The sequence below is a fragment of the Genypterus blacodes genome, unplaced genomic scaffold (genome assembly GCF_046128005.1).
Source record: "Genypterus blacodes isolate CSIRO-AG114 ecotype Tasmania unplaced genomic scaffold, CSIRO-AGI_Gbla_v1 ptg000021l_1, whole genome shotgun sequence".
Classification (NCBI taxonomy): Eukaryota; Metazoa; Chordata; class Actinopteri; order Ophidiiformes; family Ophidiidae; genus Genypterus; species Genypterus blacodes.
The window spans coordinates 4,116,626-4,236,939 of NW_027466834.1; the positions used below are offsets into that span (position 1 = coordinate 4,116,626).

Below are 120,314 nucleotides of genomic sequence, written 5' to 3' on the forward strand. Positions count from 1 at the left end.
TTATTGATCGAGGAGAAGAGGAAGGGGACGCGCAGATTGTTTGCAGAGACAAGCAGGGCTGTAGACACCATGGAGACACACGTTCAATAAAGGGAAGATTTAACAACTACATACCCAAAATAGATTATTTTGCCTGCTGAATTCAGGTTATGTGCTTTTACAGTCACGTTTCTCAGAGTCTCAGAGTCTCTCAGAGTTGTGACATTCTGAAATTTAAAGAAGCTTCAACAAATTGTCAGTGTAACTTTTCAGATGGAAATTCAACCGTAGCTTATGATGAAATCCAATTTTTATCTTTGAAATCTCGTTTCAAAGCTGTGTTTTCTCCATAAACGTGTTAGAACACAAGCTGCTGCAAGTATTTGTGCCACAGGTGAGTTGTGATTTCTGACAAGCGACTTCTGAATCTGAAGAGTGGGAAATTTCACATCAGCCTGAGCTTTGGCCTAGCACCGCCGTGCAATGGAGAGATTAGAAAGCCACCACAACCAAGCCAAAATGAGAGAGGAGTTAAAGGAACGGAGCTGGGTCAGAGGAGGATAACAAGAAAAACAAAACACAGACAAGATGAAGCACTCAGGAGATAATAAACAGAAGAAGGATAGATTAAATGAACGGAGTAAAGAGAAAGGACGTCTGCTTTCACGGCAGGGGAGAGACTGCAGCAGCACCGCACAAGCAGAGGGAGAACGTCTCAGTGGACAAGCTGGAATGAGTAGGAGATTTAATGAGCAAAAATTAGGGAAACGTAAGTTGATTTCATCCCGTAGGCCTATAGTTTTCAGAGATAAGTGGCCTGTTTCAAATCTAATTTTCCACTAAAACACAAATATTGTGTAATCAGGGGATTCCTTGGGAGCAGGGAGACATTGGAATCCATTGTTAAGCTCTAATGCAGAAACGTTTGAGCTCAGGACAAAAACGCCATGAAGACAAACATGTTGATAACTGACTTACGGGAACAGTGGAGCCTTCGGTATTACTTTACAAGACAGATCCTCAGGAAATGAGGGGTCGAATTTCAGTTAGTATACTGTAACATATACTATACAATATATCAATCTGTCAATACATAAGTTCAATAGAGCTTTATTTATCCCGAGGGACATCTTTAAATGGCGCTTATATTTCTTATTTATTTATTTCCTCTTAGTTTTAGAGGGTTTAGAGGATTTTTATCAAATCAACAGTTGTATTATCGAAATAGTAATAATATTCTTACAAATTGTTGTGTAGAATGTATATTTTTTAAATATTTGGATAAAATATCAGTCATAAGAATTTACTTTTGAAATGCTTTGTTGATGTTGCTTGTATCAAATTGTACAGTATACAATCTTCACATGATTATAAAGTTGCTCCTCAGGGGAAATCATATTGACAATACAGGAAAATTCAAAAATATATAAATATTGCTGAAAAATACTCGATTGTAGAGCTTAAATGACCTTATAATAAAAATCAAAAAGAAGTGCCTTTACCTGAAGCTGTTCTTTCTTTTAAAATAAAAGAGTATAACAGCATATAATATAAAGTATAGTAGAGTATAGTAGAGTATAGTAGTGTAATGTTTTCTTACCTTAGCTGCTGGGAATGACATGGATGAAAGCGAGTTGTTTTAGTTTTGTCCATATTACTCTCCCCTCTGTGCTGCAGTGGAGCAGAGAGAAGCAGAAAGTAACCCAATGTTGATGTTGCTCCTCCTCTGACAAGAACCAGTGTGTTTGTCTGTGTGTCTTTATGGGTGTGCATGTGTGTGTCTGTGTGCGTGTATGAAACAGAATGAGAGAGAGGGAGAGACACTCTGACAGACAGACAGAGATGGGAGGGGTTGTGAGGGCTATTAGTGACTGTTGTGTTGCATCCCTTGAGCTACGGTCACAAATTTGAATAAGGAAGAGACCAGACGGTGTTGTTTGTTTCAGAACCGTGGAGAGCGCTGGCCTCAAACACGCCATATTGTCCTGCGTTGTGCGCTGCAGGCGAGCATGTTTGAGAGGCCGTGGCATGAAATGAAATGGTAAAGCACGATTAAAGAGAAGACAAGAGAATGCTTGCGCTGTTAGTCCAGTGCTGCAGGACGTTAACCTTTAAGACTCTGTTGTTCTGACCTTTTAACCAAACTGGTGACGCAGCCTGCCCCAGTTAGTGGATGACCTTACTTTGATGGAATTATCACAGAGAATAATGGTCCCTCGCCACAAAACAATCACATAAATAATGCAACGACAGCATCACATACGTCTGAGCTGGACTTGTGAACATGATTTTATATTTTAATTTGAAATATGATGTGATTTCTTGCTGGAGGAATCAAGCATTCACATTCAGGTACAATTACATCGTAGTGGGCACCCGAGAAACAAGATTCGTGTCTGCTGCTTCAACATTTGTCAGAGACACAGATCAATAAGATGCTGTGACACAGTGTCTCCACCATGTGTGTCTTTGGTTTCATGTCTTCCAGAGGCACAAGTCCTGTTATTATACAGGGGCAGTTCTTCTCACGCTGGATGTGAATGTCAAAAAGGGATAAGTAGTGGATGAAAGGTAAAATAAAGTTAAATGTAATGTGACCTCATGTAGCTAAAAGGATCAGCGTCCTTGTAACCTCATTAGCATCAACTGTTTTAGAACTTGGTATTGACAGTAAACAGAGGGAGACAAGAAATTGACAGCTATGAGTTACTGTGCCTTTTTTCTGTACAGCTTTTGTGTACAAGAATATCTATATTAGACAGTGAACGTAAAACTCATCGTGTCATAACTCGGCCTTGCTGGCCACTGGCAGTTGCTTTGCATGGTAAGATCGCACGAAACCTTCCACTCACCCACACTAAATTAGTGCAGACATATGTGAGATGAAGGGTGAAGTATCTTTGCATCTTTTCACGCAGCCTGACCTGTGCTAAAAGGCCAAACACAGACACGGATGCATTCAGCGGCTGTGTTTCGGAGGTGAAAAGAGGACAGACGGAACCCATAAAGGCTGCTCTGCTCGGGGGCATAGGATGCATATTACCTACTATCACCATGAGCGGTAAAAGCCATCGGCCCATCACACACACACTGCCCTTTTACACATTATCACCAACATCATCTTCTACAGTGTTAAAACACACACAGCACCCTGCTGCCCTGGAAGTTGCTGCCCGTCACTCTTTCTGCACAAGGAATAGAAAGCAAACAATGAAGCAAACAATGAGGCTCTCTCCTCTTTACTAGACGAAGCAACGCCCCAAGGTAGCAAGGAAATGAGGTCATCCAGTTGGAGCTAAAGCAGCTGGTTGAATGAAGACGGGGACACACACAACAGCGGCTTTTCTTATTCACATTTCTAACGTGACGACCTAGTGTTCTCTGAAGGTTACTGGTGTTTTCATTCATCAACAATTTTAGAAAATGAAGCTGCACATTAGCACTACAGTCAGGATTTGTTTTTATTACATTTTATTGTATCACGAGCATATGTTGCTATGACTCAGAGACATTACTATAAATTTGTCGATGGAGTGAAACAAAAACACCCACTTTTATAGCTCTGTTGATGATGCAGCAGGTCTGAGGGCCCATTTGGCCTATTGGACTCTGCCACTGGACACGGCTGGTCTTGATATAATCAGTACACAAATATAGCTGCAGCGGGTTGTTTCCTTTTTATATGCTTTTAACATAAATATAATTTTGTTTCCGCAAGAGAACAACACTTATTGTTCATTTAGAAATGAGCTCTTCCCAGAACATAATGGCTTTCTGACCCTCCCAAATAAATGTTATTCTTTTCAGATGATCAGTATTTCCTCGCATTTCCTCAAATGATGTGGTTGTATAATGAATGATGATTAGAACGACTAGCACTGCACTCAGCATAGAAAAATATAAAAACACTCTGCAAAGGGAGAAATGCACTATTTTGCTTAACATATGTCTGTTATCACATCTCACATTTTATCACAGCTTGCACGTAATGCCCCTGACTTCAATGTGTGAGTGTGTGTACTAATGGGTGAACGTGAGTAACATGCAAAACCCATAAGTACAGTCCATTATCCATGAGTACATAAGTATAGTCCATTATGAATAAATCTAATGCATTATCTAAATCACATCAAATTATGTTTCCATAGCTAAAATAACAAACCCACAAATCATTCATATTCACATTTCACCTTTAAAAATTGGTTCAGTTCGCCCCCATTTTGTGGCTGTGCTGGTGTAGGTCGCATCTAAAGCACAGTCCACATCCAATGTGTATTTTCCTTTAATGATTAACGCAATCAACAATGTGCATAATTATCTTATCTTATCTTATCTTATCTTATCAGGTACTCTGTATTTGCATATAGTTCACATTTTGTTTGTCATTCATTTATAAGCTGATGTTTACCCCATTCAACCATCCAGCACTGTGCTAATGTACCTGATAACACAATGCCACGACTCCACTGAGCATTCATTCAACACAACTTAGATCTATATTTAAGGGGTCAGAGCAACATCCTTTCAGATTTCGAGCTACGACCCTTCTTGTGCAACTCCCTGATCCTTGGGTGTCCCTGGAGCTTGTAAGCAATAATGCACTATAATGATTTAGCTCAAAAAAACACAAGACATGTTACTGCCACGGCACTAAAGCTCACTCCCTTACGGATCAGACACAGAACCAGTCAACTCTCAAAGCTGGATTACCAACAATGAAGTTGATTTACAAAGTTTTCACGTGACTGAGGGGGATAAACTGCTTAAGACATTTTGGCATACATATGTGCATTCATTCCAATATGTTGTAGTCAAAAGTCCCACACACTCACAGTACCTCCTCTTTCTCTCCCCACTGACCGGTAAACTCCATGACTCTACTGCCACCTGCAGGTTAAAATCTGCTTTCTGTCCCATAGGCAGCTGCCATACATACTGTATCATCTACATTCATTCCACACAGAATCCATTCCATCCTATAACTGACTCGATGCTCAAACTTTGTGAAACTAACAATCCAACAGCTCTTCACAAATCAAATTCCTGCATCAAAAATGGAAGGTTCAGCATACTTAAGTTTCTAATATGAAGAATAAATGGAGATCGACAAACTACGAACGATTGCAGTGTTATCAACTTTCAAATGGATCATAGTTTGTATGAATAACAAACACTATTGATATTGTGCAAACAGAATGGAGCAACCTAGTCTCACCTGTTTTGAATATTACCAAATGACATCATTTGCCTGTTCCAGGCTGCAAATCTGAATTATTATAACATTCTGAAATTCAAACAGTAATCTGACTAATGTTATCTATTAAAATATAAACATATTGTAATTGTGTAGGTTATTTGTGCAGCTTTACACATACGTGGCATAAAAAACAGCTTCCCTTTCTCTCTCTCTCACACACACAAACACACAGACACACGCACACACACTAACAAGCTAAAAGGTCCCACTCGGCGGCTCTGATCTCTGTAGATCTTAATGAGCGCCACAGTGCTGACAAGCTGTTCTACTGTTCCTCCTTCAAGTCACACTCAAGGCCTACTGAGGCTACATCACTTACAAGAGTCAAAACACTTCCTGTTGCTTGGGGGTGCTGCGACATACAGCTGTGCCATGGCAACAACACAACACATTACTCTACATTCATAAAAGAGTTTACATAATCCTTTGAAAACCTTGTGAGGCTGTTTTGTTGCGTGCTGCTGTGATTAACACAGAAGATTTTGTTCTCACCATTAATTTTCTGTGGAGACCATGACCTCTCCATGTCTCCATAACTTGTTGTACTTTCATAGGAAAAACTTTTCTATGTTAACTGAGAATGGATTGGAAAGAATTATGGCCCGAGTTTGCATAATGCTGGAGACACCTGCAATGGAAATACCATGTAAAGTGAGAGGGTGAATTATGACCACACGTCAACCCTCTCACATCCCGTTTATAGATATGACCATTAGAAAAGGTTAAACTCTGTCGTTGTTAAACTGACACCCCAGGTTCACAAATCAGTATTAAGGAGGTATTAGGAATGTGGTAGTGCTCCACAATATGAAAATAGATTGATTCTGATTTGTCTTTCTAGCTCGATATCAGCTCAAAATGTCATATGATTCATATACAAAGTACCACAGATATTATTGTTGTGTACTTGTGTCCAATCATTACCATTTGTCCATTTTGTTTACATTTCAGTAGTATGGATCTCAGGTGCTTCCAGTGATCCTAAAGCTGAATTACGCAATCGGAAACCACTCATTTCAATTCCTGGATGTGGTTATGGAGGAAGATTTCCCACAGGATTTAATCCTTCCCTATAAACCTCAGTGTGTCCTTTTGTCCCTTAACAGGCCTTCAACAACAGATCATTATCCATTTGAACTTGAAGTTGCTTTAAGCACATCTATTTATCTTACATGATGTATTTCTTGAGGTTTAATGATTTAATCTATCCATATGTGTTTGCACAAATTGTCATGAAGCTCTGATCGATTGGATTTACGACAGGATCTTGGATGCAAATCAGCCCTGACACCGCAAATGAAAATGCAGCTGACTTATGTGCTGCATGAACACATGCAAAGCAAACTGCAGAGCAGCTGATCTGCCTGATATGTTGGCCGATTGCCTGTAACCGACGAAAACACTGCAATGGTGCGTTTCAAACGCGATTAGTGTTTTGCATGTTTTTGCAAATAATGTATATTTACATGACTGATAATGCCATACAACGTTATGGTCCTTGTAAGTGTGGATGGTTTACTATGATGAAAGCGTAGAAATCCGGGGACATTGAAGGTGAAATAAGGGGAAAAAAGAGGCATACATATTTAAAAGTAGCTTGTTGCTGTGAGGCGCATGCGCAGATTATCGGTATGCGTGAAGAACAGGAAGCGAACAATTGAAGAGTGGAGCGCAGATGATGCTGTCCACTCCTTTCTTTTAACATCTGTTTGAAATTACTCCTCTTTGACTCCTTGGGTCGGTATAAATACAAATACTAAAGTTAGCTAACGTCAAATCCGCGTTTCTCTGCTTCTTAAAAGACCAGAGAAGTGTTGCCCGTGAGATAAGAAGATCGTGAGTGCGAGGCAGGGCGTGTTTGAATTCTTAGGAAGACACACTGCCTCCTCCTCCTCACTGGATGCTAGCTCGGTAGCCCTTGCATGTCGTTTCGCTCGTAGTTAAAGTTTTGTTTTGGCGTGTATTGCTGTTATTTAATTTGGAGTCCAGGATAAAAATATGGGGTGCACTCTGAGCACGGACGACAAGGCGGCGCAGGAGCGGAGCAAGATGATCGACAGGAATCTTCGGGACGACGGAGAGAAAGCTGCCCGAGAGGTCAAGCTGCTGTTGCTCGGTAAGAGGAAGATGGACGGACCGACTGGGTCTGGGTGTATTTACTGGAACGGGGTTGACACAATGCCCACTGCAGCAAAACTCTATGCCGCCCAACAAACTGCATCGGATATGTTCAAAGTTTTAGCTAAGTTGGTCGCAGGAAATAACAATAATGGGCGTCAACTCCCATCAGATTGAAACAAGTAAAAGAGTTAGATTTTTTTTTTTTTAACGTGAGCTACGGTTATTTCAGAAGTTGGCGCTGTACGAGTGCCTTTCTTTTCTCCCCTCAACCGTATAATCTCCGTTATTGAACAATTACCTGATAATTCTCAGGATAATTAGTGTCATTACCCCCCCAACACATTGAGCTACCATCAGCCGAGAGCCTGAACGCTAAATTAGCTCATCAGTTGGCTGCCGAGCTAGCCGCCGCTAGCTTATGTTAGCTAGCTAGCAGACAGCTGAATATGAAACAGTGTCGCGGGGAGATGCAGTAGTTTGCTACAAATCTGTCTCTGATATTTCATACACATTTATTCTTAGTGTGACTTGTTATGTAACTTGAACAGTTACAGTTACAATGACTTAACACGTTTAACCGTCATCTCGTTGCGGAATCACTTCGTCACATGTACACTTAACTACTTTAGCCCGTTTGGAAAGCAATGTCAAACTTCTGATGACTGCATTTAATCAACAATTTAATGGATACTGCTGCGGGCCAACTTCAACATGGAAATACCGACATAAACCCCATGGAGATGTTTTAACCATTGGGGGTTTCACAAGCCTTTGATAACGACTCGTTTCATAATATGTTGCGATGTGTGCCGATTCTCATCTTTTAAGTCTACGGAAACTGTAGTTTGAATTAAAATTCTGCGTAGGGCGTTAGCTTTAGTCTCTCACAAGGAAAATGGATGTGGCTTTTATTTGACATAATATTGTACGAACGGGCTGACAGAGGCCGTATGAATCTGAAGGTGAGTAATGAGCCCGTGTCACTGGAAGAGTGTAGACTGCATTATAATGAGGAAAACAGCACTCCAGTCTTTAAACATGGCATGTAATGAGATTTAGTTTTGATTGTTTGCTCTGTAAATAACAAGCAAGCTTTTGTTTGCACTACATCTCAGGAGTTGCAAATGAAAGCCATGTTTAGTGATAAATAAAGTTGTAAAAACAATCCGTTAGGGTTAATGATGCATAAAGAATGATTGCCTAAGCTATTGGTGATAATATCATAAACTATTTAAACTTGGGTGATTGGCTGTATGGAAATGAATATTGGTCATTTGGATATGATGGCCAAGCAAGTAGAGACCCTTGCTGCTCATGTAACTCACTCCAGTCAGAAACATGAAGCCTATCGCTAACCGCAGTCAATAATATGAGGAAAACATTCAAGCTGCTGCCTCGTATCACATTATGATGATGTCCATTCTCATTTGTATGTAGAAGTGTTAACAAATCACATGGAAATGCCTCACCTTTTCTAACAGTAGTCACAGAGGAAAACTACCAGTGTCGGGTGAAAGGACTAAGAAGTTGCATGGCAACCAATGCAGCCTTGTTAGCAGCAACAAGCATAGTAGACAATTATACACACTCCAAACCCAGCTAGTGCACGCTAGATGTTTCCACTGTAGGAGTGTTTAGCTTTGCCGTATCTAAGTTTAATTCTGCTACGACCAGCGCGCATGAACGTGTGTGTGTGTGTGTATGCACGGATGTCATTATCAGACACGTGACTTCACACTTACAGACTCACTGCGTAGCCACAGCAGTCAGCTCTTGGATGTGTGTGTGTATGTGGTATTTGATATTTGAGAGGGGCCTGATTTGAATTTTCCCTTGAGGATTCCCACAAGCACCTGCATGAGCTGTGTGGGTTGATGGGTGTGGGTTTGTCCGCTGATGGGGGAATTATCTCAAAGTATACACAGGCTCATTTCACTACCATATGTGAGGTTTGATTCATTTGCGTTGTAGTGTTTCAGGGAGAGACTTGCAGCTTTGCTTTAAACTCCCATTGTAGCGTGCCCCTTCCTTGGACATCCCACTGTGGCAGTTTGCATTAAAGCAGTAATCTGCAAACACACACGCTCGTCAGATGTTTGGAAGGAGGTGATGGCAGAAGATGAAGACTGTTTCTGTGCTGCGAAAAGCACCCGTCATTTTGAGAACGTTTTGATTTTGTTACACAGGCGAAAGAAAAGTGGTGCTGAGGAGAAACGAGCGCAGTTACCGTGGTTCTCTTGGGAGGTATTTGTGTCTCTCTTATGGCCAGAGGGTAATGTGTGTTCTCCTGGTCCAGCCAACACAGCTCTTTTAGGACATAGGGGCATGCTGCAATGTGAACTGCCGTGCTTTTCTCTCCCCCGTAATCCACATAATATCCCCCCATTAGGCCCTTACATTTCATCAGCTCGCTGAGGCGTGAATGTGCGATTGGAAATGACATTAAATTGCCTAGCATTTGCCGTGGTGTTGTCTGTGCGGCGTGGCTGTTTATCATGTGGGACGGTGAATTGGCGAAGTGTTATCCTCACTGGGGAGCCAAGAGTCCCAACAGAGGTGAGGTAATTAAAATGTTGTGTGCTCAGGTGAAAACATGCCAGCATCTCAAGAGGGAGACGAAGGAGCGTATGAGAAAATGAGCACCGCAGTTCTCAGGCTGATTTCAATATTGATCCTCGCATCATGGCGCGTCGTTTTCCCAGTTCTCCCGCTTCACCTTTTAAAAGGCCGCAATAAAGCTTTAATCTCTCGCAAAGCATCATCTACTCTCTGAGAAATCCAATGAGATTACACCGACATCCCTCAATCGGATGTAGCCAGAGCATCGTAACTCAGGACTGTTTAAGCTGTTTATAATCTCATTGACGGGAGTATCCAGTTGATTAATCCAGTTACACCGTGACCTGCTTCAGTCGGGCCTTAAACGCCTCTCAGCTGTGATCGGCATCGGCAACTACTGTGATGTGTTATTTAGGTTTTAAAAGTATAGTTTATGTTCACATCGTCTTTTGCAATTCCTTTTCCAATGCGCTCAGAAGCCGAGTCGAGAACCCAACCGCTGATAACCTACAAGTTATTGGATAATGTGAAAATGAAAAGATTTGTCCATAGAGCTTCATCGGCGCTTCCCTATTCCACAGAACTTACTTGAACCCATGCTCAGCTCACTCTCACTGCGTTGGTTCCCCCTCGGAGAAAATCAACACTCGGACTGTTGATAGGAGGAAATTCACGATGCTGTTTTTAAACATTTTCTTTTCTCTGGGTAGCGTTACCTTTTTGTAATACTGAGCCATATGGCAGACAATTTGGAGGAACACAGCTTTTTATAATTGGAAACTCAGCCATTCAGTAGAAAATATTTATAAAACATGTTCTACATTGTAGCTGCTATCTTTCGTAGTCCTCAGCAAAAAAATGTTAACCCTTTAAAGAGTTAATATCCCACTCATTTGTCTCTCTTATTGTTCAGGCGCTGGAGAGTCTGGGAAGAGCACAATCGTGAAACAGATGAAGTAAGTGCAGACGATCAATACGGCACCGCATGTTTTATTGAAGACGACGAGAGCCGCTGTTAACGTTCCCTCTTCCGGCATTCCAGGATCATCCACGAGGCCGGATACTCAGAGGAGGAATGCAAGCAGTACAAGGCCGTGGTCTACAGCAACACCATCCAGTCCATCATTGCCATCATCAGAGCCATGGGACGCCTGAAGATTGACTTTGCTGATGCAGCCAGAGCGGTAAGTGGAGGTCGAAGGCTGCAAAGGTGCTAACCCTGAGGTCAAAGTAGATTAATTATTTAGTGTGACACTCCGCCATAACTTTAATGCAAAAGCTGTCTGACATGACAACTGTAATCAAAGCTGAAGTGAGACCACAGATTTTTGTATCGCTCCAACACAATCCTCTGCTGTTGCCTCATTCTGATCAATGTTACAATCCTTCATAATGACGGTGGCCTTCATGAGTCATTCAGTCTATATTCATGGCTTTTTCAATCAAATTCATTGCATGTATTCAGGAATGTATTCATGCCTGGGGGAAACTCCTCGCCTGCATAAGTAAATGAGAGATGTCTTCAGGCGTGTACCTTAAAATGACAAAACAGAGATATTTACATGAACCGTATTCCAGTCACAGTCGTTGACGGTTTGTGATTTGTGTCCTCAGGATGACGCCCGGCAGCTCTTTGTGCTGGCAGGCTCGGCAGAAGAAGGTTTTATGACCGGCGAGTTGGCCGGAGTCATACAGCGGCTGTGGAAGGACGGAGGGGTGCAGGCCTGCTTCAGCCGCTCCAGAGAGTACCAGCTCAATGATTCTGCAGCATAGTGAGTCTCTCTCTCTCTCTCTCTCTCACACACACACACACACACACACACACACACACACACACACACACACACACACACACACACACACACACACACACACACACACACACACACACACACACACACACACACACACACACACACACACACACACACACACACACACACACACACACACACACACACACACACTGGGATTGTAGTAAGTGCAGTTGTTGTGCATTCTGCTCTGTTTCTGTCTCCTCACTCATTGTCTTGTTCCTTTTCCCAAAGCTATCTGAATGACTTGGACAGAATATCCCATGGTGCCTATGTGCCGACCCAGCAGGATGTGCTCAGGACCAGAGTCAAGACCACCGGTATCGTGGAGACCCACTTCACTTTCAAGGACCTGCACTTCAAGTGAGTAGAGCCTCCATGTTTATCTAATCACTCTTAAATGACATTGATTGTTTTTTGATACCACTGAAATCTCCTTTCATGGATTTTTGAAACTGAATGGACTGTTAGTAGTGGTGGTATTTGTATGTATTCTCTCTGCAGCTGCATGGCCTTGGAGCCTCCGAAGAAGGTGACACATTTTTTTTTCTTTTATCTTTTCCCTCTGTAGAATGTTTGACGTGGGTGGCCAGAGGTCAGAGAGGAAGAAGTGGATCCATTGTTTTGAGGGCGTCACTGCCATCATCTTCTGTGTGGCCCTGAGCGACTATGACTTGGTGCTAGCTGAGGATGAGGAGATGGTAAGATGCGCATCCCATCGATCACACGCACCGTTTTGTATGCGATGTACATGCACGTCCCTCATTTTGAACGCTGTTATTCCATGCTGTCCGTCCTCTCCCACAGAACCGAATGCACGAGAGCATGAAGCTGTTCGACTCCATCTGCAACAACAAGTGGTTCACCGACACCTCCATCATCCTCTTCCTGAATAAGAAGGATCTGTTTGAGGAGAAGATTAAGAAGAGCCCACTCACAATCTGCTACCCGGAATATGCAGGTGAGGAAGGCGGGGTAGCTGCTTAGCATAGAAAAGCGATGTTCTCAGAGCAGGTGTCCGTGCGGCATGCAAATATACCGCGGTCAAACACATTAAGTACCAAAGCCAACAACAACAACAACAACCCAACCCAGCAGATCTGTTGTTGACATGAGTTTAGAATTTTGGTGACATAGTTAACTAAGAAAGGTGAAGCAGGGGAGGTACGAACATACAGTACAACATTTTGACATCTCCTTTTCACTGTTTAATGGCATTGTGTCATCGTGTCGACAACTCGGTCAATAATCTTGAATTCTGGTGTCCCCTCTCTCTCCTGTAGGCTCCAACACCTACGAGGAGGCAGCCGCTTACATCCAGTGCCAATTTGAGGACCTGAACAAAAGAAAGGACACCAAGGAAATCTACACCCACTTCACCTGTGCCACCGACACCAAGAACGTGCAGTTTGTGTTCGACGCAGTCACCGACGTCATCATCAAGAACAACCTGAAGGACTGCGGCCTCTTCTGAGGTAATCGTCGTCAACTGCAACTACAATGATGACGGTGCCAACACTTGTAATGGAGTGATGACAGTTGTATCCCCGCCCTAATGCTTCTGTGTTTGTTGTCTCGCTGCAGGCGCTCCGGTCGTCGGCTTACAAGTGACTATCCAAGAAGAGTGTGAGCGGAGGAAACATGGATACTGTTAAGAATGTCACTTTTAACTCTTATTAACTTATGTTCATCTCTAAAAGTTTTAAAGACGGTGTGTAGAGAAAACATTTGTGTAAAATATTTGTACGACTGTCTCTATGGCCGGGGGATTTTCACTGTTTTTAAAACGTGCTTGTTTTACCCGTCATTTTATTTTTTATATGAAAAGGGGAGGGGGGGGCCATCATGTTATGTTTTGCTCTTTGAAAGTACACCGTTGTCTTCTGTTTGTGCTGTAGGTATTTGTGCCTTGCATGTTAGAGGTGCAGTGTTTTTTCTTTGACTTTTCTGTATAGATGTCATCATTGAACTCCTCCCAGTCCCCCCAGTACGTATGATTTATTTTCCTTCATCATACCAGTGTCCCATAATTATTCATTTTTTTTGAAGACCAAGTCAGTCAACAGACCAACGCACTCTGACGAACTGTGAGCTGTGTGTAAAGCCTTCTCTGATGGCAGTGCGAATGTGTGTGTGTGAGGGTGTGTGTGTATCTGTTGTGAGTGGGAGCTTTTGTTTTCACTAAGGCCAAAAACTGTGTAAGTGACTTGAAATGCAAGGTGTGTGTGTGTGTGTGCGCAATATTAAATCAAAGGGACTTTATTCCTCTAATTGTCATTCTCTCAACATTTAATTTTTTTAAGTGACCAAAAAAAAATTCTCTATTGTACGCACATTGTGTGCTGCTACTGACTGTAATCATGATCTGATCCACGAAGAAAGGGAAGCATTGATAAGAGAACGCCAATGACGGCCTTGTAGCAGACAATGGGACCATATAGATTTGTGTCCAGTGCATAGACAGGTGGCTGAGTAGAAATGCACTGTTAATAATATGGTTTCAGGTTACATATCCCCCCCAAGACCCCATCCCTGTGTTTTACTGAATGGGGATATTAGATGACTAATTTCCATGATTTTGCTAATAAAAGATTTGTTGTGGTGAATCCATGGCATCTTTTGCAACAAACGCCTTTCTGTGTGTCGTTTGTCTTTTTAGATGTTCATAAAGGGAAAGATTTTGACCGAATGTATGCTGCAGTATTGATCTTATTTCAATCAAACATTTTGGCGTCTCAGTCTCTGCACTTTTAGTCATCATTTCTACCCTTTTAATGTCCTCTGTGCAGCGAACACAAGGCATAATTGCATTTGTTCCACCATTGACGGCAGCTTTATGGTCATACAACAGGCAACTGAGATAAATGATTCATCCATTTCATATAATTAACATAGATTGACCTTTTCTGACAGATTTTCACATGCACGCACATGCTTGGATTATCATAATTAATCCTCAACTACGATGAGAAGTGATTTTCCATCAAGCTATCCTGAAGTAGCAACTAAAATGACTGATCCTTATTCCCATCCTGTACTGAGCTGATCAACAAGTCAAGAGCATTAGGGTGATGGCGCCACGGCAATGTGTGTAAACAGGATTATAAAAACAAGCAATGTATTACAAAATCATGGCAAAGTAACATCCACAAATGGATTGCATCAGTTCCAGGGCAGGCTCCCATCCTGCGGTCTTACTTAAAGCATCTCTGCTTAAGCACAATGATATGGGATTATCTGAGAGGGTTCTATTTTGAGGAGCGTAGTGTGATTTTTAAAAGCGAACAGAGTCATTTAATCCCTAAAAAGCTCTCTGTGAGATCAAAGACTGAGGATATGAGGCTTTCTCAGAATGGAGACATGACAATGGTAGTGATCTTCCACTATGGATCTCATCCAGGCTGACCAGGGAATCAAACAACCAGGCATCCAAGCCACATATCCATCAAGAGAAAGTGTGTCATCTATGTGGAGTGTGTTTATCTGTGTTACACTACGGCAATGGCTGCACTATTCACCATGACACTGTCCACATTAACAGAACAAACATTCACCTGTATCAAAAGTCTCTCAACACCACTATCTGGTGGTCAATGTTGTTATTACACCAAATGGACCTGTAAATAAAATTAACCTTCTCTTTGATAACAAACACAATGCTACAATTAATTTGTTAAATCATTAGATATGTTTAACCATTTGGTAGACTATCATATGGCAAAGAAATACATTATATTTATATCTTCTCTGTGTTCTCAATATCTTGGTGCCCAACTTGTGTAATCAGGTGATGTCATTACTTCACTCTGCTATACAGCAAGCAGGATGGATTCCATGGTTATGATGGTCTATTTTTACACTTGGAAAGAAACACCCAGTACGCAATAGGCTGTGTGCTGTATGTACATGTCACAGCCACACACACTCATCCTCTGCCAGTGACAAGAAGACAATGATAACTGCCAACACGGGTCCTTATGTCTCTACCTCAGTGTGTGTTTGTGTGTGTATATGCACTTAATGGGCCATTCATCTTCACAGTTTTGATATGTTGATTATTCTGTAGAAGTATGTTGCATACTGATCACTGCTGTTTGTTTGCCAGTCTCTCACAGCGATAACTCAAAATGTCTTTCTCAGATTTTGTTCAAATGTGGCAGATTGATTGGGGTTAGAATTGGGACCTTCCCTATTGATTTGTTTTGAAACTGTCACGGAAAGGTCAAGTCTTTTAACCTAATGCTAATGCACAAGGATGGGAATACACATTATTTAGGAAATTACATGAAATGCACACAATGTATTAGACACACTCACTATTGTTGGTTATATTTATGTATCAATAATAATATGACTAAACATTCCATTCTACCATCAACAACTATCTGAGTGCATCTCCAGTTAATGTCAATATCAATATTGATGCTAATATACAGATGATTATCTGTAGACTGCATTGTTTGCACGGCTCTCTACAGACTTAATGTCCTAATTTGTGCAAATACTTAGACTATGCGGTGCTCAGTCAAACTCAACCTTATCTAATGATAATAAAAATCAAATCTCTGTCTGGCTTCCGTCTGGATTTCGACTGTTAAACTGTATTGTAAACAGGCAGAGGGGCGGTAGATACTTTACGAGTTATCCTATCCAGTGCAAATATAAGATTGGGTAATTGTGACAAACAAAACAGTGGTATTTTTTTTGTTCTTATTGGAAAACATGATTCCTTTTTAAACTCCTCAGTAAATAAGCTCTGTGTCATTGACATTGGCAGGTGTGGGCAATTAAAGTTGTGGATAGAATTGCAAACACAGCCTTGGTTTTGGTTGGACTATGTAGTGTCATTATGGTATCATAGCTTTAAGCAGTTAATTTGTCCAAAATGTCTCTGCCAGTTGCAAATTCTTCTTGTGTCTGGAAAAAAATTCAAAGCCTGTTCAAAAGAAACACATTTCATCTTCATACATCTTTAACTGGAAATCCTGCCTATGTGTAAATGAGAGCAGCTGTGCTAACGAGAAGGTCAGAGGTCACAGAGGCTGTTTGGGTATGTAAGAGTAGGTTAGAACTATTTATATTGTATTGTGAAAATCTCAACTGTTTCAAATTTCTTCTCTGTCCTTGTGTGCCTTTGTGAGAGTTTATCAGGGATGTTATTGTGTGTTTGTATATTGCTACTTCGGGCAAATATATCATCAATACACCACAGTATCTCTTGAAATGATATCATGATTGCACTTTTATTTGTCCTCTGTGATGATGATTTCCACTGTTGTAGTCGAGCACACAGACATGGATTTCTCACTGTGGTTAAAATGTATTCCAATCATGAATGTCTGTATAGAGAATACTATACATAAAAATTGATCCTAACATTTTATTTTTTTAGCTGCGGGAAGGAGTATTCAAACAGTTGGGAGGCACCCTCTGTGTCTGTATGTGTGTGTGAAGGTGACCCCCCACACGTACACACACACACACCATCTCTGCCTGGCAATAAAAACAACTTGGTACGCATTTCTTCCGAACAGCAAATATGCAAAGCACAGAGTGAATGAGGGAGGCACTGAGCTAAATCCATATAAGCTCTATTGAAATTCCCCTCTGAGTCTGCAGACTGATTCGTGTTATTGTATTTTTGCCTTCTGTTGTTGGCAGTCTGTTTTAGGATACTCATTACTTTTTGTCTATAATGATGATATAGTGCACACACACATACACACCCACTCATTTTTGGAAAAGCTTTTTTGGATGTGCAGATCATATTTAATTGCACTTTTTTTTAAATCATAATTTCTGTGACCATGTGTGCATCTGGCCACACAGACACTGAGAGAAAATGTGTAATTGGCGCGGAGCTGTATGAAGTGGCTCCAAATTTAGACGCTCCAACACCAAGCTTTGACAGCTGATGGATTTTTCTTTTGTTCTCATCATACTTCCATCAACAAACCAAGGCCCAGAGTGATGGATTGTGTTGTGTCTGATATAGAAAGATGAGCTGAGGACAAGCATTTAGTGCCTGATTTACCCTGTGCACACATGAAATAATCCATTTGTGTAACATGGTGGACTGAGTCTCTGCATCGGATTTCATCTTTAGAGAAGTGAGTAGCAACTCAGCAGTCAAACCTGCAGTCTGAGTCATTCAGTACTGACTACAGTTCTGATATACACCAACAGGGGCATACACAAATCAAAGCAGGATCTCATATCATCTCCTAATCCAGTCAATTTTCAAGATTATACCAGTTGTCTCATCACTGTTGTCCTGCGATAAGTCTTCATCATCTGCTCAGAGTTAGTGCTTTAGCATCTGCTGTTACCACAACATCCAGTGTGACCTAAATGACACTAAAGTAAATACAGTGACATTTTAAGAAAATCCACCAACGTTCATGGATTATTTACTCAGAGCAGATACACTGGGATTGCTGCTGTGTACGGTAATGTACATGTCCTTTAAATGGAATAGTATGAATGTTTTCTGCTTACACATATAGTCAAACCCACATACACATACAGTACATCCACACTCACACAGGGGTTTTCAACCTCAGTAGATATGGTGGAGCAGCTCTTGATTTATGTGTTAAATATTAAATGAAACTTTACTTTACCCACTTTGAAAAGCAATGCCACCATGAAAAAGTAATGACATCAAAGGGATTTTTGTCCTCTGTTGTATTTATATCTCATGAAAGCAAATGTGTAATGCTGACCAAATTATGATCATAACGGCATAATTGTTATTGTTTTTACCCACAATAAAACAAATTCAAACAGGTTTATGGACAAAATCCTCTCCAATGAACTACTCATACAGTGAATAGTGGGATGTATGGATGTATGGATAGTGATAGCCACAAAGCATACTATGGTATGTTTTAGGAATTATTCATATTTGTAAGCTACCTCTCCATCTGACATTTACTGTATATACAATATGTTCTGTATGACATAGTGGAAGTCTCAATAAAGTTGAGGGGAAAAAAAGATAATAAGAGGGGTAGTGTAAATATGACTCCAACAAACAACTAACAAAGGATCATTTATGAGATAAATATATCCCCCCCAACCAATATCTCTATTGAGTTTAACATTGAAATAAATATTCATATAAAAGGTATACAATGCAAATGTAAACGTAGTCATAAGCAGATCCTCAAACACAGAAAATTAATGAATACATAGTCTTTACAATATAATGTATACTTTGAATGCAATATAAACAGAAAAAATAATTTAATGGAAAAAACGGGGGGGGGGGGGGGGGGGGAAGTATTAATTCATAAAGAGTAAGAAAAAAAGAAAGTAAATTATTAAAAAAAACAAAAAACGGTATAAAGATAAAACACGATTATGCTGACGGGTTACGCATAGAATTCCAAGATTTCAGTCCACAGAGGCCCTCTGTTTGATAAAAATCAATAATATGACAAATGTATAACTAGTGCCGTTTACAACGCAGATACATTTTGCGGCGAAAAAGTGCATAAATGAGACACTATGACTTTAAGCGAAATTCTAAATATCACCCGTGCAATATCGGTCAAAGGGACTTGTTTTGAAGACGAAACGCCACAAAGGGAGGAAAGATTGAAGTAATTGACGCGCGTTCTTCCTGTCGTCGCCGAGAGGCCTGCGTGCTCACTCAGTGGGAGCGCCCGTGGCAGCGAGTGGGAGTGTTTTCCCCCCCTCCTCTCCATCCTTCACGCCGAACCAGAACCATTCATATCTCCCCTCCTTCAGGCTTCACATCCGGGTCATTGGCCACTATCAGTCTCCTGCGTCTTGCGAGTGTGACAGTGTGATAATCGTTCCCGTCGCAGCCGCGCTGTACCGCAGCTCTCTGCCCGACCGCGCTGCCGTACGAGCGGACGCTGTGCCTGGCGTGCGCCGCCGATGATGGAGCCTCGGTGGCTGTGAAGCTGCAGCTGCTCGCCGCACACACACGCACCCACAAAGGCAGGGATGAGACGCTAGCAGCGTTTGGATGGGCCAGCCCGCGGTGATTAACTCGTCCTAACGATGTCTAAGAGTCTAAAGAAGAAGAACCACTGGACCAACAAAGTCCACGAAGCCGTGATAAGCCGGAGTAAGGAAGGGGAGCTTGGTTTCGAACTGAAGGGGGGCGCGGAGAACGGTCAGTTCCCCTACTTCGGCGAGGTGAAGCAAGGGAAAGCACTGATCCAGAGCGGCAAACTGGCCCAGGATGAGCTGCTGCTGGAGGTCAACGACATGCCAGTGGCCGGACTCACCACTCGGGACGTGGTGGCCGTGATCAAACACTGTAAAGACCCGGTCCGCTTCAAATGTGTCAAACAAGGTGAGGAATCGTGTTTACGAAGAAACAGGAGGGGAGACGGGGAGGAGTGTAAGCAGTTTGTGTGTGTGTGGCTGCTTTGATTAAGATGTCATCTGTACAGTCATCTGTCAGTCTGCACGGAGGGTCTGTGTGTGTGTGTGTGTATGTGGACAAAGCGCACACACATACATGCTCCTATCTGTTTATTGGATTATCGGTGAAATGTAATTATGTGCTGTAATGATGGGTCGTGTCCACGCGTGTCAGTGACTGTAATGATTATATGGCAGCCAGAGGCAGCCGCCGTTTGTTTATCCCAGCGTTGCTGGTTCGATGCCACAGCCTGGAGGGGGCGTGCCCGTTTAGGCGTCATGCCACAGCCTGCGGTTTTCGCCTTGTTTTGGTGAGGATCGGGGCTCGTTTGGCCAAACAGGCCTACGCGGTCCCTGAAGTGTTCTCCCCTGCTGCTCCACAGTGTGGGAGACGTACAACAGGCTCGCATACACACACACACACACACACACACACGCACAGGGTTCACACTCAGACACTACGCATATGTGGCCCCGCTGGGTTCCAGTCCAGACTGTTCGCTGGTATTTCAAATGCGCACTAATGATACATTACAACCTTGACGCCTAATTGCTAAAAGCTGCGGTGATATTGATCAGATGTGGTGTCTCCTGCTGCATGGTGCTGCTGATGCTCACGTATTAACGACATGGATGTGGTTCCAGAGGAGTGGAACATAAGTGTGCAGGTCTGTGTCATTGTGCAGTCATCAGGTGTTAGGAGGCTTTCAGTTTCTTATTCGTTCTAAATGTATTTATTATGCTGTAGTGGAGCTTATAGCAGCATATTAGATGGCAAAAGTGCATTGACCTGCTTCTGTCATGCAGACAGTCTCAGTAAGACAACAGCAATGGATCAATTAAACAGCTGAGATGGTTGTCACCTCCTCTGTGGCCCAGTTAAAGTGTTAATATCATAATAACAGGTTAAAAGGTTTGTGTTCACTGATATGAAATCAGCATTACAGAAGTTTGATTGTGTGGCACTCAAACTGTTGGTCCGTAGCTTAGAATTATCTTGTTTATTGCTTTGCATTTCCATGAGTTGTGTAAATTTCTCGGAGTATTAACTTAGATGTGCTGACAAAGTACAGGCTGTGTGGTGATGTAATAATGTGGAGCGATCTGTTCTGCGGTCTACACTCACCCCTGCATTTAAACACCTCAGTCTGTGTATTGAGCACACTCTAGCCGAGCGTGCTCTTTACCAACAACATCCTTGTTTTTCCATAGCTTGTTGTCCCCCAAAGTGTAATTTCTCTGTCCCTTGTCTCTGTCTCGCTATCCTTTTGTAATTTTACTTGTATGGAGTGGAGAGTGGAGTGTATTTAGGGCTGTGTGTGCAGACAGCAGCATAAACACTGATGGTCCATTGAGGAAGCATCTAGAAGCAATCCAGTATCCTGGCTCAGAGGCTACACATAGCCAAATAAAAGATAGATGTCCTTGGTAATGTCTTTCTGTGAGTGTCCACACACACACACACACACACACACGCACACAAACCGACATGTTTTAACAGGCTCTGTCCAGTCAGGTAGTAGCCCCCAGCTGTCCCCCTGAGAGAGGATCGCAGTGACAGCCCCTTGTATATTCAGTGGACCTGGACCTGCTGTGACCTCAATGCTCACACACACTCACACTCTCAATGCTCACACACACTCACATACTCTCTGTGTCATCTGCCCCCCATCAATGGCTCCAAGACACACATGCACAGTCTCTGCATACAAACATGCAGCGTGCCTGGAAAAGCCACCAAAAATAGAATAGGGCAGTGGCTCCTGAATGGGGAATGTGAGGCACCTCTTACTGCATTACTCATGCTACTGATGCAGATTCATCCCATATCTGGGCCAGTTTATATACTAAGCTGTTTGGTGTGTGTGTGTGTGTGTGTGTGTGTTCGTGTGTGTGTGGGTGGGTCTGTTGGTTTGTTGAGAGTGCGAGTCAATTCTCTTTGTGATGACTGTGCTGTAAATACAGTGGTAGCAAAACAACACAGCTGGTCAACAGAAATAATTTAATTATATATTTTATAATTTGTAAAATGCATTTGCCTCTGTAGTTTACATATTTTATGGAGCTGTTGGCATAGTTGTTGTAATTATGATATGGATCACTTTGATTTGATTTGTGCGTGCACACTGCTGAAAGGATTGAGCTTTTGTTTTGAACTGAAATGATAAGAATATATCCCAAAGACATTTGTTTTTAGATTGGTTTGGATTTTCATTGGTCCTGTCCATCTGTAGGTAATTTTCTGATAAAGATCATCTCCTGCTCATCTGCTCACGACCAGCATATTAACACCAAGTAGAAGTAGAGCGCAAACGGCTGCTCGGCTCACTGGAGCAGATTTATAAAGTGCAGGAAGATCACAAGCACCAAGAGGTGTTAGCAGTGTAGAACGAACGTGTGTATCTGTGTGTGTGTGTGTGTGTGTGTGTGTGTGTGTGTGTGTGTGTGGAGTGGGGGAGCTCCAAGAAAAGAGTGAGGGTGTGAATACTTCATCCTGTGACTTTTTAATGATCTTGAGCAGATGGATAATCATAATTATGATGCATCTTTGTTGCGCTCTCTTGTCAAAAGCGGACACAATATAAATGCATGACAGAGAGACGGCCATGCATGCTCCATTACACTCTGCCTGCATGGAAACTGAACTTTACAGTGCAGAAATAGTTTTGAAATTCCGTATTTGGAGCTTTTTTAGTTCCATTTCCATCTCAGCACATCAGCTTCATCAAGTGCATTTGTTTTTGTTTATCGTTTCAGAAAATACAATTGATATATATACATTTATATGCATCTTTCTATAAGCCAGTTTTATTTTCACTTGCCTTACAAATAGCTACGAAACTAATGTTGAAATAATAATAATATCATCGGCTATTTTTGGTGCTTTGCTCTTTTGTTCAAAGAATGTTAATGCCGTCATCCCAACATGATTTACATAACAATAAACAAGAAATCAAGAAGGACATCTTGCCTACCTGCAGGTACTAAACTGTGGATAAGGAATGCAGACATAAAGCCGCAGCTCTGTTCCTGCCTGCTGCTGATATTAGCCCTTTGTGCTGTAACACCAATCGTTCCAAGGAGTGTTTTGCCTCTCAGAGAGATTTGTGGAGGAGGAATTTTTAGGCAACAATATTTAGTGCGTTCAGAGGAAAAACAACACCAATTCCAAATGTTAACATGCCCTTTAACATCTGAGTGCTGCACAGCCATCCTCCCTCTCACTGTGCAGCAGGCACACAGCTACAGTCTATGTAGGCCAGAGCGAGCCAGGATGCTGGATATACTAATGGAACTGTAAATAGGAAATCAACAGAGGGCTGCAACTGTTTAAGTTTCAAATTTAGGATACCTTTCATGCTGTCGAGCTGCTCTGTGAAACTGTAATTTAATAGCTTTCCTTTGTGCTTATATGGTTTACCTTTCCTGCACGTCACTGTCCATGTACTGCCATCCAAAGCTATCTTTCCCACATGCATCATATTGATCGTATAGCTATGTGAAGTAATTGAATTTGCAGTTTATCCTTGTTGTTTCTACCCTTCTGACCTTTGTAGAAGACTGTAGTTCCAGTTGCCCTTAGTGTGGGTACAGTATGGCGAGAGTGACCTTCTGTCTTTCTATCTCTGCTGATGAGAAGCTTGAAGAATCCGTCCATAACACCCTGTCTGTACTGTTGGTATTAATAACTCTCCTGGAGATGAGTTCTGTCAGAGGCAGAGGATGATTTTTATTGAGGCTAGAAGCTGCTGGAGCTCAGAGGATCAAACTCCAGCTAAGCCAGGCAATGACCAAATGTCGAAGTGCTCCAGTTAAGTGAACTAGGTCAATGTCCAACCCCTCAAGATGGACACACAGCATGAGGCAATCTTACAACCCTTAATACATCATGGGTTTGTAAGTTTGTGTTTTGGTTGCATGATTGAAGTGATTTTGCCATATCACATTTTTTAAAACACATCTCATCTTCATGTTAAGATTAGAGCACATACCGACAACAATTCTCATACTGTGTGAAGTTAGTTGTTAGTATTTTCCAGTATGTTGCCTCGGATTGGGAGAATTGGCTGTGATATTTTGTGCTCAGAAGCTTTGAATGTTTTTTTACACGCTTCCCCTTTAACAATACAGTTTTGATGGTTTGAAGGCAGAAGAATGAGTCAGGTTTCCAAGCCCCTTTTTCTGAGGAAATCAACATGAAGCTTTGCTTGATGGATCACCATGGTAATGTGACTGTATTGTGCAGCGTGTGAGGTCATATTCTCACGGAAAGGCCGTACTTCACACAACTAGGATGTCGCTATTAAAAGCATTTCAGCTATTTGAGATGAAACGGCATATTGTAATACCTATTCATGATGTTTGTGAGTGTGTGTGTGTGTGTGTGTGTGTGTGAGAGTGTGTGTATGTGTGTGTGAGAAAGAGAGAGGAAAAGACAATTGGAATGTCTGCGAGTGGATGAATGCATAGCTCTGCTGTGGGAACAGTGAGAAAGGGTGAGCATGTTGATGCGTCTCTGTGTGCGGTGCTCTGATGAAATCACAAAGCAATCTAGTGCAACAAAGATTATCACTAAATTACTTTGGCTGCTTCTTTCTACTTCTTCAACTACACTTTAGGTGATTTTTAGGTGTCTTTATTTACTCAATGCAACCCACTAATCGTCAATTGTGAGTGAATAGGAAACAATAGGAGTTTTTTTGTATTTGGGATGGGAGAGACGTTTTACAAACAGGGATCACAGGCTCAGCTTAGCTCCTCCATGACAACTGTACCAAAACACACTGAAACTCATTCATGTGTGCCATCTGGACAACACCCACATGCACACACACAGTCACAACAGTCACAACAAAAGACATAAGCCCTGTACACACAATAACTTGTTGGTAACTAACTTTCTGCATATGAGAGAGCCATGTCTGTGTTTAAACACGGAGACTCCTGAGTCCTTCCCAGTTTCACAAGATGATTGTCATGTGTGGCACAGATAAAGTGGATGGTTTTCATTCAATGACATAGTGTAGATTAGCCAGACTCTCTAATCTGATGTCTTCGCTGTGTGCTTCAGCCCTGATTGCACAGGATTATTAAAGCTGGCAGGAGGAGCTGCTGAACTGAGCGCAGTGGACGGCTACCAACACAGTCCTGCTTTTTTTCTGTGTTTCCATCTTTTCTGAGCTGAATAATCAGGATTGGTGCCAGTGTTAGAGGTTGGACATGCTGATACACACAGTATCATGTATACTGAAGGTACAATACACCAGGGACATTGTCCTGAAAAGCCGTTTTTATACGCTTCACATCTCAATTCTCTGACTCTGCTTCTCTTTGTCTTCATCTGTTCCGTCTATCAAAGAAAATCAATAACATGGCTTTGATATGGATTCACCTTATCAGCGTATGACTATTAAAGGAGTAAACGCATCTGAAATTGTGAAAATACACATATGTAAAGAAATGATGTGTTGGTGATGCTTTTAAGGGCTGGACTGCTTAAGTACTTCAAATGAAATCGCACTGTTGAGCTCTTAATGTTCGCTGCTGCAGAAGATGAGCTTCCCGTCTGAATGAAGGGAATCTCGTCTGAGGTGATTCCTTTGCATTTATCATAATTTCCTCAGTGTAGTTGGTTCTGCCTACCAGTAGAGGACAGCAGATGTCTGAAGCCTGAGCCTGCGTCCAGTCCTTAGTTTGTGATGCTGTTTATTTGACTGGTTTGACCTTGTTGTGGTGTGCCGACGCTTGCTGCTGTCCTTGGCACTGTAGTATAACTTTGATAACAGTGCCACCAAACATCTAAAGTCTATCCTTACTGGAATGATTGTGTTCTGCCTCACTGGTCTTTAAAACCACCATATGTCTCACATAGCCAAACTTTGAGTGTGACCTTATTTTTTGCTCTGTTTTTGTGGGTTTTCAAAGCAAATTTGCACTAAATTGTGTTTTTCAAACTTAGAAGGCTTTCTCTTCATGGTGCAATTAATTGAACACTGTTTGATTATGCTTTGTGTCTGTCTGTAGGGACCTTTGATCTCAGTCCCTCAGCATTTCTATTTGACATTTTTTGGAACAGTGTAGTCAGCAGAGCCTGACAGGCTGAATGCTGTCCCTGGACATATCAGGGATTAATACAAGAGAAATATGCAATTTTCTTTTATAAAGTCAATTTAGGTGCTGTATACTTTACCTTATTCTTAAGGTTGAAAGGGCCTAAATTTTGCTCTATATTATTAGCCAGTTAATATAGTTCACTTTGGTATGTAAATAGAGTTTTGCTGACAAACAACCCACACAAACCTATCCTGTGTGGCATGTTCCCAGCCCCTCAGTCTGTCATTCTCCAAAATGGGCAGTGGGTGTTCAGTGGGTGGGCGTTGGCAGTATGCAAAACAGACACAACTCTGATGGGTTGTCCCAAAATAGCTCCTGTCTGCTGCTCTGTCTGATCGCATCTGAGAATGACATTGGTTGTAATGTGATGTCAAAGCCCCCACTGGAGCAATAGGCTACAGTGGCATGCTTTTCCTTAGGGTAGATTCGATTTTTTTCCACATTGGAAGACGTTTCAAAAATGTTAACGGTTGTAGTCCATCATGCAGTATCAAGGTTTTATCCTTATGCATTTTCTGGATTGGAACAGACAAGGATGAGGGCTTGCAGTATGTGCTCAAGGGCAAGGAACACATCAATAACTATTCAGCAATTGGGCAATTCTGGTTATGTTAAAATTATTTGGAGCAGTGATAATATAATTGTGAGTGTTAAAATTGCTGTCACTATATTGAAGACTAATCTTCCTCAACGTAGTTTTCTGCCTGTCTTGTTAAATTGTGAGTTATGGCCATTTTTCCAAACTCATCTGCTGGGTGTGTAGAATGTTCCTGTTCATATAGCTCACTGAAACATGGTGTAATGAAGAAAATAATGGAGCAATCAGGTCTGTACAGTGACGCAGAATTCAATTCATTTAGGTTTGTATTAAGCAACATGAAGGACCCTTTAATCATCAAAGACAGACTTCATTAGACTATCAGACCACAGCAGCCATATGAAGCATAGGAAAGGAGAATAGTTTCAGCACCCGGGGGTGAGGGGGGGGGGGGGGGGGTCCCTCAACCCAACGGAAGCACAAAAATATTAATTTTTGTATTGACCAGAAATGGACCCCTGGTGGTTTTAAACCTTCAAGTTATTGATCACTGCGCCGCCTCAAAGCAATTTTCTCTTTTGAGTTTCTTCTGGCTCCTAGTTTCTCTATGGTTCCTTCATAGCTCTCTCTTTTTCTTTTTCTTTTTCTTTCCTTTGTGAGTGCATACACACACACACACCCACACACCTTTGCTCTCATTTTTAGATATTATTTCTTTTCCTGTGCCTCCATCCTGTCTCCTTCGCTGGCCGTCTTCAACTTCAACTCTCATTAAGATGCATTCCGCTTGTTTTTGCTTCTAGAAAGCGAAGGCGGCGTTTCAAGTGGAGAGTGCAATCAAGACCTGCCAAACACCTCCGTATAGTCACATCTACGCCACCCAAACACACACAATCTTACATTCTTCACTTTTAGCTCACTAACATAGACATGTGTGTGTGTGAGATGTGAATGAGGTATTCATATTCTCCAGAGTGGGAGGAGGCGGGAAGTAGGAGGTAGGAGGTGAGTTCGACCTGTTACTTCCTATAACCTCCCCCTTTCATCTCCGTGTCTCATTTGTAGTATGGGCTTGTTTCTTTTGATTGTCACTCAAACGTTGTAAATGTGTGTCTAGCTTTGATAAGAGCGCTCTAGAAAACGACACACAGAATAAAGAGGAACGTCATCATTAAGACGAGTCTGAGGATGAGGAAATCAATATTGAGACCTTTAGCAGAGAGACCATGTCATTTACTATTAATAACAGTTAATGACAGGTGCTGCCTGATGTATAAAGGTATTAGGGGTCCTGGAAGCTAATACTTAATCTACAGAAAAATGCTCATCATACTCTAGTTCAATAAACACGCAGAACAACAATCAGTACATACAGATACAGACACACGCACACACCAGTTGACCTCACAAATACACACAACTCCCCTCAGAGTCTCTAATTGCAAATGTGAAAGGAGAGAAACTTGAATAGGTCAGTTCAGGGGAGTCTAACTAAAGGGAGAGAGAGAGACAGAGAGAGAGAGATGGTCAGAGAGAAGAATAGAGATGAGAGACCAAAACAGGATCATAGCAATAAGACAGGAGCCAATACGCCACAAATACAAAGGAATGAAAATGCATCCATAAACCAATTTGTATGAGAACAACATATTTCACTTTTGAGGCACTCTTGTGTGTGTGTGTGTTTGTGTGTGTGTTCTCCAGAGGTGCTGGTGTGTGCTGAGCCCCGTCCTGCAGCTTTGTATTCTTTCCTGGCCTGCATGACCTCCTGTGGGAGTATGGGCGAACTATCGATCTCAAAGTCTTTCTCCCGAGTTTTGTTCTCCATGACAACCACTCGGGCACAGCGCCGCTTCACCTCAGCTCTCCCCCGACGCCTCCCCAACAGCAACTCAGATCTCAGCCTTTTACCACTCAGACAGCCCCACCATGTATTTACAGAGGTTGAGTGTCTATAGGCCAGCTAAGTTTTTGAAGTGATCAATCATCTGTGTGTGCGCTTGGATTATGTATGTATGTACATGTATTTCTGTGTGAGCATGAATACATGGCTGTGTGTACTTTGAGATTAGCAGAAGCGATAAACTAAACACTTACACTCTCCTCTCTCAGCTGCCGGGTGCTTTCGGCCTAATTATCCCTTCCCAAATCAAAGAAAATGGCTCCTGTTGCTTTGTGCATTCGTTTCCTCCTCCTCCCTCAAATTAATTGTTGGTGAGGTTCAAATAATGCAATGCTATATTCATTGTTGCAATGTTTACAATTGAACAATATTCCAGAATCTGCACCATAGGAAATGTAGATGTGCTGTTGGAATAATAAACAAGTTACCTTATATTTCATCAGTCTGGGTTTGTCTGTGTGTCTAAATCAGAGCAGATCTGCGTATGAATGCCAGTAAGCAGAGATGAAAGTAAAGACTCTGGTAAACACTGATGCTGTTGATGAATGCAGATTGGGTTCTTTTCCTGCCCTCAGCTGAACCCATTGGATACTTTGTGGTTACCTGAGCTGCAGGTTACAAGGTGTGTGTGTGTGCCAGATGTGGTGATTGACAGGAAGGACAACTTGGTCATCCTTCAGTGAAACATGAAAGTTAAGGGTTATGGGATGTTCTTACAATGTACTTAAACTGATAGATATGAATGTCACTCAAATGTAAATCAGCTACAAATTGGAGCTCCTCAATGTGAAAAGTGCATGTGGAAGAAAAGTTAACCCCCCATCTCCTGTGAAAATCCCAAATCTTCCTCGAGGAACAACACACTGTCGGCCAGTCAATCTGCTGGGTGAGTGGCAGCAGAAGCGGTGACACAATTACAGAAAAAAGTGTTCCTGTTCATTTTCAAGTATTCAAAATGAAAATCAATGACTTGATTGTGCTCTAAACACCAGAACTATGAAAGCTGTCACTCCTCAGAAGACTAATGACAGTTACAGAAAACATGGGATTTCTGTATTTAAAGGTTATGGAAGTGACATTCTACTCAAGGGAATGAATGTCTTTGCATTCTAAACCTTTTAAGGACTTAATAGTGTATATTTTTCTTACATAATCTTTAGCCCACCTAAAATGGTGGAAATTACTAATTCCTCCCTCACTGTTATTCATTGCACCGTGTCAATTATACACCACACTAAAACATACTGATTTTAGTTTGCATGTTGGCTTTTCAAAGTACACAGCGGTTTAAATGATATTTTGTATGAAATCTGGAAACGGAACCAGTGTTGCTAAGCAACAAAAGATCATGATGTGTACACATGGAACCATACATCCATTTTATCCATTTCTTTCTTTCAAAACTTATTGTCGTCTCAGATCTACCTCGGTCAAAAAGACTATTAGTTACTCACAAAGATGCACTCCTCCCCTCTTTCCCCCTGGTTCATCATGTTATTGCTGTTTCCATCGTCAGTGGGGAGTCAGACACGTGTTTTCACCTGCTGGACTTCCGTTTCTCAGAACCATTTATGGCTTAAATGACTCGAGGATTGTATTTTATATTTGGCAGTCAAGGTTCTGATCTATCAGGCGATCCGCGTTGAATCCAAGATGACGTGAGCGAGAGAGCAATTTAATTGGGTAACAGAGCAGAACCCAGCAGACATACAGTACAAACCACATTAAATACAAATAGTGGCCACTTTATTAGATACACCTGTGCAATCCAATCCAATATAACACCCTTGCTCTGAATCCTGCCTTTGTGAAGGTTTTGAAAGGTTTTCTGTCCCATCATGAACAGTCATGGGCTGGACAAAATATTGGAAACACCGCTTTACAAGCCAAACTTGTAATCTCAACCATGACCACAGCAATTACCATAAAGTTATGTTATGTAGGTTATGTGGTGTGCAGCTTCTCACCCAGTAGGAGATCAGAAGCTGTGGGGAGGAATGTTGGAGTTTACAGCTCAAATGGGCAAAATGGTCTGATTTATTTATTTATTTCGATGATCTGACAGAGATCATAGGTAAACATAGTGCAAATTGACTGCCGTCTGCCTGGATGCATTTGTAATCGATGGTCTTCGTGCAGTTTTTGGAGATCTATGAAACCGTCTCCTGTGTTATTGGAGCAGCCAGTTGCATCAATATGTTATCGTTGTGTTTGAAGTTTGAAGTTGCAAAATATGAGCTGTTAGACCAGAAAGGCTTCTTAAATATAACTGTGCTCCAGACTCAGCCGAGCCGTACTCTCATATCAGGAGCATGTGTTTCTGTGCTGGTGTTTGTTTATTCCTTGTTTTTTAGACCAAACCGTTCTGCAGCCTCTGCTCAAGGCATCTTTACTGGCATCTGCAGCTGTGAGCTTATCAACCGTCTATGTGTGTGTGTGTGTGTGTGTGTGTGTAACCTCAGTTTGACATATGCTGTTGCAAAAGCTGCTGCTGCTGCGTTTCGTAGTATTTTTTTTTCTATCGCTAGCCAATGACGTATGCACAAGGTCAACTGGGGAGAGCATCTGGTGGATGAGAGACAAAGTATTTGAGGAATGTCGGGGAGCAGCTGTGCACGTACACACACACACACACACACACACATGCACAAAACCACACAGAGGCAGAGAAAGAGAACAAGAGACACACACAAAATACATTCCTTTACACAAGTAAATGCAGTTAAATTCTCTCTCACTCTCAATTTATGTCACATGTACACACACACGCATATATGCACACACACACAAACAAGCCATACAAAAACACTCTAGTGTAGTAACAACATCCACTGATAGGAGGCGCTTTAGGACTGTGGAAGCTCTCTAGCCAATCGGCTGGCAGGTTGTTTGGAGACCGGCTTCCCACTGGCACGGCTCTCTTTCCTCCGGTTTCTCCCGACGGTCGTCGTCTCCTCTCCATCTCTCCGTGTCTCTGGATCTCTCCCTTCCCCCACATCCCCGTCCTCTTTTCTGGGATTAAATTGGCTTCTTCTGCCGGCTGGAGTAGCACTGGAGAAACAGATGCTTGAGGACGGCGGGGATTTGCCAAGGCAAGCAGAAGAAGATGTGCGGTGGTCAGTTAGGAAGCTAGAGGACGCCGAGGAGGACAGGCGGTCTGTGGATGCATACCTGTGGAGAAAGGAGGGAGCTGTTTGACCAGGATTTGGGCCAACCAGCTGCTGATGAGGTGCCCGGACTGCACTGCCTTTTTTTCTGTCTCCCTCTCCTTCCCTCTCTCCCCCCCCCCCCCCCCCCCCCCCCCTCACCCTCTCTGTCTGTCTCTCTGTCTACACACATATGTCTGCATGATAGTGCATGTGTGAGTATGTATGTATGTGTGTGTGGCTGTGCACGGCAAAGATATGACCGACGGCTGTGTGATTGTGCTGTGATGTGGTGTTTACCCATGTCAACCTGAACGCTGCGACAATCCTAATGTTGTTAATCAAGCTTTCATCTCATCTCCCTTTGTTGCCTCTCCTCTCCTCTCCTCTTCTCTCCTCTCCTCTCCTCTCCTCTCCTCTCCTCTTCTCTCTTTTCCTCTCCTCTCCTCTGTTTGTGAAGCAATTCACCACAACGCTTCTCAGCCGAGCTAAAATGGTGTCAGTTTACATAGGGTGGAATTTTGAAGGACTCGTGACTATAGAACCACAGGGGTGCTGTCACTCGTGTCAGTAACATAGATCTGTGTCAGTGCAGTGGAAACCCATGTAAAGACATTCCACTCGGATGGCGGCGCCGTATGTTGAAGGGTTTTACGCTGCATTAATCTCAACGGGTAGGCCGACCGCTGTCAACTCAATTTGGCAGGAGGTGACTCGAGTATGCATGAATGAGAAGACATGTCTGCCGTTTGTAAATGAACGCCATGTAACCTCGTCCCATCCTGCTGTCAGATATGATAGTCTTGCATACCGAATGTTGTGTGGAGAATAAGTTCTCCTCCTCTGATCCTCCTGGGCCCCTTGGGTGCTAGATGATGGGAGGAGAAACGATTCATGGACATTATCATACAGTGTGTCTGTGTGTGTGTGTGTGTGTGTGTGTGTGTGTGTGTGTGTGTGTGTGTGTGTGTGTGTGTGTGTGTGTGTGTGTGTGTGTGTGTGTGTGTGTGAGCTTTTGCTTTGTTGAGGCATACAGTATGTTTGGCATTTCCTGTGTTGTACTTCAGTGAGGCAGCTTGTTTAGCAAATAATCAGAGAGTAGAGATGAGGTGGTGTGAGCTTCTGTCCTCTGTGGGCCTTTGTCACACCACACACCCAACCTGCTGACATCGCACATCAAGCCCCAAGATACTCTACCCTGATGTGTGTGTGTGTGTGTGTGTTTGGTACCATTTTCTATTTTGCTCTGGTGTGAGAATTGATGCACACTGATGTCAACCTGAAAAAGGCAGATCACTCACAAGTGCCTGTAACAACAATTCTACCTTTGTATTGCCCCTTGCATACCTTACTCTGACATAATAGATCAATATGTATGACCTAATGCAACAATGTCAATGAAATGTTGCTCTTTTCAACAAATACGAGTTACTCATCGATGGAGGCAATGAGCTTGTCCTTGTGGAATAACAACAAAGATGAACTCTTCTAGTCTACCTCATTTTAGTAGAGTCATCAAATCATATAGAGCCTTAAGGCATTTGGGTCTGATGTCATAAACCGCCTTCGTTTGATGTGGAAACAAATGTCCCAATATGTTTCTGATCTGACAAAAGGGACCCAATCCTGCACGGATCAATTTATGATCCACCTGCTGTCTAGAAGGATGAGTAATGGTTTTGATCAGTTGAGATGCTAATGATCTTAATTTCTGCACCTAAGTGAGTTTGAAAAATGTCCCACATTTTGCCCAGCGAGGGCAAAAATATCTGACCCCAAACAAAACAATTTCATGGACTTAATACAGGAATGAATGTGTTGCTACTCAGTGTCACAGAATCAAATTAAAGCTGATGATAACCTCTTTTTTCATGTGTGTGTGTGTGTGTGTGTTTAGGAGGCGTGGTTGATAAGGATTTACGGCACTACCTCAACCTGCGCTTCTCCAAGGGCTCAGTGGACCACGACCACCAGCAGATCATCAGAGACAACCTCTACCTCCGCACCGTTCCCTGTGAGTTCCCCTCACGTCCTCCCTCTCTCTGTCTCTCTGTCTCTCTCTGTCTCTCTGTCTCTTTCCGTCTCTCTCTATCTCTCTCTCTCTCTCTCTCTCTCTGTCTCTCTGTCTCTCTGTCTATCTTTCGCTCTCTGTTACTCTGTCTCTGTCTCTCTCTCTCTCTGCTTCTCTCTCTCTGTCTCTCTGCTACTCTCTGCCTCTCTCTCTCTGTCTCTCTGTCTCTCTGTCTCTGTCTCTCTGTCTCTCTCTCTCACTGCTTCTCTCTCTCTGTCTCTCTGCTACTCTCTGCATCTCTCTCTCTCTGTCTCTCTGTCTCTCTGTCTCTCTGTCTCTGTCTCTCTGTCTCTCTCTCTCACTGCTTCTCTCTCTCTGTCTCTCTGCTACTCTCTGCCTCTCTCTATCTGTCTCTCTCGCTTTCTCTCTCTCTCTCTCTCTGTCTCTCTCTCTCTCTCTGTCTGTGTCTCTCTATTGCTTCACATCTCTAGTTTCAGTCTTTGGTGTCAATCTGCTCCTTCTCCTCTGCCTCCCTGTCCTCCCTGTAATTGTCTCTATCATTGTCTTTCTTTCGCTCCTCTTAAATATTGTTTTCTTGATTGTGCTCCTCCCTCTGCCCTCCCCAGATAGCTGTCTCTCTCTCTGTCTCTCTCTCTCCCTCTTTGCCCTCAGGATATTGCCCTTGTGTTTCTTCATCACACACATGCCCCTTGTCTGTCTCTCTCTCCCTCTCCGTCTATCGCTCCCTCTTTCCCTCCGTCTTTCTGCTGCCGAGCTTTCAGCCTAAGGTTTCCACGGCAACCACCCTCTTGTCTCCAGGCTTGCGTTGCCGTGACGCCCTGCCCCCCTCGGCACACGCAAATCATGCACAACACACACGCACACAGATGCACAAAAAAACTTAGCGTGTCATCACATTAGATGCAACCAGCAAATTACAAAGATGAGACGGCATGTTTGCTCTCCATCAGTCTGTCTTCATTATCGGTTTGTTTTAGCTGTATATTAGAATTAATCACATTTATCACATGCTGGACATTGATTTCGTGACACAGTGTATCACTGTACTGTTGTTGTGTGTTTGTACACACAGAATGTCCTTGTGTTTGAGGCACTTGTGTTTCCTTGAGTGTTTGTATTTTCAGTGCAGTTGCCTCTCTGGGGACAATGTCACTGCATGACTGACACATTGAGAGGCTACTCTCCCCAGCAGCGCCCCCTCCTGTCTGTACACAGAGCAGCTCGTGAGTCAGCTCCTCTGGAGACGGGAGCAGCTCTCTGACGGTTAGCTCTGCAGACGGACTCAACCTCTCTCCTCGGGCTCAAATGTCACATTTTTAAGGCTGCATCATTTATTATATTGCCAGCTGCACTGTTTTTTGCAAGTAAAGGAGGTTGAGTTGATGCTCAGTGCACTAATCAGCCGGATTTGTGGGTTTGTGGAAAGGCACCACCTTGCCTGAGGAAGGAACTGTCAGAAAGCAAAACTGGAATTTCTGGTATTCTTGAATGGTATTTTTCTCATGATAGTTTATTATTTATATATCACAATATTTCAGGTTAATTACTTGGCAATGATATTTGATGGTGATAGAGTGGTGGGTAGAGATTAAACCTGAATTGGCACAAATTTAAGACTTGCTTTAGGTAGAACGCAAACATTTTTCAGTTCCTGAGTATTTTACCCACAAAAGAATCACAAAGTAAAGGTTACCTGATGTGTTTCCTCCTGTGTGAGCGGATCACTCTCCCTGTCTCACTGTCCTCTTAGAACACTTGAAATATTAAAGAAACTGCTGTTTTGACGGCAGCTGCACAGCGTCCAGTTTCCGTTCGTGTAGTGCAGGTCGGTCTGTCACTGTTCATTCATCACCGCAGAACCGCCCCGCAAAGTACTTTCTTATTGGAATAGTCACTTTCTTGGTATTCACCAGATGTTTCTGCTCCAGGTGATGGAACATGAGTTGTTGTGTTGCCACCTTCTTCTCATGCATGCTATGGAAATGCATCAACACATCCTCACAGCTCAATATCATCAACAGGAGATAATAAATAGGGATTGTTTTTATCGTAGAACCAAAAGTACAGGTATTGTAGTCAAGGATACGATTGGTCACAGCACTACTGAGTGGTTCTACTGTGCTGCGTGTCCTCTGCCGGTGTGTTGAGGCGATGACACAGAAGTGATTGTTTAATACTCTCCCACAGCTGCACAGTTTCTCTCTCTCTCTCTCTCTCTCTCTCTCCACTCCCTCTCTCCTGTCGTCTTCAACTCTTTGCTTTCACACTTCACTCTCTCTTATGTTCCTTGTGTGTGTATGTGTGCGTGCGTGTGTGTGTGCATGTGTGTGTCCTGCCCTCTCGCCTTCTCCTTCCTCTCTCTCCGTCTCTCCACCTCATCCTTATTGCAATCTCACTTCCTTTTAATTTGAACTCCAGAACGCCTTGCCCTCCTTTCTGGCCTCTCTGCCGCTCTCCTGTAGTTTCTCCCCTTGTCGGCCTGTTTGCTGTGTAATAATGCAGTGAAGGCAGAGTGACAGGGTGACAGCTGAGGTGATGGGGGCTGGCTGAGGTTCAACACTGCAGGTCCTCGCACACTTCAGCCCCATCCAGGCCGGGAGAAGGCACCGGGCCCGGTTCGGCAGCGTTTTCGTAGCGGGTTTTCAATTATAGTCCCCCACCAATCTGTAGACTAGAGAGACAGTTATTCTGTGAGATGTGTGGACAATAATGACATCCCCATAATTAAGTGCCTATCACAAAGCTGATGCAGTGTAATGAAGATTATAGAAATTACAATAGCCAGACCTCCGAGCAAAGCTGTGCAGCTTTGAATCATGCACTGAATATTTCCATTCCGATTTAAATACATTTGGGTCTTCAATCTTCACAAGCTGGTGTCATTTGCCTTTGATCTGCAGGTCACCTATACCTCATGTAAGACTTTATACATGCTGTTTTATAAGTGAAGTATAAGTTCAGTGTGCCAGTATACTTGGGCTCATCAGTTTCATCACAACCAGACTTTCCAGGCCAGTTATAGGGGCTATATATGTTATAAGACACAAAACAGCTCTTAAGGACCAAACTGTGTTCAGTGTCCTATGCTGTGCTCACCGGCATACTCCGGTCACTCCGTCATTGTTTCTCGCTATGTCTTTTGAAGTGTACTGTGGCCTTAAGGGACAGGGGTGAAAATGAATCGGGGACCTCTTATGAACCGTGGACCTTTTTTCTGTGAACCTTTGACCTTTTTGCTGTGAGCTGACGATACTAACCACTAAATCACCAGGCCACCCTCCTCCCCCTCAATGTAAGAGCCAAAGTAGGACGCAAACCTATACCTATAAAGCCCATATAAGGGGTTTTCAAAGGAACCCAAAGCTTGTGGTCGGCTGTAGGTGGACTCAGTTTGAGACTCACAGAAGCGGGCCTTGCTCCACCTGCATGTGTAAAAAAACAGGGACGTTGGATGATCCGTGGTCGCTCGTGCCCGGCAGGCTGTTAGCTTTTTTTTTTTATAGTTTTTGGAGTGTTATAAAATCAGCGTTTTTCTCCCATGTCTGCATTGCTCTGACCAACCTGCCACTGCGAGTCTGTCAGCTTGACAAGCAGACGTCACTCTGCATCACAACATGCTGTCATGCCGAAGGACGTGGGAGGAAGTGTGTGTTTGGTAGAGAGAGAGAGAGAGAGAGACTAGAGTTATAGCTAGAAGGTACACACAGTGGCATTAGTCTTCCATGCTATTTCATAGGGGCGGGGAAAAATATAGATTCTCTTATGAAGCCTGATCATTCATATTTCTGAACTGCTGCACAGATATAGACTTGACACTTAAATAAACATTGTATTTATAGCTATTTAGCGATTTTGTTGACTGACCAACAACTCAAGAGCGAAGCAATGGAGCAGATTCCATTAATTACCCGAAAATGTTATACTAAAAGATGTTCAGTTTGGAGTGACAGCTTTTCTTCATTTTTTGTAATATTTCTAAGCAAGATGTTTAGCTTTACAAATCTGTGAAATTTCACATCATTGAATTCCAGTGCTTCCAGAATCGCACTACTTGAATAGAATCACAGTCCTATTCGTATTTGCCAGCGAGATATGATTGTAATATTGCATCGAGAGGGTTTGAAGTGTTTCTATAGTGTTGAGTCCAGACTTCCTGCTGTGTGTGTCCTCGTGTTTGTTTGTGAATCTTAACTTATTTGCATGTTTTCCCTCTCACACATTCACACTCAAATACGCATGCCAAACAATAGCAGGGATGCCACTTTGAGACACACACACACACACATGGTACGAAAAGAGAGGAAATCAAGAGGGGGGGCGGGGCCACTACATTGTGCAAGAGCGAATCAATGGCTGCAGACTTAATGAGAGATGCAGGAGACAACAAAAAGGCAGAGAAGTGAGATGGAGTCTAGACTTCACAGAAGGAGAAATGCTTCATAGGTCGCAGGTTGCAGCCTCGATAAGGTTTTCACAGCGTGACGGTCTGATTATCTAACTTCCAGAGTCTTTGAGATTAGAAAGCTGCCAGCATTTCATTTTATTTAGTGGGATCACATGGCCACTTCAGACGATAGGATGCTTCTGCCATAGCACCTGCTGCTGAGAAGGAAGCCACTTGGAAGCCGCTGTTTTTGTGCACATGAGCAGCTTCAATTACGAGTGTCGATTTCATATGAGGCAGGGCTGAGCTGAGCTGAGAGCGTGAGAGAAGGAAGTGGGACAATATATATAGGGACAAGGGGGGGAGGGGAAAGGAAGGGGGTGCGGTGAATGGCGATAGAGGTGAGGGAAGATGGATGTGGAGTTGAAGTCAGCAAAAGAGATTCTGCTGGGAGATGAAAGGAGGAGAGCGGAGGAGCAAATGGGACGAATCAGCTGGAGACATGCTGAGGGAAGGAGAGTGGATGGATATGTGAGAAGGAGAGCGTTGATGTGAGAGGATGGGAAGGGGATGCAGGGATGAGCTGCGCTAAGATGTGGGGAGTAGAGGGAAGGATGTGCGCTGAATGGGGGCAGAAGGAGATATGAAGGAGCGTCGTAAGTCATTCCCCCGAGGACCATCTCTCCTCCACTCAGAAGCATCAGTAAAAGGCTCTATAAATAGCTTAAGCATTGAGCAGCACGTTTCCAGAGTCAGATAGCCTATAAATACATACAGCTTCTGTCACTTCACATCCTCTCCCTCTGGATGCATGCTGGCCTGCAGCTCCTCGGCTTCCAGCAGGGAATCCTCTGCTGGAAACCACAGTGGAGGAGAAGATGAAAAAGACGCCGACGGGATCATGACCAAGGTGCTGAGGATGGTTAGAGCGATGCTGACAGGGATGACAGACGCTGCCGGTAGCAATAAAGAAGACTAGAATGACGATGAGATGTGTGTGGTCTTTCAACTTTGCACCTTGAAACAGAATATTGACACATTGGCTATTGATGGGTGGTTGCTATGCTATTGCTATGGTATTGGTGGTTGCTCAGTTGTTCCTAGGTGGTTGCTATTGTGTGCCAAGAGGTTGCCAGGGTTGCTATAGTGATTAGGGAGGTTGCTGAAGTATTTATTGAGGTGTTTTGGGTGGTTGCCCGGGTGACAGAGTGGTTGCTGAGGTAGTTGCATGGATGTTCAGGATGGTTGCTAGGTTGTTTGAAGGTGGCTACCATGCTGCTCCAGATGTTTGCTCTCGATTTTGAACTGTGTGCATTGCTTGTGTGTATCCGCATGCTATATATAGAGAAGAACAAAGATAACACTAGTGATCATTAGTTAACAATTAAATAAACCATTGAGTGATTTCTGCTTGGTGAGCACAGAAATGTAAAAAAATAATATACTGTTGTGATGTGCACAGGATGAGAGGGTTTGTAGTCTGTAGATGGATGATGTGCAACAACAAAAAGATAACTTTCAATTATAATGACACACTGCTCAAGCACAAACATATTTAGCATTTTCAGTTAAGTTGTGAATGTGAGAATCTGTGATTTCTATCCCTGCATCTGAAATCCCTGTGAAACTAAAACTGAAACGCCAATCTTATCAGTCGATTCTCACTTTGGAAGGGGTTTATTTGTAGCCGTAAACATTAAATCAATATTTTCAGTTCTGCCATGATAATTATGGTGGAATTGGGTGAGGTAACAGAGGAAAGATGATTTGTGTGTGTGTGTGTTTGCGTGCATGCGTGTCTTGCACAGTAGCATAGGTTGGTACATGTGTCAATGTGCATGTGACGTATGTGAACGCCTGCTGTTTATATGTCTGAATGAATGAATGTATGTGTTTTTCCGCTGTCACATTTATTATTCTGTTTGTGTGTCTGGATTTAATGGGCTGGGCTGATAAATGAATCATGGGTGCTGTTACACGCCGTTCTATCGGGTTTGTGTGTGATTTGGAGAGAGAGAGAGAGAGCGAGAGAGAGAGTTATCCCCCCCACATCAGGGACTCTCTCTCCTTTAAGGGGTGATTTGCCTGCTGGCTTGCCCATGTTAAAGGGCTGCTGACATGCTTTGATATGGTTCTTCGCTCCCTGCAGTTTGATTGGCACGCTGGATTAGCGTTGTTCCACACGAAAAAAGCCGTAAAATGGAAAATGGATTAAATGAATGAATGAAATGATGAATTAAAACAGCAAATATTGAACATGAAGAGTAAATTTGATATGTTTGCTTTTCATGTTAAGCCTTGGACAGGTTTCATCTCATCTCTTTACCTCTCCTCGCTATGATCCGCCCACTCTGCAGCTTATCACACCTTTTTATTATCTGCACTCCTGTATTGTGCCATGTTTCCTGCTATTTCTAAGATCCTGTGTGTGTGTGTGTGTGTGTGTGTGTGTGTGTGTGTGTGGTAAGTGCCCAGGTGCTTAGCAAGCAGCCTGTCCTGCAATGGTCTTCCTCACCCTGCATACACTGTGTGTGTGTGTGTGTGTGTGTGTGTGTGTGTGTGTGTGTGTGTACTGTATGGGTCGCATGCATCCTCATGACCCCTAGTGTCATCCTTTGTCACCCAGGTGTTCCTCAGGTCTCATTTCCATCATCACATGGGCCCCTCGGTTCAGGGGAAATTTCTCAATGTCACCCGGCAGGCAGCAGTGTTGCTACACACTGATCCACCATAACTAAGCGGCCTGTGCAGCCAATAGTAAACCTGACACTTGAAGATGCAGCAGTGTTCATAGAAATGCATTTATACAAGGGTTATATCCTTGAAAGAGTATTTATAGCTTGGATTCATACCGTTCCATAAAACATCAATAAATTCAGTTTTTATTAATAGAACAGTCTGGCCATGTGATGCAATATGTATCCTTTGAAATAGCAAAAACTAAACAAACTCCTAAAAAATGTAATCAAATATGAGTGAGCTTTGCTTCTTCCTCATCAATTCTTAATCAAATGCATTGCTTGCGCCCATATTATATGAGGTTTACTATATAGTATCATGTGTATACAGTAAATGTGTCCTACAGATCCTGCTGCCCAATCTCACGCCCATCCCACACACTATCCCTCTGCTGGCTGCGGCTAGACACAATCTACGTGGGCAGAGCATCCTCCAGCCTCTGAGAATGATTTACACTGGAGGAGGCGTCTCCAGACCCCCCCCCCCCCCCCTGCCCTCCTCGACAATTCTACCAACCTGCAACCCCATCAGAGTCGAGCCTGCCTGCGTAAGTGCAAAGCTGAATTACTCCGAGGTAACCAGGTGTGAGCTCTCTGTGGCCAAGCTGTGGCAGTAATTGATTGATGAAGTGCAAGGCAGCACGAAGCGCAGACCTGCAGACCCAAGGAGCTCCAGCTAAGGACCTTTGAGACAGAAACTTGTGAATCGGCTGTGTATGCACAATGGCCGCATGTCAAATCTGACACAAATATTATTTTTGTACACCTAGCGTAGTTGTTCCAGCTTGTTACCATGGCAAGACTGTGTTGCCAGGCACTGACGTGTTGTCGTGGTAGCAGACACTGCTGTCAGAGTGTTGCCATGCTGCGTCGGTGCGTCTGTAGTCTGGGCTTTGTAGTGTAAATAAGGATGCCTGTGTGTGCTCGATCATACCTCTCCTATAGAAATGCTGTCACACTTCACATCTGCCTCTCAGCCCTACCAGCTGTGTGTGTGTGTGTGTGTGTGTGTGTGTGTGTGTGTGTGTGTGTGTGTGTGTGTGTGTGTGTGTGTGCGTGTGTGTGTGCGTGTGCGTGTGTGTGTGTGAGATATGCAGTTAGAGGGAGAAACAAAAGAAGAGAGGGGAATAATGAGGGGGAAGAGGGAGAGGGTTAAAAGAGAGAGAATGATGGGATGGGCGAGCTTTGACAGAAGAACAAATGCACACAGATAGACGGATGATGGAGAGACGGAAAGAGACTGGGACTAAGGAAATGACGGAGACGGAACCACTGTGTGTTTGTGAGATAGAGAGACCGACAGACTTACGGACCAGCACCTGTCTGGAATTTCTTTTACTACAAATGAAAAGTTTTGAGGATTTGAACTTTGTCCCAATGGAGCTGAAGAGCAGTAAACAAAACAACACGTCTCAGTGCAGATAAGAGCCATGTGTTTATATATAAACCAGCCTCTACCTCACACTACATGCAGACATAATAAAGCAGTACATGAAGCCCAGGAGACAGGTATCAGATCTGTACCTGGATGTTTTAATCGTGGTTCCCCACAGCCTGAAGATCTGAGAGATTACTGTGGAGCACATTCACCTTTGGGAAAATATTTTTTGTCATTGATAGATATTTGTCTGTGGTACCTTAAGTCTCTATTCCCAATGCAAGCTGATGGCTCTGATGGATGATACACTCAAACCAGGAGGGGTTTGGGGGATTTTGACAAACAATCTATGTGTGTGCGCTGAGGCACAGAGCAGGGGACTCAGATGGGACGAGGTATACCCCGCTTCTCTCTGCCACATGACCGTTTCATCCCAGCCCTGCTGATAATTAACATTATTCAGTGTGTTACAAATATTCAAATAGGTGTCATTGTCAAATAATGAGTCTTTAAGCAAACATCTCTGTCTAAATTCCAGAGGAAATGAAGATAAGCTATAAGGATTAACTGCTGTAAAATACCCGCTGCATACTCCTCCTCTTCATCTCCTCATTCCCACACAAAGACGGTATCATTTGACCACTCCCCCACCCTTTATTATGATAATCAGTCCATTGATATTCTATTTTTAGCTCTGAATCTTCCCTGCTCTGCTTTTCCCTCTTGGTGACTTCCTGTCTAATTATACAAATGCAAACATTCCACATGAGTATGCACACACGTGCACACACTCATTTGCTCAAAACTCACTTGCAGGCTGCATAGCAAGGTTATCCACTCATGCTGTGCTCTCTCTCTTTCTCACTCTCTCTCTCTCTCTCTCTCTCTCTCTCTCATCTCCCCTTCTGTCTGTTTTCTGCTCTGTTGCTGTCTTTTTCTAGTTTTCTCTCCCTATTCCTGCCTCTCTCCTCCTTCTTCCACTGTATTATTTAGTGAAAGCCTTTTTCCTCTTATCATCTGACACCAAGCTGAGTTATTTCAGTATATCAACTATTTTAGCCTTTAGCTCCAAATGGACTTTTCTTGTTATGTTTCGACGTAATCTCTCTCTCTTTCTGTGCGAGATTTAAGTCGTTTCAGCCATGGATCTCTCACACTCCTACTCACAGCATCGCATAAGAGAGGCTTCGTTACATTGGCTGATTGCAATGCAAATACCATGTTTGGCTCATAGCTGACTTTCTCCTTTATTAGCCCAAGCACAACATCCAATCAATAATCAACAGCAGCAGTGCTTCTGGCACAGGGAAGCTTTACTGCCTCCTCACAGTGTAGGACTTTGGTATTTCTTAATTGTGCATCTGTGCAGCTAGTCTTGCTTTAGTTTGTTATTTTTTTAAGCTCTTTTGGGGGGGGGGGGGGTTATGGTTTTATATCCAGTGTATGTGTGTATATATACACTGTGTATGTATTTACTTTATATATATATAAAAACAGACTCCCCTGAACTGAATTTAAAATGAAGAAGTCTAGGATGCTAGATCAATGACATGTCCTGTGGATCTGCTACAGGATTTTTCATTTATAGGAGGAGAAAAACAGAGAAAGAAAAGTGGGTGGATAGCAACAAAGTTGGAAAGGACAAAAAGAGTCAGACTGGGTCTATTTTCAACTATGGATTTTGCTGAGGACAGCATTCGTTTTAATAAATAGGTTCATTTCACAGTTTCTTCGTGGTTGTTATCTAAAGGTAGAAAGAACAGAGACACAGAGGAGGAGGGGGGGGAGGTAATGTACTAACAGTTCCAAGAAGAAACCTTTGAAAGGGAAGGAACAAGGGAGGAACAGGGAGCCCATCTCAAGGCCAGATAGTCGATCAATAGTTCCAACTAAGATTCAATAATCTGTCTTTCTCTCTCTCTCTCTCTCTCTCTCTCTCTCTCTCTCTCTCTCTCTCTCTCTCTGTCTCTCCCTCCCTCTCCCCTGGTGTCGATTGAAGGTTCTGTGTGGAGCAGGCCATCAGCAGGTTATCAGTATTCCGGCAGGCTGTGCCGACTCTGGTGTGGGCAGAGGAATAATTTCATTCTGATCTTATTGATCAATAACAGCACCCAGAGGAAGGGGACTCGCCCGGCCAAACAGGCTGAATTGCTGTAGCTCTACTACTGCTGCATGGTCGGTCCTTCAGGGCTCTATGAGGGGTCGTGTAGAACTTAAATACTGTGACACTCTTACACTGACTACTGAGACACTCTCACACATACTAGTGAAAGGCTCTTACGTTTACTAGTATACTTGAAATCACTTAAATGTTTCCTAGTAAAATAAGGATTACAGAGTATGTATGTATGTATGTATGTATGTATGTATGTATGTATGTAAGGATAGGCAGTAGCTCAGTGGGTGGAGCTTCCGCTTGGGAACCGGAGGGTCGCCGGTTTGGGTCCCTGCCGAGGTGCCCCTGAGCAAGGCGCCGAACCCTCAATTGCTCCCCCCTCTGCGAAGGGTGGTAATGTAATGTAAGTCGCTTTGGATAAAAGCGTCTGCCAAATGATCGTAATGTACAGTATGTATGTATGTATGTATGTGAAAGCGTTTCAATAGCGCAAGAGCATCCACTAGTAAATGTCAGAGCATTTCAATAGTAAGAGTGTTCTCAGTAGTATATGTAGGAGCGTTTCAGTAGTATGCGTCAGAGTGTCTCAGTAGTGAGTGTAAGAGTGTGTCAGTATTCAAGTCCTACATGGCCCCTCATAGCGTGGCTCATGAAGTGGGCTTTTATAATGATCCATGGTGCTTGTTAATATAGGACTATATAATATGGAATACAGAAGTAGTGTGGATTGTATATGTGGTGGCCAATCCGATTCAATCTAATATAACACCCTGCTGTTTTGCTTTTGTAGACCTTGTGTTAGAGAGGTATTCTATCATAGATGCAATTATTCTGTCCAACCCAATCACACACACAGGTTGGACAGAGTATTATAAACACTATTCAATACAATACAGTCTTGTATAACAGCAGCCCTAACTTTGGTTGTAACAATTTCCACAGAGTTCAATCTACACCTCTCTGACAAAAACATCATCAGTTTGACAAAGGTAAAGATTTACAAGTGTGGTATTACCATTATTTTAGGCCATAGACAACCATTCAGACTGCTTATACTGTTTTAGCACTAGGTTAACACTCTCTACCATTGGATGTGGATTGCTACAATTTGGATCGGGTGCTCAGAAATGCATTTTCAGATAGGAGCTATATTTATCCAGGTGCTGCCAGGTGCCTAGTAGGGCTAGAGATAGACAACTCCCACCGACAGCTAGAAAAGGTCAAGCTGAGCTATGCTATTTTATGTATGGTTCCCATTAATCTCCTAATCTAAAGAAAGATAGATAGTGAAGCTGCTATGGTTGGGTGTTCAAGGATTCCGATGCTAAAAACGCACAGAGAAATGCAGGTTTTGGATGATGTTTGGCATATGAGAGAGAAATGTTTGTCCTTAGCGGAGGTTTGCGCTCCTTGCCTGCTTTTGTTTGCTTCTTGAATTGAATTGTACAGAAGTATCTAATGGAGTGGACAGTGAGTGAATGCGCACATGCATACATCCTTTCATACTCCCACAAACACACAATGGGCAGACACCCACCTGCAGTTTTGTGGGATTATAGTGTCCCACTGTTTTGTGATGGAGATTACCGTTGGCGCACTGGGCACTTTCCCAACATCTAGAGTCAGAAAGGCAAACACACAGTTGGGTAGACGCATGGCTCACTGGCACAGACATCGATTGGTACACACTTTAAGTCACACACACAGATCCAGTATTGGATAGCCTTATTGGGGGCTGTATACATTTGATTCCCTGGATACCACTTCCTATCTCATTAGGTGTTGCTAGGCTGTCATGCCTTTACCCGGCGGTAAAGTAAATACAGTAGAGATTGTTCAGCAGATGCACTACAGGAGCAAAGTAGTGACAGACGATCAATAGAGATCTAATGATTAAGATATCACACTCTGGGGAGACTTGTACTACACCCGATGACAACTCCAATTTAGAGTTTATGTGTGTGTACATGCATGTGAAATGCTTTTGTCTGCTTGGAATCTTGTACTACTAACCTTCCAATTACAACACAATCAGTCATGGAGTGTTTCTCACCTCTGACACCTCATGAGAACCTCTGATTGCCATTTCACCCGTGTACAAATGGACCGTTTGAAGGAAAACTTTACACTGTAGCCTTCAGCCTGACTGACAATTTGACAACTGCACAGCTGGATCAATCCCACTTGCTTCAGTCCTGGGAAAAGCAGTGAGAGTGGACTCCCTCTCTCCCTCCTCCCTCCCAGTGAGCGTTGATCAATGGAGGGAAGGAATCAGCACCAGTAGACGTCAGTGAGTGGAGTTGAAAGTCCACTTGGCACAGACACAAACACAGCACCTCATTAAAGGAGAAACTCCCATCGCTGCCGTCACATAGCTGAGTCTCAGTGCTGATGGAGATCTCTGGAGCTTTGACAGAGGAAGGCCTAATTGCTACACGGTAATATGGCCTCTGCATCCTGCTTGTTCAACAATAATCCAATGGACCCAGTATTGTTTGCTGTGTAAGGAGGTTTAAATTATGGTTGGTTGAAGTGGTGTATTGATTCGCTCATTACTAAAACAGCACTGGGTTGGCTTGTAGAGATGGAGTAATGGTGGTTTGATGCTTTCACCGTTCCTCTTGTTTCTTCTGTCTCTCACTGTCACTCACGCATAATCGTGTGACTGGATTTGGCTATCAGAAGTGATGACTCCTCACTCAGCCTCTTCTGTCCCACTTCCTGATCCCTCCTACTTCCCCTCATTTGCCTTGTAGCTTCAAATCTGCAAGCCTTTTTCTGTCCAGACCTTTTGTTTGTCAGTCTTCCTGCCTTTTCTTCTCAAGTGTATGGCTCTGTGTATGGTTCTGACGATCTCTCTCTCTCTCTCTCTCTCTCTCTCTCTCTCTCTCTCTCTCTCTCTCTGTCTCTCTCTCTCTCTCTCTCTCTCTCTCTCTCTCTCTCTCCAGGTACCACCAGGCAGCCTAAGGAGGGGGAGGTGCCCGGAGTGGACTACAACTTTGTGAGTGTGGAGCGTTTTATGGAACTGGAACAAAGTGGAGCCCTGTTAGAGAGTGGAACCTATGAAGGTGAGCAGTGGGGACACTTCTAGGAGGATGGTTTTTCGGAGTATGATGCTATATTTTTTTTAAGGTTTGTTCTTGTATTCTGATAAGGACACTAGTCAGGGCACATAATGTTATATGTGTAGTATCCTTAGAAAGGTTTCAGGGGTTCAGTCACAAAGAGACAATGTCTGTTTTTTGTTAATTTGATTGATCACATTGGTAAATTTCTATTGCTTTTGAACCTTGATGAAAACTAAGACACCAAATGAATAAAAAGTGGGTCAGCAGCTGCATCCTTAGCCAGTACGTAGTAAGATGTGCTACTGAACACATAGCTAATATAAGGAGACTGAGTGAAGGTTTTTACTTGAAAATGCTTCAACTTGCCAGTATTCTAAAATTAAACCAAGCTATTTCATCTCAGAAGTTCACTGTGTGGCACCGATGTGAGCTCAGAATAATACACATCCACATCCATTCATACATAGTCTCCACCTCAGGTCCCACTATTGTCTGGTTCTCACTGGGAACCAACTCTTCAGGTTTTCATGTTCTGAACCAATTTAGTTTCCTCTCAGATCGATTCAAAAGTAAGTCCACGAACTAGAACTGAAATAGCTGCAGTTTGGTAGTTGCATGTTTGGTACTGATGTTTGAATCTCACCTCTGTTCTGTGTCAGGAGTTTTGTGGAAAGGAGTCTTGTGCATCAGGTCACGTCTTGCAGCTTCCTCTGGTGGATGTTGAAAGGCTGTTTGATTACCTCAGCGTGAGTGTGTGTGTATGTGTTTGCTCGAAAGTATCATGCTGGATGAATGCCATGCCAAGTAATGTCAAGTCTCTGCATCTGTTTTCCTCCATTGTCAGGGATACATGTGCAGATGGAGGATTTGGTGGTTGATTTGCCTAGTAGCTGTGTGTGTGTGTGTGTGTGTGTGTGTGTGTGTACATGTGGAGTACACAATCTTTGTATTAGCCTTTTTGTGCGCTCCTCTCATGTTTGTCTGTCTTTGCTTGTTTACCATGGTTTCCCTTACATAGCGGTTACCTATCCCTACTGGGGGAAACTGTCTTTCTGGGTGGCTGCACTGGAGGCACTAAAGCTGTAAGTGTATATCTGTAAGGCACATTAAAATAAGAGAGAGACAGGCACCAATTCAGAGGATGACATTGCACACGGAGCACTGTGAGGGAAGTCTTCAGGGTAATTGCACTGCGTGTGTGTATACAAAAGAGCTTATGGACGTGATGTGAGATGAGTCATAGCTGGATATTGAACTGTGCTTGAAGCCAGCGTGCCTTCAGGCTAAAGCAGACACATAGCAGTTCGGGGGAACGTTACGTTAAAAAAAAAAACAGTGGGGCGTATGAGGAAGAACTCAGGGTGATCTTCTCCCAGCATGCTTTATGCTCTGTGAAGCACTCTTTTCGCACATCACTTCAGGTTGTCTGTGTTTTCACTGGAGTGCACTTGCTGTCTGTTGGCAGGTTCAAACGCATCTTTCTTTACGTACCGACCAGGCTGTGCGCTTTTATGTTTCTATTATGATGTGATGATTCTGTTTGGTCGGCAGTGTGTGTGTGTGTGTGTGTGTGTGTGTGTGTGTGTGTGATGAAAACTTTCCCAATAACCTCCCTGGATGTGATGATAGGAAACTCACATCCCTGGACTCTTTAGTGCTGATCCTTCTTTTGTCCATTATTGCTGCCTCCTGGCCTCTTCTTTGCTCAGCCGTTGTTCCTGTCCTCTCCTCTCCTCTCCTCTCCTCTCCTCTCCTCTCCATGTTTTCTCGTCCTCTCTTCTGTGAAAATCTCCCTCTTTCAACTTTGAGGATTATGAACTAAGGCATCTCTGCCTCTCACTCATACTCAATATTTAATCACAAACTATATTTCCCCTGACAGCGGGGATCTTATTTAAATTTCAAATAAAAGTTTTGCTTTATTGTGGTTTAAGAGCAAATATTACGAGGAAAGCATGAATGTGGCAGCTCCTGTGATTCATAACCTGAATCACACAAGCTGCCACGTCCATTTAAAAGAGAGTGCAACACTTTGATATCTAACAATGCTCTCATACTCAGTCAGTCTACCTAGAGACCTTTGTGTGTTGTCCTCTGTGTCTCTGCAACCCTTTCAGCAGTTTCAGTTACAGTGGATGTGGAATGAGGTCAGCACAAATGGTGTAGATGATTCCACTTCTGTAACTCAGCTGTAAGAAATGCTGTTATATTTCGGATGACTAATACTTTGTACGGTGTGAAGCATCTGTACGGGCGTTCGCCACATTTGTCACAGCAGCATCTGGCAGCATGCAAAGGACCGCTGAGAAAATATGTAACAGCTAAATATATAACAACCTGGATATGAAGGGAGTTGTGTCATGTTTTTGGTGTAAGGATTCATTCAGCTGTGTTCTAATTGGGGGTTTGGTAGATACTTTCACATATTGTGTCTTCTGTTTCTGTGCAGTTTTGTAAGCACCTGTTTGTAATGTTAGGGCTCCAAATAAACCTGCAGGTGTGGAGTGGCGCTGCTAAGATTGTGTTCATGAAGGACAGGCGCAGTTTTGGTACCTGCCCACTGGATTCTACTCTTGACACCATGAAAACAAAATCTGATTTCATGTTTCAGAAATTCAGCTCACAAAGGTTCAGGAATTACCAATTAACACCCCCCAAATATCGGGAATTTTACATTTAAATTTATGTTTGAAACTTTTTATACTGCTCATATATTATTCATTTGTGGATGTAGTAGAGAGTGGAATCGGAAGTTACGAACAAAGAAAAAAAAAAGGAGCTATACTGACCCCTACATACATAAATGCTTTAATTAGGATTTCTTCACTTTCTCGCTTTTCACCGCTGCGTCTTTCCCACTCAGATAACTTCTACGGCACACCTAAACCTCCAGCCGAGCCCTCCCCCGCTGCCCCTCCCCTGAATGTGAGTGAGGCCCTGCTGCCCGGAGCCCGGCCCAGCGCCCAGGGCAAGAGGAAGAGGAACCAGTCAGTCAGCAACATGGAGCAGCGCGCCAGCCTGGAGCCACCCGAGGAAGAGGAGGAGGAGAGCCCGGTCGTCAACGGCAACGGCGTGGCCATCACACCAGGTAGGCAGGGTGGAGAGACGAAGAAAATAAGAACACGAAGTTGTACAACATATGCAGGTTATTTCTGTTTCACTGGCATGATTGTGTAAAAGCCAGGAAGTGAGCCAGTTGCCATAACGATACTTGAGTTTAAAGGATAAATGAAGACTTTATTTTCTTCTCCAGCGCTTTCTAAGGTCTGCAGTTCAGTCAGTGCAGATGGCTACAGACAACAAACTGCTCTCCGACCACTCATTTACATGTTGAGACATTAATAGAGTCACGTGTTTGTGTGTGTGTGTGTGTGTGTGTGTGTGTGTGATGAGCACCACAGGATCTTAATAACCTTATGTAACAATATACACAAGGGCACCTTAAGGCCTCCACTGTTATTGCCGCCCAGAGTCTCATTTTGGCTGCAGCCTTCATGTTGACTCTCCATTTCTCCGTCCTCTCATTTCTCCACTGGCCTTTGTCCTTATTTCTATTAATATCCCACCTCTCCTTTCTTCTCCGTTACCATCCCACTCCATCCAACCTGCCGTGCTTTGTGTCAGTCTCTGTGGTCCTGTTCTTTCTGCCCTCTCTGTGTAGTCTGGCTTGTTGTTTCCTACCCTCATTTTTCTCTGTCAGTCCCCTGTCTTCTCTTATTTTCGTTAAGTGTTTTTCTCAGTGTAGGAAGTAATTAGGGGCAAAGAGCAAAATCGATTCTATAATCTACATTTTCACCCCAAAAACTAAAACGAGGAGGCAAAATGTCCCTTTTCAAGTGAGCTAGTAGCATTTTCTGACTTGAATGTGCTCTTTCCTGAGAAAAATGGAGCGAGAACGTCATGAGACAGTGAAAGACTGTAATGAAGAACAAACACGTCCGTTCTTCACAGCCAAAAAGTGTTTGCAATAACATTAAAGCTACTATAAGTGTTAAATGAGTCAGATATTAAAAACCGGAAATTGGATTGGCTATAAATTGAATTGGGCGGCAATAAAGTTCCTGGAATGTTGATATCCTTGGAGGGAGACGCAGCTGAGACTGTGGACTCAGCTGTGACGAAGGTGATCACATGTCAAACCTTTTGACATAAGAGCTTCCCAAGATTATTTGGGGATTTCACAAAGCGGCCTCAAATATGCCTTAAATGCCCTCTAGTTTCAGTTATAATACATGATATAATACATAAAATAATTCATGATATATTTCCATCCATGGTTTGTATTTACTTCTCTTCTCCTTAGCACTTAAAATGAAAAACAGTAATCCTAAAATTAATTTATGGACAATTCAGCGACATCACTAGCAAGCTATAAGTCCCTTTAATTATATAGTAGCATTATAAAGTAACATCACAGACTCACACACACACACTCCCCGCCCCCCTACCCCTATCCCGGGGGGTTCGCAGCTGGGCAGTGGCTTCGCTCTGACTCATAATGCAAATTGTGTGTGTACAGTGCACATCCAGGTCTGCATGTGTGTTTTTGTGACGTGGAGCTAGAAAGGAAAATGCACGTTAGAACAATGTATGTGTGTGGGTGTGTTTTTCATATGTGGCAGCTCACTTTCCATCTAGGGACAAAATGTGGTGAAGGTTACATCTACCGTCCGTTGGGTCCTCACAAATGTATCTCTGTGTGTGTGTGTGTGTGTGTGTGTGCGCGTGTGCGCTGCAGAGTCCAGTGAACATGAGGACAAGAGCACAGACGCCTCTGGGGAGGTTGCTGCTGAAGCATCGAGTCTGGCCCCGACCTTAGCTGAGCCCCCCACCGAAGGAGAAGAGGCCCCTAAATCTCCCTCCAAATCCCCTGCCAAGATCCCAGACGCAGACGAGGAAGAGCTGGGCCCCCTGCCCGACAACTGGGAGATGGCCTACACCGAGAAGGGCGAGGTCTACTTTATAGAGTGAGACACCAGTATACATTAGATTTGAGATACATGTTTTAGGTCCTTACAATGCTCAAAAACAAAGAAAGTGCATTACATTGAAAATGGTTTGCGTACCAGTGTGTGTGTGTGTGTCAGCCTGGGTGTGTTTGAACTAGAACTGGACTCTGCTGGATAATTGATGCATCTTAGCCACTGATCAGACACACGCACTTGCACCCTGCACATACACACTTTTGCCCTCTTTTTTCACCTTTACTAATTGGTGGCTCAGGGCTAATGAGTGGATTAATTACCATTTACTTTACCTTAAAACCCCTTGTTTTTCTTTGCACACACACACACACACACACACACACACACACAGGTCATTACTGGTACTTGCTTCATCTCTTTCTCTTTCCCCTCCTGTCATTCTCTCTCTCTTTGACCTCTCCATGCTCCTCGTTTTCCTTCCCTAAATGTCTCTCTCTCTGCTTTCCCATCATTTTTTCCAGCCACAACACCAAAACGACATCATGGTTGGATCCTCGGCTGGCCAAGAAGGCGAAGCCTCCAGAGGAATGCAGGGAGGATGGTGAGTATTAAAGATGTAGCCTGTTTGCTTTCACCTCCTTTTATATGGGTCGAACACATCTGTCAGCTCTTGACGGCACAATATGAGATGCTTGTTGGTCTGATGCTCATCTCACCCCACTTGTGTCTACGGCTGTGCATCATTAATTCCATTTTTTTTTTTATTTCAATACTCCTTGTGAGACTCCAGGCTTGCAGCTTTGAGTAAACGTTTTAATGGCCTATTATTGCTTAATGAAGGTGGTCCGTGTTTCCGCTGTGTGGAGTCTTCACTTGCATTTACTCATAATTTCAATGTGATGTTGTCCTCAGATGGTGTCAGCTTAAATGTGTACGCTGTATATTTGCTTTACAAATACATTGGCCGAGGAAAACAGAGGACAATTAGCATGTAAGGATCATTCTGTGTCATTTGGTTAATGGACTGTAAATGGACCGAGTATCTCTCTGTCCCTCCACGTCTACCATCCTGAGCCTAGCATCCCATTTACAGTTTGGTCTTAATTAACAGCCATTGTTGTTGTGTAATAATATAAACTAATGAACTTATTGCTTAAATTTGAGACTACTAATGACACAAGTTTGTCAATTTATATAAAAATTCATGAAGAATAAAAACGACAAATTTAACTCTTTGCTATATCCTAAGTAGTTTAGGATGTTTTAGATATTTTTTTCCTCTGTCAAATGCTAGCAACCTTGGACAAAACAAAAAAACAAACTGAACTAGTTGTGGTTTTTGATAACTGAGATCAATCATGAGGTCAAGGACATCAGATCCTGATATCATTTGTGCTCACAGAGAGTTTCTGTGGTATCGTCTGTATCCTCTCAGACTGGGCCGAGCTGTGATTCGGTGCCTCCTCTACCTCTCCTCTGAACTCCATCTCTGCAATTTTCTCTCTACAGTTCTGCCTGCCCCCCCCCCCCTCCCCCGCTCTGCCCTCCCTCCTCCTCCTCTCCTCACTTCTCCATCCTTCTCCTCACATTGTCTTTCTCCAATTCCCCTCTCTCTCTCTCTCTCTCTCTCTCTCTCTCTCTCTCTCTCTCTCTCTCTCTCTCTCTCTCTCGCTCTCTCTCTCTCCCTATCTCTCTCTCTCCCCCTCTCTTCCTCTGCTCAGTATAGGGCCTGAAGGTTGTGACAGGAATTCTAATATCATCACCCCACTTGCACAATCTGGATCTCTCTCTCTCTCTCTCTCTCTCTCTCTCTCTCTCTCTCTCTCTCTCTGTCTCTGTCTATCGCTCTGCTTTCTCTCATACACATTCACTCGTACGCTGCTGTCGTCATTTCCAAACACGACCAATATAAACTGCTTTGTGCTGCTGAGGTAAAGATCAGCTCTCACCATCACCAGCAGTGTGTAGAAACCAAGTTCTACTCACCGCCGACTTCCTCTGATCAAATATGTTTTGTTTCATCGTCATCATCATCATCAACTTTTTCCGTCTTGTTTCATTTAAAGACAACTTATCGCAATTAATATACCACAAATCATCAATCATTGAGGTATCACAAAATGCAACAATTCAACAACAGTCAACAATTACTATACAATATTATCTATAGTACCTCTGTTACAGTAAGTAGCTAGCAGAAGGCAGACACAGAGAAGGCAGAGACACAACAGGATAAGCAAAGAGATGATTGGCAAATAATTTATTGAGGGCGAGAGTGGGAAATCCAGGAGAGAAGACAGGTACGCAGGGCTGAAGCAGGAGGCTGGAGTCAAGTGGAGATCTGGACACAAAGACATGAAAGAATGTGAGCAAAATACTAGTGGTACTTCTCGTGTATATAGACAGCTGGAGCAAGACTAACTGGATAGCTGAGTCTACAATCTGTCGAGTGCTGGGAGTTTGGGCCGGGTTTAAGAAGAGAGCAGCAGATTAGGTGGTTGTTGGCAGCTGACGATGCTGGGGACTCGACTCCCACTGCTGGCTAAAACAGGCTAGGAAGCAGAGGGCATGACAAACTCCTTCTGCTTTTCTTAAGTTTGTCTGCACTCCTACCACAAATGTATATCAGCAAACCTGTTTTAGTTCTTTGGGCTGGTAAAAACAGGTCTTAACGAACGCAAAAAAAGTTACATTTCTCTCCTGCTGAACATGAAACTACAGTCATACACACTTCCTACAAGAAGGAAGGCAACTGTGTATGTGAAGAAGTAATTAAACAATGCTGCTGTCAGTGCAACAAAAAGGTCAGTAATCTCATTAAAACAGCCTCCTGGAATAATGAAAGAAAAGAAAGAAGGTGGCGCTGAAGCTTTTATACTTCTCGCTATGATCATTTTTAAGAAATCAGGGCTTAATGATGTGGTGCAAACAAGCAATCAGACTAGAAAAGTATCCCACAAGGTTCTATCCAAGGCCCACTTCTTTTCTACATCCATCTGCTACCACTTGGGTGCATAAGAGAACAGATGGATTAGATTACTTAAATCTGTAATACATATGCAGTATATTAGCTACTTAGTTATTAATTGTGTATCAATAACAGAAAGAAAGATTTAAATAAAATAGTGAAAGCCAGAAAATGACAGAATTAGGGAACACAGTTTAGTCCCCAGATTCTTGGCAAAACAACGTCTGTGTGTTTTGTTTGCTTCTCTGTCTCCGTCTCTCTTTGGGAGACAGATTAAAGGCAGTTAATTCTGTAGTGATCACCACTGGCAAAGTATTATCAATCAAAGGAACCTTGCCCAGTGGTCGAGCGACTGGTGGATGACACATCACAGTCTCTCTCTCTCTGTACCTCAGACTTTGTGCCTTCAAGATACAGGTGAAGGTTTTTATCTACCGTGCTTTTTGTGGTGTAAAAACAGCGTCAGAGCAGAATCAGAAGGATGTAGTAGTGTTCCACTGTGCTGATTTTTACTCTATATTTGCAAGTATTGTTTTTATGTGGTGCCACTATGGTGTCTAGTAGCTTTTTTTCCAAAGCATCTGAAAGGCATTTTCCCTTTTCTGTCTTCATTGGACACAAACAGGGACATGGTGATTTGAATAAAAATGGATGTAAGATTCTTCAAGGGACGTGCATAAAACTGCAGCAGCATGGAGAGTTTGGGCTGAATTTTAACTGCCCATCTGCCTGAAGGATTTCCCAGAATTCACAGCTTCAGATATGAGGCAGACAAGCACTCAGACATGCTGTGATCAATCTTTTTTTTTTGGATCTTCTATTTCCATTGCTCATAGCTGCGTATCTCATCGTTTTTACTCCATTTCCGTTTATTATATTGCTCTCATTCACAATTTTTGTTCCTTTCACTCGTGCTCCCAAGCGTCTATGCTCCCACGGTGCGTTTAGGGCGAATTTGAAGAGAAGCTTGTTTTGGTTGTTGTTTGTGGAAATGTGCAACTTCACTTTCAAGTTTAAAGGGTTGTCGTGCAGATCTAACTGTCTTCATCTCTTCATTGTCAGACAAGTTGTTTGTTACCGAACACGGTAAAACTGAGCAGGACAAGCTTCAAATCACGACAAACGCTGTTTCATTTCTGCGTTTGATACATTTGCAATTCCTCTACCAGTTTCAAAGTAATGTCAGGCAGTGCTGTTGACAAATACGTGCAGCTCATGGCTGTTTAGAAGCAGGATCTTCACCAAGGGCAACGCCATCATGACAGAACCCTGACTGGGTGCAAGAGAGATAAAAAGCCAGAGAGAGATAGAGAAGGAAAGAGGTTTGCATGTGAGGAGGTATGAAGCACACACATATCCGTTGCCAGATAATCATGGATTGTGAAGTGTTACGTCTGGGTTACATCACTGTCATCTCATTATGTCATGTTTGGACCAGGATGACTTTCTCTCAGTGTCTATCAATCTCTGTCTTTCTCTCTCTCTCTCTCTCTCTCTCTCTCTCTCTCTCTCTCTCTCTCTCTCTCTCTCTATCTTTCACTCACTCACTTCTTTTTTCTGTCTTGACATCTCTTCACAATGAAATCCCAACATTCAGTTTCAGACACATAATATGCAGCTCATGGTCTTGTTAGAGAATATGGAGAGGATGTTTTAGTGTTATAGATAAGGCAGATAAGTTCATTGCATCAGTTCTGACTTTGTGTGAGGGGGAAGATGAATCATGTGATGCAGAGGAATTTCATCATTAGGCTGCATGACAAGAGACAGCAGTTAGCACCACTTAAACGAGCCAATGTTGATGATTTCACTCATTCAGGCTTTACAGCACAGTGAATTACAACCACAGCCTCTTATGACCACATGCATACATGCAAACACACACTCTCTCCCTTTCACTCTCTCAGGAAATAGAGACAAGACAGAGCCCTGAGCTCAGGCAAGGGAAAAAAGACTTCCACTGGTGGTTTCCATGGAAACCGTCTCCCTTTCACTTTCAGGGGAGGGCAAGTGACTAGTGGATGAGTTAGGCCGACATTTAAGGTGGCTCACAGACAGGGTAGGAGGGAATTTAAGGTGGATGGAACTGTGAAACCGTCGGACTTTTTGCGTCTCACCTTAGAGGAGTTGACGGGTTATTCAAGGTAATGGCAGAGCTGCGTGTGCGGGATGAGTGAACAGCAAAGCAGACAACATAATTACACCGTGCAACCCTTTCACCTTGGACTGCACAGTCAGCACGCACAGCCACTAGGGCTCAGACATAAGGCTGTAGTGTGGCTGCATTATGCCACCATGTCAGTATCATGGAGACCATATGATTATAATAATAATACAGATGTGTGTTCAGGGATTCCTCATCTCAGACATGAATACAATTATAAGTTATTTAGCTAAAAACTTTCATTTTCACAATATTTTGAACCAGCAGCATTCTCACATTTGTTTTAGTTTTTTCTGCAGCGTCATCATTCAGCCGCAATGGTAAAACCAGGTCAACCAATGAATCTATAACACTATGTAGTAAAAAGATGAGCTTTATGATATATCATTAAAACAAAAAAAAACTGATTTTATTGAATGAAATAAAGGTGCATCGCTTACACCATCATTCAACCAAGGATTCATTTTAACCAAGTTGATAACTACTAATAAACATACAAAACTTATATTAACCTACAAAAGCAATAAATAGGTGTATAACCAATTTAGAAAAGAACATAGGGATGTGCATTCATCCCTGGGGTGAAACTGGAAATAAACAGTATAAATAAAGCAAATACACAGCGACAGAGGCCACCAGCTATTGATCTCTGCTCTCCAAGCTAATGTGATGCAGAGTTAGTGGAGGCATCACACCTGTGCACAACGCCACATATCTCCACCAAACACCCTCAAGACAGATCCAGACGACAAATTTGACACCATTTCATCTTCCACACAAATTGCTCTTGACGCCGGCTCTGTCATTATTATGTTTTCTGCCTGTGACTCCACGTGTGCTTGTGTGTGTTTCTGTATATTTTTGTCTAACGGTGATAAGTGTGGTGTCAGACTAAATCCCTACTGACCTGTTATAACTTTTGTTTTCTTCTTGCTGCTTCTTTGTTGGTTATGCATTGTTTCCTCGTGTATAATTTGCACCTGCGGGCACAGTCATGAATTTCATGGAGTTGACTTTAATAGAAGACATGAGGGTGAATTAATGTGAGGGGGGAAGATCAACCTTTCCACCAATGCCATCTGATGAATTCTAATCAGACGCACAATATTTCCCAAACATGTCTGAGCAGGGGAGCAGCTCAGAGAGAATGATGGTTTTGGTCTGTGTTTGTGTATTTGTAATGCAGGGAGCATTACAGAGCAAGCTCACACCTCCTGTGACCTGACATTACCTTTCTTTACGCAAAAACTTAGATGTGTTAAACTTGGTATGTTAATAAAGAGTCCCAGCGGTGTGACTCAGTTCCTCCTCTGACCGAGAGAGATGTGAATCAACCAATGGCTGGATGAAGAGGGTGAGGAACAGAGTGAGAGACAATTGGCACAAACGCTATGTAAGCCGTCCAGGAAGAAAAGAGTGGGTGGGTGGAGAGAAAGTGTCCCATTATACAAACACCCCATAATATCAGATTTTATGGGGTGTTTGTCCTTGAAGGATTGGCCCAGCTGATAACCAGAGGGAATGAAGGGAGGAAAAAGACAGCAGTCCCAAGATCAGATGCGTTGTGCAATTCAAATGTCCTTTTCCTCCCACTCGGCTTTGTATTGACGTCTCTGTAGAGATGTGTGTCTCCATGAAGGAGCCACCACTGTGGATCGAAGTGTTGTCTGTCTATTAAAGGAGCGCTTTGGGAGTGTCAGTGAGCCCTGAGATTCATGTTGTCTCCCTTCGCTGGTTCAATTTAGTGTCTATATTCTTTGGTCTTCTCTGAGAATGAAATGACTTTCTCCCCCTCTGTTCTCTCCTCCCTCTCAGAGCTGCCCTATGGCTGGGAGAAGATAGATGACCCCATCTACGGCAGCTACTATGTAGAGTAAGTCTCCTGTTTGACGTGATTAACTCAGCTGCTCTGGACGACGGTGAAAGAGGAAATGTAAACCTGTGATGTTCACTACATCCATATGAAGGATTAGTTACTGAATTGTCACTGTTTTTTTGTTGTTTTTTTGAGAATTCTGCTCATTTGTCAACAACTTTCACACTGAAATGCTGATCTTTCAATTTTAAACATGCTGTGTTGCAAACCTCATATTTTACTATCTTCAGCTCAGTCAGGCACACTTGCATCAAATTAGATCAACATTTATTACACAAATGGGGTCGGAGATCCTCTTGAATCCGTCACAAAGAGGGATTCTGCTTGGAGCACTTACCCCTATTGAAGCATCTCTGGATATGCAACAAGAACCAATACAAACTATAGAACATATAATAGAACAGGAGGCGATTGCGGCCACAGCATGCATAAATGCTGTTTAGCAGAAGAAGGTATTGAGTTTTGAACGGGTGGTGAGGACGGTTTGGTGATTGGTAACTCAATGCTCCATTAGATGTTTAATTGGAAAATATGTTCACATTTGTTGTTATTATAGGTTGAAATGAAGAAGGCATATTGACTTACTTACTATCCTTAAGTACAGTTTTGAGGTGTTAACACTTACAGCGCCATCAACAAATTCCTTGTGATTGATGAGCCAGAGAGATTTAGATTTAGATGAGAGATTTTCTAGCAAACCCAGTCTGTAACCTGAAAGTGTTTGCAGGCTGCATTGTGCTGTGTGTTGATTCTCAGTGAGATTGGCAGCACTAAAAAGAAAAACCTTTCACATTACAGTCATTTCATTCAGTTTAAATGTAAAAACTCAAAAAATTCAAGCCATTTAGAGTCCTGAAAGGCAACGCTCATTCCTATTCTGAACGGGTTTGACTTCTCTGTGTGCTGCAAGGGAAACACTTTTATACTTTTCGTTGTTGCATTGTTGTTGTTGAATTATGTTTGAGTGAAGGTGAAAACTCTCTTCCGCTTTATTTATGTTATTATATTGTGTTGTGCTTTGTATTTTATTATGTATTTCAGTCATATCAATCGAAGGACTCAGTTTGAGAACCCGGTCCTGGAAGCGAAGAGACGCTTGGAGCAGCAGCGGCAGTTGCAGAGCCAAGGACTCTCAGCTCTGCCGCTGCCGACCATATACAGAGGTACCCTCGCAGTTTAACACAGTGCAATGCCTAAATCGAAGCATGATTACATTTAAGCAACGCGCTGATTTAAATCTCCATTGAGTGCAGAACAAAGTCCCTGAAAGCTCTGCGTTTCATTTCATTTTAAATTCTTCTCGTAAAACAAATTTCAATGTTATCACAGTCAAGGTCAACAGTTGTGCGTGGATCATCATTTTGAATATTTTCTGTAATCTCTCCGATGCGATGAGCAGGTCAGTAGGCAGGCGCTCCACGGGACAGATGCACACACTTTCATAAGGTATACGGTCGGATGGAGATTGTTGGCAGTGTAGTGGGCAGAGAACATGCTCGCCCTGAGGCACCCAGCTGGCCACTCCAGTGTATAAGGACTCCACCAGTTCATCATATAGGTCTACTTGTAGTACAGTACGATAATATGCATAATATACGGCGTTTGAAGCTCATAATCCTCTTTGAGTCGCCTCTATGATATAGCAAATCAATGTGTTCTGCCTTTGCTTTGAATGAGTTTAACGAATAAGTTTCCCAGCACACAAAGGATCAAATTAAAGTGGAATTTCCCGTAAAGTAACCTGATCACCACAATCTATATTCTTAGCCTGCAAATATCAACCTACAGCATCTTTCCTCCCTTATAGAAAAGCCCCTGTTTACAAGGGACCCTACCCAGCTGAAGGGCAACTTCCTGTCAACAGCACTGCAGAAGAGCAACATGGGATTTGGCTTCACGATCATAGGAGGCGACGAGCCCGACGAGTTCTTGCAGGTGAAGAGCGTCATTCCGGACGGACCCGCGGCTCAGGATGGAAAGATGGACACAGGTAATTACCTCGACCTCGCGCCGAAGTTTGACACCTGGCAGAGAGATTAAACAAACTACAAGCTGTCACTGCTGCCATCGGTGATACAGTGATACTGCGTGAAGGAAAATGCTGAAGTACAGCCTCATTATTCTGATGCCTTCATTTAGTGCCAGTGTGGATCAATGCCGGGACCTTGTGCTTGACCGTGTCGGCTTCCTGGGGCACCAGCAGGTTTCTTTCTTGCTTATCGGATCATTTTCTCAACTTATCTTATTCTGAACAGGTGAGCTGAGGACATAACAAGCGAGTCCTATTATGCAGTAAATCATAGTGCAGTGGAATCAGAGGTTGCTTGCAGCTCTGCCCGGGCGTTTCTCCGCCCAAGCACTGACACCGTTTATGAAATAAATGTTGGATTCTCACACAGAAATAACTAATTCCCTGTCTGCAATATCTTTCTGAGTTTTAATGTTGCTTCCTCGAATCTATGCTTTTGTAGTCATTTTGAAAATCATCCTTTCATTAATCAGAGGCTGTCTCAACCAATCACATCAGCAGTTGTAGTTACTGTTTGTAAGCTTCAGCCCCTTTGACCAAATTTAGGTTTTCAGTATTCCGCTCAATTTAATCATTTTTAGGGAATTAATATCCAAACTCGGTGACTATGACATTGCTTTTGTTTGTAAGTTGGAGCATTTGTGGTGATACCAGGGAGTGAACAGCAAACCACAAACACTGTTGCTGATCTTGTTTGGACCTAATTTCCCCCCAAATCATTAAAATGTTGTAAAGTCATGATCAGCCCACGGTGGTAAATTTGGTCTTTGTGGCTCTTCACTTCCAGAAAAGGACATCCGTTTCCTTTTGTCAAAAGCCTTGGATCACTGTCAGAGCATAGGGTGTTACTGCTTTTAAAGGCTGATTTGAATCTTTCATGGAGGTGAACACTTTGTTTTGGTTCAACAACTTGAGATGTTTTCTTTGTATACTGAAGAAAGAAAGTGCTGCTCTTTATGTGTGTGCACCACTCAACCTGTAAGCTGGTCTCGTGTTGTTGTACAAACTCTTCATTTAGAGGTGATTTCAGAGAACGGACTCCTCTTCCTCTCCGTTTTTATCTCCCACCCTCTGCCTATCAGTTTCTCTCTTATCTGGAACGTATCTCATTGTATTGTATCTCCGTCTCTCTCTTTGTCTCACTCGCTCACCCTTTCTTCTGCCTCTGTATCTAACCGTGTCATCTGACACGTCTCCTCTGCTTTCAGCCCCAGTATATTTTCATCCTCTTTCTCCTTCTACCTCTCTAGTTTCTCTCTCTCTCCATCCCTCCATCCTGGTCTGTCAGCTCCTGATTTCTCTCTCCAGCTTGCTCTTTGCAGCTCTGTGACATTGCCTGAGCCACTTGCACACACATGTATGCACCTAAACACACTCGCGTGCGCACACACACACACACACACACACACACACACACACACACACGCAGGTTCACACTCATGTATTCACACTGTGCACAGGCACACACAGAAGCTTGCTAGCTGAGATTAGCTGGCCTATTTGAGCTGTGTGGTATTGCTGTCAGGGATTGTGCATTTGTGTACGTGTGTGTTTATGCACACACACATGTATGCAATGCACATCCTCATGTGACCAATAGTGCCTCCAGAAGTGTGAAGTAAAGGATTTGAGGCAGCTGCATTTGTCAATATGCTGTGACTTAAAAGCTAAAATCCATACATTTCTGCACATTCAGACTGCAGCAAATGAGACGCAGTAAGTCACGTTGCATTTGGGAAGTTGCCTCACCTCACGTAGGCAGAGACGATGTTGTGACTAGAAATATATCAAAGATTGAAGTGAGGAAATGAGAAAACATTGATACTGACGACAAATGTCAAACCAAATCAACCTTTATCATCAGCAGAGTGTGTGTGTGTGTGTGTGTGTGTGTGTGTGTGTGTGTGTGTGTGTGTTGGATTCATAGTTAGAAGGATTTAGCTAAATGTTCTGAATCAATGGCATATGTGCGACTCACTCTCAATAGGTGCGATTTGCGAGCCTCCATTTGAGTTTCCCATATTTCCATGATCTGCTGTCCCTGTGGACGGCCGTGTGCACCAGATGGTTGTGCTGTTCCGCAGACACACACCAAGGCTCTGACATCACACACACACACACACACACACACACTTGTAGATTGCCTGCAGTGCCAGTGAACTGATATTACATCCCTTTGTGCCTGAGCTGTGCGTCTGTTTTAGTGCAACATGTTCTGTTCTCGCTGAGATTTGACAACAACACACAGTGACAAGATGTATTTTTGTTGCACAGTATGTTTTTGCATAAACCATCCAGACCATATGGCTGTGCGGTCACTGCAAATGCCAACTTACACCAAACTTTGCAGCGCTGTGGAGCTTTTATCCACATTTTCATTGGTAGGAGATTAGAGGGTTTATTTGTTTTCTTTCGGGTTTTTAATGCATATTTGACTTTTAAATGTCTACCTTTCCAAAGTTTATGTGTAACTACAGATAAAGTTTATCAAACAAGCAAAGAAGGATCTAAAATCATGGACTTTGTTAGGTGCATATAAACATGATTCCACTGTGTTGCTTATGTTGCTGGGCTGAGATGTTACTTTCTTTATATTATTATTTATTTATTCAGGTTTTCTTTAACATGGATGATAGACATTTGCAGTACATATTGTTTTTTAAAATATGTAATGGTTCATAACAGACACGTAGCGTTTTTCAAGTGTGTGTTCTTCCTGCCTGTATCTCAAAAGCTTTATATTAATTATAGTAATATAATAAAAGGGTACTGGACATAATACATACATCACAGATGTTGTGATTTTCTGTATTTGAGGTCCATGTAGTATATGTAACACAATGTTTCCACTTGTGTTCAATTGGTGTTTGTCGGCATACATACATCTTTTATTCAGTGAAAATAACCTGCTTTACCTTCACTGTCTTGTTTCGTCCTTCCTCTTCAGGCGATGTCATCGTGTACATTAATGACATCTGCGTCTTGGGCACCACACATGCCGATGTGGTCAAGCTGTTCCAGTCTGTACCGATCGGTCAGAGCGTGACCCTTGTTCTCTGTCGGGGCTACCCTCTGCCCTTTGACCCCGAGGACCCCAATGCCGCAGCCAGCGCCTCCCTCACACCCATCGGCCTGGAGCATCGCCCCCTTGTGGTCAACGGCCGCACCAGCTACGACCCCTACCTGGAGTATCTGTCGCTGAGTTCCCAGCTGCCTCCTCAGGCTTTGGCCCAAGCCGGCGCCTCCCATCCTGGGGACACTCACCTGGACGGCTCCTCCCTGCCACCCACCACCCCTGGCTCCGGACCCCCACTCACACCTCATGACGACAACGTGTCCATGGCTTCCTCTGGGACTGCAGCGGTTGCTGGGGCAACAGCACAAGGAGCAGAGCTGCTGACAGTTACTATGGTGAAAGGGTCTGAAGGATTTGGGTTCACCATAGCCGACAGTCCGACTGGGCAGCGTGTTAAACAGGTGATGTATGGTGGATCATCTATACAGTAGTCACACAGTAGACAGGGAACAGAAAGCTCTAATCATAATCCACACACTGAAGAGATGAAAGGCTCCTGCTCTGCCTCAGGTTTTATGGACTGTAGGAAGTAAATGTGTTCTTTCAAGAGTGAAAGCTTAGTCGTCAGCTAAACTCAGCTGATGTATAAATTAAAGATGAGGTAGTTGAAACGGCAGGTCACGATAAGTCGAATACAGCCAACGCACGTATGGATTTCCAGATGAGGAATGAGATAAGAAGAAAGCGAGATCAGCCTATGTAGACTCTCCTAACATGGTAATGAATAAGTGTGAAATATCAGTCTGCGTGCCTAAATGCTGACGCGAAGGAATAGATTAATAAAGACAAGATAAGTTAAAGTGTGGGAAAGAATTTCACATCCTTGTTGTATCCACAAAGTAAAACATCAGACAGTCTTATCTTCAGCTTCCAATATTTTCCGGAAGTTCCATTTCTTGCAGAAATTGTAGAATGTTAGAGCCATATTGGAGAAGTGAGGCAGCATTAGGGTGAAGCAAGTCCAGTGTGTGAGTCGGCGGTTGTGTTGTGTTCCTGTGGTTCAGGTCCTGGAGCCGGGGACACAGGGAGCATCGGGGCTGATAGAAGGAGACCTGATCCTGGAGGTCAATCAGCAGCCGGTGGCAGGAGCCGGACACGGTCGCGTGGTGGAGATGCTGAAAGAGTGTCCCGTAGGAGCTGAGGCCACGCTGGTCATACAGAGGGGAACAGGTCAGACGGTCCAATCTCTACTTTGTTTTTTTTGTTTCCTATTTGTGTGTTTGCTTTATCAGTCCATGCCTGTCTGCTTCTTCTTACAAATCTGCTCGCCTCCCTCTGTTTTTTGTACAGAATAAATTTCAACAACAACTTTTATACAGTTTTGTGTTCAAGAAGTAGTATTTGGTTTGGGTTGTAAGTCACGTTCATGTCATTTGCTTGCACTCTTCAATACCTGGCGAGAGAGTCTGCAGATGACTTAAGCAAGCAGTAAATTGCAAAAATGATTACAATGCAGTAAGGTGCAGACAAGATGCTGTTTGAGAAATAAAGAGGAGCGAGCAAGAGCAAGCTGGTCAGATATAAGCTGATATCTGATTCATTTAGAAATGCGCTCCTATCTTTATGCCTGAAAGTGTGAAGAATTGATTAGGATCAGTTTACACAGATTGCTCTGCAGATGAAAGCCGCAGTGGCCATTTATTTGGAATCTATTCAAGTCTGGAGATAAGATTTTACTTCAGGAATATTAACTCATTCCTAATGGCTACCATTATATTATGTCTTAGAACAACAGTAGCTGATAACAACTGGAAGATTAAACACTGAAACATGGGTAATAAAGAAATCATATTAATGTAGCAATAATGAATTCAAAGGAATAAAGGAGAATGTGTTAAGTGGTTTGTTAATATATAAGTAAAGGTGATATCAATTTACAGAAAATGTTGTGTTATGTAGTGTAGTGTGGTGTGTGTTCACTGCATTATGATAGAGGCAGCATATGTGCGGAGAATATACAGGAGAATGTTCATGTAACAGAGTGTGTAAGCAGATGGTACAGTAAGTGTGTGTGTGCGTGTGTGTGTGTCACATCATATACTCATTTTACACATTTTGGCTTCATCACCAACAGTTTTTTGTCACTGATGTTTCACTGACATGGACAGGAAATGCAGGTTTAGTGAGATGGAGGAAAACGGGCGTTGTGAGTGGAGGTGCGAGGTGTTTGTTCTTATCAATAGGTCCTGTGTAGCCTGGTGGGCTGCGCGGCACTAAATCTGCGATGGAGAAGCAGTTTAATTCCCACTGGGGCCACTCAACTACAAAATATATCCAGTTATTTTTGCGTAATGTGCTTTGGACAAAAAAGATCCACTAAAGACTGCAGAGGCCTCAAGCTGGCAAATAAGCTGACACAATGCTGCTGTGAACACTCAGCAATGATAACACTCAACTATACAAATATATACAGTATATACCATGTATTCTAATACAAGGATCGTCAACCTGTTTAACCTGTTTGAGTGCCCATTTGAAATAGCAGCATAAAAAGTCTCAAATGAACTTTAATGTAATTATTTCCAAAGAACCTGGAATTTTATTTAATCTACAAAGACTACTTTTACACATCAGCACATTATAATTATCATTTAACCACACCTATCTTGTTCATTGTGTAACTTCATTAAACTCATTCTTGTGAAACTGCACGCCCCCCCCCCCCCCCATTGCATTAGAGACTACAAGCCCAGTCTCCATTTTGAAATGAAGCCTTTGTCTTCAGGAACATTCATGTTACATCAGAAGCAAATGCAACAGAAATACAAGAACTGTTAACACTGCTGTCATCTCAATGAAAACATCCAAAAATGAATTAAAAGACAACAACAAACCACTGCCAATCTGTGACAAACCACCCACCAGTCCGTGTGGCTCTGTCCTTCGTCAGTCTCTCCACTGTTTTGTGTCAGTGTAAAAACATGTGTGTGTGTGTCTGTTGTCTGTCTGTCTGTCTGTCTACAATCACCTGACATCCAAAAGCAAGTTAATCCTTGTAGAAGTTTTTGTTCTTCAAACTTTCTCTGAAATAAGTCGAAATCCACTATTCTGTGTCCCATATTTGATAGAACTGACACTTGAAAATGGAAATGGCCTGGACACAATTGTTGATACCCCCTTTGGGTTCTTACTGTAAGGGTCTCAACACTTTCAGCCACAGCTGAATTGAGACAAAGATTCCAGGGTCCAGAGTGTCTCCGACATGCTGTGAGGCCTCTGCCAAGCTCTGCGCCATGTTTGATACTCAGCATATGCTCAACATTTTTCTTTGCGCTTGAATCAAAAGAATTACGACCACATGTCCTTGCTGCTCTGAGAAAATAAATGAAATGAAGATTTCTAAAATAGCTTTAATAGGAGAAAATTTCGAGCGTGGGAAGTCTGAAGTGGTGAATCTTGCTATATTGCCAGAGGGACGGGGAGAGAGTGGCCATTTCACTCTTCCATTTCCTGCAAGACTGGACGCCTGCGAGGAAAATTAAATTGCACAGTGAAAGCTTTATTTGTTTGACATGTGCCTTTGCACTGATTCTCTAAAAGCTGTTCTGGTCACAGGGTCAACATTTGACTTGATAATTACCTGGGGCTGCCTGCACCACTGACACACACACACACACACACACACACACACACACACACACACAACCCTCCAGGGATTTACAGCACTGCTAACTGCCTACATACATTTTAGCTGAGTGAAAATCTGTTAACCTGAGCATTCAAAGTGTCAACATTCATAAGTTGATTTTGTTTGCCAGAAGAGCTCGTTTGACTTTGCATTGTTCCTCTTTCAGGACTTGTGTTTAATTCGGGATGAAAACAATCAGTCTCATGTGCATCTCAGGTTTAATTAATTGAAGAGTGACAAGGATTTTTACTGCAAACTTGAAAAGCAATCAAACAAATGAGCTCTCTATCATCTGATACTTCAGACTGTAACTGCCGCCCCAGGGGCTTTGCTTATTTTATGCCAGTGCTGTCGTCTCATGATTACACTATTGACTATTATTGGAGATTTATTGACATGTAGCTACCTGGTTTAAGGATATTGATTTTGTACTGCGTGTTTTCATACTTAATCACCAAAAGTTTAATAGCAAGAATAAATACACAATTACCCTCTGTGTGTGTGTGTGTGTGTGTGTGTGTGTGTGTGTGTGTGTGTGTGTGTGTTGTACAGTCTGTAAGCAGCCCCGAACTAATGCGGTCTTGGTCTCATGACCATGGAGAGCCAGCATCTGCCACCTGGTGGCCAGGCTTTATAAAAGCTTGTTCTTCATTGTCCACTGTGCCATTTTAAAAGGAGGCAAATGGTTATTACACTACACATGTTTGTGTATAGTGGTGATTCACGCTTACATATAGATGAGCACGCAGACACACACACACACACACACACACACAGCTTACCATGGACAGCCTACTAAATTTTGTACCTGTGTGACAAATGTCTTTCCCTGCCCCAGAGCTGCCGTCTCTTCTTCCTTTAACCCCACCAGCCACGAGCATTTCCATTCTCTATCGAACAACTCATGACAATGGCCCCACGGGGCCCATCAGCTTCAGTCACTACCAAATCCTCTGCCTCTCCCTCTCTCTCTCTCGCCTCTCTACAGGGTGAAAGACGGACAAGGTCCTTTAGAATGACTCAGACGTGTTTAGCGTCATGGATGTGTTTGTGTTCACAGATGTGGGACTCATAGGCACAGCAGCGATGCAATTTACTCTGAATGCATGATTTCAGATGTGTGAGTGAGAGCATCAGTGCTTTTCATAACACAGACAGGGTATCTGGTCTCTGCTGTGTGTGTGTGTGTGTGTGTGTGTGTGTGTGTGTGTGTGTGTGTGTGTTTTTATCTCTCTGTCTGACGGCTCTGCCCTAGCATGGGCATTCTGCCAGAGTTCCTCTGAGCTCTGGTCATGTTCACAGCTCCGTCCCCTGACATCCCGTTTGAAGCAGTGCCAGCCTGAGTCTACAGACATTCTGCAGCACCAATGAGGATGCAGATAATGCCTGTGAGGGAAAGTGTGTCAGGCTGCAGAAGCCAATCAGGCTGATCTGAAGGCCATCCAGAGCTCAGCAGGCTCGTCTGTGAGGCCGGCCTGCCAGACTCCTGCCCACTGAGTCGTAAAAGAGGCCACGTGAAGCCTCTCCAGTCATTCAATTGTAATTCATTAGCATGCATAGACTGGCGCCTCATTCATAGCACATATACTTTTGAATTGTATAAGAATTTAAATTAAGCTTAAATGCCTCTGTAAGGAAGACAATCCTGTTTAATTCAAGTGGACAATTGCCTTGTAGCCCATACTCATTTTCTTCATTAAGGAAAGTTTCCTGAAAAAGACGTTCCCTAAAGGCTTCCTCTGAGAATACCTTTACTATACGGTCCCAGTCCCTCTGTCCCTCTGCGTCGACTCAGTTCAGCACCAGGGACAGCTCTCTCATTTGCGTGCGCGTGTGTATGTGGATCTCTGTGCTGAGGACAAACAGTGTCAGAATGCAGGAACGTTTCTTTCATTTCTGGTCCGTGTCGTTGTCCATCTTCACATCCACAGGAAGGACATCTGGAAATTGGAAAGAGGGTAAAAAGGTAGCAATGGCGATTTAATTGGACAAATGACAGAGAGTTGCTGGTGGAAACGGCAAGGACGAAGTGTAATGAGTCGCAGAAATGAATTTCAATTCTCATTTTGTCTTCCCTCTTTCATTTTCCTATCATTTCACTGTTATTTTTATAAAAGAAAGTTCCACGGCTACAAACGTTTTGGCCTCCATCTCTCATATCTATAAAAGAAGCGAGATAGCAGAAGAAGAGTTCTTCCCCGTGCTCTCTGACATTTTTCAGAAAAGTCTCTGAACTGAAACAGAATATTAATTAATTCTGTCAGGATGCTTCAAAGACTTTTTCTCCACCGTCCATGGGCTGTTTAAGGATTCGCCGGGAATGCTGCAGGGGTTGATTATGTTTGATGAGTACGTATGTTTGTATCCACATGTAAAGATATGGGCCGGCTCTTTATACCAGGCAGCCATAGCGTGTTATCCCTTTTATATCTAAATGTATGTATTTGGGCCTCGGCAGCATAAATGTTCCTTTGATTCAATGGAGTCACACGGGGCCTGATTGTTGTTGCCATGTAAAATCCCTCCCCCTCCCTCTTACATGCAGATTAAAAAAAAGAGATATCTTAGAGGGTGTGTGTGTGTGTGTGTGTGTGTGTGTGTGTGTGTGTGTGTGTGTGTGTGTCTGTGCGCGCCCTATGTGCCTACAGCTAATGATGTAATTATGCTGAAAACAAATGCAACAACCAGACTCATTTAGGAGAAAGTTGCACAAACAAAAGCCAAAACAGAGAAATATGATACAAGCAAACTGCTGTTTTTCTTAAACAGTCGTTCTTCATTTATTATGCTCCCTTTGCAGATAGGTGCTGTTACTGCCAAGGCCTGTCTGTGTAATGTGTAATAATCAGTGTTTTGTTGTTTCACATCGGAGTTGATCTATACGTCTCTTTAGTGTTTATAAATTGTGATTATTCTTCCTCTTCCAGGTCACATCTCTCCATGGAAGACCTCCAAACAGGTACAGTCACCCACTCATTCATACTCCTGCTCATTCACGACGCCGTGCTTGTCTTTGTGTGCATTTAAAAGTACCTTGTAGATTTGAAATAACGACTCGATCTGAGCGTCGGCTCTCTCTCGTGTTGTCGCGTGGTGAGCTCATCACATCGCATCACACTTCACATCTCGGCAGCAACAACAGCAGCAGCAGCTTGCGTCGGCTCTTTTAGATTTGACACTTTGGTCTACAGCTGTTGTTGCTGGTAATATTAGCTCTCATACACTGGCTCAGGCTGAATATTACCACATGACAAATCTCATTTCACTCCGTTTGAAACTGTGAAAATTGATTTATATTCATTATCCTTTCTCCTCCCGGCCATGTAAATATTTTCTTAATCGCATAATTGCATTAGCAAGTCAAAACATTAACCAAATATAACTGCTGTACTTTGTGGAAGACGCATTGTTTCACTTTGGCAATCAACTTCAGTCCATTGCACAGATTCCTTTGTATTTTTGCGCCGTTTCTGACTTCCGTTTGATGATTTCTGTGCAGAGATAATAACATTTTCTCTTACTTAATGATACACATGAAGTCTTGATTTGATTGGGTCACAGTTATATCATTAACAGCAGAGTATTTAATGTAGTAACATCCATGCCACAGTCAGATGTGTGTCAGGTGTGATGTGAAGCTGTTGCTGTTGTCCCTGTAGTTGCCGGACCAGTGGGACCCCCACGGAAGCCCCCAGACCAACCTGTCAAGCCTGGTCTTGCCGCCTGGCACACCCTTCCCCAACCAGCCTCAGCACCGCACCTCTGTACCCGACTCCACAGAGGGCTTTGACCTCAACAAGCCTGACCCCTACGACCTCTACGAGAAGTCCAGGGCGATCTACGAGAGCCGGCGTGAGTGCGAATCCTGCATGCTCGGTCGTCATGTTGACGATATTCTGTCTGTCTACCTGTCTGCCTGTCTGTCTGTCTGTCTTGGCTCATTCCCGCTCGCTCCTGTGCATCCCAGGCCCAGAGTACGAGGAGGTGGAGGTGCACCTTCTGAGGGAGAAGACTGGGTTCGGCTTCCGCATCCTTGGGGGAGACGAGGCCGTGCAGGCTGTGAGTCCGGACGCCCGTGACAAGGCTCGTATGGGACGGGCTGGACCACACACATACTTAACCTCACACACGCCAACCTCGTCTGACATGCACCATATCCCATTTTACATTCTTCATCCTCTTCCAAATTCACACGCTTAATCTACACAGCCTCAGACACACACACACACACACACGCACACACACACACACAGATTTACACAATCATGCCTCACACTAACTGCACAGTACCTCCCATACTGATAGAATGCCTTGATGACTTCAATGACAATGACATGGAAATAACACCTCGGCACAAACAACTCTGCCCTGATTTCATCCTCCTCCTCACCTTCGTCTATGCTGCTAATATTGATTGTCTTTGAACAGATTGTTATTGGCGCTATAATAGAGAACACCCCCGCTGAGCGCGACGGCCGACTTCGACCTGGAGATGAGCTCATTTCTGTGGATAAGAATGTGGTTGCTGGGAAACCACACAAATACGTAATAGATTTGATGCACGCCGCCGCTCGAAACGGTCAAGTCAGCTTGACTGTGAGAAGAAGAGTGCAAATGCCCGGTGAGAACTTCATGTTTTTACTTCCTCTCAAGCTTGGCCAAGGGTGGAAAATGTACTGCTTAGATAAACAACACATGCGGAGCGTCGGCACGTGATACTCGCCAGCACGTCTTCTCTTTGGAAACCATAGCAACATACGTGCTGTTGGTCTAGTCTGCATTTGTCTGATGTGAGCACTGCAGCAGCCACAGCAGCTCATGTCTCTGAATATCTCTTTTAAATATAGCCTGTGTGTCAAATGACAAATTATCTTATGTTGTCAACTCTTTTACTGGTGGATATAGATCATAATTCATCACTTTGTTCATCTTCATCATCGTTCATCTTCTTCTTCTTTTGACTCTGTTCTCGCAGGTGAGCCGTGTCCTGTGAATGGACGCAGCCCGGGCTCCGTGTCCACACAACACAGCTCCCCTCGCAGTGACGTGGCCTCGGGCCCCGCCGCCGCCATCGCCATCGCCGCCGCCGCAGCTGCTGCAGCTGCTGCAGCCGCCAACATTCCCACCACCATTCCCGTCGTGGCTTCTCCTCCAGAGGTATCGGCTTTGCCCACCAGCGACGTGGTCATTCACCGCAAGGAGAACGAAGGCTTCGGCTTCGTCATCATCAGCTCCCTGAACAGACCAGAGAACGCAGCCGTCATCAGTGAGTCGCAGAATGAAGCAGCTTCTGTTTGGAGAACATTCTACCGTCATGGCTTTAGTTTACATTGTACAGATTCTGTGTGACGGATACACACCAGCTGCAGCACTGGCAGATTATTCACAGACATTTCTGATGATGTAAAGCTGAAATTCTTGGCATTCCCTCTGGGTCTCAGCATACACTGAGGAATGTCTGTATGCTGACTCCACATGTGTGGTATACAGTCTGCATCATTTCAAATATTAGCTCAGGATGTTTAGGTTTATGCTGAAGAGCTCCGCAGGGACTCTCTGCTTAGTACAACCACACATGTGCAAATGTGCAGAGTTTGTCTTCATTTATGGTAAAAGTGTTCACAGAAAGTGAATCTGACAGCAAGTGAATCTGTCGTACCTTCCTGTCTCCCGGCTGTCTGTCCGTCATGACGCCTTGTTATTTCTGTGTCCAGCTGTGCCTCATAAAATCGGCCGTATAATTGAGGGCAGCCCTGCAGACCGATGTGGGAAACTGAAGGTGGGAGATCGGATCCTGGCTGTGAACGGACAGTCCATCATCAGCATGCCACACGCCGACATTGTCAAGCTCATCAAGGACGCTGGGCTAATAGTCACACTGCACATCATACCAGATGAAGGTAAGCACGTGTGTGTGTATTTATTGCATGATACTGTTCACATAGTCACAATGGTGTGTTTTTGTTGTGCTCATATCTGTAAAAGACAAGAGATTAAAGAGGATTTTGTGAGTAATTGTGGCATCTTTTGCCTTATTTGTCAGTTTGTTGTTACTCCCTCTATGCAGGTTCCCATTCTGGCCCAAGCTCAGAGAAGCAGAGTCCCATGACCCAGAAACACAGCCCGCAGACCCAGCCCAGCCCTGTAGCGCAGCCCGGCCAAGGAGGCACTCAGCCCGGCCAGACGTCCACCCAGACGGGCCAACCGCCCGCCCAGCCCGGCCAGACACCAGCTCAGACAAGCCAAACAGCCGCCGGCCCGCCTGCACCGGCGGCATCGCAGCCTCAGCCACCGCCTGGAAGTCAGCACAGCCCGGTCACACAGCACCCCGGCCTCCCTCCACAGCTCTACCTCCACGACGGCAGGTAACAGAGACGGGGGGTGTTTGCGCCTGGACTCAGCGGGAGGTCTCTGTGTGGTTTCTGCTGTGTGTGGTGTTTGATATCAAACGGTGTGTGTAGATGAAGGCGGGGCGTCGTCTGCCTGCAAACACAGGTTCTCAATGACAAACTGTGACTGGAGACTCAAAAGGCCTGGAGTTTTAAAACAAACAGATCTGAGCTGTCCAGTGTTCACATTATATCTTGTGAATGAATGTCATGTAAAACAAACAACGTTATGATCCATCTATTCTCTACCGCTAGTCCCTATTGTGCACACAGCTGTAAATGTCTTGCCTTTTATAGGGTTTCTGGGCTGTTTCCTGATGTGAATCACCAATTGACTCAAACACTCACTCAGGCACACAATAAGAAAATGATTGTGTTTGTTTGCCTTCAGGTAAGCAAAACGTACAAATAAAATACAAAATGATTGATGATGAGGGCCCATTGAGAGAAGCTCTCCCATTGATGTCTATGCATACCCTCCCTTTAATCCATTCAAATCCCTTTTCTCACAGGACAAATGAAGTTGAAACAATTTATCTATGAATAAATCTATACGTCTATCTGGTCTCTCTAAGACATTAAACACTCCGAGGACACCTCTGTCCTACATGTCCCCTCTCTCTCTGGCGTGGGACGATCCTCTCCTCTGACTTTGTCGCTTCCTTTGGACCCACAGGTCAGAGGTGAAGGCTAGACAGGATGTTAAACCTGACTTCCGCCATCCACCGTTCACCGACTACCGGCAACCTCCGGTAGACTACCGTCACCCACCTGTGACTGATTATCGACAGCCCCCAACGCTGGACTACAGACACCCGCCCGGTCTCCTGGACTTCAGACAGCATCCTGCAGCTGCTCAGTTTCCTCTGGGGCTCCCTGCAGACTTCAGACCGCAGGTGCTAAAAAGATACCTGCGTGTATCGAGGATTAAGTCCACATTCATGTCGCCGCACTGCACACAAGCTGTTTGTAACATGCGTGTGTTCTTGGTTCGTGGCCGTCTTGTCTGCAGGATTTCGACTACTTCACAGTGGAGCTGGAGAAAAGCGCAAAGGGGTTTGGCTTCAGTATTCGCGGGGGCCGAGAGTATAAGATGGACCTGTTTGTGTTGCGCCTGGCTGAGGATGGACCTGCTATACGTAATGGAAGAATGAGGGTGAGAGGACGCGGTTCAGATTGAATAAACAGTTCTGTTGTGTTAGAGACATGAGACTAATTGGATCCAGTCACGTAAACGCATCAGCATTTGTCTTAATATCCATCCCAAATTTAGCAAAGAACCCACCAATCAACTAATAAATTAGTACAGCGTAACAACAATCTTCACTAATGCACTAGTGCTCCTTCTCTAAATTGCTTTTGTTGACGAAATTTTTTTCATTTCTTGAGCCACTGATGAAATTGAATTTAAATTGGATGACATTATTATGCATAAATGATATTGTCATGAAAACACCAAACCTGTGAGTGGATTTAAAGACGCTGTGAAATGCAGAATTCTTTTTCTTTTGAAGCATCGTTCTGCTTTGTTTGTTTTTCTGTCACACTTTTATCGATGCAAACCTTCATTTCACACTCTGACCGTCCATCTTCTTGATCGGGGGTGGCAGTAACATAGAGGTTAAATAAGGAGGAATGTGTAAGTGAGTAAAGAGCATGATAACACACTGACTGCCTAATCCCTGCACTTTAACAAGGTACTTAGTGGCACTTAGTCCCCAGGAGGCCCCGTGAAGCCTCTCAGGAGCCACCAGTTGATTGCCTGCGTTTGTTTAGAAAAGTCAACTTCCTGTGACGGGGCCGACGGTAACCCCTCCCTTTCCTCTCCGTGTTTCCCGCAGGTAGGAGATCAGATCATAGAGATTAACGGAGACAGCACTCGGGACATGACTCACGCCCGCGCCATTGAACTCATCAAGGCAGGGGGCCGACGGGTCAGGCTGCTGCTAAAGAGAGGCACCGGGCAGGTGCCAGAATATGGTGCGTTCACTGGCACGAACCCAAGGCTGGAAACATCCCTCGTTTTTCACTCGCTCGCCTTACTTACCTTCTCTCAGCTTTTATGACCTTAATAGAGATTAGGCCTGGGGTTTCTATCCTGTTTATGGTTCTACACAATGGTTTCTTAACCATAGTAACAATTACTGAATTATTCATGTCTTTCTGCGTTTGTTCCACTGTCATCTATTCTGTCATCTAACATTAAACTTGTATTAGTTTGCAAAAACATTGTGAGCAAAGTGTAGCATAATGCGCTAACCTTCATATGTTTAACCTCACTGCTTTAAATCTAATGATTGGTATAGGCTTTTACTTGCCTTCCCATAGGAATGGTTCCTCCCAACCTCTCCATGTGCATGAAAGGTGACACTCTAAGTTCCCCCTATTTCTTCCTAATGGGCCACTCTAAAGACACGGTTTGTGAACAACTGCACGTCTCTCTCTCTCCATACTAATTAATCTGTATCTGTAGTCTGTGCATGCGCTTGTGTGTGCACGGTCACCAGTTGATGCATGGGAAAATGGCAGCCGTACGTGTGGATGCGTATGTGTGATATAGTAAGAGAGCGATTGTGTTTGAAGCGAAACTCCAAGTGAAATTGTATCATGGTGAAGTGGGCTGTGAAGTAGATTGTTTGGAATCCATTCCACTCAACGTCAGTCTGTCACACACCTGCAAAACACAACAGTATGTTTTTGTTTTTTAGAATCCTGTCTCACAAAACAGAACCTTATTTTTGTGTAAACCAGTGAGGAGTCTGTGTGACAAGACGGCCTGATCAAGTGTGTGGTGCTAACACACATGCGTGCAACTTCGCATGATGTGATAGGAGGATGTGGTGAATTGTGTACAGCCTTCCTTCTCAGTTTTATTTTTTCGGCAGGCATGTGCATGTTGGTGTGTGACGCTGTGCTTTCACTCTGTCTCACTGCGTCTTCTCCTCCCCCAGACTGTGCCGGCCCCTGGGATTCCCTTCCTACAGCCCACTCTGCCCTGCAGGAAGTGACCCTCGATCACCACCCTAATCCATTGCTCTCATCCCATCCAGCCTCAGCCCAAGACTCCCCTCATCAGCTTCCCCTAGAGGCCACAGTTTGCATGGCAGACAAAGCTCCACAGCTGCCAGACCACAGCTCCATTAAAGGGGCTACAGGTGGCAGGTCCACCCAGCAGAAGTGCATCATCAGGGGGCAGGGAATCCCTCAGGGGTCTGGAGAGGTGGACTGTGGACAAGGAGACAGACAGTGTCGGGCTTTGCCTCCCAAAGCTGTCCTAGGAAAGCCTGCTGAAAGAAGAGAGAGGCAGAGGGAGACTTGCTCCCCCTGCTGTGAGCAGAAGGGCCTACACACACAAGCAATGACTACTGTGTGGCCCTGGGATGCTTATGTGAGTGTGAATTTGAATGGAGGCTCCCTAGGCACTGGGGAGCGTGGAGATGGGCGTGTAAGCCTCCAGGAGAGGCTGGTGTCCAGAGGTTTGCTCCCCAGAGAGGAAGAGAGGGCCAGTGGCCACAGTGGGCTCTGCTGCCCCTCTAAGACCATGGAAGATCCTATTGCTCGGAGTGCAGCCGCCTCCCCTGGGCCCTGGAACGTCCCTGGGTCCGATAAACTGCCTGGCACCCTGAGGTCCTGGACGTCCACAGTAAGCAGGTAGAATGGATCTAGCTGGTTTGGACCGGATCAGACCGTCTGTCTCCTCAATCAAATCACCTTCAGATGTTTGAGAACTGCATCGTTCTCACTCTCTTAATATTCTTTCTGCCCAGTTTTCTTCTTCATCTACTTCTGAACTCATGTCTTATGTCTCATTTGTTTTTAAAAGATGATTTTTACACCCACCACCTTAAACCGAGGAACTTTCACAGCTATTGTATGATACAGTCAAAATCTGAATGGAGACTCCAAACCCAGATATTCCAGAGCTTCAGTAAAATCTTTTCTTCTGATCACAAATGGAGCAAAGATGTCCGGGCAAAGTTACTTTTGATTAGTGCAACGCAGCCTCGGTTCCTCACGGGAGAAAGATATAAACGTTGAATTCTGCTCTATTTTTCTGTACGAAAGGACGAGGCTAAACTTCAGACAGGGGAAGTGACACTGAGACTTCATGGCCCAAGGGACGGCTTGGTTAATAAGATATATGTTAGATCTCACATGCCTACCAATATATCATATACTGTAAATGTAAAGATGTGAAAAATATGTACATTTGGTAATCTCAAAAACATACCTTTTGGTGTTTTTTGAGGCAGTGTTGTAGTTAGATACATTGTGAAGAAAAGGAAAAAACAACAGGACAGTGTTTTAAAATGTCATGGCCTCGTCTATAACTACATATCAAAGACTGTGAAGTCACCAAACTCCAGACCACTGAGGGAGGCAGTGGTCCTCTGCATGGAAAGAAACCACCATGACATTACCCGGGACTCAAACGTCCTCTAGAGGTAACAAAAGAGGAGCTAATCATTTGATACTCACGTGAAACAATGTCTTTTTTTCCATCAGACTGAACATTTGAGTGACTGCAAACAGTTGGCTTAGTAAGAACTCATAATCCTGCTTAAAGGTGTGTGTGTACATAACCTGATCACAAAACAGTCATGCAATCATTGTGCAGAACTCTGTGCTGTGTCGTATTCATTTAATGCGCAAAAGAGACATTTGTGGAGTCTGTATTTCCCATTTCTATGCCTTTTACTGTGCTAAGTGTACCACATCACTGTGGGAGAGGGGCATCGGTGAGGGGAAGAGGAGGCCGATGGGAGAATGAGGTGGGGCGGAGTGCCTTACTCAAACTAATGCAGAGCTGCAACGTTGTGATCGATGGTTTTTCTTTTTTGTTCGTTTTGGGAACTGAATGCAAAACAGATATCCGTGGCCCTGCACACATATCAGCAAACCGTTGGGTCTTGGAGCCTGCGTCTGTTTGGACTAAACACCCAGCTGCAGTATATATACAGTATACAGTTAATCCTAATGCACTCTCAGCTGTATAGCCTGTCAATGTCAATGATTGCCCTCGTCCCCGATTGTTACAAAGGGGATCAAATGTGTAGCCTGTAGCATTACATCCTCTTCTGGTAGAGTCAACCTGTGGACAGAGGTATTATGGGCTGTGGTCTCTCCTGTGTCAGACGAGTCTATTTCAGCTTTATTTGTCCATTCTGTGTTGGGAGAAAATACATTCACGTCGCATTGTTGCACGCGGTGCCAATGCTTGCAGAATCTGAACCCAGTATTTTTAGATTGTAGTATCTGCGAAAACCAAAATGCAAAGATGCCACCACCACCACCGAGTCGCCACGTTCTGTCACTGGTAAAGTCGAGGCATGCTGCTATTTAACCCAGACAGAGATGAAGTCACTCCTCCCACATTTCTCCATTTTAGTAGCTGTGATTTATCTCCATAGAATGTTTGCGCTCATTAAAAATACATCACCGATCTTGTTCTCGGAGACTCTTTGAGTAATGGAGGACTAGATGAGGTTTTTAAAAAATTCATCACAATGCATCGACAATTTGACTAAATGCAGCAGCAGCAGCACCTCCGAGCTGGAGTCGTAACCGTTATACTGGTAAATTGTTTTAAGTAGGACAGTGAACCTGCTGACTGATCTTGACCCACAGTGATGTAAAAAGTAAAACGGGGTCTGATCTGAGGCCTCCTTCACAGAGCAGAGTCACTTTCATTTATCCGGATCACGTTGCAGAGCTGAACCCAGAACGGGACCTGAACTCGATAACGTTAACCTGATAACTGGGAAAACTGCTTTCTGTAACAGAGGATGTTGTGATAAACTAGTTAACAAGGAGTGTGAGAACGCATCATTAGGCTGTAAAAATGTGTTAAATGTATGTACAAATGTCAAAGTTCAGAAAAGGTAAAGGGAAGCCGTCATCCAGCCCGCCGGTCTCTATCCAGGCTGTCCATCCTCTGCCTGCTTGAGTGATTTTGTATACAGAAAAAAAAAAAGTTCTATTGGAGTTTGACGGATGGCACGTTCATGAATCCCCATTGAGAACAAGTATAACTGTGTAGTGTTAATTGTGTATTATTCACCTTGTACAGCTGTATTCCTACAAATATGGTTTACTGTATTATTGATACTGTAGTTTCAAAGACGTGAACAAACTATTTTTATGAAATGCGACAGTACTGAAATATTACATTTTGCTAAAAAACAAAAAACTTGTTTACTGAAAGATATTCTGAAATACTGTCAAATAAACTCTTGACATGGTGTAAGAAGTTTTCTATAGAGATGTTTTTCTTATTTTTCAGAGAAATGAGTAGCTTTGTTTCCCCATGCAAAAACAATGAAAGTGAGATTCAGTCAGACACACACAGGCACATTTGGGAAAAGAGTTTCATTCATTCATATCATTGTGTCCGTTTGTGGACGATACAGCCGAGTGTCCATGATATGCCCGTTGTCTCACTATCAACAATGACAATTAAAAAATCATAAAATCATTTACATTTTTATAGAAACGACATGTAAACATTATTCCAGCCTCTCAACATTGCCAAGTGTGTCCGGCCAAGAGAGAGAGCTGCCAGTATGCCGCCTGAGCTGTAGAGACTCATGATAGAGTGGAATTGTCTGTATAAAGTGGATCTTTCTGGTCGTCCTGCGTGATCAGTGGGGCCTCCTGAGGAACGGGAGGAGGACATTATGAGTTACAGTGTTTTAAACGGGAAAACACAATATTTTTAACAGCTGAGCAGTTAAAACCATTGCAAAAGTACTCTCAGGGCTGGTTTACCTTCTGTTGTCTGTAAATTCCTATTCGGAAACGACAGCAAAGCACATCGACCAAGAAGCCGACCATACCGTGAAGCATGCCTGTATGTGGAGAGAAGCATTAAGTTAGCGTCCATGGGCCAAGATACTGACAGAGGACAGAAAGAATGAAACTGCATGTCTGTATCTGTGACTATTCATGTTATCTTGCTCATAAGCATCCAAAAATAACATATGGAGTGTTACATTATTGTCTGCTAATGAGAAAAGTGTGCGTAAAGTGTGTAAGAGAGAGAGAGAGAGGGAGTTGTAGACCTGTGGTTGAGAAAATGCCTCCAATGATTCCACAGAGTCGGACCAGAAACTGCCACAGAGGCATGTGCTGCTCCGTGACTTTCACCATGAGGGCGCTGATGTCATACTTCATAAAGATCCCTGAGACGCCATGACTGCCTATGGCGTGGTTTATCACCCGGTCCTGCCCGACAACAAGAGGGTTACACACCCATAGCAACGCATTCAATGATCAAAGTATAAACTTACCCAAACTAATTTGCACCTACCCGCTCTTTGACTGAGTACTGGTGTGTTTCTGCAGACACCCTGTAGGTGTTCAGTTTGGTGGGCACGATAGTGATGAAGTACTGAAACATGTGGTTAGCTGTAGAGAAGCAACACAATCCATTGAGGCACAGGATGAAAATGTTTACATTCTGAAGGAATTTGTTCCAACTAACTACTGCATATCAACTACAAGCCATCAACATTTGCATCCACTATTTAATAACACACTTACAATTAGCAGAGATTTTCTCCGTGCCATCCAGAGGGCTGATGAGCCCAGAGATCTCCTCTCCGAAGGACAATTGGTCAATCCGGTGAGAGAAGTTATAAGCTGCAGTACAAAGACACGACAGTACTGAAACTTTCAAACACACTCACACACAGAGGCCACGAGCACAGGAAGCCGTGTGGACATGGACACCAGGTCACCACCATCACACACCGTGAAGATGTGTGTACGCAGTCTTTATCAAAAATGTAATAAACTCACTGTCATGACTAACAAGGGCAGCTAGATGGGCGTGGCCTCTGGGATGAGGGATGGACCTGTGTAGGGATGAAAAGGTGAAAGGTCAGCCTCTTGATATTGGTATCTAACAATACAATGATTTAGAATAAAACAGCCAACATGGCGCCATTGTAAATTATCACAACAGTGCCAGTAAATAGCTTTTTTTAATCTAAATGGACACATACTTGCCAACAGTGATGTGGAAATTTCCTGCCACTTTGTTGACATAGAGATGTCCGTGTATCCTGCAGGCATTGGGAGGAGCTGGAATTTCCTCACTGCAACACAATGATAGGAGAGAAAAACATTATGTCATCATCACGTCAAGCAGACCGTATTTTACACTGTTGCATATAACTATCCCACTTCAAATAGAGAAGAGTTCATCTTTGGCGCCCTCTACCTGGGATGAGGTGCAGTAGGCACTTCTTTAATTGCACTCTTAAAGATAACTTCCTGGAGGGAGTGCTCCTCTCTCAGACGCTCCTGGATGTGGAGGAGAGTCCTGACAGTGAGGGACAGCAGAGCAACGGTTAAAAGCCAAGAAAGACAGACAATAAAAGAGACAACGACCAACTGAATGGATACACACAGTGTGCCACTGCCTGCTGCATATCAATCACAGAGGAACGTTTTAAATGTCAACGTGACCCTTTGGGGGAACGACCCAAACCAAACAGCTGAGATGTTACAGAACTGAATGTTATGCAAGTGAGTAACTCGTCTTACATGTGCCATAATCTCTGCTGCGGCGAGAGCTCGAAGTTTACCTAGAATGTGACATAACAAAAGGAAAATGAGTATTCTGTATTACAGATGATTAAACAGAACACAATTTTAAGACAAAGCACAATTTAGTCTGGTTAGGTTAATAATGGTTGGAGCGACACACCTTTGCTCCTTTATCTTTAGTATAAGGTGAATATATTGCTGTTGTTCATACTCACTGGTTCATATTCTAATCCATCAGAAGAAACCATGGTCTCAGCCAGGTCTAGGACATCTGCACCAACATCTGCATTCATCCACAAAAACAACTCATAAGTATTGACTCAAATCTGGAGCACAGGCATGAATAAGATCTAGTTTGGTACTTACTTTGGCACTTCATTGCCACGGTGATATCAACATTTATCCTCAATTTGCTGTGAGCAAAGAGTTAGACATAGTTAGACATAGCAAGAGACAGAATATAAGGATCATCACATGCCAGTCATAAAGCTTTTACCTGCTGAAATCTTTGTCCACCTCATATTCATACTTCATGTATGTGCTTTTGTACACAAAGAACTCGAAGAAGGCAAGAACAGCCATGATAGTGAAGGCTAGCAGAGACACTGGAGAGAGAGGCACAACATGAGCTGATGCAGAATGACACTCGGACAATGTTTAAGACAATATTTAACAGCAGAAAGGAGGTTAGAGTAGAGAGAGACCTATACTTATACCTACACACACACACGCACACACACACTTTAGTAGTCACACAACCTTAAATCAGGCATTAGACAATACTGGTTGAGAGAACTGGTTGGACAAGTGTACACACCCATCTCCTTGTTAGACTCCATTTCTATTTATCTATAGACTAAACTTCACCCATAGAATGTCCGAGCCAAGATGGACAATGGTGTTGTTATAGTTTTTAACATTTGTCCAAGTACTTTCTGCTTTGATAGTTTGCACATCCGGGTGTACGAAGTTGACAAGTGACTTGCTGATATTGTGTGTGTGTGTGTGTGTGTGTGTGTGTGTATGTACCTGTCCCTCCGCTGGCTGTGGCCTCCACGTAGCTCTCAGGAACTTTGGGGAAAGCATCCAGCTCCTTCACCAGACTCAGAGCTTTCTTCTTACTCAGTCTCCTCATTTTGGGAGCAGCACAGCGGCGACGTGACTCTTCATAAAGTGTCTGTGTGTGTGTGAGTGTGTGTTAGCAAAGCATGCCGGGTGAACTAACAGCTAACAGCTCCGTGTTTGCCTTTCTCCTCTGTGCTGACGTTGACATTAAAGCAGCCGGAGCTAAGTGTTGGCCTGCTAGGCTAAGTTCACTATGAAGATGGTGGCAATAAACACGTAGAAATGAAAACATCCACCATTGACCGAGTCCTTTCCAGTGTTAAACATCAGGAATCCCAGACATGAAGTGTCAGATAACTCTGTTGTGGACTACGTATGTTGCCCTTTAACCCCATGGCGAAACGACAACTGTGCGTCTATTTCTAGGTAGCGCCCCCTGTCGGCAGCTAGCTGTTCCTACAACATGATAACACATATCAAATACTGGTGTGACTTCTTGTGATATGATATATGATATATGATATATGATATATGATATATGATATATGATATGGTATGATATGACAGTGTTTATTTGCTTTAGCGTGGTAAACATGAATGGAACCACCCTGGTCCCCTTTAATGACATCATGAATGATGTCACAGTTGATCTGAACATAAACCACCCTAGCAACCCCTGAACAAACTATTTTGTAAACACATTGGAGAACATCTCTAAAGTGAGAAACAGGACCCACTCCTTTACAAAGATAAACCATTTGCATCATGCTGACGAACACGCAACCATCACTGTTGGCAAGCTGCAATGCAAAGCATCAGAGATGAGCCTAACGAATGAATCTCCACAAAGATCAGGTAAGAATTACCTAATGTGCAACATGTTCTTTAGTTATGCTAGCTGTTATATACAGCTATGATTTGGAGTGTGTGTGTGCATGTGTCTGTTTGTTTGTGTGGAGTTGCAATGGCCACCATTCCTATAATCACCTCCAGATTTGCCTGCACATTGTTCAGGGCTTCATTGTTCATTTGCATATGATGTTTTTCATTTCATTTACATATATCTAGCAGTTTTATCTATTTGCATTTCCATATAATAGTAGTGGGAGACATCAACAGAGCCTACCTTGCACCTCTCATGATGTGATCCTGAGTGATGTCACAGTTGACGTGACTATAAGCCACCATAGCAACCCCACCACCCATCATCAGTGACATAACACACACGCATGCAAACTTGCCAATACATGGGTCTGACATTTGATTAGGGTGCTTGTCAATGCCTTTGTATTTTACATAAATACTCGATTAGCAGTTTTATTTTTTATTTCTTACTGTCAGCAAAAAGCTGCACCATGAGCTTGAGACAGCAGATCCCTGTCAGGCTGGCTTTCACATTAACCATGAACAAGTCAGTGTGAAGAGAATGAGCCAGTTGGCCTCTACCCCTCCCCGGCCTGTGTTTGTGTGTGTGTGTGTGTGTGTGAGAAATGTGTTGAATTTCTGTCCTTCATTTTGTATAGATTTCAATTATCAGAATAATTCATTTAATTTGTCCTCACTCACCCTTCCTGTAAAACTCATCTGATTTAATCTTACACCAATTATCAGAGATGCTTTTCAGATAGTTACGCAACCACATTTTAATCAAGACACTCACAATTATTACATTAGCTTCAGCAAAAAGAGCAAATGTACCTCATAACTAAAACATCACAATGACATTTTTTATAGAATTCTAGATATTCCTTTCGAACTACATGAATTTCATAGTGGGCCTGACGGCTGCAAATCACAAACTGGGCCCATATCCCAGTCAAGCCACAGTGGGTGCTAAATGTTTCACTTTCTGCACGACTCTGCAGTGATCTATAGACCTTCATGGTTTGTTTCTGTCTGTTCAGCTGAAACAATTTACTGAGCTGTGAAACATTTTAGAAATAATACACATAAAACTCTCATTTCACCTAAACTAAAACTGAAAGCAGCAGGATGTCACTGTGATTGAGGGGCCATCTTTCTTCACACAAGCCTCCAGTCTCGTATCAAACATGTCTGCTGATCACTGTGGCCTCTCTGTGATGAAGGAGGTCCAAGCTCCAATCGCTTTATAACACCAATCAGTACTGTATCCCATTTATCAGCTCTCAGCTTCAGTACCTCAAGCATCTACCATTATAACAGATCCCATCAGTGAGGAGTGTGTATCAGTTCAAGCTGACATACAAACTAAAATGACATCATATAAACACATAAGTGAGGACATTTACCTGAGTTCACTGTCAGTGCTATATTTGCTAAAAACAACTTCAAGTTTTATCTGCATTGGTTTTAGTGCTGGGCAGAAATCGGACAAATAAGCATGCCACCAACTATCCATCATCCATGTAAACAGTTCCGTTTCACACAATCAACGCAAACGCTGTATCTGCAGATTAATGACCGAAACATTTTGCAAACATTACAGAGGCCAAACGGACTCAAACCAAATACAACAGTTAAGGATGAAGCTGGTGTCTCATAGACTGTCCACTCTATTCTGCAGGTTCAGAGTCAGGGCCCTCATCTTGCAGGACAGCTGTCTCAGGGACGTCGGATGTGGGCGTGTCAGGTGGTTCTTGAGAGAGGTCTTCGGAGCCTCGACTCACACTGGGTGAGCCCACACCTGGACTCGTGTCACAAGACTCTGTGCTCTGCTCTGAAGTAGCTGTCATAGTTGTCGGGGCTGTGTTGGCGACACCAGGGGGAACTGGGTCAAATTCATCATCGTCGTCCTCCAGGATGGGTGACTCGTGAATATCTGTCAGAAAAGACAGATTGCACTGTCAATTTTCCCATATTTAGACAAGGAGAATCAGGAATGTGAAGAAATACCTTACTCACTGCTGAAAGCTTCGGGGTACTGCTTAGCAACCTTTCCCTTTAGTGTTCTGGAGGACAGTGAGATTCAGAATCAGAGAGTGTATGAGTGTGTGAGTGTTTGCACTTGTTTTGGATTTGTGACTGACCTGATCCTTCTGAAGATGCTGTCCAGATCTTTCTTCATTTCCACAAGCGTGCGTGTGTGTAACAGGAAGCGTTCGTTCATCTGCTGCAGTCGCACATTAGACAGCCCGTTAAAGTTGATTAGCATTTCATTGGTTTTCTCAAAGCGGTCCAGCCTGGTGAAACATTCATTCAGATGAAGAACAATAATATTTATTTCAAAATAGCAAAGAATGTGAATTATTAGGGGTCAGATTTACAAGATCCACATGTTAGCGTCACTTTCATCTGCAGGGGAACTGACATACGAACAGCCCAGCGGTTGTAGAAGCAGTAGCATCACTCACATGTGTCTCTGAGCCTGTATGATGGCGTTCACATCCTCAGAGTTGACCATGCTCAGCATCCTGTTACAGAACACACCAGAGGCTGTGGGCTCCACCATGATGAAGACGAAGAAGCTGCAAATACAAACCTCTGATTAGGTATTTTAGATCTTAAATTCACAAAGGCCTACAGCGGGGAAACCTTGACAGTAAAATAAATAGGCATGATAACACAGACATGGACACACACACACTGATACACGTTCATTCAAAGGTCACTCTTGTGAGCGCATCAATACAAATTCACAAAACAACGCAAATACTAAACGTAAACCTGGTTAAAAATCATAGTAATACTCGTCAGAAGAGGTGTAATATCTTATATATACACATCTAAACATCCATACATGTCCGTTATTAACTGACTATGACAATTGATGATCTTATTCTGTGTCAATAAAGCTAACAGGCTGAGCGAAACGGTTATCATCGCTTAAGCTTGCAAGCTCAAATGATTGAAATCTTACCTACTACCGCTTTTACTGCCGTTGCTTACGTCGCCCTCTTGCTGTTTAAATAAACAAATATAAAACTACATTTGAAGCGTAAATGCAAATAGACATTTAACGGCTGTGAAACAAAAACAAGACACTTCCGTGTCTGGATAGAACCTTCATGTCACGTGACTTTCATTTCCGACTCTGCGTGGTTCTTTCTTTCTGTAAGAGTCACTTAATTACGTCATACAATATTTCAAAACCCGTGAAACAAAAACGTAGCAGCACACACACATTAATATGAAATATTTGTTATATATTTCATATGTATTTATAGTACTAATACTAATACTAATACTAATAATAATACCAATACTACTACTACTACTACTACTACTAATAATAATAATAATAATAATAATAATGATAATAATAATAATAACACAGAAAATAAGGCAGCATATTTGTATTTTCTTTTATTGCTTTTCTCGCATTTGTGGCTCCAGTGTAGCTTATAACCTTGAAGTTGAAATCTTCCAACCTGTATTAGCTACATGTGGACAATGAGATCACTGATGACTTATTTATTTTACCAGAAATGCCTCTAGACTTAAGTAGAGAAATGAACAAGGTTACAAAAACCTACTGGTACTACCACTGGTATACTATCTGATAACAAACCTTGTTAGAAAAATGAACTATCCAAATTGTAATGGTTAACAAAAGTTTCTAATCTATTGTTTTAACCGTTCCATAATCCATAATTCCCATTTACAGTCTGCCATCTACTGGGTGAATGAAATAGTAGCATGTGTGTGTAGCTATTTATGATTCAGTTCACATGTGCAGCATTTAATTATAATTTTCAATCACTTTGGTTTGTTAGACCATGAAACCTACTGTGGACTAAATAAGTAGAAAACATTCAAATGAACAATTGACTGTAACTTCTGCCAATGTATCATGGACATTATTTTATAAGTACATTGCCTGTGATGATCAAATACTATTAATCAGACATAACAAATCTCCAAATGTCGCTGTCATGTATTGTTAATGAGATTGAGTTAATCATTCAAAATTTGACCAGATTGTTGACAGATATGTATCAGCCATCACCATGATCATCTTCATTTAATGTCAAGTCAAATAAGGCTCACACTAAACTGAATAAAACTCACAAAAGTATTTTTATTAAGGGACAAGTAAAAAAAGTACATGATGTATAAAAAATACAAAACTGCTTTGTCTAACTTGTAGGCTAAGTAAATGCATAGCAAGTGTACATGCAAGTCTAGTGTTGGCTATTCTACTGTTTCATTACATTTTAGGCTACAAAGGTAAAAGAGAAAAACTACAGTGTAGTTGCAATCTAATCTATGTTTCAGTCTACATACAGATCCAGGGTGATGGTACAGAATAAGTTAGGTTGCACGCAACTCAACTGATGAGTAAATAAATACTTAAAAACATTTCACAAATATTGACAACCAGTAATTCAGGGCAATGCTAGACAGAGCCTGTATGAGAATTACATTCGATTAAGTACTGATGTACAAAACCATACTACTTATATTCAAAAGATGAACAGAATTCATAGTATTACACTTTTAAGCAAGGATGCAGTGATACAAATAAATATGAAATAAATAAATAATGGGACCCATAAAAGAGCGAAGACACTCGACCAACCCCATATGTACAGAACACACCCCCTGCTCCCAACTACAACATCACATGTATGAAATTTCATATTAGTGTTCTTCTTAGAATACCATAAACATACATACAAATGACCGTGGACAAGTACAAGTGTCCATAGAAAACCTGCATTGATTTGACGTTGGGTGAATTTCAATGTGCTTTGGCTTGCATTTGATAAATAAAGTAATATTAGGCTATATATCACAACACCTTTGTGGTATGTAAGAGGCAATGGCATAGAATTTCAGCTTGTATAAAGTTTTTACCATTTAGTGACCCGGGAATGACGGAGATTATTGATGTGGATATTGTTGAATGACTATAGACCGATTGCATGTTTTGCTGTTGTATTGTGTGGCATTATTATGCAAAGACATGTTTTCTTTTTCCTTTTTCTTTTTTTACATATAAAAATAAGTTAAAACTTCAGAGAAATGAATTAAAAAAAATAAAAGTAAGATTTACAGTTTATATAAGGCCATGCAATTTAGTAGACTCATGCATCAGATCATTGGGTCTTCAGAGGATGTTTGGGTTTGCCATTCATGCAAAATGCACTATGTGTTGCTGAGGCCACGATAATAAACATAGCTACTGTCCCTTTCTTGATCCTTAATACCAATCCAGAATTAATACTTGCACTGTCCATGACACATAATTAAGGCTGGTGTATTTGCTGTTGAAGCTGTGAATAGGCCTTATTTCAATGGGGCCCATTTATTCGCACGCAGACACACAAATCCAGTCTACATAACCAAACCGTTTGCTAGGAGTGTAACGTCAATGTCGAGACACAAACACGAGGGCAACTGTACAGGTCGGTCTGTCAATGTATCATGTCATTCATCCCAAAATGACAGAGCAACCATTTTAAAAACAGAGACAACTACTCTTAAGTGAAGGAAGTAAAACTAATCACGTCATATTAGTCATCTTAACACCTACTTAATGCTTACAAAATTAAAAACGTTTGACATCAGCTCTGCTGTGTACCGAGCACTCAGACCTAAACGTGTGCTTGACTGCATCAGCTTCAGCATTCAACTTCAGTGTAGATACAGCAGGAGCGCTTCACATTTAACTGATATGCAGCCTGAACTTTACTCCATTAACTGTCATTTCCGCATCACTCTGCCTTCCCAGTTAACTTACTCCATTTGTGTTCACTGATTTTTGAAAATGGACTGAGCTGCACTTTTGAAACTTTGAAATGACTTTCAAGTAGTAATTTGTTTTTTCTTAAAGTGGATGCGTTGTATTTTTGGAAGAAAATGTTTTGAATGTACCAGCAAACTAGAGCTCCAGCATTTCATCTAAGTATCACAGATGATGGTCCATCACCAGAATGAGAAGAAGCTTAAATACAAAGAGAGACAAAAGTGGAAACACAAAAGTTCATAAGTTACCATTTTAAAACAAAATAAACACATCCTCCCACTTTATTATGGAGGAGACCAACGGATTTTCAGCTGCGTTTTGACAGAAGGCAATCTGAGGCAACTTCTTTAAGTGCTTGAGAAACAACAGCACCCCAAGATTTCTTCTTCAGAGATGTGTGTGTATACAAGTGTGTGGGCGACTGCAGTGTTACCACCCTTGCTCCATCGCCACCTCATTCCTGTTTGGAGGTGTTGTCATGGTAACGCAGAGCTGAGCGGCCACTGCGTTCTCCTCGCATGTTGCCGCCGCCACCGCCGCCTCCTTCACTTCCTCCATCTGTGATTTCTGCTCGCTGACGCCAGCCCCTACCTGGCCCTCCTCTACCTCCACGTCCTCCTCCTCCTCGTCTTCCTCCTCCTCGTCTTCCTCCTCCTCCTGCTGCTGCTCCACCTGTTGCCGCTGTTTGTTGCGGCAGCAGGGTTTGAACAAATGGGGGTCGATGAGCACCTCCCCAAAACGACCCTTGTAGATGATTCCACAGCAAACCTTTTGCCTGGACATGGATAAGCATGATAAACAGTGAAAGTCATGCTCTAAATGTCACATACTTTACTGATACATCCCAGATATTCCATATGTTTATTGCAAATGTTCTTGACTTGCCTCTTCCAGTAGGTGAGGTCCAAGAAGGAGAAGACAGGGGAGCGGCTGGATCCCGGGCTGATCTCAGTGTCTGAGCCGTCATCTGAGAGGTTGCTGTAGCTGGGAGACTGAGCTGGAGAAGCGCTGGAGGTGGTGCTGTGGGCATCTGAATCTGGTGAACAGGACAGCGCACAAGGGAATGAGACCAGGTGATAAGGTGTGATACAATACAACGCAAAATCATCTCACATAGGAAATATATATGTGACGAGAAAAAGCCTATTCCTTTAAGATGCTAATGTGAGAGGCCTTACTAGGTTTATGTAAAATACACAACATACTGTTTCTTTTCAGTTCCTTCTGCAGCCTGCTGATCTGGCTCGGCCGTGCTTTCTTAGAGATGGACTTTATCTTCTTTGGCCTGGATGTTATTTTTAGGCTCGGACCTCCTCTGGCATCGACCACCTGCGTGGAGAGGAAAGAAGAGGAGGGAAATATTGCTGCCATGAGTGGTTGTGCAATCTCAAGCATGACTAAAGAAAACAGGCTAAAGAAACATATCAGGGAATATTTATTGATGTAAAATGTGACCGTTTTAGAACAACAACAGGTGTGTCCTCTGACTGCAGTTATTATTCTTCACATATGTAGAAAGAAGTGGACAGGATTATTGCAGTCTGACCGTCAATTAACTCTATACACACACACAAATACATTTAAAATGTGATTAATTCAGATTTCCATTGCTGTTTTACAGAAATGGAAAGCCCTAAAAATGTACAGGCTTAGTGTTACTGAGCCTTGAAAATACAGCTTTTCTCCAAACAAGCAGGGGGGAACACCACTGCAGAGAGACCGGCTCAGTTTGTTGCCAATGTGTATCAATTTACTTCAGAGTATTTGTGGAAAAGAATGTCAGAATATTGAAACAAGACAGAATAAGATGGAGCTCTACATGAGGAAAGCACTGATCCTAGATTTGAGGTTCAGACCATAGGGGTGCTCCTGTGTGATCACTTACATGATTCCAGTTCTTCTTGGTTCCCACCGGGAGCTTTTTCCATCTCTTCACCAGGAGCACACAGGCATTACAGATGTCTCCAGTCCGGCTTTCGCTCAACCTGCGACACAAGACAGTAACATTCAATAAGCACACAGGCCGAGTGTATATGTGCTGATATGAGACTTTTCGCCTTCTGACTGAGCCCACGTGGTTCCACTGTGTCTTACCCGAAACAGCTCCTGAAGTCTTTCTCATACCGCTTGCTGTCTGTGAACCGAGAGCTGGATGACTTGGCGCGGCAGATGCAGCAGCCGTCCAAACTCCGGTACATTTTCGGCTTATGGAAGCCAAACATCTGCGTGAGAAACAACAGTGATTGATCCCGAATATCTCAGCGTGTGTCCTGAATAAAAGCACGCATGGGACCATATGTCTTGTTCAGACATTTGGGGGTTTTCACAGATTTGATGTGTGTAAATAAGTGAAAGCGACTGTGTTGAAGCATCTGACCCAAATGGGGGAAGTAGGTCAGCAGTCAGACAGCGTGTCAGACAGATCATATCGCCATGCCTGCTACGCTCGCACGCTTTATTCTGAAACTATAATAAACACCGGTTCAGCCCGACGCTTACAGGCCCCATGACACCACTGATCTCCTGTAGTGAGAAACAAACTGCATGATGCGAGATTGTGATGACAAAGAATGCAAAAAAAATGCAAAAATCGCCGATCCTCTCGGAGATTTAACCGGGAGGATTCACTTGGGGTGTTGTAAGCGCGCCGCTTATGTGGAGGACTTGTGATTTATGTTGCTAGGCAAAGTACTCTCTCCATCGCACATGTGGACCTGAACTGCGGCAAAACTGCGAGCCGCGCCCCCCAGACTGGGTTTTCTCTTGCCATCAGTCCTCCGGGTCTTCTGACAGTGCAGCGCCACTGAGAGCAGACACAGAACAGAGAGAAAGCAACACCTCTCACTCTGAGCGATTCCACCTTAACGGGAAGATTTGGGAATTATATGGGGGAAATAACTAGATAGAGGAAATGTCCTCTTATGTCAAAAATAATATCTGTGGAATAGTTACTGCTCAGCATACTGGAGTAGATACGCAATACAGAAGCAATTCATAAGTCACTGATCCTTAAAATATTTTCCGGAACTTTCTAGATTATTCCGGAAATCGTAAATTCATTAATATCGTGTATGATCGAGTTAGACAAAACTGTGTCGGACTAAGTATTTCATGACCACATCCACACAAATCTGTTACAACAAAACCAAACAACAAAATATTGACAACCAATGAGCAGCCCTGCCAGGCTTGACTACAATATCTTTCTCAAGATAAAGCTGATATATTTTAATGAAATTAGTGAACAGCGGTTATCAAAACGCTGATGGCGGTCCAATTTAACAGCGTCCAAGGCCTCATCTCGCAGAACGGAGACGATCTCTGCTGTAGCAGCAGAATACAGTACGTGACGCAACTCAACATGGCAACACACTTCAAAGGCGGAGGCAGTGTGGATAAGGGGGAGTGATGCGATTTCCAGCCCCAAAAACTGTTTATTTTTAAAAGTTAACTGTATAGAAATGTCCGAAAGCAACAGAGACTTTGGTTAATAACGCCTCAGTTAGAGAAGGAATAGTAGACACGGCGGAATACACGTGTTTTTATCGAGGGAAAAGTCGTCAGTTACACCGCCCACTCCAGCGAGGAAGCATGGCACGCCACACGACCTGCTTCATGCGCACCCATTTTATAATGACCGTCCTCTGCTCGACGATCCCGGCTCTTTCCTCCCTTACTCTTAACTTTACACGCCGACAGAACTATCTCACGCAAACACGATTCCAAAAAAATAAGAGTGATTTTATTTTCTACCAGGAATTTCTCCTCCGTTTGTCGTGTAATTTGATCTTTACTCTTTGTTATTCCACAACCGCGTCACTGCAACAGCCCACCGACAACTACATGTGCAGCAACTTCAAAGCGGCGGTTGTTTTAAGTCGCATTCTGTCGCGTTATTAAACACTAAAGACCATTTCTATGCAGTTTTAAGTTTCGTGATGCATTCATGAATAGTTGTTAGCAGTATTTTGTTGACAGCAGCACCCGCGTGTCCAGGCGCATCTGTGCTCAGGGTGGGCGTGAGACATTCAACTTGGTTTATTTAGCAGCAGACTGAAGGTGCAGTACTACAGCCACAGCGTGGACATACACGTACATACATCTCACCGATGTGTCGTATAATCACACACTATTTTACAATATAAACCACTTTAGTCAAACCTCTGAGGCGACAAAATGAGCGAGTGCCTCTTAACAACCAAATTCACTTCACCAGTAACCACAGCCATTCTTGCTCGTAATGCTCACACACGACACTCAGTCTAACACACGTTCAGCACGTCCGCTATTTTACTTTAAGTGCATATCAATAAGTCCAGTAATAGAAGCACTTTAAGTATGACTCACGGTTCAGACTCAGCCGGTCCCGCTGCAGGCCCCAAAAAGAGCAATTGTTCTGAGACAACTCGCGGCTTGTTTTGAATTACACATTTTAAAGCACGGCTAAGACTATCAAATCCCGCAAACCGTCAAACACCAGAGCAAACGCGAAAACAGGAAAGGTTCATTACCTTTGCGTAAGTTGCGTGAAGTTGATGAAAAGTGGTGATCTTTACACCGCGTCGTTACGATGTGACTATTATGAAAATCAACCCGCATCAGTAACCCGCTCTCTTGTTGATGTCTGCGCTTGTGGACGGGACTGGATAGTTGTGGACCGAGTGCGCATGCGCCCTATCCACACCTCCATTTCAGAGTGGAGCAGAAGCTTTTTTTCGTTTTCTTCAATCAAATGCATTTACATAAACGCCGTGTGACGTAGCCGTGCGTCTGCATTCTACTGACCTTATAAGGAAGGGAAGGCTGCGCGGGAACAGGGGGCTCGGCTCCGGTTGCTATGGCAGATTGGAGAATGTAAGCAGAGGGGCGGGGCCTGTAGTTTTACTACAGAACGCCAGATGGCCGGTCTGTCTGCGCGCGGACCTGCGGTCTATGCGAGCAGAGATGCGCTTTGTTCGTCAGTGCGCGGCCAGAGTGATGGAGAGGTAAATAAAAGCTGAAACATGGCCTCCACTCAGCGCTCACCGAGGCGTCGATAACACCTTTATCAGCTGTATTTTAACACAAACGCGTTTCCTCTTAAAGACCCACACCCCGTTCTTACGTAATTCAACGTAGCGTCAAGTCGATGCGACGCAATAAAACGTGCGGTACTTATTCAATGATTTATTCAGGAAGTCGTGTAAAAACGTGTATGTAATGGACTCCCTGGGTGGCCAAGCTAAAGGGAAAGACTAACAGAGCCTCCTAACGGATCTTTAACCACACCCACAGCCACCTACCTGACTATGGACATACAGGGTGAACTTCTGCTCGTTTCTGCGTGGGACTAAGTCACTAGACTCTTGAATTTTGTTCATTATTAGTGGATATTTAAGATCCCAAGCTAGTTACTAATTTGTTTGCAACCAACCCTTTCCTATTGTTATTGCTATTGCACAGCTGTGTGCAATATAAGTGTTCTTTCATTACTTCCCTTCCATGTTTAAAGCATTTTGCTGTCCATCCCATATAACAGTAATAGGAAGGCCTTCCAGTAAAATGCAATCCAATACATTACAAACTACAGCCTCAAATATCACCTCTCTGAATCCCCACAAATATCCAATATTATATGCTTCACAAAGAGTTTCTATATTAGATTACATTAGATTGTACAGGCATTCAGGATGTATTGTGTTTACACCAGCCTTTCTGCAATAGATGGAATACTATATAACACAGACAATGGCCAGGCTTAGAAAATAAGTAATGTACAGCCTACCGGGCCAGTTTGTTGCATATATGAATCAAGGAACACCGCTACTCTATATACTTACTGATCTAAGGAGCCCCCTGACATGAGTTATAGGACAATTCAGATATTAGAAAACATTACACTTGCTTCTGGTCGACTTTGAAAATTATTTGTAAACACCAGTAATTGCAGAAAACCGTTTAGAGGCTGGAAATCTCTCCTATGCAAGAGTCTACTAATCAGACATGTATGCCAAATAGCATAAAAGAAGAAATAAATGACAGTTATGTCAATATCAACTTTAATCTTGGACAGCACATTTCATAAATAACAACAGTTCATTATTGCTTTCTCTAATCTATATCTGGTAATAGAGGCTTGGTCATTGTGGGTTACATAGTGCTTGCAGACAGTGCAGGAGACAGGAGCATTTTCATAGTTTTTTAACTGCTAAATTAAATGCAACGTCAACAGAATACTTTTTTTCCCATGAACCTGTGCTCTGTTTCAACGTCCTGCAAAGACAATTGAACAGTTTAGAAACAACATGAACACCATCCACAGAATCAGTAAAGTGTACCCATAGTGAAATCTAACGTTTTGCTACGACACAAACAAGATGCCTTTATACATAAAATAGTTCAAATTCATCACAACATATTCACAGATGGACACAAAGATTCAAAGGAGCAAAATATTCACCATGGGAGAAATAAAGTGACAAAGACCATTTAAACAGACACAAATAGGACACTAGTTTGGTTTTAGTGTGTCACCAAACAGGTTCTCAAGTGCCAAAACAGGCACAACCCTGTAGTTTGTGACCCCAAAGTGAATTCAACACTGAGGAACAAGCCAGACATTACACAGTACAGTGAAAGCATCATCATATGTTTGATAGAGTATATTTACTAAGATATCTAATAAATAAAGCCAAGAAAAGTCGTTTATGTCGTAAGGCCTGAGATCTGAAATCACACCACACTGAGAGAAACAAGAATTTGGCCATGCATGTGCTTAGTTTAGAATTCAAGTACAAGCAATACAGCAGTAGGAGGAAAGATATAGTTGTCTTCAGGTCATGTTTAAATGGGTGTGAGCCGTTTCTACTGATCTTAAACGTGAGATTAGGCATGACTGTCTATTTATTGAGGAGACAGTATTTCACAGTGTAAACAAGCAGAGAAAACAAATCAAAACAATATTTCCTGAAGCAAATACTGTATAAGAATTTACATCAGTGTACAAGGCAAAACATTTTGGCGCAAAAACCCATATCCATCCTCAAATCCCTGTGAGGTCATCCCGTCTGACCAAGCCAACCAGCTCACTGATCACATTTTAAACCATTAACCTTACCGCAGTAGGTTACAGTCTATGGGAGGTGAGAGGAGGGGGGGGTGAACTCTGTGTCCCATAGCGCCTATCTGTTAAGGTCAGAGGTCCACCCCTTTCACCAGAGCCGTCTCCAGGGTGATGGTGAAGTCGTTGAGTGTGTGTAGGATGCGGGAGAGGGAGTGCACGGCGGCTGGGTCCCGTAGCAGAGCCCCCTCCTCGTACATCCGTGCCATCAGGGGACATTTGGCCAGCAAGGGGAGCCACTGAGACAGGAGGCGATCCCTGCCAAGTCCAACAAGTCAACCGTCAATAACAGTCTAGTCCCATAAATGCATCATGAATCTTAGCGTTTCATTTTAAATCTGATGGTTAACTGGCTGAAAGACAATAGAGGCAGAGTGAAGTTGTCTTAAAATGACTAATTAATGTCTTCTACTATAATCACATTAGTTGCCTTTCTTGCATTGCAGCTATCATCTATAAAGATACTTTATTTGGCAGTACATTTACATAAAACAACCTTTTACACTTCAGAAGTCTACCAAATACTACAATTGTGGCCATAACTGTATAAAGTTCAGTCACTGGTTATGCAGATTTACGGCAAACTTAATTCATCCTGAATTGGAATAGGAAATTTAAAGTATCCCTTAAAGAAAAATGGACGGCTGGATGTATTTGTGCTATGCAGGTTTTATGTAGGTTTTCTCTGATAGGTCGACCAACACTAGAAGATGTCGGCTGACACGTTACCTCCACATAACTGCTATATATGTGCTGTAAATGGGTCAGCCTGAGAAAACCTCGGAGGCAACATCCTCTGGGAGCTTCAGGAAGGAAACGGTGTCGCCTCTCCACAACACAATATACTGACCAGGACGCTTTACAACCAGATTCCAGGCAGTATATTTGCAAACCACATCCTTATTTAAACACTCAAAATGTGTTTTTCTTTTGGTTCCTTCCCGTGGATATTGATTTTAGCCCTTGTTGTGAAATTGTTTGAACTCTCACCTGATCCCCAGGCAGACCAACAGCTGGAACTTTCCCTCTTTGCCAATGTTTCGTGGTGAAGCATTTATAGCGTTGACGTAGTGGCACAGCGAGGTAGAAGCTGATTCATGCAGGTCGCCCATCTGATCAGCTGCGTCCATGAACACTACTGCCTTCTCTGAGACAAGATGGATGACATTAACATCTGTTAGTGTATATGAATAGCAGTGAAACACCCAAACCATACTATGTTTTCTGCCATATGAAATGTGAAATTCATACTGACTGCCACTAGGTGGAGACAACAAGAAGATAGGGACACTTAAATGGGTACTTACCTACAAATTCCCAAACAAACACATTTCGCTGGAAGAGACGGTTGGATCTGAAGCCGTGAAGCAGGAATTTCTCCAAGGAAAGCACCAGCCCCGCCTCGCCACATAACAAGACCGTCAAGTTTCCTCTCTGGCAGCATAAAAATGGGAACAGTTAATGGAGGCACTTAAATCAAAAGGCTCGTCTTTCAACTTCAGAGTATGTCACTCGCGGGAGTGATAGAGGACACTGCGGTTTATGCCAAACCACCCACAGCAGAGAACAATGTTTATTTTTTGGAATTGTTTTTCGACTCATTCCTCACTAGGAAAGAAATGGTATTCACAGAGTTTGAAGCTCCCTATATTAAAGCCTGTGCAGTGAGATTGTCCCGAGGGCCGAGTACTCAAGTACCTGCTATAAAAACACAATAACAATGAACTAGAGGCCCATTAGTGTTAATCTATTGTGATCCATCAAGTCTCTGCGGTGATTTTAACGCCCTGTTGAGTGGCGAGAGGCCAGTCTGGCACAGAAATAACCCAAATGAGATGCAGGCTGGAGAAACTGGGGTAATGAACCATGTTGGAGATAAACAACAGAGAACACAGAGATGCTCCTGTGATTTGTAATGAAATTATGCTCCACGTTTAGCTGGGTTGCTTAATGATGAGCTATTACAGATCACCTTTATTACAGCCCATTTTCATGCCACGCAGGAGACATTACACGCCGTTATTTTATTATTACCGTTATGCTCTCTGCTGATCACGCATTTAAAGTTTAATGTCACCCCCAAAAAAAGAGCATAAGTGAAGAGCTGAGTCCCATTTTCAAATCACGCACCTCTTGCTCCGGCTTGTGGAAGTGTTTAACAAGGTTATTCGCCGCCTCCCTCATGTCCTCTTGTACTTCAACGGCCAACATTCCTGCGAGGTTAAATGAAGACGGACAGAATAGTTAAAGATAGAAACAGTTGGGATGAAGGATGACACAGAAACGAGGGAGGGGGAGGACGAGTGACGGAGAAGGAAGCTGATACAGGCGGAGAAGCCTTCGTAGGTAGTATAAGCCGGCAAGTAGGTCAGCTATTGTGCAAAAGAATGTGTCCTTTTGTCGGTTCTTACTGCTGCGGCCGGCAAACGATCCCAGCACTGCCCGTACGCTCTGAGATGGAGAGGACAGCTCTGGAGGTGTCCCCGTCCACCTTCCGGAGTCCTCTTCGGCGCCAGGTGACACCAGCTGACCAATGAGAACTCTTTCTAAGCTGCCATCGCCCACCCCCTTCCCCAGCCAGCGGCCACATGGGAACCTGGCAAGTAAAGGAGACCCAGAAGTTTGTTAAATCTCATACAAAAATAAGTGTCAACTAAAAGGAGCAAAGACACAGGGAGAATCTTACTTGTAGGTGTGTCCCGTGATCTCGTTGTACACCATGACGGAGTCGATCAAACACTTAGCCAGTAAGCCGGAGTTCTCTTGTCCCAGCTGCAGAGTGCTCAACCTTCCCAGGTTCTTACACTGGAAAACACACAAACCCGAGTGAGAGAAGCTCTGAATGTGTCGTTTGTTGTTGTTTTCCGCAAATGTCGAGCACATTTGTGTAGGACGTAGGTATATACTGACCTGGAAATAAATCTCTTGTGTATTCTTCGGGATCTGCCGAACTCCTGAGTCACCCAGTTCTCCAGACACACACACCCATGGGTTGACGGTTGCCATTGCGATGCTAAGCTTCTTCATGGGTATTATAACGACACGGTATGGAATATCTGGATAGAAACAAGACACAAAGAGCAAAGCTTTCAATGTTAAAGTTATCTCAAAACCACACACATGGCAGGTATCAAAACAAATCCAAACAATGACATTAAAATGAATTCTGTAGGTCAAAAGGTCAATGGAAAAGGGAAATTCACACGTGGCACTTTTCCAAAGATGTGTGAGTTCTATACAGAGCAATATGCAGAATGCTGATTGATGTGTTAGTACTGCTATAAACCGTTAAACCGGTTCGGGCCATCAAACCGACGCAGTGAGTTATGTGTTTGTCCTGTGGGAGTCTCTGGGACGTACTGATGGAAGTGAAGACACGTGTGAAGCAGAGGTAGTCCACAGTGTTGAGAGAGAGCAGGTGGAACAAAAACTGTTCCCGTTCTTCATCGCACTGCAGGAATGCGTGGGGCTTATACAGCTGTCTGTCCACGGGACACAAAGAGGGAGAAATCCATCAAAAACATGGAAACGAAACTCTAAAAGCCTTCTATCAGAGCCTCTTCCTATGTTTAGAGAGTGATTTGTACCTGAGAAGTTCCTGGTTCATAAGCAGCTCTTTGAGATGCTGGGAGAGCATCTTCTTCTCCAGGGCCAGATGAATCCAGGCCCGGGCCTGACCCACCTCAGACAGACCCTCACTCATGGTCTGGATAAACCTAGAAAAAACCAAACTTGAGTGAACCTTTTTTCTCTAATCAAAATAATTCACAGAATAAGTTTGTATGCTCCTCATTACCTCATATCCTGTGTTAAGGATCCTTTAAGAAGCAGAGCTCCATCATCAAACATTTTCTGGTTTGGCCCATTGGACACTAAACAGACAGCACATTTAACATATTTGATCATTTGACTCTTGGTGATTTGTGCAGAGACAGACAATACAGCCAGCATCTGACAGCACTCTGACCTGGAGACTCGGCTGGTGCCTCCATCTTCTCCTGGGCAGCCTGGTAGTGGAGCAGATGGGACCAAAGAGCAGACTTCCCCTGTTGCAAACAAACAGTCAACTCCTGCTGGAACCAACACACTTGTAAACATTCAGGCTATTCAATCTCATGTCTATGTGTTCATGGGGTCCCAGATATCTTTATAGGTCACTTGGGGTTGTTTATGGTAAGTAGGTGTGTGTGCGGAGGTGCGAGTGTGTGTCTGACCTGTTTCAGCTGCAGACCGTGGCCCCAGGTTCTCTCTAGCAGGTCACACAGACCGTGAATCAGTGTGTTTTCCTGCAGGCCTGTGATGTTGGCTTCACCCTGACCCAGCTCCACACTCTCCTTCCCCATCCTCTCCATCAGCATTCGTTTAGTCTACAAAGACAGACAGCATATTCTCTTCTTAACCTTGAGCCACACACTAATCAGACAGCGGCGAGGGCAAACGGAGGCGACGTCTCACCTTCAGACGGCACTCGCTCAGCAGACCATCGGCGAACTCCCTGTGGGTCTGAGTGATGGCTACAGGCGACGGGTCCAGCAGCTTAGACTGCCGTAGATTCTTCTTCACAAATGTGTGCCTCTGATGAATTAAAACAAAGCAATAAATCAGTCAACTTTTGTGTGTAGACGTGTGTTTGTGTGTGAACATACACTCTGTAAGTACCTGTCTTTGTTCACTGTCTGCCTGTTCGGTGCCTGCTGATCTCTTTGGCTCAGACCTGCGTGATGTTGTTACACGACTAGACCACCTGTTCACCCAGATGACATCATATTAAAATAGATTTCACAACTCTGACAGTGTTTGTGTGTATTTATAGCTCATGTGTCTAGCCTGTGGGATGAGGCAGCAGATTGTTGGTGCTCTTGTGTTTTGTTTAAAGCATGAAAGTTGGGCTTACTTGGCATTTTGGCCCTGGGCGAGAACATCAGCCTGCAGCTTGGGGAAGTAGCCCTGCTGGTGACGCCCCTGGCCGATCCTCATGTCCAGCAGGTGGGGGTGTATGGCTGTGTGGTCTGCCTTTACCAGACGCCGCTCAATGGCCTGGGCTGCAGAGAGAAACGTGGCCATGGTCAAATGGGGACAGCGACTGTAATGGTGACAATAAAGAATGCTGACAGGAATCCTTTTTCACTGTTGGATGATGTTATCTCATATATGAACATCTTCTCTGACAAAAACGACTAAACAAAACAAAACACGTGGTATGAAAGAGAGTGATATAAAGTAAATGATAGTAAAAGAGCTTGTAGCATTTGCCTTGGTGTTATTTTACAAGTGTTCCACCTTGTGAGGAAGAACTTAAATCTTTAATTTGTGTTTGAAGCAGCATCCACAGTGCAGTCAGTACTTTGCTTAACCCTTTTGTCCCCCCGTTTTTTGTTTGAGCCCCTCCTCGGTACCTGACTCAAAGAGCACTGTGCACTTCCTGTAGCGACAGTTCCGCGTGTCCTCCTCGTCTGTGTCGTACAGTCGCTCTCTCTCCAGGCGGCTGTCAAACAGCTGCTGCAGCGGCTCCCTGTCTGCCCAGCGGGAGATCACCTTCCCGTCCACAAAAGACGAAAACATGGTTGTCTCCAAGAAGTGGGACAGGAAGTGCAGGTGTGATGCGGGCTGGAGTGAGAGGAAGGAACCCTGAAACACACATATTCAAAAGGGATATATTATGTCAAATTACCGTCAACAATATTTGATAATAAGAACAGAAAATAGATAATAGTAGATACATTTAAATTTAACATGCATGATCTTTTAATAACCTTGTCAAAGCTGGACATCCCCTCTCGGTTGAATATCCAGGAGTCCAAATCAAGGGCGCCGTGAATGACAAACTCCTCATACCTGCCAAACATGGCAGCGAATCGGCCAGCAAACACCTCCCTCAGCTGAATGTTCAACTTTGCAGCCCTCAGCTCTTCCTCCTCTTCCTCAAACACGTGATCCAGCGGCTTCCCTGCGTCTGACATTTTCCCTCCTCCGCACCTCCGTGCCAGTGCCTGCAGCCTTTCCAACACGGCCAGTTCCTCACCGCCAAGGTTCCCGTTCCTTCTGTCCTCCATCAGATCCTCCAGGACCAGACTGCTCAGGCGGGGGGAGGCGGTGGCGGTGGGCTTTGTAATCGTGCCCCCCTGGGTAGGGAGCCCAAAACGCAGCAGCACCTCGCTCAATTCCTGGAGTAGCTCCGTCCGGTCTGGGAAGGAAGGCAGGTCCTCTGGGGGCTCCACACAGTGGTTGTCAATATCAACAAAACACAGGTTGGCCTGTTGGGGACAAAGACAGTGAAGAAATACTTATATGATGAAAAATACACACAATACGGCCACCAGACTGAGACAGGGAGGATTTCCACACCAGTAAACAAATCATGTGTACGGAATGTGCCCATAAATCTGCTGAGTAATGCATAAAACAACTTTTACAGTAGGAGATGGAAAGCTGTAAGCAGCAGAGGAGCTCAGCCCAGTCAGCAGCAACAAGAGCGTCTACACTGACCTCTGGCATCAGCTTATCGCCTCCAGGGAGGCGAGGGGATGTACTGAGGAATGGACAGTGTCTGGCAACCCTCCTCTCCCAACCCCCAGCCCCTCCTAGTAAACATGTGAAGTGTATGATTAAGCTGTTTCCCCACTGCTTATTGTTTGCAAATTGCAATAAATTAAGCCGGGATTTTTAATTGGCATGAATTATTCATTGTGTCGGATGTTTCTCAAGCCCTCATGTTTAATGATCTCGCTTTCATCCCTTGAGCCATTCTTCTGCTTGCGCCTTTCTGGGGCAGAGCCACTTCAAAGGGCCGTCAGTGGGATGCTCATGCAGCATAAAGTGATTATAGATGCAGGATTGGATTTGTGGACGGGGAGGAGGAGTAGCTGCGAGGAAGAGCACTGATGAGCCTGCCAGGCCCGAGGCAGGGGGGAATTATCATGCATGCAGAAGGGAGGACCTTTCTGAGTAGAAGAGCCATTTAATTTTAGCTATACTGTAATGACTAATAGAATCTTGATTGGCACGTTATGAACAGCAACGTTACACAGGAAACTACCGGCGGATTACATCATAAGCCTGCTGTGTGGTGTTGTACCTCGTGTGGCAGGTGGAGGGAGGATCTCTGAGCTCCGTCTCTCCTCTGGATGCCCATCAGGAACGGCACAGGGGCGTCCAGGAGGTGATACAGTGGTGCAGAAAGGATAGGCAGGTAGATGTGTTGCCACTGGAATGGGAACAGCAAGGTAGTGATGCTCTCTGCCACAGTCATCAAACGCTGGTAGTCTGAGGAGATGAAGTAAGAAATGTCATGATGATGGTAAAAATTCAGCCTTTTTCTTGCTCAGTGTGCTGGCCCGAATTAAGTGTAGTGAGTGAGCAGACTGGATACCTTGAGAGCAGAGCAGGACCTGTGTCTCCAGAAGCACACAGGTAAGAAGCTGCACCATATTGTCCACGCCGAGCAGGGAAAACGCCTCTCCGAGAGGATACTCCCCCAGTGGGAGCTCACCTGGGCCAGGGCGCTGGCACAAGATCGGCCCCTGAACCCCGTGGAACTTCAGAGACCTGCCGGGTGGAGGCAATGGCACCTCATACAGAATGTTGTGGATGTAGCTCTCTAAAGGAAGCGGCGGCGCTGTGTGTGAGGTTACAGCCTGGTGTAGCTGAGAGAGGAACTGCCGAGCGGCTTGAAGGAAGGGGAGCGGTGCGAGGATGCAGAGGGCTTTAGACACATACAGAGTGTCCCGTGCCGGGTCAAAGGAGCCCGCGCAGCCAAGGCAGACAGATCCCCCCACCAAGGACTCGGCATCCGACTCATCCAAGCTGCTTACCAGCGAGTCCATACTGCAGGTGGAGGGTGAAGAGGCCGATGAAGAAGAGGAAGAGGGAGAGGAGGCGGATGACGTGGAGTGATGCTCTACATGATGCATCTGGGAGAGCGTCTGCATGGCGGTGATGATCTGAGGACTGGTCACCTCCTCATAGAAGGTGTGGACAAAGCCGTAGGAGCGTGGGCCGTTGTCAGTGGTAACAGTGAAGGAATGGAACCGTGATTCAAGTCTGTCAGCCTGCGTCCTGAATGACAAGCCCCTGGGCATACAAAGCTGAGGAGAACATGATGAAGAGCAAAAGGGAGAAGAAGATAGAATGATGTCAAATAATCAACAGTTAATTGATTGAATCTGAGTGGTAATAACTGAGAAAATGTCTTGTTTAAAAGAACAATGGAGGCTCGATCTCTCACCATGTTGACTGCGTCCTTATTGAAGGGGATCCTGTCTGTGCTTTCAGGGTAGTGTGCCAAAACCTTTGACTTAAAGGAGCGTCGAATGGGGCTCTGCTCAAAACCCTCACCTGGGAGAGAAAAAGGAAGAATGAAAAAAAGACAGTTATGACACAATCACAAGACGATCCATGATCTTCATCACAACAGGATTTAAGTAGACAGAGAGAACAGGATAGAAAACGATCACGCATAGCTTAAAGCCGCTGCCATGTGTTCAGATTCTTCCTTAAATGATTTGTCTGAGACGAAAGTGAAGGGTCACTCTGCAGCAAAGAGGTTATGTAACATCACTCATTGCCATAGAGACAGAGTGCAGCACATGCTGGTCACGCCACAGTAAGAACGACTTCTGACTTTTGAGAGGACAATTAGATGGCTATATTTATATGGACACAGGGTTTTTTAATGGCTTTATAAATGATCACTACAAACTAGAAAACCTTTTTTTTTACCTGTTGATAAAGGGGACTTCCAGGTTCCCTGAAATACAGGCCATTCAGACCAGACAGTCCACTCTGTGGCACTCTAGCTCTGGCCCAATGGAAAGTATAAGAAGGCAGCTAGTCTGAATCCGACGGTGTAAACAAAGCATTCATCAGAAGGTGGGAGGTTCAACCGTTACAGCTAGACGTAAAGGACTGTATTCCATATATCACCACAGCCACAACACACACATTTGATGCATTGCTCAGTTTGGCAGAGAAAGTGAGTGTGTGCGAGTATGAGTTGATGCTGAAAATGGGAATATGGGCACTGGAGTGGGTGATCCAGTGAGTGTGTACTTTCATTATTCATCCCGTCTGTGAGGGGATTCCCATGTGCAGGGCGCCTCACAGCATGCTATTAATCCTGCATACCTCCTCAAATATGACAGAAACTCACCTTCATGCATTGACAGATAATAATAACAACAGGTTTGATACTCTTACTCAGCATTCTGGGAGATATTAACCTCCCCTGTGTCAAAAATGACGCACAGGAGTCTCAGAAAGGAAACGATGGTGTAAGCAGAGTGATCCACACAACAATTCAGACTGAGTCAGACGAGCAGGTGGCAGAGAAAAGTCTAATGCATCACTGTGACAAGAGGAGAAGGCAATGTTCTTTGCTAAGGATACAAACTGTGTAAGTGCTGAGCGAACCCAGCCTCACAAAAGGACACCTACGGCAGTTGCCATGGTAGCTATTTCCGCTGTGTTACCATGGCCTTGAAGGTAGCCATCAAGGCGAAACTCGTCAGCAGCTACGTCACTCTGAATTTCATCAGCACGCTCCCACCAAAGGGTTCACACAATTCCAAAACAGACTGTCACCATTTTCTCTTTCTTTGTGTGTTAAAAGCACAGATTAAGTGTGAGGTCGGTGAGGGCGGTGTGTTTCAGTCTCTGAATGAAACACTAAATGGCTGTTTCAGCCAGGCTGTAATTATCTTCCTCCTCCTACCACGTACACACACATACCAGCCAATTAGTTGCTGTTGTCTTTACATAATCCGGTGCTGAATGATTCTGTCTATGTGATTAGCATTGTTGCATGTTGTTAGAGGGAGAGAGTTCAGACGAAAGAGGCATTTATTGTCACTGGCATTACAACTTACTGTGCATTAACAGTAATGCACAGTCTGTGCATTACTGTTAATTAACATTAACAGTTAATGCACAGTCTGTGCATTAACCTCACCTACAGTATATGAGGAGCAGCGGTCAGCCACAGTGCAGCACTGAGGAATCAACTACAAATGTACAACCTTGTGCCTTGGCAGGAGTAAATAACCAAACACTGTGATGGGGGTGGAACCAGAGTAGCTGGAGGAACCCACACAGAACAGGACAGAACATGCAACATCTACACAGGAAGGACCGGGCCAGCACAGGATTTGAACTCAGTACCTTCTTGCACTGCGGACAGACTCATCAAAAAAGGTTTATTCACCCTGATGGTTTTCTCATCCATTAAACAGAAAAAAAGATAGTCAGCTGTCATATCCACCACCATCACATCAATAGATGAGTAGATGAGGACATCGTTTTAGTGGAATGAGATTGAGGTGAGTTCAACAAATAAAGTTCAAACAAATAAAGTCACGCCTTTCAGTGAAGGTGAATCCGACACCAACACATTTTGTCTTCCATTAGTGACCTCAACATGGTGAGCTGCCTAAAATGAAGGGTAAAAGTACTTCTGTAATAAAATAACATTGACAATCTGTCCTAAACATAAGATGCTATGTATATTTTCCAAAACGCACACTTTCAAATCAGTTCAGTTCCACTGAAGTCATTCCCCTGTGACAGTCATCTGGCGTGAATGGGCTGAAGCTTCAGCCATTCAGCATTCCAACAGGGAGCGTCATGTGAAATTTGATTAGGCTGCAGAAAACACAGTGGCATCCATTGAGAAGCCAACAAGAGCAGATTGTCTCTTCATAGGCATTCATTAATTACACATACACACAGAAGACAGAGACCATCCCAACACGTTGTTTATACAGGCACAAGTTAATGTACCTAAGAGAGTAAACACCTCTTGATAGACCACAGTTGCAGTATCTATACAAAGACAGACACAAACACACACACTCGGTCATGGATCCATTAAAAGGAGCAGCCCCCTGCTGCAGTGCCTATGAGATGACCTGTGGTTGCATAAGCCGACTGCTAGAGCTCAGATACACTTGCCAGTGGCCACAAAGACCGAGCTATAATCTGTATAGCAGCACTGTGTTGTTCTCTTCAACAGAGAACATGGCCTAATTTAACAGTTTTTCTAGTCTCAGCACATTCAAATTATTCATTGTTGTGTCCTTTAGAAACCAGATTGTTAACTTAATCATGGTTTCCCCTTAGGAACTGTTCTACATACAGTAAATGTTTGTTTCAAAGAACAAGAACAATACAGGGTGTGACAATTGTGTAAGCTCACAATTGAAATCTAGTACTATTGATGATTAAGTAATCATGTCTAAAAATGGCATTTTGCCACAAGTAGGCGTCAATAGAAGAACGTGTTTATTTGACAGAGGAGGCTTGTTGGTGAATCTTACTCACACACACACACCCTCTCAGTGACAGTGTCAACAATGCAGCATGTGAGAAAGCCACACTACCTCACTTGTCAATTTTCAACAATGCAACCAACAGATGAGACCAAAAGTTATCAATCACAAACAATCACAAGGCAGCATCACTGCTAGTGACATCTCTATGACAACCCCCAACAGACAACACTACAGCATCCCGGTACCTCACTGGGAATACTGGTTTGTATAGTAAAATGGAGCGTCGATTGCTTTCTGAGACCAGGAAGATGATGACAGTATCGTAGAGGCAGGTGCAACATCACCATTATCACTGCCCTTTGTCACACAAACACACAAACACACACACACACACACACAGCCCTGGGTTTACATGGGGCCACACGGGCTACTGATCACTGCCTCCATCTGTGTTGCAACATCAGTAGAGGACATTGTTGTCTCTCTGATCATGCCCGTTTGTCTTATGAGTGTAGCAGCGGGATGACTTGCAGAAAACATCGCTGGATTCTCCGTAGGCTCACATTTGGGATCAAAAACGGAATTTTCGACCGACATCAAACGCACCATTTAATCACCAACACGGCAATCAACACTGTTTACCTCAATTAAAACGCCTTTCAGCGACACTTAACGTGTGTTCAAAAACATTGCAAATAATGTACGACAAATGACGCATTGGCAAATCTAAATGTCATTAATTCGATCTTTGTTATTCCAATGCAGCCTGGTTTACGCGTTCAGGAGGAGAAAGAAATATGGCGTGAAAACAAACCGTCTGGGTGTCATTCAGGGCTCCGCGAACGTTACGCTGCCTAAAGGAGCTGCTGTGTGGATGGTGTGTGTATATGTATCTCCTTTTAGTTACATCTCCATTCTTGTGCACCGACCCTACCTGCTCCATCGTCGGGTTCCAGGCCTGTCTCCGTATCCACTCCACACACAACAAAATAGTGGGCGAAGCGGCAAGAAGCCGATCCCGTGGCCGCGGTAGAGCCGTTCATCCTCGGCGCGTTGTACTGTGAGCTCCGTTTACTTCTGCTTGACGGTGTGGATGTTCATAGCTGATGCGGCGGATCACGAAACGATTGTCCCCCCCGACACCGATGAACCTTTCTTGGTTACTCGGGTGCTCGTCTGCGTGCTGATCAGCGTCCTGACTGTGATGCGATGGATGATCCAATGGTGGTCATCAGTTTGTTCACAGGGGGGAGGAGAGAGAGAGAGAGAGAGAGAGAGAGAGAGAGAGAGAGAGAGAGAGAGAGAGAGAGAGAGAGAGAGAGAGAGAGAGAGAGAGAGAGAGAGAGAGAGAGAGAGAGAGAGAGAGAGAGAGAGATCCTGCTTTGATGGGAAAGTGGTTCAACCAGTTCATCATCTGAGTACAAGTGCTAGAACATTTAATCTACCTGGCTTACACTCAAGAGTCTCAAGAGTTGCTGTATGTGTGATTGCAGTCATAAATTGGGGTTTACTGCATTTGCTCTAGATTTGTTGATCATTTTGGTTGTTCTGGCAGTCAGCATCACATATAGTGTGTACTGTGATAAATAAATCTGGAAGATTTAAATTGAAGATTGTTCGTGCATCTTGATTTAGCAGGCAAACAACACAGCTGAATCCAAAGAAATCCATGTATTCTGTTCATAACCTCACACTCCACAGCACCTCAAATGTGGCACCACATAAGGTTACCTATGGGTGCTTGGTGCATTCATGTCAGTTATTGTGCAAATCTGATCTTGATTGGTGAAGTCAGAGCTTTTTGTAGCCTCATCCAGAGTAGGTAAGACCTCAAGTGCTGTTTAGCTTTCTTCTGCTCTGTGCATGCAGCTGTGAAGGACTAAATCTGGGCAAAGGGCTTAATTGAGCTACCAGGAAGTCCCCTTTATCAGCGATTTAGCTATCATAAACATGTTAGACTCCCTCCCCCTTTTTAAGAAATACCTTAAAAATACCCAGAAATAAAGTTTTTCAATCAAAGCTTCTGTTTCATTGAGAGGCTCCATTTTTACTCAGATAATTTAATTTAACACATCAAGACAGACAAAAATAGATGCAAATGTTGACATTCATAACAACGGCCATTTATTGAACCATTCAAGCAGGTATTAACAACGATACTTTCCATCTGTGTTTCCTAACTTAACTTAATAAATATAATGCTCCAGGTCAAAGGTAACTCTCTCTGGCTCTATCTGTTCCAGTGCACCACACGCCTGAGAGATGGGATCCAGGATGGACCGAAAAGTCAATGTCCAACCAAACAAACAATATGCAGCATTTCTGTGCACCTGGGCTAGCTCGTCATAAAATCCCTACAGTAAAAATAATAAAGACAATCATCACATTTTCCATGGATATAAGAGGAAGAAACACCTTGCTGTTAAATACAGTTTAACAGTCATCACAGGTGTCCACAACTCCAGTCCTCCAGCTCGGCTACATTTGGCTCCGTCACCTGTTTTATAAAAAGGAAGCCATCATTCTCAGGTAACATTAAATAAGGTGCAAGAACCACTATACACACTAACAACCCTCAGATGTGCTAAGTGTATCTATTGTCATCAGAACGTACATGTTTGTTGGTTGATCTGTCTGAAGTTTGTGGTGAAAACAACACAAGCCACACAGCCCAGACATCCTTCCTCAGGAACTTCCTCCAGCTCCTCCCTGGAGGACGCGTAAGTCATTCCAGGTGAGAGAGCTGGAAATTTCAGTTGACTTCCAAAACGTTTACCGAGATAGTGGTTTGCCAAAGCCAATTTACATTAACCGAAAACTTTGTAAATGAAACACATTTGCTTTGTGTTATTGTAAGGATTTGGCATTTCTGAGCCAATGTAGCCTTGTGGGACTGGGGCTGTGGTGCCTCCATTGAGGTCTCAAGGCATGCTAAGGTGTGCAGCAGGGAAACTGTCCTCTCCAGCCAACGCCTCTCTCAACAGTTTACCAAACAGGGGTAGTAAATTGGGGCACATTGTTAAGGTCATACGGACACATTTGGCAGTGGGTTTGGGTTCACAAATTTGACCCGGACCTCCATGTATTCTGAGCAATTAGACGAGGCTCTAATAAGGGCACAGCGGAATGGACACAGTCCTTTGAAACAGGATGAAAAGGAAGGAAAACTGGGCAAGGTGGTCTGTCGTTAGCCCCTCCACTCTACTCTCTAATGGATGCTTCCTGCTAATAGCTTTGGGTCATTGCTCATCAGTGAAGTGCCGTCTAAGAAGCAGGAAACAGGCAGCTGGTGAGGTGGAATCAGTCATTAAGTGATGCAAGGTCAGAATATGGTGGATGTGGGGTGTGTGGAGGATTTCAAGCCTGTGACTGGTTGATGGCAATAAATCTATTGTTTTATTGGAAAAGTGTAAGGTTCATGGCTTTGGCAAACTTGTGAAAGTAAAGGCTGAGCATTAAGAGAGTGCAGAGACGAAAGGTCTAGGTCAAGATACGGGCCACCTGGGCCTGAATCTCCCCATCAGGGTGTGAAAGCAGCTGGACCAGTTTGCTCTGGAGCTGGGAAGACTCGTCCAACAGAACCCGGAAGAGGCAATCCTGCTTCCTCCGCAGTTCATCAGCCACCTGGGCAGACGGCCTCCAGGACTTCAGATTTCCTGCAAAGGTCAGCAGTCTTAAGAGCACTGGAGGGACAGTCCGTACATCAAACAGCAAGACCACAGAGGCTGGAGCCTGGGACAGAAAAGCACAGAACAACTAGAGTAAACTGAGGAATTACAATACATCATTACAAAATGACTTGAAATTCTGGGTTAGAGACAGAAATGTGCTTTTGAATCCTTCTCACCATCTATACTAAAATCTATAAAGTGCAGTACAACTGTTAAGGTAAGAAGATCCTCTTCATGCTAAAATAGTCACTCCATGTATTCACAGCAAGAGGCCAGGTTACAGGAAAATTGGATATTTGAATCCCTGACAACAACTTCCTGAATTTGGATCCAGTTCTCGTCCCTTTAATCATACCTGAGCTTGAACAATGTCATCCATCGTGTCTGGATTAGATGATAAATTCACAAGGACTTTCAAAGCCTGAACCTAAAACAAAAACATCATTAAACATTTGATTGGATTTACATATGGTTAATTTTTCATGATTCTAATGCATTACAAGTCATAACAATAGAAGAAGTGTTAATTTATCATGAAAATCAGAGTAAGTCAAGCTTAAGGACAAACTCACCTGTAGTGCTTCATTGCTCACAACGAGCAGTGAAAGTAAAAGTGTGATTGATCCCTTCAGCAAATGTTGATGTTTGTCTGTGACTGAAAGGTTTGTCAGCAGCCTGAGAGCACAGAGCTGCAGGTCTGAATTCACTGGCGACATCTCAATCAGCTCCAGCACTCGTGGTATATAAACCTAAGACGGCAAGGAAGGAGGACGCTTTTAAGCAAAACCTGTGAGTACATGAGCGGGGAGTACAAAACCATGTTCATGCCGTACCTTAAGCTGCTCTTGGTTTTGGATGTTCATACACAGATTATTCAAAGCGTTCAGAGTTTGCACCCGAACTTCTGCGACAGGATCTGAAAGGAAGCCAGCTATGGTATGAATCCCTCCAAAGTCCCGTATTCGGTTCTGAAGGATCAACGGAACGGATAGAAACACTATTCAGTACTTGGCAAGGGATGAATGTGAAATAACAACAAACTACAACAGCAATGTAACTTTAAATTGGGACTTCCACCAAAGGTCAAATGTCCTGTACCTGATTGACAGTGAAGGCAGCAGCGTTTCCTAAAGTGAGGAGGATCTGAGTCCTTTCAGCTGGACTGCTGCTGGCCTGGAGACATGACAGCAACACCTGCAAGTGCTGTGGCTCCAAGGATCCAGGTGCGCTGTCACCTATGGGAAAAGCAAAACCAGGACAAGAGATGGAACAGGAGGGTAGATGACATCATTACCCGGACAAAGAGTGTGATAAGTTCATATATAAGCAATAATGTCCAGCTTTGCTCCACAGTTTTCACCTGATGCAATACCTTCATCTTTTGTGTCAGATCCTCGGCAACTGACCACATCCAGCCCGGACACTTTGGCCAACAAGCTTCCCGGCTGCATGCTGCCTTCGCAGGACTGACTACGCCTCACGCCGGCGCTTTCACTTTTCTTACTTTTCTTGGAGCTTCCCCCGCTCATGAGTTTGTAAATTCCGTAGGATGCTCCGGCTCCTGCGACGATTCCAAGCAGCGCCTTCATGCTGCCGAGCCTGGGAGCGGAGCTGCCATCGCCCATGCTGCTGTCCCCTTTAGCTCTCTGCAAGCTAGCTAACCCCCGCGTTTAACACAACAAACAACGCGAGTCTTCAGTTAAACTGCTTGGCTCATGGGTTGGGTGACACCAAATCCCATCGAAACCACCAGACTACAGCCCGCGTCAAACTCATTCTGGCACAACCATCATCCAGCAAACTCTTGGCTGACAGGCTACAGTTGTCAGCGACCTCCTGTCCTGTTGTTCCGGCGTTGCCTCACACACCGGCCGACCAAAACTTTCCCCGCGTTACTTGATAATTCAGCCAAAATCTCAGTTGATAATTAATTTGCATTACATCAAAATTAAATGTGTTTGCAGTGAATTAACTGGCTCACTTGGAGTTTTTACAGATTTGGCTTGGTTACATTTTCACACAATTTTATAACGCTGCAATTACTCATAATGATTTAGACGTGTTTATAGTTTTATGGATGTGGCTCTGATCGTTATCGTGCATCCATATATGATCAATTTGATCATAGAGTCCAATTCGATTGAAAAAGACAGTGGAAAATTAAGTGAAAGCCCAAAATAATTTACTTAACAACAAAACTATTATATTTGCAGATGTATCAATGGCATGATATCGATCGAGTATGATCTGGAAGAGCACGACTTGAACGCACCAACATGTCGGTAATTTATTTTAATAACACGCCTTATTGGCAGCCTCACGTATGTCACGTATCTCACGTCCCAAGGACTCAATAGTTTCCTTGCAACTTTCCAGATATGACCACAAGGGTGCGCTCTTTCGGCAGCTTTCTTCTCGTGGGGCTGTGATTGACACAAGACAAGTGCCAGACCAATCGATTCTGTACATTATCCATCCATGTTCAAGAAAATCTTACTTTTTGATCATTTCCACCTCTGGCCCTGATTTGCATTTATTACATGAGATTTGGCATTTGTGTATGCAAGGGCCATCTAAAAGTGATGTCATTTTAAGCATCAATAATTGCTCAAGCCCACTCAAGAACAGACACATCATATTCAGATAACATAATACTGATGAAAGGTAAACAGCAAGCAAACTGACTTATCCAGTGCTATAAACATTTGCTTATGGCATCATCTATCATCCAAACAAATCCCCGACTTGTCAGAGGAATTGCTTAGATATTGTGATAGATGCATGTTTTAATATTCAAAATCCCCCTCCAGCTGTTCTGCTGTCTGTTTAAGAATGCCTACAACTCTTCTTAAACAGATTTGACAAGAGCTTGCGCAAGGGAAGCCTGCAGGTGCACAGTGAAGGACCAATATATGAGCATATGATCATACAATTTTTTGCAGATGTGATCGAAGAAGATCGAAGTGAATCCTGTAAGCATCAAGTGAATTTGTACACTGCATTAAACAAGGGGGAAGTTAAGAGCATTTAAGTTTTCCAAAATAGATTACACTGACAAACACGTTACAATCAATGACACAATGAAGATGAGATGAAAAAAACAATTTGATTTAAGAACTGTTTATTGATTTGAACAGCAGAAACTCACATCAAAAATTCCCTTAAATGGTGTGTAAGGCGTTTCCTTCTTCCATCACCATTTTTGGACCTTTGAACATACGTTTTGATGGGTGGCGGTTTGATCCACCACTGTGAATTTACATCGCCACCATTCTTCTGAGACACGACACCCAGAATAGAATCAGAAACTTTGGACCCAAGCAGTGGTTTAATGGGTCTGTAGGCCATGTTCCTCAGTTTCTTGTTCATCTTTCCTAGATGCTTATGTACGTTAGGAGGGATGAAGTTTTGTATTAATCCACTTCTGCTCATGAAGCCATTTTGCCAACCTTTTCTATGTTTGTAAGGAAATGAGTTAGGAGTTTTTCTGGCACCATTTACATCACTGACTGGAATCCTTTGATACATTATATTCTTGTCAAGTGCATCTTTATTGCCAAATTCATTTTCTGGATAAGATTCCTCACTTGCAACTAAGTGACTAACTAAGTGACTATGGAGCTTGTTAGTCATTTGTTTTGGTTTCTCTGCAATAAAGATGTGGTTCTGCTTCCAGGGGTGAGAGTTTTCCTGGCCCTCCTCCTGGGCAGTAATGATGGAGGGGTGACTAAGTGTGACTCTGTCGTTGGCGAGATCACGTTCGCCGTAATGTTCCGCTCTAAACATCGCTTCATCCTGAGGGTCCTGTCGGCGGCTTGTTTGGATACCAACACGACCTCTGATCCCCTTCTGAGATGAGAGGTCATCTGATCTGGGGGAATCAGAGAGACTATGCACAGGTTGGTAAGCAACTGAAGCTGGGTTTATAGAATCACCAGCATTTTGTTGTTGTGTCTTATATGACGTCACTGGTCTTTTCTTATGTCCGGGTGGTTTAGCTGGAATGTGGAGATTGAGATCTTTCGGGTTAGTGACATAAAAATGATTGCCATAAGACATAGGTCCCATTGGTTCCTTAGAGGGGCCAAAGGATGCAAGATTTTGTGCAGAGAGGACATCAGCTTGGAGGTTTTTCCCTGAAGTCTGACTCTGAAAAACATCACTGTGTCCATCAAAGTCACCAGATGTGTCTTGATAGGACTCTTTCCTGTAAGATGGATATGTTGGCTGTTGGATATTCTGCTTGGAAGCTGAGTTAAGGGTGAAATCAGACACAAGGCCACTGAAAAATAAATCATCAGCAGAGGATGAGCTGGAGGGAAGTGAGTTTTCTTCAGGAAAGTTGTAGCTTGTTGACTGGGCGTCTTCACTCTGAACATCAGCAGGACTTGTCCATATATCTGGATTTTGCATCGCATTGCTTCCATAATTACTTGAAACAGGTCCTGACACTGCTAATTGAGGGTTTGGGTGGAGAACAGAGCCTGGTCCAGAGTCTCGGTTATCATAAATGCTGCTGTAAGTGAGACTCCCAGTGGGGATGACAGCAGGATCGGAGGCGAAGAGGTTTTCTCTTGGCATTTGGTGGTTGGCACCCTCTTCACTGTGCTCAAACACTGTATTTATAGGTTCACTCCAAACGTCATTTTCCCTGGCATCATGCTCGGGCTCTTCCTCCTCAGAATTAGTCCCATACGCTGCAGGAGCTGCTGCTTGTTGAAAGTTTTGAGAGTCGGAAGCCAGCTCATTTTTTATAGTTTCCCGTGCTGTTTGGAAATGTCGACTCAAGTCACTCCCTGGTTTTAAGAAGGAGCTCTTCATAGTTTCTATAAATTGCTTTAAATGTGTGATGGTTGGGAAGCTGATTCCCTCCACAGCTCCATTCTGCGTGTGCTCCTTCAGTAACAGGCCAAACGGGTGTTCATGTTCAGTATTGGCATTTTCGTGTTTTTGCACAGACGTCAAGGCCTCCTGTCCTGAGTCAGCTTCAGTCGACACGAACCTCTCATCAGCTGGAATAAGCTCTTCACCATCATCATCATAGGGAACTGGTTCTCTCTGAGGGGAGGCAAGACTCTGGTGAGTTCCATCTTGCGTCTGATCCCTTGGACTAACCCAGTCAGGATTTATGTGTGATGATGCTCCATTGTAAAATTGGTCTGAGCTGCTGAACTCATCATCGCTGAGAGCGTAGCCACAAGCAACATTGTTACCTAATAGAATAAACAGACCTGATCATTCATCCAATTGAGTGAATGTGGTGATTTAAGGTAAATGGAATGAATAACATGTATGATTCTTACAATTCTTTGAAGGAAAACACATGCAGCCCCAGAATAACAGACTCCAGAGCCAACAAACCCTGAAAAACAATGAAGTTAGATGTGATAAACAACTACTATGGCTAGCTATCACCCAATCACACTTCTGTTTACTTACCCAAAAGGAGGAGCCATGACAGCGAGTGGAAACAAGCTCAGCTCATTCGTTCTCTGCTGCTGAATGTTATTTTCAGTATGTTTGGGAGTGAAGAACAACAGGAGACAAACAACAGAGAGAAAGAGAACCGCTGACAATCTCCTGTCCTCTGATTGTGGACAGCTGGTGCTGGTTGAGGGAAATCAACCTGATTGCATGAGCACAGGTGACGCCAGCAGTTATTATGACAGCTTTGATATCAATAAAACCAAATCAACAGTTTGTCTGGGAGATGATCACGCATAAGGCACAAGCTTCTTTCCATCGCATGTTTTTTATGTATTGTTTCTGACTAACAAGTGAGTGAACAATGTGTTAAATCAAACTCAAGTAAACAAAAGGGGAGTGACTCAGCAGAAGCCTGAGCAGAAATTGGGGCACACTGAATTTATTACCCCTCTTATTATTACACTAAATTGATTTGATAAAGTACCATAATGTTTCAGTAAATCCACAAACATCTGTTCATTTGATGATGTCATGTTTCGCTGAGGAGTGCAGAATCTACATTGATTATTTATGAATGCTGTGACTCTGTGGCGCACCGTTCCAATGCAAACATGCAGTGTGGTTAAGAAAGGCATCCAAGCCCAAAGTCATTCCTGACCATCATTTCTTCCCTCGTGTTTACACCCACCCCTGTGACTCACTCTGCCCTCAGCACTTTTGTTCAAACTGAGACTCCACTCTACCTTTATGAGTCCAAACTGTTGGGAGATTTTGTAAAAGTAACATTAGTGATCATGATGCCATTGCTATGCTCTGAAACAAGAAAGACAAGACACGAAGTTAGAATGCATCCATTTAATCCAGTGAAAGCAAGACTTAAATATCTATTCAAACACTGCCGTCCTTAAACGCATCATTGTACTTTGGTGCAATGTTGCAAAGGTCACGTAGATTTATGAATGTGATGAGAGAAAAATACAGTGACCTTCAGGAAATGTTTATAAACTTTACAAGCTCTCTCTCTCTCTCTCTCTCTCTCTCTCTCTCTCTCTCTCTCTCTCTCTCTCTCTCTCTCTCTCTCTCTCTCTCTCTCTCTCACACACACACACACACACACACACACACACACACACACACACACACACACACACACGTTTGAGATGATTATGGTTTTAAACCTCCTCTACTTTGCTCTCTAAACAGTTAATGATGAGCTCACATCTGTTGCATAAGACTAAATGCGACTTCACTGTAAACAAGCTCCCAGTCTGAGGCCACTTGATTGAAGTCAGTTTCATCATATTATGGTCTAGAGCAGCCTGTTAGTAGTTAGTAGTATATAATAATGGCTTCTTTTAGTTTTTTTTAATAGTATTTCATAAAGCTTGAATGTTTCTGCCTTTCTGTTTTGTACCTATAAATACATTTCCCAAACATGATATCTAAGACTTTGTTCGAGCAAGAATTTGCTGGCAAAGTGTGTGTGGTTCTGGCTATGTTTGTTCTGCCATTTCTGTCCAGCACGTCTCTTGATAAATACTGAGCTCCAGCATGACTATGTTTGGAGAGAGACAGAGGGGCGGCTGGGGCACATAAATCACAGGCCCGGGCACGGTGTCACCCTGAAGTGACACTGGCCAGACAATTGCTCATCTAAAGTGACAACCAGATGATCAGTATTGGCAAAAGTGCATCAAAGCTCATCACAATTGTTGTCATCAGGTTTAGGGATCGTTTTTCCCTGAACCTGCGTTTTAATAGTTGCCACATGACAGCGATAAACTATCTTTCCAGTATATTTAGGGCTTATGGCACTTAAAGTAGCTGTGAAGAATGTGTATGCAGACATGTAGCTGGCAGTTGTTTTGTGGATTGGATACTGACACCATCAAAAGTGTTTCAATCCTTCTGACATCTATCAGAATTAACAAACATCTTGTATGTTTTTCTTTGGATAGCT

At 43.5% G+C, this 120,314-nt stretch overlaps 8 protein-coding genes across 10 annotated transcripts in view; 2 read left to right on the plus strand and 6 right to left on the minus strand.

The window, feature by feature from the left end:
- Positions 1-1,765, minus strand: part of LOC142991720 (muscarinic acetylcholine receptor M2-like) — a 6,139-nt gene extending 4,374 nt beyond the window's left edge. For both annotated transcript variants that reach the window (XM_076141804.1, XM_076141805.1), the window contains exon 1: positions 1,580-1,765. The gene's annotated coding sequence lies outside the window, so the exon portion shown is untranslated. The remainder of the gene's footprint in view (positions 1-1,579) is intronic.
- Positions 1,766-6,864: 5,099 nt separating this feature from the next.
- LOC142991928 (guanine nucleotide-binding protein G(i) subunit alpha-1) lies at positions 6,865-14,359 on the plus strand. The gene is made up of 9 exons (XM_076142117.1): positions 6,865-7,352; positions 10,830-10,872; positions 10,959-11,100; positions 11,531-11,688; positions 11,965-12,093; positions 12,302-12,431; positions 12,538-12,691; positions 13,014-13,205; positions 13,315-14,359. Exons 1-8 carry the CDS (start codon positions 7,235-7,237, stop codon positions 13,202-13,204), a joined length of 1,065 nt encoding a protein of 354 aa, XP_075998232.1. The 5' UTR covers positions 6,865-7,234; the 3' UTR covers position 13,205; positions 13,315-14,359.
- A 5,190-nt stretch (positions 14,360-19,549) lies between these two features.
- Positions 19,550-80,953, plus strand: magi2b (membrane associated guanylate kinase, WW and PDZ domain containing 2b). The gene is made up of 22 exons (XM_076142133.1): positions 19,550-20,062; positions 33,732-33,848; positions 47,431-47,550; positions 50,414-50,638; positions 52,289-52,517; positions 52,997-53,076; positions 59,423-59,480; positions 60,525-60,646; positions 61,291-61,473; positions 64,460-64,989; positions 65,593-65,758; positions 71,144-71,175; positions 71,876-72,068; positions 72,184-72,275; positions 72,645-72,837; positions 73,192-73,482; positions 73,931-74,116; positions 74,284-74,581; positions 75,282-75,501; positions 75,618-75,761; positions 76,447-76,585; positions 77,557-80,953. The coding sequence occupies exons 1-22, from the start codon at positions 19,765-19,767 to the stop codon at positions 78,258-78,260; spliced, it is 4,620 nt and encodes a 1,539-aa protein (XP_075998248.1). The 5' UTR covers positions 19,550-19,764; the 3' UTR covers positions 78,261-80,953.
- Positions 80,954-80,959: 6 nt separating this feature from the next.
- Positions 80,960-84,613, minus strand: LOC142991942 (endoplasmic reticulum-Golgi intermediate compartment protein 2-like). Its single transcript, XM_076142134.1, has 13 exons — positions 84,188-84,613; positions 83,655-83,763; positions 83,525-83,571; positions 83,374-83,441; positions 83,156-83,196; positions 82,830-82,931; positions 82,612-82,704; positions 82,406-82,461; positions 82,148-82,246; positions 81,915-82,012; positions 81,667-81,829; positions 81,374-81,453; positions 80,960-81,259 (listed from the first exon to the last, which is right to left on the minus strand). Exons 1-13 carry the CDS (start codon positions 84,291-84,293, stop codon positions 81,191-81,193), a joined length of 1,131 nt encoding a protein of 376 aa, XP_075998249.1. The 5' UTR covers positions 84,294-84,613; the 3' UTR covers positions 80,960-81,190.
- Positions 84,614-85,837: 1,224 nt separating this feature from the next.
- On the minus strand, positions 85,838-88,220 carry kxd1 (KxDL motif containing 1). The gene is made up of 5 exons (XM_076141813.1): positions 88,062-88,220; positions 87,556-87,669; positions 87,232-87,384; positions 87,107-87,153; positions 85,838-87,023 (listed from the first exon to the last, which is right to left on the minus strand). Exons 2-5 carry the CDS (start codon positions 87,651-87,653, stop codon positions 86,758-86,760), a joined length of 564 nt encoding a protein of 187 aa, XP_075997928.1. The 5' UTR covers positions 87,654-87,669; positions 88,062-88,220; the 3' UTR covers positions 85,838-86,757.
- A 982-nt stretch (positions 88,221-89,202) lies between these two features.
- Positions 89,203-95,575, minus strand: sinhcaf (SIN3-HDAC complex associated factor). Its single transcript, XM_076142502.1, has 6 exons — positions 95,405-95,575; positions 92,988-93,115; positions 92,779-92,878; positions 92,099-92,222; positions 91,779-91,929; positions 89,203-91,668 (listed from the first exon to the last, which is right to left on the minus strand). The coding sequence occupies exons 2-6, from the start codon at positions 93,113-93,115 to the stop codon at positions 91,323-91,325; spliced, it is 849 nt and encodes a 282-aa protein (XP_075998617.1). The 5' UTR covers positions 95,405-95,575; the 3' UTR covers positions 89,203-91,322.
- A 1,556-nt stretch (positions 95,576-97,131) lies between these two features.
- On the minus strand, positions 97,132-110,443 carry LOC142991995 (DENN domain-containing protein 5B-like). Its single transcript, XM_076142238.1, has 21 exons — positions 110,191-110,443; positions 106,217-106,326; positions 105,362-106,076; positions 105,068-105,255; positions 103,746-104,246; positions 103,389-103,620; positions 102,887-103,034; positions 102,652-102,736; positions 102,448-102,567; positions 102,207-102,359; positions 101,960-102,038; positions 101,789-101,864; positions 101,580-101,708; positions 101,353-101,474; positions 100,903-101,048; positions 100,679-100,797; positions 100,404-100,588; positions 100,123-100,205; positions 99,300-99,426; positions 98,983-99,139; positions 97,132-98,250 (listed from the first exon to the last, which is right to left on the minus strand). Exons 1-21 carry the CDS (start codon positions 110,297-110,299, stop codon positions 98,067-98,069), a joined length of 3,768 nt encoding a protein of 1,255 aa, XP_075998353.1. The 5' UTR covers positions 110,300-110,443; the 3' UTR covers positions 97,132-98,066.
- Positions 110,444-111,357: 914 nt separating this feature from the next.
- Positions 111,358-114,793, minus strand: armc10 (armadillo repeat containing 10). Of its 2 annotated transcripts, none has more exons than XM_076142533.1 (6): positions 114,300-114,793; positions 114,026-114,162; positions 113,761-113,895; positions 113,500-113,676; positions 113,283-113,354; positions 111,358-112,988 (listed from the first exon to the last, which is right to left on the minus strand). In XM_076142533.1, exons 1-6 carry the CDS (start codon positions 114,550-114,552, stop codon positions 112,737-112,739), a joined length of 1,026 nt encoding a protein of 341 aa, XP_075998648.1. In that variant the 5' UTR covers positions 114,553-114,793; the 3' UTR covers positions 111,358-112,736. The 2 variants fall into 2 exon arrangements, with proteins under 2 accessions (XP_075998648.1, XP_075998647.1); XM_076142532.1 differs by having other exon boundaries at positions 114,288-114,793.
- Positions 114,794-120,314: the final 5,521 nt, after the last annotated feature.

What these genes read in the sequence shown, in the direction of transcription:
- LOC142991995 (XM_076142238.1), bottom strand. Translation starts at nt 110,299, where the DNA reads ATGAACGGCTCTACCGCGGCCACGGGATCGGCTTCTTGCCGCTTCGCC. An exon ending in CAGACAGTGAACAAAGACAG is followed by an intron (nt 102,568 to 102,651) that starts GTACTTACAGAG and finishes TTAATTCATCAG; the next exon opens with AGGCACACATTTGTGAAGAA. An exon ending in ATCACGGGACACACCTACAA is followed by an intron (nt 100,589 to 100,678) that starts GTAAGATTCTCC and finishes TTTACTTGCCAG; the next exon opens with GTTCCCATGTGGCCGCTGGC.
- LOC142991942 (XM_076142134.1), bottom strand. Translation starts at nt 84,293, where the DNA reads ATGAGGAGACTGAGTAAGAAGAAAGCTCTGAGTCTGGTGAAGGAGCTG. An exon ending in CAGCAGAGATTATGGCACAT is followed by an intron (nt 82,932 to 83,155) that starts GTAAGACGAGTT and finishes CCTCACTGTCAG; the next exon opens with GACTCTCCTCCACATCCAGG. An exon ending in AGTACTCAGTCAAAGAGCGG is followed by an intron (nt 81,830 to 81,914) that starts GTAGGTGCAAAT and finishes GTTGTCGGGCAG; the next exon opens with GACCGGGTGATAAACCACGC.
- LOC142991928 (XM_076142117.1), top strand. Translation starts at nt 7,235, where the DNA reads ATGGGGTGCACTCTGAGCACGGACGACAAGGCGGCGCAGGAGCGGAGC. An exon ending in TTCAAGGACCTGCACTTCAA is followed by an intron (nt 12,094 to 12,301) that starts GTGAGTAGAGCC and finishes TTCCCTCTGTAG; the next exon opens with AATGTTTGACGTGGGTGGCC. An exon ending in TAGCTGAGGATGAGGAGATG is followed by an intron (nt 12,432 to 12,537) that starts GTAAGATGCGCA and finishes CCTCTCCCACAG; the next exon opens with AACCGAATGCACGAGAGCAT.
- armc10 (XM_076142532.1), bottom strand. Translation starts at nt 114,552, where the DNA reads ATGGGCGATGGCAGCTCCGCTCCCAGGCTCGGCAGCATGAAGGCGCTG. An exon ending in AGATGAAGGTATTGCATCAG is followed by an intron (nt 114,163 to 114,287) that starts GTGAAAACTGTG and finishes CTTTTCCCATAG; the next exon opens with GTGACAGCGCACCTGGATCC. An exon ending in CTGCCTTCACTGTCAATCAG is followed by an intron (nt 113,896 to 114,025) that starts GTACAGGACATT and finishes TTGATCCTTCAG; the next exon opens with AACCGAATACGGGACTTTGG.
- kxd1 (XM_076141813.1), bottom strand. Translation starts at nt 87,653, where the DNA reads ATGGTGGAGCCCACAGCCTCTGGTGTGTTCTGTAACAGGATGCTGAGC. An exon ending in ATACAGGCTCAGAGACACAT is followed by an intron (nt 87,385 to 87,555) that starts GTGAGTGATGCT and finishes ATGTTTCACCAG; the next exon opens with GCTGGACCGCTTTGAGAAAA. An exon ending in AGCATCTTCAGAAGGATCAG is followed by an intron (nt 87,154 to 87,231) that starts GTCAGTCACAAA and finishes ACTGTCCTCCAG; the next exon opens with AACACTAAAGGGAAAGGTTG.
- magi2b (XM_076142133.1), top strand. Translation starts at nt 19,765, where the DNA reads ATGTCTAAGAGTCTAAAGAAGAAGAACCACTGGACCAACAAAGTCCAC. An exon ending in CTGCAGACTTCAGACCGCAG is followed by an intron (nt 75,502 to 75,617) that starts GTGCTAAAAAGA and finishes TCTTGTCTGCAG; the next exon opens with GATTTCGACTACTTCACAGT. An exon ending in CGGGCAGGTGCCAGAATATG is followed by an intron (nt 76,586 to 77,556) that starts GTGCGTTCACTG and finishes CTCCTCCCCCAG; the next exon opens with ACTGTGCCGGCCCCTGGGAT.
- sinhcaf (XM_076142502.1), bottom strand. Translation starts at nt 93,115, where the DNA reads ATGTTTGGCTTCCATAAGCCGAAAATGTACCGGAGTTTGGACGGCTGC. An exon ending in CCAAGAAGAACTGGAATCAT is followed by an intron (nt 92,223 to 92,778) that starts GTAAGTGATCAC and finishes CTCTCCACGCAG; the next exon opens with GTGGTCGATGCCAGAGGAGG. An exon ending in GACCTCACCTACTGGAAGAG is followed by an intron (nt 91,669 to 91,778) that starts GCAAGTCAAGAA and finishes ATCCATGTCCAG; the next exon opens with GCAAAAGGTTTGCTGTGGAA.